The sequence below is a fragment of the Hibiscus syriacus genome, unplaced genomic scaffold (assembly GCF_006381635.1).
Source record: "Hibiscus syriacus cultivar Baekdansim isolate YM2019G1 unplaced genomic scaffold, ASM638163v2 tig00013960_pilon, whole genome shotgun sequence".
In the NCBI taxonomy this organism is placed as follows: Eukaryota; Viridiplantae; Streptophyta; class Magnoliopsida; order Malvales; family Malvaceae; genus Hibiscus; species Hibiscus syriacus.
In genome coordinates this window covers 427,891-572,069 of record NW_024062312.1, presented here as the reverse complement: position 1 = coordinate 572,069, position 144,179 = coordinate 427,891, and the positions used below count along the sequence as shown (strand labels likewise).

The following is a 144,179-nucleotide window of genomic DNA, read 5'->3' as shown; positions in this document are numbered from 1 at the left end:
GATTGATTACGTGTGAAGGATGATTAACACCCTATAATTTTATTAAAAATGAGTTTGGGGTTGTGCATGATCAGGATTCCACATTTTTTCGATTTATTTTAGAATCTAATGTGATATTCAGATTACTCGAGTCATCTATTGCGATCAGATAAAGATTATTACACTAAGAATGTGACTAAGATCAATCATGACCGAAAGAACAAGATAGTGTGAATACTTGACCTAGTAATAATGAATAAACTAATGTGCTAGGGCTTGGATTTACTGTGATAATCCTAGATAAGAGAATAAAGATTAAAAGAGTTAATGAATAATGATTAAAAGTTCATAACAAGCTAACATGTTTATTTTTACGAGACTCGTGAAATAAAGTAAAGTAGATGTGTACCACTGAGATTTGTTAGTTCAATATTTGGACTTCTATGTTCGTATGTTACATGTTTCGTGAATTATGAGGAGACAATGATGTCATCGGAGGAGTACCAGTGGCGGATGCAGTCATGATTGAGGGTGGGCACGTGTCCTTAGAATCCAGATTTTCTCAAAATTAGTCATTTATTTTATTGATGGTGTCCACCCTGAAATCTAAATTTTCTTCGACTAGTGACCCATTTTATTGATGGTTTCCAACCTAAAATTTATTTATGCTCACCTCATTTAAAAATTTTATACTATTAACATATATATATTCACCTTAAAAAATATTTCTGGATTCACCACTAGCTATACCCCTCAGCTGGAGTTGCATGAATGTCAAGAAGACCCAGCTTCGTAATAAGTGGCTTATAAGCAAGAGGTCGTAAAGTTTTGGTGAATATGTCAGCTGGTTGGTGAGAAGATTAAACATGAAAAGGATTTAAAAATCCATATGCATCTTCGTCTCAAATGAAATGACAATCTATCTCGACGTGCTTAGTACATTCGTGAAAAATCTTATTTATACCCAAATAGATGCAGCCTGATTGTCACAATACGATAGTGCAGACGTGATCGGAAGACTGAAGGATGAAAACAAAGAAGCCAACCAAATTAACTCACATTTAGTATACGACATAGCACGATACTCAACTTCACATGATGACCTACTGATCTACTAACAATATATCCTTAACCATTTGACAATGAACGCTCTATCACCCTGTTACAACTGTTGATGCTCGAAACCGTGACATCTAGAAACAACAACGATTCCTTTAATTATTAAAGTAAGTTGGTTCGTGCGACAAATTATTTTTCTAAGAGAATAAAACTCAAGGGACATTCTTAGTGTTGTATCCTTTTTTATTGTGAAGAGAATAAAAGTTGTTTTGCCACTTTCTAGTTAACAAATTATGCTTCCAGTGGTAACCAACAAATTGTCACTAATTTAAAAGGCGTCGAACCTTGTCGAAACTATTAGTGACGAAAAGTTGTCACCGAATAAACTGCAATATTGGCATAGAACCTCATGGATAAAATTCTTTTGCGTAAATAATTCAGAGAACTTCAACATAAAATACATTAATCCAAGTAGACTATGACTAGGACAAGAACCACTCATAATATTATATGTATTGTGGGATGTTTTGATTCTCTAAGAGAAGTATTGTATAGGAATGTAAATGAGACGAGACGGAATACGAGTTATTCGAGTTTGATTCGATCAACACTAGAATCAAATAGACTTAATTAGAACTTGAAGTTGACTTGAGGTTTTAACCAGCAGAGGTGACCTACTTTATATCTAACTCGAAAAGTTCAGTAGCAACTCAATAAAATAATATATTAAATTAATAATAATAATAATATTTATATGTTGTTTTCTAAAAATACAATATAAGGTTTTCATGTATTTAAGATTCGAGTTCGAGTTTGAACTTTAATCAAGATCGAGTTTAAGCTTAAATTGAGTTAAGTCTGAGAATGTTTCGAGTTTAATTTTTTTGAGCTCGAGTCCAATTTTAATTTTTGATTTTGAGTTGGAGTCTAGCTTGACAATTTTAAGCTCAAGAGCTTTCGAGTCGGTCAGTCGGGTATCAAGTAACTTGATAACATAATATATGATCATCGAGCCGAGTTTCAATTTTTAATTTTAAATTAGAGTCAAACTTGACAATTTTAAACTCGCGAGCTTACGAGTAGAGTCGAGATCAACTTTAAAATTTTCAAATTGAGCTCAACAATATTCAAACTCAACTCGATTCGTTCAGAACCCCTCCATAGGTGAAGAATTTAGCTATCCATGGCGGGATTGCATGTTGCTCTATGCACAATCCCAATCGCATGAGCTACCCACAGATGAGTGTGGCAGACAAAACCCTTGATAACACAATATATGATTATCGAGTCAGGTATTAAGTAGCTCACTTCAGCTCGTTAAGAATTTGAGTCGATTTTGAGCTTTAATTAAGTCTATTCGATTCGAGTGTTGATCGAGTTGATCGAATCAAACTCAAGTAACTCGTAATTTACCTTATCTCATTCACAACCCTACTCAAGACTACTCTTAAAGAATCAAAACATCCCACAATATATATATGTATGTATGTATATTATGAGTGGTGCTATATATGAATATTTATGTATATATGATCATGATTGTAGAGTATGAACAAGATAGGTTGAGTTCAACCTATAATAAGTTCGAGTTTAAACTCTAATCGGAATTTGACTGTATTTATTTTTAAAATTCGATTTCGATTTGACACTACTTTTAAGTTTACTCGATTAGATTTGATTCTCATGTAATTTTGGATATGGATATTAATTAGGGTATGTGTCCGGTGCTTGTAATTTTAGGAAGAATATAAATAATTGTCAGTGCATTTGTTCACTTTGTCTGATATTATTAAAAATCCTCAGCTGATATTTTTTAAATATCTACCAATAGGTTGTGTAGGCTTTAAAACATCTATACTTTTCTGCAATGGTAGATTAAGAAATATTTTTCAGGATAACACATATGTATTAATAATTTATCATAAATGTGGATACAAATAAAATTTCAGGGTGAATACTTTCAGTAAAATGAACAATTAAAATAAATAAATTCGGATTCCAGGGTTGTATACATCCGCCACTGCCTTTGTGAGGCTTCACTCAATCAATGTGCTCGGGAATCAAACTTTGTTAGGTTTTTTCCACATTGAATATTGTTGCATGCACGTTGTGTTCTTATTTTCCAGAAAAAAGATGCTGGGTAGACAAGATTTCAGGAATATATGTGTTCCCTTGGCATCAAAACATAAGTTCATTCATATCCCGAATCATCTCATATTCCCCTTCCGAATAATACCATCGTTGTCATTTCTGCAGTCGTGATAAACACAATATAATCTTAAAAAACCGTGTCAATCGATTTCGATTGACAAGGTACTTTGATACCATTCCTTTCCAGCAGCGGGTTTTCAACATTATAATAGTATCGGAATTTTACGTGTGAAATATGTGTGAAGTATGATGCCCTCAGGGAGGGGTCCCAATATAGAGATATAAACACAACAGATGGGTTCATCTTCTTTAAAGAGTATCAGATTACTTTCATATCAGCAAGGGGTCTTGGACCTTTGAGGCCATTGCAACTCCATAAGGGATTTCTTTCTATCTCCTGGTTTGGTACTTTGAAATTTGCAATGGGTACCCTAATAGCAAGAGCATTTGGGTCTCTTATGTCTGTTATAGCTCACTGTTTCTTTGGGTACCGAGACAGCAAAAAGGGCACAAGCAACATCCATCACCACAAGAAGCCTAAGGGCCAACCACTTTCTTTACAGGTCCCCTTTCATCCTCCTCCAATATGTATATATATTGCTAATTTTCTGATCCATCTTAGGTTAAGTTGCAGTTTTTATACTTTAGGTTATCTCGGTGGTTAAGGAGATGGTTGTTATCCCTTTCGGATTCGAGCACAACGTCTGCAAATATGTTTAAACATTCATTGTCGAGAATATTTCGAACAAATAATACATTCTAACTACCCTAGATTAATAAAAAAATTGAATCTCTTCATTTATTGATAATTGATATAACAACTTAATATATATACTATCCACTTTTTTTAGTACGAAAGATTATAATATAAGAGTATGTGGAAAATTTTAAGTTAACGGAAGACTTGAACTCTAGACCTATTAAATATTATCTTGATTAAATCTGATCAACATTATTTTGTGAAATACTCGAATGAATTAATTGAATTAAGTTTTGGGTTAACTACACGGATGATCACTTTTGTTTGTGTTTTATTCGCTTTTGGTCACTGATTTCAAAATAGATAATATATTATCACATTCGTTTTTATTTAATTAAGATATGATCACTTTTGTTTTTATTTATTTAAGATGTGATCACCACGGGTTAACTGCCGTTAACAATTAACATATTAAGTGACATGGTATTTTGGTATAATCACACATTTGATCCTATTATCATATTCTCGTAATTTAGTCATACTTTTAATAAATTAAAATAAATTTAATCCTCTAGTTGAATGATGTCACATGTCACTAGTGTCACGTGTCATGCCACTTGTCATCATTCAGTTGGAGACTAAATTTATTTTAATTTAATATATTCATTTTCCGCCAATTTGCCTTGCTTTTTTAAATTAAAATAAAGTAAGTCTTCCAACCGAATGGTGACACATGACACGACATGTGGTACCAATGACAGTGACATCATTCGATTGGAGGATTAAATTTATTTTAATTTATTAGAAGTATGACCACCTTGAGAGAATATATAAACAACATGGACCAAATGTGTGATTATACCAAAATATTTAACGACAGTTAACTCGTGTGACCACATCTTAATTAAATAAGAACTAAGGTGACCATATCTATGTATTCTGAAATCAGTGACCAAAAGTAAATAAAACTCAAACATAAGTGATCATATGTGTAGTTAACCCTAATATTTTTGTATCTACTTAATAGTATATTAAGACCCAACATGGTATTTCTTAGTCCCTTGGGTTTCCTATAACCATTGTTTTGAAAATCGAACCGGACCGATCACCGTTCAACCGGGAACCGTGTGCTAGTCCGGTTCAATATAAACCGATTGAACCGTTACTAGTGAACCGGCTAGAACCGCTGAACCGTTCGAACCGGACGGCTGAAAACCGAAAAAAACGGAAATTTTGTTTTTTTTAAAAAAAATTAAACCAAACAATGTCGTTTGTTAAACGAGCCAAGTCGAAATTGAGTATTGCAGAGCTCGACTCGAACTTGAAAACTTTAAAAGTAAGCTCAATCGACTCAAATTCACAAGCTAAAAATTATCAAGTTCAACTCAAACTCGAAATATAATATTGAAACTTGAACTCAAAAAGGCTTAAACTTAAAAAAAATTTAGAAGCTCGATTGAAGCCTAAAATTCGAGTTTGATTGAAGTGAAAGAATAGTTCACTCAATGCTCACCAAAAGGCTCCATGATTTTAAATGACAAATTACCTCTATTATTTATAAAAGTTAGTTGTGATGCTATTCTGTGTTTCTTAGCAACGTGAGATTGTTTTGTTCTCATATTTTTACTCTTTAGACTTTTGGGATGCTCTTCTATGTTTCTTAGCCATGTGAGATTGTTTTTTAAAAAAAAATTAAACCAAACAATATCATTTTGTTATGATTTTTTAACCCCAAATTTATTTTTTAATTATAGTTATATAATTATATTTATTATTTAATATGTTTTACCTTAAATATTATGTTGTAGTTAATTTGAATCATTTTGTTTCACTTGATTTTATGGTTTTTAACTTATATATGTTATGATTTGCTTTGAATATGACTTGTGATACAAAAAATTATTTTTTATTAAATATTTTTGGTATTTGTATTTAATTTTTTAAATAATTATGACGTTGTCCGGTTCTTCCGACCGATCGGACCGATTCAACCGGTTGAACCAGTGAACCGGTAGCATGGCCGGTTCGCTAACCGATCCGGTTCTGAAAACCATGCCTATAACCAGATGAAGCATAAATTGGTCCTAGAAAAAAGGAACAAAAGAATAACAAGAAAGATAAGCATCCATCAATTTAAATTCACTAGTTCATCTCTCTTTCACAGACTGTGGATCTCAAAGTCAGGATGTGCTGCATTGGCTGCGAGAGAGTAGTCAAAAGAGCCCTTTACAAGCTTCGAGGTATTTATTTGTATCTATCATTTTTTATCTCGACTCTCGATATAAAATTTTTAATTTTGTCCGTTAATATATTAGGTGTAAATTCGGTGGAAGTTGACCTGAAGTTGGAAAAAGTAACCGTAATCGGGCACGTTGATCGTTACAAGGTGTTGAAACAGGTGAGGAGGTCGGGAAAAAGGGCCGAGTTCTGGCCCTATCCCGACGTGCCGTTGTACTTCACCTCGATGGGCGACTACTTCAGGGACACGAGGAACGAGTTCAAAGAGAGTTACAATTACTACAAACACGGGTACAATCTAGGTCATCGGCACGGGAATATTCCGGTAACACAACGAGGCGATGACAACGTCAGCAACATGTTCAACGATGATAATGTCAATGCCATCTGCTGCCTCATGTAGGAACTTGAAGCCAGAAGGACTTAGTAATCATCCATTTCGATAAATGTAGATATTATTTGCATTCATGTAATACTATATGCGCTGTATATAAATCTTAGGTTAATGTACATTAGAAGTACTTGTATTATACTTAAAACTCCATTTTAGTCACTCTACTATGGAAAGAAATATTTTGTCTATGTGTTATACCTAAAAGTTTATTTTAGTCCCTCTACTAAAAATAAAATTTTAAGCCCTATGTGCTTGAAAAATTAACATTTTGGTCCAAAATGATGAAGTTAATGTTTGTTGGCTTATATATTTGTAGATGCTCGTTTTTGTCTGGGGTTAAGCCGAATTAGACCCGAAGTAATGGTGGGCTTAAAGAATAACCCAAACCAGTTGGAAGCCTAATCCAATGATCCATCAGAGCAGGCCACATGATGATTCCCTGTAAAATAGAAAAGGTTATGGGAAGTTAAGAAACGGGAAATGGGGAGGCATACAGGAGAATGAGGAAACTGTTTTGAAATAAAAATTAACTGCTGGGAACTAAAAAACGAAAAAAAGGGACCAAGATTAGAAGAAAAGGACACACACGGTAGAACAAAAAAAAAGGGGAACCACTGAAAACACAGAACACTATCATCAAATTACAGAAAAAGAGAGACAATCAACACAAAAAAAGAAGGAACCACCACGAGAGGAGAAAAAACAAAGAACCCAATTAACTATCAGCAATTCCACAGTGTAAACAGGATACAAAGAAAATAGTAGTGTAATCTTATAATTCAAAAACAGATAAAGCAGTAAAGGTACGTTTTTCCGAGGAATTCTTCTTCAATTTCTTTTATTTTTCAGTTTGTTTTCTTTGTTGTTTCGTATGTCTGCGATTGTTATTTAAAACTGAAAATTGAGAAGGGATGGGGAAACAATTTGAGTGGGCTCTTAAGCATTCATCTTTCTTCAGTAAGTCACATTCAAGATCAATACAAAGCACTAAAAGAAAGAACTAAGCATTTCTCATATTTTTCTGTTTTGGAAAAGAAATAAAAGATTCAATCAATTCTCTTACCCATATCCGATTCACACAAGAAATAACACCAATGAGAAATCTCTTTTTCATTTTCAAGGGCATTTTCCTAATATAGTTTCGAACCAGAAAATGGGAATAGAAAGTTAGGGTCGTTTACCTCGGCTTCTGTTGACGGTCAGAATTAAGGAGGGAACCATCTTGAACGGTGGCCAACTTTATTAGGCTCGATTGTGTAGAGTTGTAGGACGAGAGGCGGGGATGGCGAGCTATGGTCGAAAGAAAGGTGGCCACCAAAGTATGGTGGCCAAGCAATTTAAAACATGACCGAGAGATGGAGGGGGTTCATGTGTTAAACGGTACTGTGTGTGGCTGAGGGAGAGATGGAAAGTGGAGAGAAGGGGAGGAAGCTGAATATGCTCCACGTGAATTGTGTTTTTTAGTTTAGGTTTAGGTTATATGTTAAAATTTTAGGGTTAATTAGCTTTTAGCCACCGAGTCCTTAGAATTTCGTTTAATCCCTATAGTTCTTGTGTTTGTTTTCATTTTGGTCCCCAAACCGAATGTTTTCCTGTTTCCAATTTTGCATCTTTATTTTATGCGTTTTAATTTTCAGTCCCAAATGTTATGTTATTTAGTTTTTGTTATTTTAGACATTTAACTTCTGTATGGTTGCATGTTCGTTTTAGTCCATAAATCAACATTTGCATGTTTATAGTTTTGTCTCTTTATTTTACCCGCATCTAATTTTAGCCCTAAGTATTCTTGTATTTAATCTTTGCTATTTTAAACATTAAATTGTTAATTTTTGCATGTTACATTTTAGTCCCTAGGTAGAAATTTGCATGTATCTAATTATGTCTATTTATTTTATGTTCATTTAATTTTCGTCCTAAATATTGATTTGTTTAATTTACGTTGTTTAGATATTAGACTTTAAGGTTTTTGCATGTCACATTTTAGTCATGTGGGTATGTTATTTTAAGTTTATGTGATGTTGCATATTTGGCATAACATTTTCTCGGTTTTCATTTTAGTTTTACAAGTGGTCTCAGTTTTATGTTGATCTTGGTATATGTAATGCATTGATAGTTTTTTTTTGTGGTCTTTGTTTAATAGTAATTTTAGCTTTAGATTTATTTACTCATTTATTTTAATCGCATGTTTAACTATTTTTACATGACATCATTTTTGCATAATTTGCATGATAACTTCACTTGCATAACTCGACATATTCATAATTGGATTAAGGGTAATATACTTTTAATTTAAAATTGTTTCAAGGGGGCTGTCATAACTGATTTGAAGTCCGCTTCTAATGATTTTAAATTAAAAGTGTATCCCGAAAGTGAAACCAAAAAATGATTCGTCACCTAAAATTTGGGAACGAGAGAAAAAGAAATGTTCGTTTATTTAAATATATCGAGAAAAGGTTGTTATATCTTTAAGATCTGGTCTCGATATTTGTAAATAATCGAACATTCTTTATCTTTCTAAAATGACTTGGTAATTTTAATTTAATTTGTTTGAGTGTATTTGAATGTTTTAAATTTACATTTTTGTTTTATGGGATCAAAAATTAAATTAAGTTCGAATTTGTAAAGTTCATTGCAAAAACGTTAATTAATCGACTAGGTACCGATTTAGGGCGTTGTGGGGGTGCTAATCCTTCCCCACACGTAACCGACTCCCGAACTCGGATTTTGGTAACGCAGACCTCAATTTGTTGTTTTAATTCAAATTAATTTTTATTTAAAATGACAAAGCATTTTTGGGTGCTCAATCACACCCTAATCAAAGATTGGTGGCGACTCCTTGAACTGTATTGTTCGATCGTAAAGGAAATCCAAAAATTTTCGAAACAAGATGTCTTTTAAATCGCATTTGTTTTTAAATTAAAAAGAGATAATTAAGAATTAATGTGGTTTTCAAAATCTCACCTTTTTTCACCTTTTAAGAAAAAAATCGTTTCGACAGCTTGGCGACTCCGCTGGGGATTTTTTTAGGGAGTCAGGCCGATAGTCGATTAATTAAGTGTCTTTGCAATTGAAAGTTATAAATTTGTTTTAATTTGGTTTTTTATCCCTTGTTTGGTTTTTAATAAGTTTTGTTTGTATTTTGATTTAATTCGATTAACAATTAAATAGTTGTATTGATCTGTTTGCTAATGGTTTCAGATTATTTGTGAATTGAAAATTGATTTTTGAGTGCTTTTATTATGTGTTTTTTCGCTTTTCCTCACACACTACACAGTTGCATTTTCATGACATGAGCTAAAACCCCGCTCCATCCTAATTAAGTAGGAGTGAGAGACTATGCCCTCGTGTGGTTTTCACCTCCGCATGGGATAGTGGATCGCTCCTGGAGCTCACGCCTTATGGTCCTCGTGATGGTATTCACCTCCGCATGGACATAAGGAAGTGTGTTCCCTCGAAATTGAACTCGATCCCCTAAAGCCTGTGATGGGCTAGGATTGAGGGTTCGACAGCCCAATGGGGCACCGACAAGGACAATTCGAGAACCTATTACTTTAGAACCGAACCAAGCATATAGTGAACATAGATCCCAAACTTAGGTCGAGCCAAACCCGAACCTTAAGAGTCCCGTGAGGAGGATACACAAGGAAAAGCTTTTTGAGTCATTCATTTTCGTTTTTTCGAATAAATGCATGTGAACTAGATATCACGCGGTTAGGTTTATTTGTCAAGCAAGCATGCGAATTAGATATCATGAGGTTATGGTTTTAATGTTCAAACAAAGCATGGGGTAGATATCATGGTAGGTAGGATCTACTAAAGCATGATTGGGTAGCCAGCATGTGAGGGTAGGTTTTATTTGATGTTTATGGTACTTATTTTGTTGTTTATATTATGTGCACTAACCCAATTTTGTTCTATGTCTATTTTATTTTGATTTTATTGCATTCACATCTTCATGTCATCACAAGGTGTTAATTCACAAGTGATTGACTAATAAGAAGGCTGGTCATAATGAGACAAGAAATTCTTAACCATGTAATCAAAATCTGGAGATCCAGAGGCATTCAGATGATTCATGAAGAAGAACATTTGACGAATGAAGAAATTTGAACCTGACTGAAGAACGATTCATGAAGAAGGACATCCGATGAATGAAGAAATTTGAAACTGATTGAAGACCGATCCACAAAGAAAGACATCCTGAAGATGTTCCCTCAGGAGATAGATGCAGTAATGCCAAGGACGAGAAGACCCTTCACAAAGACGTGAAGAGCACTTTCCATTGAAAGTAGAGATGGAGATCCCAAGATTCAATTCAAGGACAACCGATTTCATCAAATGTGATCAAATACACCGACCATTTTGGAGATGCAATGCCAGATTCCATGAAGAGTACGGTTCAAGGAAATGAAGAATCACAATTTTATTTTGATTACATGGTGTAATGAAATCTTGTTGTCTAAATGAAGGTTGTTCTATAGTGGTCACTTTTGGGATTAACACCTTTTGCATTTTGCATCCACATTTGCATTCTCATCGCTTTAATTTAAGCACTTTTACACGCATCAATCATAAAAATGTGAGAGTAACTTGTGAAGGATACTATGACAGAAGCTCTGAAATTAAATTAAAGTTACCCTGAGACATGTTTCTGGAAAGATAGACAACAATGAATGAGATCTTAGCACGAGTTAGTAAGATCGAGAGAATTCAAGAACAGCTCGTAAAGACCCAACAAGAAATGATTGATGAAGCAAGGAAGTTCCAAGTTGAATCCATAGGACAGATGTCCAAGTTGATGAGCATGATGATTACAGTGATATATGGGGAGAAATCATAAGATGACCCTATTACACAAGAAAATATGAAGACTTCGGGTGAGAATCTGAATGTTAGTGGTGCAACCAATGTGATGATAGCAAATGATCAAGAACAGATGAAGACTTCGGGTGAGAATCTGAATGTTAGTGGTGCAGCCAATGTGATGATAGCAACTGATCAAGAACCTATTAGGGGATGTGGTAATTCAAGTCAACTCCAAAAATCAAGTAAGATTCCAGAAGATGCTACGGAGATCATACTGGGAAAAGCAAAAGTTAAGGGTGAAACTTCTAATATGAAAGTGAAGTCGGACTCAAAGAAAAGAGGCATAGAGGAGGCTCAAATGCCAGTAAAGAAGACCAAAAAGAATAAAAAAAAGAAGAAGATGACACCCCCGATTCCGATCTCATATTCAGACTTGTTACCCTTTCTCTTTGAAAGTGGGCTCTTAAAGCCTTTTCCTCCGAGGTACAACACTTATTTGCGTCCAGACTGGCAAGGTGTCAAAAGATCATGCGGTTATCATTCTCAAAAGTTTAGCCACTCTACAGAAGATTGTACGATCCTGAAATTTAAAGTTCAAAACTTCATCACGGAAGGGTTGTTATGCTTTGAAAATGGAAAACCTAAGCTCCCCGGAAGCTCAAAACTTATCGATGAAGGGAGATTTTCAAATCAATGTCTCTCCCAAGATGTTGGTCAAACGTTAAACCTTCAAAGCGAATGTTTCAGTGGTCAGTCACAAGGTCTTCAATATGATCATAATAACGGCAAGGAGAAAGTGGGATCAAAAGAGTTTTCATATCCAGATATATCCAAAGTTTCTCCAAGCCCAACTGATTGTCCCACGTCTAGCCAAGCCTTTGCTGCCCCCTTATCCGAGTTGGTATAATGAGGATGTTACTTGTGAATATCATACTGGAGCCCGAGGACACTCCATCGAGAATTGTAGCAACTTCAAGCGACAGGTTCGAAATCTTTTGGCTCATGGAGTTATAGAGGTGGATGCTCAGTAGTTGAAAATTAATCGCCAGAATGAAGTTGATGGGGTTGAAATAAGTGAAGTACATGCCAAAGAGAGTGTTGAAAAGAGAAAAATAAAATCAAGGAAAGTGAGATATGTGAAGCAGAGATAAAGGAATCAACTCTTGAGACCTCTTTGATGCTAAAAAAGAAGATAGAAGTGGGAAGTAACAAGAAGAAAGTTAAAGAAGAGGTAGTCCGAGACTGGCCGCAGAAGATGTCTTGGGAAAATACGACCCTCAAGGTTTTTCAAGTGCCCATTTCCGACTTGTTATCCCCTTTAATCAAGAATCAATACCTCACTCCAAGGCCATTAAGAATGAAGACTAGCCCATCCGCTTATGGCTACGACCCGAATAGTGCTTGTGATTTTCATATGGGGGCATTAGGTCATCCCACTGACAAGTGTATACCGTTGATGGAAGAGATAGAAAATCTCGTTGATAAAGGAGTCCTGACACGAGAAATAATCGAGATATGGGGAGAGAATGTTGATGAAAACCCTAATCCAACGGGGCACCCGTCATTCTGGGGAAAGTAAGGCCTTTTAGTTGAACAAGTAAAGGTTGTGCTCCACCACAATCGTATTTCTCATTTGCAACATCATGTTTGAACTTGTTTTTCATCATTTCTCAGTTTTTTTAAGGATATTTTAATTGAATTCATGCTACTTTATGGATGGTGAGCATTGAATCGAATTTATGACTTGAAATTCTTTGAATATCAACTGAATTAGAAGCTCTTTAATGATTAGAGTTATAAATCTTTGACAAAATGACAAGGTTGAAACCTGATAAAACAAGGACCTTGACCTTATCCCCAGAAGATACAATCGAACACTATACCCTTTTCTTGCAGGATATAGCCTTCTTCTATCATAAGGGGATGAACAATAGGCTTGGTATTCAGGTATGCATAGAAGCAGGCAACATGGGGCATCTTTTGTGTATGATGTTACGAAACTGAATAGACCACACTTTTATTGATGACGTTCAATGATGATTATGATCTTTACGGATGGAATAGTCAAGCAGATGAATCTAGTTTAGGTCAGTTGCTTGGAAATTGAACTCTAACGATGAGATTTTCTGACTTTCAACAACACCTAGACTATGACAGGTTCATCCTGACGAGCTTAAGAAATTGGATCCGTATACCCAGATTATAATATTATATGTATATAATAAAGCTTGAGCTGTCCCTCTAGAGCAATTGGTTAAAAGCCCCGGCTTTATGGATAGAATTCAGCTACCCTGATAAAAATGATTATATATAAAATAAAGCTGAGCTATTCCGCTAAAGCAATTGGTTATAGAGGAAACTCGAAAGCCCTGGCTTTATGAATAAATTATATTCAAATCATGACCTTGATTGGATACTTGGCAATTCGGTGTATGCTCCACTGTGATTGTCAAGTCAAAGACTTTGTGATGAGATGGATCCTTCAGCTAGCCCGATAGAGGCAAATTAAGATAAAGCTGATTTCAGCTAGCCAGACAATGGCAAATTAAATCAATTTTATAAATAAAGAGTTGCGGTAAAAATGGACTAAGGGAGTTAAGGAACACTTGTTATAGTCAATTTCACACGTGTACTCAGAAATTTCATTTTTAGATCGATATTTCTGCACTGCCTTGATTAGAGGATTCTACGAAGCTTGAACAAATGGAAGATTTCAGAGAACTGAAATGAAAGTGTTCTAAAAAGTCTAGTAATGGATTATGCTAGTTGCGTCATTTTGTCTGCATTCGATTAAAATACCAAGCCAAGAAAGAAGGGCATGTTGCAATATTCACGATGACCAAGAAGGAAATGATATTTCGGTGGTTGAAACCTTAGAAAATAAGAAGCCAACCTGAAGTCAACCCCTCAATTTTGACATTTGTCAAAGAGCTATAACCCTGAAAATATTAAAGAGATGTTGATTTTTTTGATATTTTGTGAACCCATGTTTATGATTTGATTCCATTGTGAGCCTGAATTAAGGGACAATATTTTATAAAAAATCTTTCATTCTTTGATCCCTAAAATAAGAAAAAGGAAAAAACATTTTCAAACAGGACAGTTCAAATATGGAAGGTCCTTGGAGTTGATGAGGCTCATTGTGCCTCTATTTGAGAAGAAGAATAAGCAATGCCGGAGCATGAAGCATTATGCAATCTTGAAGCAGATAGTCTGAGAGATCAGAAGGACGAGGAATGGAGCTTGTAACGTTTCCTTGTGACGTTGTCAGTAACCCATTAAGAAGAATATGATCTCATCATTCAGAAGAGGCACATCTTACGGCTTGTATAAAAGCACAAGACATTTTGTTAGAAGAATTGATCACTTATTAAGTGTTTAGGGCAACATGAAGAGAAGCCCTCAAGATATTCAGCTATACTGTTGTGTAGCAGCACTAGAATTTGAGCATTCAAAGTCAAGAGATCTTGGTACGAAGGGAGCCGTGAATACCCACATTGGGGCATGACTGAACCCCCATCATTTTGAGATGACATGATTCAGATGAAGAAGGAATGAGCCCTACAATTTGAGGTGTTGGGGTATTTTGAAGGCCCATATCAGAATAAGATAATGTTGCGCCATTAGTGAATGCATGTTTCGGCCAGAGGTATTAATGTGGGGCATCTTTGGAAGCCAATGAAGATCTGTTGAACGATCATTGAATTAAACAAATAATTCCAATGAGATAGAAATGTATGAGTGTTGAAAATGGTGAAACATTGACAGTGGAGTTTACCATAAATGATCATTTTGTCCATCATCAGTTGCATTATTCCAGTGATTTCACATACATTAATATTGGCGAGCCAAAATATCCCATCTTAATCTCCATTGAGTTTTGGTATCCTTGTAATACCATGCAAAAAAAAAAACTCTGAGCGCTTTGTAAAAAGCTTCTCCAATTGAAAGATACGGGCAGAAGCCACATGAAAAGATGAATGTGTTAAATATTTTACGAGCCAGTAAATATGATGCTGAATCAATGTTGCGATCATGTGTTGTTTCCATTATCCAAGATGAAGGTTGTCTTACGCAACTCCAAGGTTAAAATGAGAAATGATGTGATGAAAATGAAATTTGGATGGGTCCACTTGGCGTTATGTTTCAAGAGTCAAATCAGAACAGATGCAACTATCCCATTGACCTTTGTGGAGTTTGGCATAGTCATGTACATAGTCTCCAAAAACGGGGCAACACAATCATGCTTCTGACCATATCAAGAAGTTGAGAGAGAAAACATTTTCTCCGAAATAAAGATAGATAATAAAGATGACAAGGAGATAGAAGAAGATCAGAGGGCTCGTAAAAAATGCAAGTTGGAAACTATGAGTTGTTACACGGGTATATAAAGCAGATCCTGGAAAGGAATAATCAAGTATAAGAAGACTAAGTTCACCACTTTGAAGTCAAATGAAGATGGAATCGACATTTATGCATTCATGAGAACATCATTTGCATAAAAGAAAATGCATTACATTAATACATTTAATTGCATTTGTGTCGTGTTTCATGCATAAACACATGGTTTTGACAGATCTTCCAGTGAAAAGAGAAGATGCATGATGTCAGAAGCCCGACAAGTCGAAAGGAAGATTTCAAACCTCAAACGCAAGAAATCACATTTAAAGAGGCATACCCTGAAGAATTGAGAGGTCTAATCCACAGAAGAAGCATTACTCTAAAGTGATAACCATCAGATATAGAAGAAAAACAGAGATGTTCGCGTATGAAAAGAGAAATCACTCGATTAAAGTGACTTGTACACAGAAGATTGGGGCAAAGCCAAGTCTTCACCAAAGAGTAGTGAAGCAAATCCATTTTGAGCCTTCACTAACGAGTAGTGAAGCAAACCATCTTAAGCCTTCATCGAAGAGTAGTGAAGCATATTTTTTTTAAACCTTCTCGGAAGAGTGTTGGAGCAAACCATCAGACTATCAGATGTAGGAGAAAAAGCAAAATTTCTCGAGTACAAAGAAAAAGAAACGCGCGCGAGGAGTTATTAACCGATTCAATGTCCCAGAAAGGGAGGGGTTCAAATGACAGTCAAGTCAAGGAAGACTCTCGCATTTAGTTGCGGTGAGACAAGCTCTCACAAGAGAAATGAATTCGAAAAGATTCTCTTAAATTCTAAATTTTTTAGTATAATGATTTTCAAATTTTCAAGCACACATTAATGATTGATAATGTTTGATTTTCAGGTTCGACTTTCAAAGAAAATCAAACTTAAGTCTTCACGAGAGAGTAGTGAAGCAAATCATCAAGAAGTCTTCACAAGAAAGTAGTAAAGCAGAAGAAAATGTTCGAGTTTCATACTCCCTAGAGAAAGAGGGAGCGAACCTGTAAGAAGAAAATGTTCGAGTTCCATACTCCCTAGAGAAAGAGGGAGCGAACCCGTAAGAAAAAGATGTTCGAGTTCCATACTCCCTAGAGAAAGAGGGAGCGAACCCGTTTGTTGAAGATTGTTCGAGTTCTATACTCTCTGAAGGAATAGAGAGCGGACCCGTTTGTTGAAGATTGTTCGAGTTCTATACTCTCTGAAGGAATAGAGAGCGGACCCGTTTTATAAAGATTGTTCGAGTCCTATACTCTCTGAAGAAATAGGGAGCGGACACGTTTGTTGAAGATCAAGTCCTATACTCTCTGAAGAAATAGGGAGCATACATATTTGTTGAAGATTGTTCGAGTTCTATACACTCTGAAGGAATAGAGAGCGGGCCCGTTTTATTGAAGATTGTTCGAGTCTTATACTCCCTGAACGAATAGGGAGCAGACACGTTTGCTGAAGATTGTTCGAGTCTTATACTCCCTGAATGAATAGGGAGCAGCCACGTTTGTTGAAGATTGTTCGAGTCTTATACTCCCTGAAGGAATAGGGAGCAGACTTATCATTTGAAGATTTTTCAAGTTTCATTTATCCCGAAGTAACAATGGAGTGCTTTAATCTTTTGAAGTTCTTAGAACCAGACAAGCTCGATCATCTTTTGATCTTTGCTCTATTCTCGTTACACGACAATGAGCAAAGAGGGGCAGCTGTAGATGCTCGTTTTTGTCTGGGGTTAAGCCGAATTAGACCCGAAGCAATGGTGGGCTTAAAGAATAACCCAAACCAGTTGGAAGCCTAATCCAATGATCCAGCAGAGCAGGCCACATGATGATTCCCTGTAAAATAGAAATGGTTATGGGAAGTTAAGAAACGGGAAATGGGGAGGCATACAGGAGAATGAGGAAACTGTTTTGAAATAAAAATTAACTGCTGGGAACTAAAAAACGAAAAAAAGGGACCAGAGATTAGAAGAAAATGACACACACGATAGAACAAAAAAAAAGGGGAACCACTGAAAACACAAAACACTATCATCAAATTACAGAAAAAGAGAGACAATCAAAAAAAAGGGAAGGAACCACCACGAGAGGAGAAAAAACAAAGAACCCAATTAACTATCAGCAATTCCACAATGTAAACAGGATACGAAAGAAAATAGTAGTGTAATCTTATAATTCAAAAACATATAAAGCAGTAAATGTACGTTTTTCCGAGGAATTCTTCTTCAATTTCTTTTATTTTTTAGTTTGTTTTCTTTGTTGTTTCGTATGTATGCGATTGTTATTTAAAACTGAAAATTGAGAAGGGATGGGGAAACAATTTGAGTGGGCTCTTAAGCATTCATCTTTCTTCAGTAAGTCACATTCAAGATTAATACAAAGCACTAAAAGAAAGAACTAAGCATTTCTCATATTTTTCTATTTTGGAAAAGAAATAAAAGATTCAATCAATTCTCTTACCCATATCCGATTCACACAAGAAATAACACCAATGAGAAATCTCTTTTTCATTTTCAAGGGCATTTTCCTAATATAGTTTCGAACCAGAAAATGGGAATAGAAAGTTAGGGTCGTTTACCTCGGCTTCTGTTGACGGTCAGAATTAAGGAGGGAACCATCTTGAACGGTGGCCAACTTTATTAGGCTCGATTGTGTAGAGTTGTAGGACGAGAGGCGGTGATGGCGAGCTATGGTCAAAAGAAAGGTGGCCACCAAAGTATGGTGGCCAAGCAATTTAAAACATGACCGAGAGATGGAGGGGGTTCATGTGTTGAACGATACTGTGTGTGGCTGAGGGAGAGATGGAAAGTGGAGAGAAGGGGAGGAAGCTGAATATGTTCCACGTGAATTGTGTTTTTTAGTTTAGGTTTAGGTTATATGTTAAAATTTTAGGGTTAATTAGCTTTTAGCCATCGAGTCCTTAGAATTTCGTTTAATCCCTATAGTTCTTGTGTTTGTTTTCATTTTGGTCCCCAAACCGAATGTTTTCCTATTTCCAATTTTGCATCTTTATTTTATGTGTTTTAATTTTCAATCCCAAATGTTATGTTATTTAGTTTTTGTTATTTTAGACATTTAACTTCTGAATGGTTGCATGTTCGTTTTAGTCCATAAATCAACATTTGCATGTTTATAGTTTTGTCTCTTTATTTTACCCGCATCTAATTTTAGCCCTAAGTATTCTTGTATTTAATCTTTGCTATTTTAAACATTAAATTGTTAATTTTTGCATGTTACATTTTAGTCCCTAGGTAGAAATTTGCATGTATCTAATTATGTCTATTTATTTTATGTTCATTTAATTTTCGTCCTAAATATTGATTTGTTTAATTTACGTTGTTTAGACATTAGACTTTAAGGTTTTTGCATGTCACATTTTAGTCATGTGGGTATGTTATTTTAAGTTTATGTGATGTTGCATATTTGGCATAACATTTTCTCGGTTTTCATTTTAGTTTTACAAGTGGTCTCAGTTTTATGTTGATCTTGGTATATGTAATGCATTGATAGTTTTTTTTTTTGTGGTCTTTGTTTAATAGTAATTTTAGCTTTAGATTTATTTACTCATTTATTTTAATCGCATGTTTAATTAATTTTTACATGACATCATTTTTGCATAATTTGTATGATAACTTCACTTGCATAACTCGACATATTCATAATTGGATTAAGGGTAATATACTTTTAATTTAAAATTGTTTCAAGGGGGCTGTCATAACTGATTTGAAGTCCGCTTCTAATGATTTTAAATTAAAAGTGTATCCCGAAAGTGAAACCAAAAAATGATTCGTCACCTAAAATTTGGGAACGAGAGAAAAAGAAATGTTCGTTTATTTAAATATATCGAGAAAAGGTTGTTATATCTTTAAGATCTGGTCTCGATATTTGTAAATAATCGAACATTCTTTATCTTTCTAAAATGACTTGGTAATTTTAATTTAATTTGTTTGAGTGTTTTTGAATGTTTTAAATTTACATTTTTGTTTTATGGGATCAAAAATTAAATTAAGTTCGAATTTGTAAAGTTCATTGCAAAAACGTTAATTAATCGACTAGGTACCGATTTAGGGCGTTGTGGGGGTGCTAATCCTTCCCCACACGTAACCGACTCCCGAACTCGGATTTTGGTAACGCAGACCTCAATTTGTTGTTTTAATTCAAATTAATTTTTATTTAAAATGACAAAGTATTTTTGGGTGCTCAATCACACCCTAATCAAAGATTGGTGGCGACTCCTTGAACTGTATTGTTCGATCGTAAAGGAAATCCAAAAATTTTCGAAACAAGAGGTCTTTTAAATCACATTTGTTTTTAAATTAAAAAGAGATAATTAAGAATTAATGTGGTTTTCAAAATCTCACCTTTTTTCACCTTTTAAGAAAAAAATCGTTTCGACAATATTTTTGGCTTAAACACTTTTTAGATCCTCTCAATTTTGAACTCGAGCAAATTAATCTAACTCAAAATAATTTTTTTTGTGAATTTTTGCATAAATTTTTCAAACATTTATGAAATTGAACACAAAATTAGTTCATATTCTAACTCCAAACTTCATTTTCTTCACTTACAATAATATTACAATCACAAATCAAAACATACAAAAAATTTTAAAATTTTTAATTGAAAAAATATACATTAAATTTTCTTTGAATTTTTTTATTTGAATTGATAATTATTTGGGTAAAGTACACAAATGGTCCCCCCGCTCTAGAGCATTTCTTTATTAAGTCCCTCAACTATTGAAAATTATAAAATGATCATCCGACATTAGAATGTTACTTTATTGAGTCCCTCGACTATTAAAAGTTACAAAATGGTCACCCGACTATTCATTATGTTCTAAACCCGTCATTTTCTGTTAAAAAATTGATGATATTCTGAGCTAAACGTTAACCTGCTGATTGTGATATGATAAAACCTGATCCTAGAATCTCAAACGACTATCATATCTCAGTCATTATGTTAACGTCCAACTTAAACAACTATCATTTTTAATGAAAAAAGACGAGTTTGGAACATAATGAATAGTCAGATGATTACTTTGTAATTTTTAATAGTCAAGGGACTTAATAAAGTAACACTCTATAATTAGAGGACCAATTTATAACTTTTAATAGTTGAGGGACCTAATAAAGTAATACCCTATAGTCAGATGACCATTTCTCTTTAAATTTGGATTATCATGTTCAGGTCTATTTCGAGTCTCAGTTCTGGATGAAAATTGGAACCCGAAGTTTGTGGTTATTGTTGCAGATGAGTTGTTAATGTGGAGAGAAAAATATTTTATTAGTATCATAATTAAATTTTAAAATATTTTATAATTAAAATTAAAAGAAATGTAATATTATATATAATTTTATCAAAATAATAATGATTGAATGATAAAAATAGAAACCAATGAATAGAAAAAATATTAAATATAAAGTTATAGACACTAATTTTTGTATGGACCATATGAGCATTTATTTTTCTAAAATTTTGGACCTTTGATTAAATCATTGGAATGGAATCTTTTCATAATTTTTCAAATCCGAGATTTTGTATCCAATTGTTTTTTAAATAATTGATGTAACACCTTAGACCAGTACGATATAATCGATCGATTTAATGTGCTACACGGAACCACCGAAGTGACTAACTAACTTATTCTTACTTCCTTTTACTTTAAAATGACCATTATAACAACCAACCATAAAATAACTGAAATATATAAAAAATCTTTACACCGAGGAGCTTCAAAATAAATATTTACACTTTAAAATAATACTAACCACCCTACTAAAACTACGACTCAACTGAACAATAAAGTTTACAAATATACATGCCCTTTATAAATGTTGAGACGTACTCTGAATATGCATTGGTCTGAACTGGACCTTGGTCTATCTACTGCTTCTAACTTGCTAGTTTTACTAACATGCCCACGGAAACATCCATTAGCTCAGCGCCACACTAATATCTAAAACATACTAATTGCATATCACTGAAAGGTTTAAGCTATCAAGTCTACTGATCTGATCTACTTAGTGAGTAAATTTGTATACGTACTCCCTATGCTATGGTAGACATCATGGTGCGACTGAGGGATTATTGCATCTCGGAGCTCACACACCCCTCTAGTCTACCGAGGATATGGCCCCCAGAGTTCTGCATCGGACACCATACCCCTGACTAACCCACCCCTTGCGAGTGTCAAGCCTCGGTTTTAGTTAGTTGGCTTTAAGGGCCTTGCACCCTACCTAAGGATATATATGGATTGCATCTATACTTTCGACTCACTGAAATAAAGGAACTCGGGTGTCTAAATCGTTTCCCGAGCATCGAAAAAGACTAGTCTTATTTGCTACTACTTTATTTTCGTTTCTAAGTTTGATTAAACATTTTTAATATTGTTTTCACTTGTATTCTTATTAGGGAGGAATTATGATCTTTTGGGAAACCTCACTTACCTCTATACTTTCTCTTGACTTAAAGCCCATTTCTCAACCTTGGTATCGAAACTGACCTTACAATATCGATACCTTTGCTTGCCTCTACACTTTCAAACCATATCCTTGGTATCAATACTGACGTTACAGTATCGATACTCTCTCTGCAGTATCAATATCCTCCCCAAGGTATCGATGCCCCTACAACTATTCCATCAATTGGGACCCAACTTAAAACACCTTCTATAACACTTATTCTAGTGTTTTACGCATTTTTGATCCCATTTATGGTCATACTATGGGTCTAGGGCCTCCGAACAACGTTTTTTTGACATTTTGGATAGGGGCTTCGAAACCTCTGAAGGGGGTTTCGAAACCTCTATGATAGAATGTCATTATAGATAACGGTTTTTGAAATCAACCAGAGGTTTCGAAACCTATACTATAGAATTCAATTTTTCACCCAAGAAAACTCTCTAAAACACTATAAAAACCTTTCCAAAGTCCCCAAACTCCTACCTTGAGGTTTCACATTTATTATAAAGTCTTATGTGATATTAAGGGAGCATGAATAAGGCTTAGAAACATGTTAAAAAAATCAAACATGAAATCTACCATGAAAATCTACTAAACATGTTCAAACTAAACTTTCAAGATAAATTTCTTTTTAATGATTCTACAAATGGTATGAGAAAGTTATAAGTGTGTTACCTGGTTGCTTGAGCTGCTAAAACCTCTCTCAAAATCAACTAGGAATACACATTTCCTTTACCCTTGGCTTTTGAATTCTCTTCAACCTCTTCTACTTGGTTTCTTCAATCTAGGTTTGGGTTTCCTTAAGGATTGATCCTTTTATGGGAGGAAGAAGGAAGAAAGGATTAAGAGTATAAGATGATATTTTGGGTATGATTTCACGTTGAAAAATCTAGATTTAAAAGGGTTTTTATTTCTTAAAACAAGCTATGAGTAAACTACCCTTTTGGTCCCTCTCACTTACAACCCACTTTAAAGAACATCACCTACCTTAAACTATTGGGCCAACTCAAGCCCAACACCCTTTTTTAATTGGTCCAAACTATTCTAGAAGGTCTAATGGGCTCATTTATGGTCTCGGGTTGACCCAAACTATTGACCCATAATTCAGAATAATAGTGGAATAGCGGTCCGCTCTTGCCGCGATTGGCCACAATCCATTAAATTGCGACCGCGATCCGTCGCTATTGGTGTGATCCCGCTTCACACCGTTATTAAAACTTCATAGTTATACATATTTAAGTGAGAGTAATACTAAGATGAGTGACTTCTTAAGATGTCATCGTGTTACACCCCTCATTTAAGCAACCAAAAAAAAGTTCTCAAAGAAAGATTAGTAATTGATATAGGTTTTTTACGACCAAATTTTTATGATAATGTTACAGAAAAAATTTACTCGAATATTTATTTTTGTTTTTATGAGATCTTATAGATTTATCCCTTAGAAGTTTACTCTTTTTAATACATATGTGTTTGTCTTTGTTTGATCGGTTAGTCAAACTACTCATTTTTGTTTTCTCATATTTCCTTAGATCATGGATTTTAGACCTACTAGACAAGCTCCCTTATCTTCTCTTAAAATCCTATTTTCTCTTCGTAAAAATTAGATTTAGAATTTATAAAAAAGAAAACATTACATTACTTCAATAACTTATAGATGAGCACATTTCCTACATAGATTTTTTTTTATTTTTTTTATTAATTTGGAGTAAGTATAAGGTAATATCTGTTCAAAGATAACTCTTAACCACTTGACATTGAACGCTAACATCCCTAGCATTCTTAGTGCTTAATCCTGCGTCACATCATTATTTTCCGCGATAGCGGTTTCGGACACCGTCGAGACCGCGATATAACGGTCGCGACACATCTATTCGACCGCTTTTTGAAACCCTGGCTTCAGGTCATGGTAAAACAAAAAAGGGAAAACAACTCAAAGTGGTTAACTAAGGGAAAAACAAATGGGTAGGCGTTTTTTTGAGGTATGAAAAATGAGTTAATCATAACTTCTCATATCATTTCAAAGCATCAAATCCAAAATGTAATCTGAACATGTATTCACAAGCAAGCTCTAGAATATAAATACAAAAAATAAATACATACATTATTATAAAATTAAGTTAACTATTTATATAAAATAATTATTATAAAACCATTATGGCATTCATATTATTTTCTCTCAACTCAGAAAATAAATCCAATGTGACTCTTTGACCAACGTTTTTTCATCTTTGACCGTTATGGTGCTGATGTTATAGTTTGCGGTGCTTACATGGCAGTCAAGGATGACAAATTAGCGTGGGGATGACATGTCACATAAGCATCGTGGACCTCTAGGTCAACACCGTGAAATGACATGCCAATACTGTAACGGTTAACGACGAAAAACGTTGGTCAAAGATTCACATTGGGTATATTTTTTAAGTTAGAGGGTCACATTGAAATAAGATATAGTACGAAGTCCACATTGATTATTTTTTTTTATGAATTTTGATTCTTTTTGCCTAAAATTAATTTTGCTAGTAGAGTAAAATTGATCGGAGGCCATAAGATTGTCGATTAATACTTGAAAGAAACTAGAACAATTACAAATGCCACATATTCTAAACTTTGCAACTCAATATAACGTAAGGTATTGATTTTGTTTTTCTAAATAGAACGTAAAGTTTATAACTTAAATAATCTCCACGTCATTTTATCGCTCTCTCAAAGAATAAGAGAATCAACTTTAAATTTAATTTGCTATAATACATTAGTAATATTGTTATGTTTGTTAAGAAGACTCAATTTCCTCGTCGTTAAAATTAAGAGGAATCTGAATCATTAAGTGTCTCTAGTTAAAGAGAGTTTTATTCTTTTTAGAAGTTTGGAGTTCGAGTAATTGCATTTGTAGGGTGGTAAAATGACGGAAAACAAGGAAGAGTGTATATTCTTTACCATATTTTCAAGAAGTTGTATAGAAAACCGTAGGAAAACCATGGTAAACTTCAACACACAATCTCATTTAGAGTTGAAACAGAAAGAGAGAAAAATAGAGTTAGAGATGGGGTCTCGGAACTTTGGGCACAAGCACCCGATGGTGTTCCACGAGGAGAGGAGCAATGAAACCAAAGAAGCTAATTGCGGCAGATGTGGAGAGGAGGTGTCCGGTCCATGCTTCAGCTGTGCCGAATGTGGATTTTCACTCCACAAGAGATGTGCGGAGGCACCTTCACAGTTCCATCACCCTTTCCATCGCCAACACCCTCTCGTTCTTCGATCAAAACACCCATACAAGGGAGGACGTATTTGCAAATTTTGCGATGAAAGCTGTGAGTTGTTTGTTTATCATTGTTCTTGTGGTTTAGACTTGCATATCAAATGCGCTTTATTTACCCTGAGCATAGCCGAAAAGAAAACCTGAAGAGCTTAAAAACATAGCCACCGTTGATCCACCAGTGGTCCCGGGAGAGGGTGACAAATCACTTGAAAACTGTGTGTTTTGGGTGTCGGGAACCTTTAGGAGAGTCTACATACTTTTCTATTGATTGTGGATTCAACCTACACAAGAAATGTGCCCAACTACCCCACGAAATCAGCCATCCCTTTCAAAAACAACACCCCCTTGTTCTACAGTTTAATGGTGAACGTTCCTCCTGTACCATATGCCAACAGACACGACGTAGGGGATTTCTTTATTGTTGTTCACCGTGTAAGTTTGCGGTTCACATTAAATGTGCCGAGTTACCTTGTAAAATCAGTAACCCCTCACATCGTAGACACCCTCTTGTTTTACAGTCCAACCACGAAAATATACCTTGCAAGGCATGTCGAGAAACCAAAAATGAGAAATTTGTTTATTCTTGTTCACTTTGTAAGTTTGCTCTTCATATCAAGATCGCAACACCACCACCTTTCATTAAAGGAAAATACCATGAACACCCGTTCACCCTGTTCTGGAAACAAGCCTCGTTCATCTGCGATGCATGTGGCCTTGAAGGAAATTCTGTTTCCTATACATGCTCTGCATGCAACTTTGTAATCCATCCAAAATGTGCTTCAATACCACCTATAATAAAAGTCCCACGCCATGATCACCCCATTTTTCACAACTATTTCCTCTCCGGGAACGAGTTAAAGAATCGGGATTGCAAGTTTTGCGACACCGAGGTTAATATAGACTATGGGTGTTATTATTGCTCAGATGATGAGGGACTTGATGATGATTTGACATCCATTAATCCCATCACTTGTTTCATTGAGCAAAATGAGACTGGAGAAATGATAAGAATAAAACATTTCAGTCATGCACATGATCTGATATTAAGTGACAATTTCACGGATAATGATAAGACCTGTGATGGTTGCATGCTACAAATCTTGACCTCATTTTACTATTGTTCCTCGTATTGTGACTTCTATCTTCACAAAAGTTGTGCTGAATCACTCAGGAAGAAGTTGCGTTGGTTTCATGCACATCTACAAGGACTTATCCTTATTGTCGGCTACATTTTCAAATGCAACTTATGCGATTGTGAGAGCAGCGGCTTTGCTTATAAATGTGAAGTATGTAATGAGCATTTTTTCCTTCCAAGTGTGGTTGATAGAGATTATAGAATCAAACATCCAGCACATGAACACCCTCTCTTCTTCTTAGAAAAGGTCCATGGGAATTGCAAAGCCTGCGGTGAATCATGGGTAAACCTACATAGATGCAAGCGTTGTGATTTCAATCTGGACTTTTCTTGTCAATCATTGCCGCTTACAGTTCGAGACAGGCGTGATGAACATCCACTCGCACTCACGTACCAGGAAGGCAATGATTATTCAGAATATCTTTACTGTGACATCTGTGAGAAAGAAAGAGACCCAAATCACTGGTTTTATCGTTGTGAAACTTGTGATTTATCTGCTCATCTCAAATGTGTTCCTCAAAGCCGTCTGTTGATCAAACCTGGAAGTAAGTTCAAAGCAGAAGGCCTCCACACACATCCTCCTCCTCCTCTTCCCATATTTATTATGAGTGTGTTGATCAAACCTGGCAGCATGTTCAAAGAAGAAGTTCACCACCAACATCCTCTTACTTTTGTACGCAAGCCTCATTGTTATCTGTCATGTCGCATATGCAGTAAGCTCTGTGAAGATTTGGCTCTCGAATGTGCAGACTCTACATGCAATTATACTGTCAATTGGGAATGTGTGAAGCCTGCTGACTTCGGCAGAGCAATAGACCAGTTGCGCTTCACAGAACTCAAACAGATTGTTAAAGTTGGAGGAAAACAAGATTATCAAAAACAAGGTATGCTCATTTGCTAATTACCCCCGTAAATATTTTCTACTTCGAATTAATTTGGTTTTTTGTTTCATTTTTTGTAAGGTTCAATGGGGATGGATCAAAGTAGCCGATTCAAATCTTGCAGGGATGTGAAAGCTTGGTTCTGTTTGATTGATGGTGTTATTGTGTTTCTATTTTCATTGTCTGAAAAATAAAATGTGTATGGGTGTTTTGATCGAAGAACAAGATGGTGTTGGCGATGGAAAGGGTGATGGAACTGTGAAGGTGCCTCCGCACATCTCTTGTGGAGTGAAAATCCACATTCGGCACAGCTGAAGCATGGACCGGACACCTCTCCACATCTGCCGCAATTAGCTTCTTTGGTTTCATTGCTCCTCTCCTCGTGGAACACCATCGGGTGCTTGTGCCCAAAGTTCCGAGACCCCATCTCTAACTCTCTATTTTTCTCTCTTTCTGTTTCAACTCTAAATGAGATTGTGTGTTGAAGTTTACCATGGTTTTCCTACGGTTTTCTATACAACTTCTTGAAAATATGGTAAAGAATATACACTCTTCCTTGTTTTCCGTCATTTTACCACCCTACAAATGCAATTACTCGAACTCAAAACTTCTAAAAAGAATAAAACTCTCTTTAACTAAAGACACTTAATGATTCAGATTCCTCTTAATTTTAACGACAAGGAAAATTGAGTCTTCTTAACAAACATAACAATATTACTAATGTATTATAGCAAATTAAATTTAAAGTTGATTCTCTTATTCTTTGAGAGAGCGATAAAATGACGTGGAGATTATTTAAGTTATAAACTTTACGTTCTATTTAGAAAAACAAAATCAATACCTTACGTTATATTGAGTTGCAAAGTTTAGAATATGTGGCATTTGTAATTGTTCTAGTTTCTTTCAAGTATTAATCGACAATCTTATGGCCTCCGATCAATTTTACTCTACTAGCAAAATTAATTTTAGGCAAAAAGCATCAAAATTCATAAAAAAAATAATCAACGTGGACTTCGTACTATATCTTATTTCAATGTGACCCTCTAACTTAAAAAATATACCCAATGTGAATCTTTGACCAACGTTTTTCGTCGTTAACCGTTACAGTATTGGCATGTCATTTCACGGTGTTGACCTAGAGGTCCACGATGCTTATGTGACATGTCATCCCCACGCTAATTTGTCATCCTCGACTGCCATGTAAGCACCGCAAACTATAACATCAGCACCATAACGGTCAAAGATGAAAAAACGTTGGTCAAAGAGTCACATTGGATTTATTTTCTGAGTTGAGAGAAAATAATACGTAGGCCGTATTGGTTTTATAATAATTATTTCACTAACATTCTAAATTCCTAATTTCTTAAATTTTACCACCATAACATTCTAATTTCTTAATACATATTTAATGCCCTAATAGATGGCCGCTATCACTAGCGCATAATACATATTTAACGCCCTATTACCAAAATTTGGTGGCTACTACTCTGCCCAAAATGAATAATATCATTGAAACTTGTATTTTGCCTACCTCGAATTCCGAGATCCTTTCGGCATGAGTTTATCTCATTCTGGTGCCATCCATCGTTTACAAAACCGGACACCAGTGGCCGGCTTGCTCAGCCAAGTACCGTCGTAGGTGAGCACAGCATAAGTAGCTCCAATTAAAAGAAAAAGCAAAAGTATTGCAGAATGCTCTCTCAACAAGGTAATTAAGATACAGAATGATCACGTGATGACTCTTCCGTCTCCATCTCGGTTTCACTTCTAACTCTTTTATAGAACAACAGATAAGCGGCTGAAGTCTTGATGTCGGATTCATCGACGGGAGAAACATGATTATCATCAAAATGATACCATCTATTTTCTTCAATCAACTAGGAAAGTCGAAAAATAAAAAACTAGATATCATTCAAGCTAAGAACTCGTATTTGAGATTATGTATATGCTGCATGCTGCATAAATTATAGACTTTACCTTAGCATATGCAGTGTAGTGGCCGCCGCCTAGGCCACCATAATGGTTGCTGATGGCGTATAGCTCGTATTTATAAGACTGCTCATCTTTGTTCATGACATGTTGACTCAAATCAAGATTGTGAATGGGGAAATTCACAGAAGTGTCGATCTTGTTTTTTAGGTATCGGCCATAAGTGAACCGTTTCAAGTGGAAAACAATAATCTCTGGTAGCATCCACAAGTCTAGCTTTTTTACAGCTTGCCTGTGTTCCTTGCAACGAGGACAATACCTGTATTTATCATTTTGGTCACACCATTAAGGCATCGATACTGTTTACGAGGAAACGAGGAGACAGTCCACGACTTTGTTATCTCAAATCCATTTAAACATGTTTAAAGCACTTACCACATGTCATCAGGCCCTAGTGGTTCTTCCACCAAGAAAGCATCCAAACATGAAGATAGTGATATGGCTTCTTGCCGGGTCTTTTTAGCAGCAAACCCTGCTTTATGAACTTCAGGGAGGTCTTTCAAGTAGCTGGCATCATATAGCTTCTGTACTTTGTCAGTCCAATCCAGCACAACCCTTAAGATTTTCCCAAAGATTTTCCCAGATTCAAAGAGGGTATCCTTCTTAAGAGGCTTGAAGGTCGTAATCTTGTCATCAGTCAAATGGAGTCGGAGTGATAAGTCTGTGCTCAACATGCGCTCAAATTCTGCATTTTCAACTGAGTGAGCATCAGAACTGCTGCATGGTTCATCGAGACCATCTGAGAGGAAGTCATTCTCTTTGCCTATATGAGATTTGGCCGAAGAATACATTCTTTTGAAAGGTGACAATATTTCAGAAACAGTGGTTTTGATATCAGCTCCGCTTATATGGTCTCCTTCCAAATAAGTAATCAGTGGAGTACCGAAAAGCTCCTTTCCACTTTTATGATAATCTGATGTGGATCTGGAAAGCCCAATATTTTAGTTCAAAATCTTAATAAAAGAAGACGAAAACAGCTTATTTATTCAATAAATTCATCGCTCTCCCCCTCCCCCAGCTTATTAAGTAAATCGATTCACCTTATGCCATAGATCTTAAAATAACAAGTCCTGCAAAATTGATTCACCCTTCCAGATTTTCTTAATCAAATTCATATCATGTGGAGTGAACAGTCAATGGATGAACTGCATGACACAGAAAATGACAATGATAGATGAAACCATAGATCCCTAGTTTCCCAAAATATCAAAGTGCCTACAGATGGTAAATCAAATTAAAACAACATATTTGCTCGACAGAACCCAATAGCTACTAGAGAGAAGTAAACTTACTTTTCCTGCCATCGATGAAAAATTACTAGCTTAGTTTTCTCCATCCCCGTTTTCTGATATCGGAAGGCCACAATATGTTCATCATCCTTTATCGAAACCAATGGCTCCAAGGGCACCTCCAAATATCGGCAAATCCTGTTTTCATAGACCTGATATAGAATAATGAATACATCAGCCAATCAAGGTAACCTATAACTGAAACAGCTAAAAAAGAAATTAAGAATCAATTCGAGAATTCTTTACCTCCGCAAGTAGAAGGTTCTCATCAGTCTTCAAGCAACAAGCAGTACGCAAAACCAGAAGGAGATCTTTGCAGAAACCATTTTTCAGCACAGAGACAGTATATCGCATTGGGAGACCACTTCCATCACTATAAAACACTGTCACTGTCATTGTCCTAGGGATGGTGGAAGGTAGTGGCAACGAAAGATACATGAAGGGGTCAAAAGTAATTGAAATTTTGCTGCAAACTGGGCAAACCAGTGTCGACTTATATTGGCCCTGAGAAGCAAGAGCATTATAAAAAATATTCCAAATGTTAATGGCATGGGAGAAAATCATCCTACATTTCCGTGCTCAGAAACTTGTAGCAGAAAATATTGACATGAAAGTTGAGCAAAAACAAATAGACAAGGAAGTACAGCAAAGCACTACGCAACTATAGACTGAAATGCCCAAATCTTAAAGAATGCAAACAAAAGTCAATCCTAATAATGCTAAAAAATTGGAATTGATTATCAATCTGCTAAGAGTGGCACCGAGAACAAATCATAGATGAGTAATTGTATTTGCAAGGTAATAAAAGTATAAAACCCTGATATGACCCTAGCTTTCTGACATAACTTTAAGATTGATACAATATGCAGCTCTAACTCAAAATTTAGATCAATAAGAAAATTTCTCACTTGACAAACATCAACAATAATTGAGTCATTTCGAGCCTTGTGATTTTTCCAAGACTCTGCTGCAACTTCCTCATCAGGACGATCGTCTGCTTCCTTCATTTCAATATAAGGTTTCTGTTTGACACGATTCAAATCTTCATGCAGCCCATCTAGTAAGAAAGCCAAAAGTTCCTAAAGAAAAGATACTCCATTTAGAAGAAAAAAACATAAATCTCATAAAAATAGCATATTTATCCCTTAAAAGTGATGAGTATTATAGCATTTAAACAACATTGGAAGCCATTCCTAAATTGCTTTTAAATCATAATTCAAAAGATCTGCACCAAGCCTTTAGAATGGGAAATCATGTCACACTAAAGCTTAGGATCTTTAAACATGCATTACTGATTACACTACTAGAAAAGTAGTGAAGGCTGAAATGTCTTTGGTCCTGCATGCAGCACCATCACCAGAAACTTGACAACATACAGCATTTTGCTAAACGATAATACAATCATTGACTGACATGCCTTCTTCCTAGGGGTAATTTAAATGCACCAAAATTTTAATTTTAAGACAACTAAGCATCCAATTTGTATTTCTTTTTTTCTAATAACATTCAGCACTTTTGAAATAAATATTTTTGCAATGAACATAATCTAATAACAAAATAACCACTGATCTATACAAGTTACCAATTGCTGATGTTGCAGAAGTTCATGTATTAAAAAGGAAAAATGAAACTCACTTGAGAATCATGCTGGTTATAACCACTAAATTGTGGTGCAAACCGTGCAAGTTTTCCCTTAAATACACGTGGAGCAATTGATGTTTGCCCTGAGGACCATAATTTCCGTAATAACTCACCAAAAGCAAGTGCTAGCTCCCCCTGCACGGGAACAACTTAGGTTAGAGAGTTAGTGAAGTGCTCAAGAAAAGGTATGAAAATGGTCCAAATGGATAATTCCCGGAAAACTAAAAAAAACAAAACGGTTGATAGCATCACAGCTTACTTGCATTCCCAAAGGATTTTGTATGTTGATCTCATCACTGTAGTCTTTCAAGAAATACTCAACAAGAGGTGGTGTGTGCACTAAACATTGAAGAGCACTATTCATAAAACAAGTATTTCCTAGGTTTTGCAACCCAGTCAAACCCCTCCCCTCTCCTTTCCTAACAGAGTTATAGGCATCAAAACTATCACCTATATCCGTTAATCCTGAGCCTAAAGAACTTCCTGGATACAGATTTGATTTGTAACCAGAGGAGTGACAATTCGACAAGGCTGGCCCCCCAGCAATCGTAAAGGATGATCTTGAAGGTTCCGTGGAAACCAAAGCTAGTTCATTTCCCGTAGAATCCATCCCAAATCTTGCAGACTGACGTCCATCAACTTGCTCCAAAAGAATCTGTAAAGTTTCATCAAACATGCAGATAAAATAAAACCAAATAGAAATGGAAATAGCAAAGGCAAAACGAAAAGGTACTCACATCTTGATCCATATGCAAGTTTGATTCCTCTAGGGTTTTATTTGAAGCAAACAGCTGTGCATGCTTTCTCTTGTTGAAGTAATCCCAAATGTGAACCTAGCAATATATAATGAACAAAAACATATAATGAACAAAACATGTAATGAAGTTGACATAAAGCATACAAATCTTCTTCTAAAACAATTATATTTTAATATATATGTTTAAAGGAAAAAAGAAACAGCTATTCCCACCTTATTCTGTTCTATTCCCCTAAGTGCACAGGCCTTCTGGAAGAGCTCAGATACTAAAGCCTAAACAAGTAATCCAACCAAAAGAACAGAAATGAATGAAAAGGTAAGTTAGAACCGGCATGGTCTACAATAAAAAGGAAAATTTCAAGGACATAAAAGACTTGAAAGCAAAACTTATAAACCAAAAGTATTTTCCAAATCACTTTAGAAAATGGATGCAACTTGAAGCCTGTGTTATCTTAATTTTTTTTTTGTCACTGTTAGTTTCCATTTTGCTGAACAATAAAACACAACAAATGGACAATTCCTCGAGTTGGGCAGATTACAAGCTATACCTTTCTGCTTAACAATATAACTGACTGACTTTCATCCCTGGAATCTATCAAGTTAAGACAAAGTGGGTAAACCTCCACATCAAAATTTCTGTGATAAACACCCTGCAAAATCATCTTTCTTGGCAATGCTGGCCCGCCTTTATACCTAAAATGATAGTACGACACATAAAAAACAGAAACAAATTTTACCTGCTATCTTACTGTACAACAGGCACATGGCATACAATCAATTTGATTTTGCTAATTGCTTTAACTGGGAAGGAAATATTAATAAATCTTCAGAGAGAAAAAGTGTCCGCATATTATTTGTAAGTTTCTCTCTTTTACTAATATAAACTAGTGAATCACAATAGATCTTCAAGTTGTTTAATAACTAAGCAAACTATCTAAATGGACAAAGCATATACCATATACATTCAATTTATCAATGGGAAAACAGCCGGAGGTAAAGCATTACCATTCGTGAAGCTTTTCCCAAACTTTTTGAGGCACCAAAACATAATCCTGCCCTTCCATCAACGTTCTGCGAAGCTGTAGCTCATCTTCCTTGCAATCGCAACCGCTTCCACTTTGAACAATATCAGAGTTATCGATAGGACCAGGCATTTCCGCCACCATCGAAGAATCCATATCCGAATGTTGAGAATCAGAAGAATGGTTCAAATTTCCACCAGCGTCTATCCCGACATACCTCTCCCACCTTCGAAACCACCTACAAAAAAGGAAAACCTAGGTTATTCAAGTCCAATTTTAATTGAATATTGACAAAGAATTTACAGATTCCAACATAAAATAAACTCTCCTGAGAGATTTATCCAAAGAACAGCCAGCGAATAGAAATGATTTTAAATTAAATTCAAAACGGACCTGCTAGAAACAACGAAATACAAGTTGCCTTCCTTCAAATAACGCTCGGATTCGTTTTTCAATTCGGTAACGATCCTTTTTTCTTCTTCGGGCGTGCACGGCAAGCAACTTACACCGTCCTCCATCGTGAATCCAGAATCCTGAATCGTCATGATCGATGAAATTCCCGTTCCTCAAAATTCAAACGTATTCGGATCAAAAACGAAGCCAATACTCGCTTGATGTGGTCGATGAGAAAATGTGGGGGATTTTGATTGAACCCTAAGCAACAGATCGGGCGAAGAGGGGGAGAGGAAAAAGAGCTCAAATTAAATTAAAATTACTCCTTTTTATATTTTTCTTCAACGAACATGTCGTCCTCAACTTTTTATATTGCCCCTCCTAATAATTCTCCTACACCATTTTTTGCCTAAAAAATAATTGGCTTAATACACAGTTTGGCCCTCAAGTATTGCTCAACTCCTACTGTGGCTCTTATAATTTCATATCGTCAACAATTTTGATCCTTTGTGTGACATAGTCAAAAAAATATGTAACTCTTTCATCAATTAATGAGTGACAAATGAAGCATCAAGTTATGAATACATTTTAGTTTAAGAGCTAAATTGAAAAATTAATGTAAAATATATGCATAAAAAAATTAAATTTTGACGAATTTTAAAATATTTCGATCACCGTGTTTCGTTGTGGTAAAACTTCTTAGACATATTTTTCACTTTAAATTTATCCTCCGCTATCTCTTAATCCTAATTTGTTATTAATTTTTTAGCAGAAAGGCATTAGAGGTTCCTATAGTGTTGTTGGGGGGTTTGGGGACGACATCCCCCTTATAAACAGTAATCATATCGTGGCGTTTGTATTATTATTTTTTTCAATGTGACCCTTCAACTCAGAAAATAAGTCTAACGTGACCTTTGACCAACGGTTTTCTTCGTTGACCGTTACGATGCTGACGTAGCAGTTTACGGTGCTAACATAGCAGTCCACAGTTTTGACATAGCAATCCACGATAATTGATAACGTTGATGGATAACATGAAAAATGTGCTAAATTGATAACTCAAACATGATAGATGAATTACCATGTTAGTATCGTAGACCGTCATGTCAACACTGTAACGGTCAAACAACGAAAAATGTTGGTCAAAGGGTTATATTGGATTTATTTTCTGAGTTTGAGGGCCACATTGAGAGAAAAATAATACGATGGTCACATTTGAGTTTTTTTCAGAAGCATCGGGACCTCTAATGCCTTTTTCACTTTTTTGTTTTTAAAAAAAATCCTTCTCAAAAACAAAATCAAAATATTATTTCTGAAAACAATTTAAATTGATTTAATAAAAGACGAAAGCAATATTATTTCTGAAGAAGTAGACAATATTAAAAGTTTGTAATGAACAAGAAAAGATTAGTACAAAATATTTTTAATATTTTTCTAATTTAGCTCTTAAAGTTTGTAAGATCTACACAACGTTTTTAATAATGTCAAAAAAAAAAAAGAACACGGCCATGAGAAACTTTTATAGGAGAAATTTCACCTCTGGTCTATTCAGCTTAAATACTATTTAAATAATAAAAGGTTTAATTCTAAAATAAGTGTTTAAATTATAGCGTTTTTCACGAATAGATGCCTAAACTATTTTTTGAATGATCCTGGTGTCTAACGTTACAAAAGTTACCACTTTAGGTACTCAGGTTGTGAATGACGTAAATTTCCTCCGTTAAGTGACACGTGTTATACTATGGTAATTTTGAAATTAATTTTTTTAAAATATTATAAATATTATTATATTTATAATAAATTCCCAAACCTGACCCTAACCCCCACCATTTTCGACCACGAAACACTGATGTCGAGTAGTCTCTGCCATCCTCTTAGTCATACGTTGTTGTAGTTCTCGTCGATTGGTCGTCAAAATTGCTTGGGATTGCGATTTTCATCCTAGGTTCGCGAGGTATAAAACGTTGATTTTTCGTCAATCGGTCACGATTTCATAGGGGTTTTGGTCACTGGGGGAGGTGAGATCGGGTGGAGCTTCGTCGACGGCAAAGGTCAGCGACCGACGTGGATTTAAGGGTTGAAATGAAGGTTTTTCAAGCTTATGGGTTATTTCAAAATTTAAATTATGAAATTTTAAATGAAAATTGTATAATTACTAGATTGTGACACATGTCACTTAGCAGAGGAAATTGTCGTCGTTAACGGCTCAAGAACCTAAAGTGGTAACGTTTGTAACGTTAGACACCACGATCATTCAAAAAAATAACCTTTATGACAGCGGAAGTTACAAAAACTCTTGGGTATTTTTCAAAAACTCTTCCTTTATGGCAGTAGTGGTGGTCTTCTCTGACTGCCACCATGTCATTTTTAGTTATATTTTATCGTATTTACTATAATAATACTCTTGGCATTTTTCTTGTAAAGGATATCATGGCTACCGGTGTTTTTGAACTCTCGATACAGGTTTTTAATTGGTATTCTTCTAGGTTTTTATTTTCCCTAAATACATAGTTATTGCTTTCTCGATGCATGGTTCCTCTGTTCGTTTATACAAGACGGTTCGTTGGTTATCGCATCTATGTTATGAATGGGATTGTTGTTAAGGGGATATCTCTTTTTCCGTTGGCCATTTTGGTTATTCTTCAAGTTTCTCTCCTTCATGTTTAATGCTCAGAGTCGTTAGTGTGTTCAGGTTTTGTACGTTATTGCTTCACTTGTTAATGGTTTTGTTTATAGGTTATCTCTAAGCGGTCATTGTTATATTTATTTTTTATAGTCTCTACTGTATTTGTCCACTCTGTCATTGGCATGACGTTTGTTGATACGACTTTCGATAAATGAAATTTCTCGGTTATCTTTAAAAAATAGTTTAAACTCCTATTTGTGAAAAATGCTACAGTTTGAACTCTGATTTTATATTTAAGTCATAATAAAAAAACTCAATTTAAATTTAAAAGATAAATTACAAACTATAGTTTTTTATAGAAAATTACTAGTTTTATTAAAAATAGAAAATATATCCAAAATTACAATGAAGATTTACGAGCATAACCGTAAACGTAAACTAAATTATAGTTAGGACATTTTTCTATAACCATTGATACAAAAATTAGCCGCCTAGATCACACAAGAACCATAAGAGGAAAAGGTTAAGAACCTAACAATGCTCGAACAAAATAAAGACACGAACAAATATGATTACATTGGCAAACGAATCACAAAATGGGATGAAACTACTAAAAGATCACCAACAAATCTCAAATCAGAGTCAAACGATATAAGAAAACTATCCACGAGTGCAAAACGCGTATCCAAATCAATATGAGGGTCCAAAGCAGGGAAGATCAACATAATAACAAACAAGCGCCATCTTGATCAGTTGTAGCGATGTTGAGTCTATCCTTGAGAAAAAAAATAAACGAAAACAACGTTCAAACGATCGAAAACTACCAAAAGGAAGAGATAAAGTGTCACAAAGACAGAGATAAACGTGTCATAAAGGAAGAGGTAAAACATGTAACAAAGACATAATTATTCATATTAAAAACTAAAAAAAGAAAAAGAAAAGACAAGTGACGATCAACAACAAGTGACGATTAACAATTACAAACTATAGTTGAATTTTAGTAAAACGGATAATTTTGATTTAATGTAATTTTATAAAATTACTAATATTATTATCTATGTGACATCATTATATTTACATATTACATGCACAATAATTATATTTATTTAATATAAAAATAAATCAATTCATTTATTATTTTTAAATAGATATACTTGAATCAATTTTTTTTATATAGAAAACTGTTAGTTTTTATTAAAAATAGGAAATATCCAGAATTACAATGAAGAATTAAAAGCATAATTGTAGACTTAAACTAAATATAATTAGGATATTATCTTATAACCATTGACACCGAAACTATCCGCCTAGATCACACAATGACCTAAGAAGTAAAAGATTAAAAAACCTAAACAAAATGTTTGAACAAAATAAATATACGAACAAATTTGGCTGCATCATCAAACAAACCACAAAAAGGGATAAAACTAGCCAAATAAGAGCAATCTTGATTAGTCGTGACAATGTCAAATCCAATCATAATAAAAAAGATAACCAAAAATAACGGTCAAACGGCTAAAAACTACCAAAAGAAATAAATAAACATACCATAAAGACAAAGATAAACGTGTAACGAAGACATAATTATTCTTATTAAAAAATTTAAAAAAATAAAGAGAAAATACAACTGACAATCGACAATCAGCATCAAAACCGGCATTGTCATCGGCTAAACAAAATCAAAGATTAAAAAATTTATTTGATCTATAAAAAATAACACAAATTATAAAGAAAACAAGAGAGAGAGACTAGGATTTAATTGGTTTAACAGTTCTATAATTGAATCAGTATTAAAATTACATTTAAACCACAAACAAATTTTTTATATGTATGATTGTATCAAATTGTAATTATAAAATTTATTAAGTGTTCATTTTTTTAGTACTCTTTGATTTTTGTTTAGCCGGCGGTGGCATCAATTTTATTGTTAGTTATTTGCTGTCGGTGACTATTATGTCTTTTATCTTTTTTGCTTGAGTCGTTTTAATTTTGAATAAGATTTTTCTTTCCTTGTGATATGATTTTTCTCTGTTTTTGTGGCACGTGTTTTCTCTGCTATTGTGACACGATCCTCATGGTTGTTGGTATGTTTTTCGCATACCTCTGTGGTTGTTTTGGTTTCTATTCTGATTAGTTAGTCGATGGTCACGTATAGTCAGATCTCTATTTTGGTAAAAGATTGTTTGTTGATGTAATCAGATTGTGTAGCGAAGCAGGCTGCCAGATTATTTGGTTCGCTCTTTACTCCCTACTCCTTTATCCTTTTTTTCAAGCGTCTCATTCGATAGAGACAATGAGTTTTTATGAAGGTTATTGGGTTTTAATGATTAATCGTCATTTTTAGAAGGTTTTAATTTTCTTCGTATCTTTATTTTTAATTTTTTTTCTTTTTTGTGAGTATTTTGGTGACTATTGTATATGGCAGTCCGCATGTTGCTTACAGGAATCAGCTTTGGGCATGTCTTGAGCAGCTTAATCCTGGTCCAAATTTTCCTTGGTTGTTAGGGGTGATTTCAACGCAATTCTTCGTTCGGAGGAGAGGAAAGGGGGTGTTGTAGGTCGTGTGGGGATTAGTAAGGGTTTTGGTTTGGTTGATTCTTGTGCTCTTCTTGATATTGGTTTCCATGGCCCTCCTTTTACTTGGTGTCGAGGTAAATTGCAACAAAGGCTAGATCGATGCCTTATCAATTCTTGTTGGTTGAGTACTTATCTCGATTCTTCTATCATACACCTGGATCGTCTTGGTTCGGACCATAGGCCAGTCTTGTTTCGCATGACCTGTTCTCGTACTAATCTTAGTCAAAAGCCTTTTACTTGGTGTCGAGGTAACTTGCAACAAAGGCTAGATCGATGCCTTGTCAATTCTTGTTGGTTGAGTGCTTATCCCGATTCTTCTATTTTTCACCTGGATCGTCTTGGTTCGGATCATAGGCCAGTCTTGTTTCGCATGACCTGTGCTCGTACTAATCTTAGTAAGGGTTTTGCTGGTTCGGACCATAGCGTGCTTCAGGATTGTTGGTCTTCAAATTTGGATTTCAGAGCAAATATATCCAACTTGCGGGAGAAGCTTGCTAATTGGAACAGTAATAGTTTTGGCACGATTGGTGCTCGGAAGAAAAGGCTTCTGGCAAGACAAAGGGGAATTGACCGGGCCTTGGGGCGTAGGCATTCAGATTTTTTATTGGAGCTGGAAAAGAAATTGAAGGCTGAGTTAAAGCAAGTACTTGAACGAGAAGAGAGTCTCTATATGCGGAAATCTTGATATGAGGCAGCCTATGGGGACCTCTTTGATTGTAATGGATCTGGAATGAAGTAAGCAATTCCATTGCAGCAAACTTACTAAAACTAAGAAAGATGTTGTTGGTTGTATGGTTAAGGTTAAGAACGAAAATGGATAAGAAAGGATGAAGAAAGGAAGGAATTAGGTTCCTGGAAATTTAGAATGTTGAAAGGTGGAAGATGAATGCTCGGAGAAGATGGCAATGGTGAAAGAGCAATTCTAGAAATTTGGTAAATAAACAAAGAACAAGGAAGAACCTATACTAAAAAGTATAAACCCGAACCTTACACGCTCAATGTTCAAAGGACTTGGACCCGTTAGATAGCAATCTAAGAACCCAAAGTTTCACAAGCTTGACACAACAAGATCAGACTTGAAATGTCAAGAAAATAGTTATAAGAAGAACCAACATTGAGAGAAAAACCTCACAATAATTTTTATTCATAAAATGTCTAACCTTTGCACTTACAAAATTACAAAATATATAGTTAAAAGAGAGATATGGAAGGCCATCACTTGTGGCTACAAATTAATATAATTTTGAATTTAAAACTCAAATGAAAAAACCACCATGTAACTCCCTTGTGTTGCTGCCCATTTGTGTGGCTGATTTTGAATGCATTTAACACATTTTGCATGTGTTAAATGAGTGGATAAGGAGGTTAAAACCGGCCATGCATTGGAGGGAAGGGTTGAGAATTCAAACAATATCACATGTGTTTTCAGTTTGAATTCAAATATGCCCAATGTTGAATTTCCACACATATGCACAATGTCACACATGTCATGCACTCTTGGATAGGTATATAATGCCCCACATGCTGCTCACATGCTTGTAGGACACTCTCCCACACGTAGGACACCTTTGAGTTGCTTCTGGACTTGTTAGCTTAAATTGAGCTAGTGGAGCTGAACGGAGCTAAGGTGAGCTGAATTTAGCTAGCTGAACGTGTAGTGAGTTTATTTGAGCTGAGATGAGCTGCATACACTCCTTTGAGCTTCAACCGAGCTAGGATTAGGACCTTAAGCTGGTGCCCTTTATTGTTCCTATATGAAAACATAATAACCTCCATCAAACTATGGCAAACTTATTGTAAACATACTATAAGCTGAAAATACCATGCAAACACACTTATGAGCTATAAAACTTATTAAAATATAAAGTAAGTAATATATATAAGCACACACTTATATATCTAATGAAACTAATGCAAATGCATATAATTACTTAATATAACTAAGGTGATGTATGTAACACATTGAAAAACTTAGTTTCTAAGGCATAAACATTATGTAATGATTATGCCTTAGAAACTTGTAAACACTTAAGAGAAAGAGCTTCCCTAAAATGATTTGCCTTAGAACGTGTGATAGGTCCTGTTGGTAGGACCTCCGGATCAGCTTCCTTTGCTGGCGTTGATGTACTCACATCAAATCTAGGGCTAATTGGATTACTATCAGAGACCGAAACACGAATTTCTACCATTCCTATGCTAGAATTCGCCATAATCGGAACACTATCTTATCTCTAAAACAAGCGGATGGTTCGTGGTGTTCGGATCAGGGTGAATTAGGTTGTATTGCAACTGATTTCGTTAAAAGTCTCTTTACTAGCTGTGGTGCCTATGGTTACACTTATAATATCCGGGGTTGATGACACACTTTAGGATATGGGGTGCCCGAGCGATATCCGACAGCTTATTATGAACTGTGTTTCGATGGGTACTACTCATGTTCAGTGGAATGGTGCTCTATTAGATGAGTTCAAGCCTACTAGGGGAATAAGGCAGGGTGACCCTCTCTGGCCTTACCCTTTTTGTTATGTATGGAGCGTTAGGCGCAAGCTATTAGGAAGGACGATAATTGGATCCCAATTACGCTTTCTCGTGGGGGCCCTCTCTCACTCGTCTGTTTTTCGCTGATGACTTGGTTCATTTTGCGGAAGCGTCGCTTGAGCAGTTAGATGTGTTTCAGCGTGTGTTAAATGATTTCTCCTTTAGTTCTGGTCATCGGGTAAGTCACGCCACTGATTGGGATCTCCTTTGTGGTTCGTTGGCGTGGTGCATTTGGATTAAGCGTAACATGTTTATCCTTTTCAGATGAAATAATGGTAAGCGGGAGTACTCTGGAAATGGCGCACAAGTTGTGGATGGACTCTAAACATGCTACTACATTGGAGAGGGTGGTTCGGCCACGTGCTACGGTGGTTCATAGACTATCAGCTAAATGGTGTCCCCCTACAGGATATTGGGTGAAGTTCAACACTGACGGTGTCCGTGATTTAAACTCGGGAGCTGCAACTTGTGGCGGGGTGTTACGCGATTCGAAGGGGGATGCTTCCAATGGGTTTAGTCCAATATGCACTACCTCCTCCGATGATACAACGACTGCTTGATGATGATTTGAGCTTGGCTGCTGCGAACTAGTCACTGTTTTCTTCCTTTGTATTAAAAAATAGAATTAATACCAAAATATACTACGTGAATAAATAAAAACATCAAGTACTTTTATAAGAAATAAAAAAATTAATAAATAAAATAAATGAGATGGATGTAGATTTGGGTATGACGGGTTTCAATCTGACTCAATTTTATAGGTTCATTTTTTTTAATTTGGGTTCGAGTCAATTTTATAGGATAATGTCAGGTCGGTTCAAGTTTATGATAAAAATCTGCAATCCAACATGAGATAATAATATAATTATTTCTTATATATTTAGATATATTTGCATAATTCTCCTCCTTTTGTTTTTTCAATTAGATCTCTATTTTACCTAATAAAAATGAATATATATATATATATATATATATATTGTGTCGTGTCCGATAGGGTGTAGATTTCATCCAGAAAAGAGATTATTCTCTTTTTTTTTTCTTTTTTAATAAATTTTAAATCTAATTTTAATTCTACTTAGACAAAGAGGAAAACTGACATTTTAAGGGAGCTAAGAGGATTGGTCTAGGGAGTCTAAATCCCATCACTTACAAAAATATAAGGGAACAAAAGTAAACAATTTAATTACCCAACTAAATATGTTTGTTCATTAATGAATTGATGTAAATTTTGATTCGAAATAATTGATTAATAGATCGAATATCATAGTTAAAAGAACTGGGTTTTGAAAGGTTCTTGACGAGCTTGTAAATTTAGGCCATCTTTTATCCATGTCCAAGTATTGTTCATAACTTCAACTTATGTACAATCCGACACAACAAATTACAAACGCAAAGCAATTCAACAAGGGGGAAAAAACAAAGTTTCTTCACTTGGATGAGGGTAGAATCCTTAACTGAGCTTTTTGACGCTCAAGCTTCGAACTCCAATGCATACTTTTCGATCCGATTGCTCGAACCACTCTGGGAAACTCCACAAACCCTTTGATCCCTCGTTTTATGTGAGGATTCTCGGCTTCTGCACATGCTTTTCGCCGGACCGCCGTCGACGAACACACCGCAGTAACACCGTTGGATGACTTTTCACCCAACACAGGTCTCATCGACACTTTGGGATCATCATCGGCCGGTTGTCTGCGTTTAATTTCCTCCAATTCATTCACCTTCTCCTCGAACAGAACCTTGGCGTCGGCCAGCTTCATTTGAACTCTTTCTTCCCTCAAAGCCTCGGCCATCTTCAGCATCTTTCTCTCCTCCTTGAACTCCCTTTTCATTCGATCAATCTCCGATTTCTTGAAGGTGACTTCGGCCGCAAGCTTTTCACAGACAGTCTCCAATGCTTCTTTTCCCCTTCGTTCCTCGGCTCCTTGTTTCGCCAGTTTCTTGTTCAGGGACTCCGCCTTTTTACGTGCCTTCCGCTCGTAGTCCACCTCGGCTTTCAAGTCGATGATCTGTGCTCGAGCAATGCCTAGCTGGGTATCCATTACTGGTTTCACTTGACGATGAAGATGCTTGGTACTCGTGCAGCACTGCTGCTTTTGATTATGATGATTAGAATAATAAAATGGATTTTCGTACCAGCTAATCTCGTTGCCGAGATTTCCAGCGCTTGTGTTCTTCATCATCTTTTTCATGTCTTCTTTCTTTCGTTGTATGTTCAGTTATTGCCTCTTCTTCTTTGCTGCTTTTGCCTTTTCTTCCTAATGGGGAGTCACTGTCAAAGAAAGCTTTCTGGGTAGGACCATGATTTATGCTGCTTTTACCATTTTAATGGAGTTCTTTAAAGAAAATGAAAAATTGTGGGATAAGTCCAATGAATTTGTATACATTTGGTGCCATAGGGTTGGGGCCTCCCTGGGCAAAAAATTTGCATATTTGACAATAATATGGTGGTGGGGTAAGTTATCTTCTCTTGGGGCATGATTTTATGGAAAACCAAAATTTTTAGGGTAAATTATGCATTTAGTATTTAAACTATTAGTTTTAGTTCGTTTTAATATCTAAATTCTCATTTTTTTAAAAAAAATATCAATATATATATATCGACACCGCATAATAATTACTACATCTACGCACTATAGATTGATGTATTAGTTTAACGTTGAAACACAACCCAAAATACACCATCATTAATCATACTATCAAGTTCAACACATAGCAATAGTACGATAAACTATTAAAGTATTAGAAATACTTTTTTAACAAATATAAAACAACTATTATACTTTCATAATCATTAATGGTTACTTTTAACGGTTCGGTTAATTAAAACCGTTTAATATTAATAATTTGACTAATTAACATATAATTAATAATTATACTGATTAATGATTAAGGTTAATGTTTTCGTATTATTTTGCACACCCTAACATTGGATGCCCCACATGAAAATTTCAATAACCAAAGGATCATATATGTATGTATGCATGTATCTCACGGCAATCATTCCACCACAACAGCCCCCACATGCATACATGATGATGCAAGTGATTGATTAGGGTTCCTTTACAGCAGCATCAACAAATTAATAAGTATAAAATAAAATAGAGACGGTAGCGGATCCAGAAATAATTTTCAGAGTGTAGTAGATCCACATTCAAAATAAAAGTTTTTTGTATAAGACAAGTACAAACAAAAATTTCATGGTGGGCACAGTGGTGAATCCAGAAATATTTTTTAGGGTAGGTATACATATGTTAGCAACATAAAATTTTTAAATGGGACGAGTACAAATAAAACTTCAGGGTGGGCACCATCGGTTAAATAAATAACTAATCAAAGAAAATTTAGATTTTATTGTGGGCACGAAAAATTTTAAGATGAACACAATCAATAAAATAAATAATTAATCGAAGAAAATTTAAATTTTAAAGTAGACACGTGTCCACCCTGACCAAACCATGGATCTGCCACTTGGTGGACACTTTCAATAAAACCATGGAAGGAATTAGTAAGGAGGTCGGAGGGGCAGTGAGCCCCCCAACCCAGCAATTTTTTTTACATTAAAACTTATATATACACTTTAAATATTTATGGGACAATTTTGAAATTGCCCCATAATTTTAGAAATGTTATACTTTGTCCCCTTACGGTGAAATCCTGGCTCCATCCCCGAATAAAACGGATAACAAACATAAAGAAATTTAAATTCCAAGGTGAACATGAACATTACATACATCTGCCACTGCATACAGATAGATATGGTAATTCATTGATCAAACATGCTTTCATTTGAGGGACACTATAAGCTATCATGGAGTTCACACAATGGTGTTTTTAATAATGCAAGGGGGTGTCCCCCTTTTAGGTTAACTCCAGGACCCATTGGCACTGTCATAAACCTTAACAACAAATTTCTTTTTACTTCGAAACACGACTTGGGTGTTGGTAATTTGGCACTAACATGACAAAAAAAAAACTTGTCCTCTTCTGCAGAATTTGCCAGGTTAGTTGAATCATTTACTTGTACTCAATGCGAAACTTGGAAGGCAGACAAGCTCACCATGTGCTAAAGTTCTGCAATTTTTTTTCTCCTGCAGATCAGAATTTAGAGATCTTGGATTCAGTTTTTGTGGTTCATACGGACCAACTTCTGACAAAAAGATTGTTAAAACGGATGGGTGAAATGGACCAACTTTTCTATTGTTAAGAATTACATGCGAGGGAAAAGTTCGGGTTGAAAAATATAAAGGATGCACGAACCAACTTATCTCAATAGTTAAAAGAATCGTTGTTGTTCTTAGAGGTCATGAGTTCAAGCACTAGCATTCATTGTCAAATGATTGTCAGTATTTATAACATATAATAATTTGTAATCACATTAGTTTAATTATAAAAAGGATAAAGTAATTTTTGGCCCCTAAACTTGACAACCTTCTTCAATTTAATCTTTGAATTTCTTTTGGTTCATATTATTCCTTGAACTTGGGGGTTTTTTTTTTTGACATTTTGATGACATGAAACTTAAGATCAACGGTATTTAAATGGTCAGTTCGGTTATTAACCAAACCAAATTAGTATTAATTGGATTATAATTAATCTAATTAAAAAATTAGTGACCAAGTTGAGAAAAGATGCTAAGTTCAAGGACTAAAGTTGCTTTATCCATAAAATAGGTCTAACTATTGTGTTAGTCTATTTGTTATACTACAATTTGTGGTTTGGTTTATCTACTTTAATTTGACATAATTTAGTCTATCTACTATAATATTATTAGTAGTTTGAATTGATAAATATTGTTAGTTGTTGTTCTTAAATTCATAATATAAAATATGATTTTAAAATAATTTTAAGTATTTAGTTGATATGTAAATTTATTATCGTTTAAACATGATTGACTGAATTTTCAATTGATCTTAATTGCATACTATTTTAATCCTAAGAATTTGCATGTCACACGAAATCAACAAAGTTGATATATATATATATATATATATATATATATATATATATATATATGGACAAGTTCTAATTACACGTAATCTCAATCTTTGATTTTTCTCATCCAACGATCATAAATAGTGTAAAACTAGAAGTTTTACACTATGTGTAAGTACATATATAATACAAAGTTTAAAAGTAAAATTGGGTTTAATTTTTTATTTTTAAATCAAATTATTTTTTCTCCTTTTACAATTATTTTTAAAAGATTATGTATGAATTTAAAATATAATTATATTACAAATTTATTTAGAGAGCCCAAAGTCACCAAAATAAATTAAATCATAAAACAAATTTATAATTCGAATCTTATTTATTTTTTTAAAATTATTTCTCATTTATTTTAAATATATAATCATTTAAAAATAATTATGAATAAAATTAATTTAATTTAAAAATATTAAGCTTGATTTTATTTTTAAATCTTGAATTAACTATAATTTAATATATATATATATATTAAATATAATTAATTTATTAGGTTTTTATTATTTTTTTATGTCATAATTTAATATATATATATATATATATATATATATATATATATATATAATATTGTACAAAGTAGAAACTAACATTGGATTTAACCTTTGGTAGAGGTAAACACTCCTACACTTGTGGTACTTGGTTTATTTCTCCAAGGTAGAAAAAAAATTCCAATTAGGTGATGGTACATGTCATTGATGAAATGTGTCAAAATAATTGGTTTACATGTTACACCTATTGATTGGATGGTTAGATTTCTGAATTAAAATAAAACTTGGAGTAAAATGATAGAATGTGTGAGTATTGATCAATAAATGTATAATTATATCAATTTTATTAACTATTATGTTAATTCTTCCGTTAAATATTAACAACACGTGACTTGATTGAAATCAATTAAATAGTTATGTGGTCATATCTGAAAAAATGATGGTCATATCGACACCACTCTCATAGTTAGATGGTCATGTGAGTAGTTTTTTTATTAAACTAAAGTGATTACAAAGTAGTGTATGTTCTAAATAATCTCAATTATTTAATAATGAACACTCAATCACCTGCTACAGTCGCTGGTGCTAGAACTCGTGACCCCTAAGAACAACAACGATACCTTTAACCACTGAGATAAGTTAGTTCGTGCATCATGTGAGTAGTTTACCTTAACAATATAATATTATTTATAATATATTTTAATTTTATAATTATGAGATTATTAAAAATATTTAAATGATGTATGCTTTAATTTTATTAATCAAATTGTTTAACTATTTAAATGATGTCAATTAAACCATTTATCGTTAAGTTAATGCGACAATTAATAAATTTTAGGGTAAATTACTTAGTGATCATTTAATTATATGGTTGGTATCGATATGACCACTGTACTTTAAATTTTTGGTTACATGATCAGGGACTCAGCCCCTGTTAAAATTTGTATATTCGATATAATTTTGGTTTAATAGTATTTTGGTTTATGTAAAAATAAATATTTAAATTTAAAAAAATATAAAAATTTATTAAATATTTAATTAAATAGTGGTCGAACTAAAGAATGATAAGTATGTGTTCTCAAATTTTTAGTCTAATTACAATTTAGGTCATTGTAAGTTTAAATATTAGACAAATTAGAAGTTGTCTTGTGAATTTTGAGTTTCTATTATAAATTTAAGGTAAATGCAAGGTTGCATATGTACAAAGACTTTCAACTATTTGACAATGAAAGCTCATACCCCTACATACGCAGTGCTTGAACTCGAGACCTCAAGGATAACAACAATCCCCTTAATCACTAAGGTCACTTGTTCATGCTAAATTTTGAGTTTAAATACCTAATAAGTCTTTATATTTTTCTTAAATATTCTAATATTTCTGCCCCTGTCAATATTTAATTTTGGTTCTGTCCCTGTACATGACCACATATATGTTTAAGTGGTTTCAATGTAGTCACTTGTCGTTAAAAACAAACAGTGTAGCTGATGTGAGCTTCAGACTCGTCGTTAATCAATAACAACAACATCAACTACGTCGTTTGTTTTTAACGGCGGGCGGCTTGATTGAAACTATTTAATTATTTATGTGATCATATTATCAAAATTGAAAGTATAGTGGTTATATCGATAGTGGCCACTTGAATAGTTTACCCTAAATTTTATATAATTACACATTTGATTACATATTCTATTAATTTAATATTTTTTAAATTAATAAATTTAATCCTCTAATCATAGATACGAAGATTATTCAGCTTGTTTTATATGTTCATCTTGTTTTTATTTACAGAAAATGAAGTCGATCAACAATTCAGTTGTTCTTCGTAGCTCCTATAAGCAAACTCCATTGAGATTAACAAGAAAATCAAATTCCCATTTCAAATTCATCGAAAACCAATTTCTTTTACTACAAGAAACCTAACCTGAAAACAAGAATTTTTAAGATCACTCGTTAAAGATGTGTTCTACCAAATACCAAACAGTAACTTGATAACAAAGAAATCACAAACCTTGAAACATGAAAGAAAGAAAGAAGAAGAAGAAGAAGCACCATTTGGGATGTCATCAAAAGCAACAGAACAGAAAAGTATCATCAAAGAAAACTGAAAAGAATTCACAGAAGACGACCTTGGGAGCATTAAACGAACTCAAAACCAGGACTAAAGAAAATGACACAGCATCCAAGTGATGAACATTTTTGAATGAAGAAGATGAGACGAACCTGAAGTCAAATTCCCAGCCATTTTGGAAGATTGAATTCGAAAAAGCAAAGCAATGTCCAGACAACCAAGGTGTTTTCGGCTTTCTGGTGCTAAAGAATAAGAAATAAGTGAAAAGAGAATAGGTTGGTTGCCATTCTTGACGGATTCTTCTGTAATAGAAGAGTTGACAGAGTTTAATAAATTGGCATAACGATAAAAATATACATATATAAGACGTTTTATTAAATAGTCATTTTGATTCCGTATTATTATTTTTTTGACATTTTGGCTCTTAATATAAATAGTTAGTCAGTAAACATTCCAAAATATAGATTTTTTGTCTTAAAATAGGGATATTTTTATCTTAAAATGAAATGTCGATGGACGAAATGCTCCCAAAAAAAACAAAAAATAAGGACTAAAGTTACTATTGAATCAAATATTAGGGACATTTTTATTCTAAAATGAAATGTTGGGGCCAAAATACTTTAAAAAATATAAACTAAAATAGCTATTTATACAAACGTTAGAGACATTTTTTTATTATGTCTAACAAATTTGTATGAGATGGATTTAAACCAACAAATAAATTACTTATAATTCACTTAATCTTATTTAAATATAAAGTAAAGTATACAAATGGTCCTCCGACTATAAGATATTGTTTTGTTAAGTTTTTTTTTACATTGAAAAGTTGTAAAATTGTCATTTGATATACAGAGTTGTTTTGTTGAGTGCATATACTATTAAAAGATACAAAATGGTCACACAATTATTCATATATTCTAAGCTCGTCATTTTATGTTAAAAACTTGAAGGTCGTTTGAGCTAGACGTTAACCTTATTTCTGTGATATGATAAAATCGATGCCTACTGCCACTATCGTTGCTTTTAAGAACTGGTTCGACGACATAATATTTCAAGCACTAACTTGATAATATAATACAAATAGAGATTCGATACACAAAATACAACTCAAACAGTTATGAGATCAGATTTTTACCATATCTCAATGAGCAGGTCAACATCCAACTCAGACGAAAGCCATTTTTTTAATGAAAAAGGGGACGAGTTTAGAACATATGAATAGTCGAGTGACTATTTTATAACTTTTAATTATCGGGGAACTCAACAAAGAAATATCTTATAGTCGGGAACTATTTTATAACTTTCAATAGTAAAGGACTTAACAAAGTAGTATCTTGTAATCAAGGGACTATTAACAAAGTAGTATCTTGTAATCAAGAGACTATTTTATACCTTTCTATAATCAAGGGACTTAAAAAACATCACCGTATAATCAGGGAATCATTTGTGTAATTTACTGTTAAATATATTATATCAGATTTATTAACAAGTTATTATAAACTATATTGAAAATGAAATTAAATTCTATAAATAATTAAAAAATAAACTCCATAAACGAGTTATGGAGCATTTTTTTTAAAAAAAAGAAACACTTTATGTTACGTTAATATTATTATTTTATGTTGGAGGAGACTAATTACATAATGATCTAATAACCAATTGGTTTAGTAAGATGAGGTACCAGATATTTTAAGTAAGGTCAATGGTTTAAATCTTGACGATGGTGAATGGAGTAAATTGGGTTGGGAGGGTCGACATTGCCTCTGCAATATCTGATTCAGATTATACGAGAAATTCAATTGTATATGAGATAGTGCTTAAAACATTATTTGCAATATTAATAATATATTTTATATTAATTTTGATATATTTCAAATTCATCCCTAAACTATGATTCTCATTCTAATTGATGTACAAACTTTCTAATGTTTCAATAATGTCTCCCTGAATCATTCAAAAGTTCGAAGATAAAATTAGAAGGGAAAGTTTTGTTTCATATGGGTATCCCCAAATTCATGTGATATTCTGTTTTTGTTTCATGTCATTTTTTACTTATATTTTATATCCAATTTATAGAAATATTTTAGATATTTTATTATTCTAATTTCATTTATTGAATAATTTGATTAAAAATAAAAAGTTTTGCTTAATTAACCCTCTAATATCTGGAGGCTGGAGCATTTTAACAAGAAACCCTAGTTCCATGGATTGAATACATGGGCCTTTGCCTCTTGGATTTGTTTGTATGTTATTTTATTCTTGGATTTGGTAATGGGTTATAAATTAGGGTTGTTCACGGACGGTTATGAGGTTTTTCTAACAATAACCTAACCATTAAGAAAATTCTATATATTAGTAATGCCTTCTAATGGAACATGAAGGATTAGCATTAAGACAAAATATCTAAACAACGATACGAATACGGTATTCTTAAAAAATGTAAAGATTAGCTTAGCTATTTCCTATACTTTACACATATTCAGTATTCTATAATTAGTGGTTATCATTGTATAATATAAAGAAATTAATTGATTTTTTGGGTCATTTTTAATTCTTGAAACCGCGGATGACAATATCTTGTATTATAATTATATCTCGAAAGCCGCACCATTAAAATAATAATTAAACAATTTAATATCAACTTGAATTGATTTAAATAGTAAGCAACTTAATCAGAGACGGATTCAAAAATATTTTTCAGAATGAGGATCATATCTTAATAAAAGAGTAACCGATTAAGGCAAGTAACCGGGGTCCCTCGATATTGCTCTATGAACACCCAATTACGAATAAAATACGGGATCCTGTTAACTTATAAACTGTGGTTTAGGGCCTAAATCTTGTCCCCCCCCCCCCAATAGTTTATATTTTGCAAAGCCCTAGCTTGGGGATCCCCCATTGGGAAAAGTAGGCAATAGCAGACCGTTCGGTCCTTTATTTATTTATTTTTTCTTTTATACTATTGAAGTTTAAAAGGTGGTGCCAAACACGGAGTTTAGGTCCGGATGCATGCACTTCCCCTAACTTGTAGCTTTTGCCATTATATATGTGTATTCTAAGGGCTAGGGTCACAACTTCTACCTCAAGATTTAGGACACGTTCTCAATTAATAACGGATATAAAAATATTTTTGACGAACTATAGAGGTGCTTAATGAGTTGATTAATTCGTGAGTAGTTTAAACTTGATTCGGTCAAAATTTAGTAAAAGCTCAATTTAGTTAATTTGACTCGAAATCTTAACGAGTTGAGTCGAGCAAAGTCTAACTCGACTCGATAAGTTCGTGACCAACTCGTTAATTTTTAAATAGTTATCTTAAAAAAATATTTCATTCAAAAAATTACTAATTTACTAATAGATAATAAAAAATAATAAATTACTAATCCTTTAACTTTTTAATAAATAATTAAAAATACTAAATTATTAATAATTATTATTTTACTACACCAAAAAAACGTTAATTATTATTTTAATGTGTTTATGAATTGTTATTTTAATGCTTAAACTTTGAATTGATTTCATACACTCTTTTGATAATTTTTAGTTAAATTTATTAATTTATGTTCATATTAATTTCTATATAGTATTAGTAGATTTTACTTATAATTAAAAAAATAAAATAAAATAAAAATTCCGATGAGTTTAACAAGCAATGAGCTTAATGCGTTTAACGAGCTACGAGTTGAGCAACCAATTTTTTTAATGACACGAGTCGAGTAAAATTTTAATGAGCTTAATTAGCAATGGATCGAGTCGAGCAACAAAATTTTTTAACGAACAAGAGTCGAGCACTGCCTAACTCGCGATCAACTCACTTAGATATATTAATAATATATGATTTTTAAATGATGTGAACGTAAATAAAATTTTAGAGTTTACTTCATTAATAAAATCACTAATTAATAAAAAAAAATTAAATTTCAAGATAAACACATATCAACCATCGAGAAACTACGGATCCGCCAATGTTATAAACCCTACGTTTCCAGTATCAACCACTAGGACACAAAAACTGCACTAACATGTATTATTCTAAATTTAGTTGTTTCGTGGATGGCGGCAGGTAATAAAAAATAGCTTCAAAGTCATTCCTTTGTCATTTAGCTGTAATAAGTGCAGGAAAAATAATCATTTTGCCACGTGATTTGTGTGTGTAACATAATTATCAAAGGGTTTTCTTCTTTTTTTTTCCTTTGTCATTTTGCCACGTGATTTTTGAGTAGATATATATTTATTTTTATTATCAGTCTTAACTGATAATAAAATAAATATATTTTTTCAGCCATTTTCAATAGTAAAATTTATTTATTATGAACCTAAAATTGTATAATTTAATTCCATCCAAAATGTCAAAAGCATGAATATTATCATTATTGTTATTGAAATTTTTAAACATGCTAGATCAATTAAATCCAAAACAAATTAGAGTAGCACAAACTAAAAGATCCTCAACAAGAATTGGACCCCCTTTTTTTTGTCATGAATATTACAGTAGCATGATTTCATAGGTAGAGGACGGACCCATGATTTTATGTCCAGTGGTGAATTTGAACTTATAAAATTTTATGGGGTGAATTTAAACTTATAAAGTTTCAGGGAGCGAAAACAGATTTTAAATAGAAAATACATAGAAAAAAATCTAAAATATAAAGTAATTTTAAAATTTCAGAGGACGACAGTCTCCACCCGCCCTCAATCTATCCCTGCATATGCATGACATAAACAACATAAAATTCACAAAGATCAATCTTACTCAAATCCTAATGAAAACTCTCCATTAAAGAAGATGACATGGTTTAATGTTAGCTAGGTAGTTTTAGTGAAGGATGGAATTTCTTCATTCAGTTTCTGCTCCAGGTAAGGCACATCGACGACTCTCAGATCACTAACCTGCAACAGCCAAATAAAGAATTTGCACTTGGTAAATTAGCATGCAGAAACCCCTAATTAACCACGTAATCAGTGAACAATCATACCTCAAGGTTTATGGTGTGAATCAGTCCTCCGTCGATCTTGGTAGAGATACTGTGGACAACATCAAGCCCTTCCTCGAGCAGTAGTTGTAGCACCCTGGAGAGGGTCAAAGCTTGAGCAACAACACCGGTGCTGACCACAACTTCAACGCCGTCGTCCAAAGATCGGCGAACCACGACGCTGCTCGGGAAAGCCTCATTAGAACCGGTCGTCCCCCGGCGAAAACCACTCAAATCGACCGATACTTCCTTTAGCTCGTCTCTCCTGGCAATCAGTTCATCGATCCTCTTCTGCAGGTCCTTTATGTAGCTTATTGCTCCGCTCATATGATCTGATATCGCACGCTTCCCCTGAAAGCACCATGAAAAGTAACCCTAGATCATAATTCATAAGTATATGCAACAACAAGAGAGCAGTTCTCTTCGATTATTCAAAACGGGTTACCTTGATGTACTCGAGAGGGAGAAGGGTTCGGAGAGAAGCATAAAGAGTGGACATTTCTTGCCTTCTTTGCCTCTCAATATCCCTATGCATCGACTTCCTCTCATCATCGTCCTTACCATTTTCTCTCCTCTCACTAGCCATTAATCTTCTTTGCCGGCCTCTATTACTACTGCTGCCAGCCATGGCAACAAGATCCAAAGTTTCATCTTGTGGGAGTGTGTTTTGAGGGTCGGAATTGGAGGAAAACTGGAAGAAAATCTCATCCATACTGCTTTTATTAATGAGTGGGGATTGGAGAGAGGATTTTCTGGAAATTATAAGAGTGAAGGCAAAAGCAATGGATACGTTTGTTAGGGTGCGAGATCTTGAGATGGGACCGAACATGTCAAGATTCCCTGTAATGCTCCATCAGGTGTTTGATATATAAGATCACTGATTCGATTCGAATTAAATTTTATACATTCGAGAATATCTTTTTAGAGTTAATTGCATCATGTGTCCCCAATCTATGACCCTCATTTCAAATTAGTCCCTAATTTTTTAAACATTTCAATTTCATGAACTATGACTATTATTCTAAATTAGTCCTCATGATTCTATTTATAATAGAAGTCATTTACATCAATAAGGAGGAATCTACATTAAAATACGACTCAAATTCTAATCCTAATCTAAATACAAGATAAAGACACTAGTGTAGTTTGAGTAGAATTCTTCTTTTCTTGCATCATTGTTGAGATGTGGGTATGCTTTATTCACCGAGTGATATTGTCTTGTGCGATAGAAACTCTAAAGTTTTCAAATTTACCTAAAACTTTTATGCTTGAATTATCCTTCGACTGTCGAAACACCTAAAATGTCAAAACTTGCTAAAACAAACGCTCAGAGATAGATTAGAATACTAAGATAGTTAAGATACATCGTCTCAAACTAGTGATGATGCGACACTCTGAAAATCGATCTTAAATTTTACCAATGATTTAATGTATAACGATCCAAAAATCTTAAGTTAACGTTCAGAAGTTAACACGAGGTGGTTTTGGGTCAGACCTATATATTAACATCTACTTGTAAGAATCCTAAATTCCTCGAAGTAATTCAAAAGGGGTTTTAGTGGGGGTTAAACCTTATCTTCTTATGGAGAGTTTCTAAATTCACCCCTTAGTCATTGGGAATTAAAAGATAACGTTTTGTAGGTTGTTTATGTAACATCCTCAATACCGGGTTAGTGATCAAATTGTAAAGTTTCATAATTTGATGACTAAATAGAAGAATGAAATAGCTCTATGATTATTAGATGCATATGATGAAGGTTATTTTGTAATTGTTAAAGGAAATAAAGGGTAAAATGGTCATTTGATCATTTAAGGAATTATATACACGTGGGAAGAGAGCTATCTGGAAGCTTTCTTCTTCTTGCCTTCTCTTCTTCACGTGGGGCTAGCTTCAAAAGGTAAGTTCTTTGTTTGTAAATGAATTGTTGATTTTAAGGTTGGGTTTTGATTATTAGATGATAACTAAGCTTAAGGAAAGCTTAAATCATCTTAAAAACAAATGATGGAGAGGTTAAGAGAGATTAAAGATTTGGAGTTTTTATATGAAATTTTGGAAAGGAATTGATAAGTAGATTTTGAAGTTAAATTTGACTTGTCAATGGTTAAATTAAGAGATTTGGAGTGTTAGAATTGGAATTAGAACACATTGAAAATTTGGTATGATTTTTGAATCTCATATGGAAGATAGGATTTTGAGGTTTAAGATGAAATAAATGAATATAGATTGGTTTAAGTATGTATACTAGAGTTAAGAATGAAAAGGGGATGATATATGAAGGGTTTGAGTGGAAATGAAGTAATTTTCGGGTTGAAAATATGATTTCTGGGCAAGGGGAATCGGTACCCATTCAAGGGGAACCGATACCCCTTCAAACGACAGAATTCCAGAATGTCTTGAGGGAATCGATACCCCCATGGTAGGGAACCGATTCCCCCTAAAGAAAATGTTAATATTGGTTTAATAAGTTCGTTTAAGTTGCTAGTATTCAATTACAAGGTGTAGGTATCTAATGATTACCTCGAAATGTACATTTATGTAGATTCTACGCATAAAGAATTCCGGAACGTTTGGCAAGTAAGATCGATCAAGGGGAAAGATAAGAGATTGGAATTGACTAGTGAGGCCAGGTGAGTGCATATTAATTAGTTTATGGTGCTAAATGGAAACAAGACTTGCGACAAGTCTATTTCCTCTGTTAGAATGCATGAATATATGATTATACGTATATGAATGACATGAATTGTATGTATGCATGATTATATGTGTTAACATGCTTTTGAATGTAATGTTATGAGAAGTATGTGCTATGTAATGTATATATATGAACATATGTGAAACTGAACTATGTGACTGCATGATAAAGATATGAGCCATATGACATGATATATGTGAACATGAGAAAACAAAGTATAAGATATGAACTATGTGATCCTATGAGAATATGAAAAGAATCTATGTGATTGCATGCAACATATGATATTAGATCAATGATTACACGTACATGTGATACGTGACTGAAAAGAAAAGATATGTGGTTATAAGAGAAAGAATATGAATAAGTAATGTGAACTGTTATAAATGATAATGCCCATGTTATGTGATATGAGAGCTAGGGTATAGTTGGCATGCCAAGGGTCGAGGGTTACCTATGTTCTTCGGAACATATGGACTGTTTACCTATGTTCTTCGGAACATATGGACTGTTTACCTATGTTCTTCGGAACATATGGACTGTTTACCTATGTTCTTCGGAACATATGGACTGTTTACCTATGTCCTTCGGGACATATGGACTGATTACCTAGGTTCTTCGGAATCTATGGACTGGTCCTTCGGGACATTGATCGAGCTGTGGTGACAGCATATGTGTGCACAACCTCAATGTACTCACATACCTTAAGTTCTCACTAGTGTACATGGGCTAATAAAGTGATTAAACAAGCATACTGAATGTGATATGTATACGATGGGGTTATAAGTGGTTTGAAATGTGTTACGTGAACCATATGATGTTGTGTGTGTATAGTGTTTAATTGAAAAGGTTAACAATAAAGTATGTGATTACATGATAAACTGTTAATGATGAATTATGTGTCTGTATGTATTTACTGTAATTAATCTGATATGATTTTATATGATACGAAGAATGCATGGAATTGGTATAACATGATAGAACATAACATGCATGTATTGATATATGTTATGAAGTGCATTGTAAGTCGTTATGCCTCACTAAGTCTTCGACTTAGCGTGTGATTGTTTCACACGTAGGTTTCGAGAAGAGGAAAGAGTAATGCGGAGCAAGACAGGTCAGTTTTCCTTACCAAATGTCAGATCAGAAAATGTATGTATTGTTTACAGAGTGTAGTTGGCATGTAGTCTAAAGATATAAATGGTATGAACTCTGATATCTGTTGTAAACGTTTTGAAATAATTTAAATGTTATCAAAGTTTTTAAATTACCCACTATTTTATACGAATGAATGTTTAAAAAGTCAATGTGACACTTCGGACTCGTATCCGGGTCGGATACGGGTTGGGGGTGTTACATTTAATGGTATCAGAGCTAAGGTTTAGCCGATTCTCGGCATAAACCGAAGTCCAAAGTGTCATAAAAGGTGTACATGCCAACATAGATTGAAAAATTTCTGATCTGATTGTGTAAGGAGTATGTTGTCTTGCTAATAGAATAAGAATAGTTTAATACAGTAGAAATCCGATCGTAATAATTTCAAAGTAAGTGAAAGGTGATATTCCTGATTGTGATAGCTATTCACTTGCCCTGGCCAGGCAGGATGAAGAGCGTACACCTCAGGAAATGCCTAGTAAGATCAAAAGTTGATTTCAGAAAGCTGAAATCATATCTGAATAATGATAGAAAGTTTTCATCGTTTGAAATCGGAAAAACGATATAGAGTTATTATGTGGATAAGATAGAATATGGTGAACGGGTGTCACCATAAGAATGTTAAAAAGATCTAAGGACGTGATGAGTACGTATAGAAGAACTTAAGGATAAGTGCATTAGTGACAAGTGTATAAGATGTATAAGTCAGAGCTTATAAGTTCAAAATGAAGGAATAACATTGTGTATAAGCAAGAGCGTTTATATGATAAGGGTTTGCAGTTAAGACGGAAAAGTTAGCGTTAGCTAACGAGAATATGCGATGGGAATGTACTGGAATTATAAGATTATAAGATATTGTCAGGATATGAGAACCAAATCCGTAATGGATCTGGATACAGTTGCATATTTGGATCATAGTAATGTGGTATAGTAAAGGAAAAGAAAGTAAGAATTTGTATATTTAAGTAAAGCTGAGGATTGATAAGAAGAGTTTGAGAATATGTATATCGATGATCAGATTATAGGACACAGGAAGTCAGAATGTTGAGTTTGAGTAAAAGAAATTTCAGGATGTATGAGAATAGAGGTGAAATTGATAAGTTGAGTAAGCGAATATTAAGATAATTTAGATTGGAAAGAATGTATATGATTGGTATAAGAGGGCTTGTGCCCTAGACTGAACCAAAGTTATTATCTAGCTGTCAGAGTAAAGGTACTAGAGTTATAAGATTGGAGGAAAGATATAGTGGAGTTAATTGATTATGATATGAATTTGAATATAATTGTATATTCTGAGCAGATAGCTATGATGTAGAAACAGAGATAAGTATTTGCATGGAACCTTCAGGAAGGAAAATACAAGTATAAGAAATGAAAGGGATTGATTTAAAAGAATCAGATACGATAATATGGAAGTACAGAGGACAGTTTTGATATAGAGTGATGAGATGAATGTTATTGTCAACGTGATGAGTGACATTATATGGAATTTTAGAAAGATCAAAGGAAAATGCATAATCGAATGAGAGAAAAGACAACAATGGATTGGTATTACTGGTTATTGCTTATATGATAAACAACAGAAGATGAAGGTATAAACGAAAAAGATAGTCGAAAACTAAGGGATTGAAAAGTAAGTTTCTGATGATGACAAGAAAGAATAAGTCAGGGAAGCAACATAAGAACATTAGAAGATATGTTCCTATTAAGATGTGCAGTGAAAATTCGAGGACGAATTTTCTTATAAGGAGGGGAGATTTGTAACATCCTCAATACCGGGTTAGTGATCAAATTGTAAAGTTTCATAATTTGATGACTAAATAGAAGAATGAAATAGCTCTATGATTATTAGATGCATATGATGAAGGTTATTTTGTAATTGTTAAAGGAAATAAAGGGTAAAATGGTCATTTGATCATTTAAGGAATTATATACACGTGGGAAGAGAGCTATCTGGAAGCTTCTTCTTCTTGCCTTCTCTTCTTCACGTGGGGCTAGCTTCAAAAGGTAAGTTCTTTGTTTGTAAATGAATTGTTGATTTTAAGGTTGGGTTTTGATTATTAGATGATAACTAAGCTTAAGGAAAGCTTAAATCATCTTAAAAACAAATGATGGAGAGGTTAAGAGAGATTAAAGATTTGGAGTTTTTATATGAAATTTTGGAAAGGAATTGATAAGTAGAATTTGAAGTTAAATTTGACTTGTCAATGGTTAAATTAAGAGATTTGGAGTGTTAGAATTGGAATTAGAACACATTGAAAATTTGGTATGATTTTTGAATCTCATATGGAAGATAGGATTTTGAGGTTTAAGATGAAATAATGAATATAGATTGGTTTAAGTATGTATACTAGAGTTAAGAATGAAAAGGGGATGATATATGAAGGGTTTGAGTGGAAATGAAGTAATTTTCGGGTTGAAAATATGATTTCTGGGCAAGGGGAATCGGTACCCATTCAAGGGGAACCGATACCCCTTCAAACGACAGAATTCCAGAATGTCTTGAGGGAATCGATACCCCCATGGTAGGGAACCGATTCCCCCTAAAGAAAAATGTTAATATTGGTTTAATAAGTTCGTTTAAGTTGCTAGTATTCAATTACAAGGTGTAGGTATCTAATGATTACCTCGAAATGTACATTTATGTAGATTCTACGCATAAAGAATTCCGGAACGTTTGGCAAGTAAGATCGATCAAGGGGAAAGATAAGAGATTGGAATTGACTAGTGAGGCCAGGTGAGTGCATATTAATTAGTTTATGGTGCTAAATGGAAACAAGACTTGCGACAAGTCTATTTCCTCTGTTAGAATGCATGAATATATGATTATACGTATATGAATGACATGAATTGTATGTATGCATGATTATATGTGTTAACATGCTTTTGAATGTAATGTTATGAGAAGTATGTGCTATGTAATGTATATATGAACATATGTGAAACTGAACTATGTGACTGCATGATAAAGATATGAGCCATATGACATGATATATGTGAACATGAGAAAACAAAGTATAAGATATGAACTATGTGATCCTATGAGAATATGAAAAGAATCTATGTGATTGCATGCAACATATGATATTAGATCAATGATTACACGTACATGTGATACGTGACTGAAAAGAAAAGATATGTGGTTATAAGAGAAAGAATATGAATAAGTAATGTGAACTGTTATAAATGATAATGCCCATGTTATGTGATATGAGAGCTAGGGGTATAGTTGGCATGCCAAGGGTCGAGGGTTACCTATGTTCTTCGGAACATATGGACTGTTTACCTATGTTCTTCGGAACATATGGACTGTTTACCTATGTTCTTCGGAACATATGGACTGTTTACCTATGTTCTTCGGAACATATGGACTGTTTACCTATGTCCTTCGGGACATATGGACTGATTACCTAGGTTCTTCGGAATCTATGGACTGGTCCTTCGGGACATTGATCGAGCTGTGGTGACAGCATATGTGTGCACAACCTCAATGTACTCACATACCTTAAGTTCTCACTAGTGTACATGGGCTAATAAAGTGATTAAACAAGCATACTGAATGTGATATGTATACGATGGGGTTATAAGTGGTTTGAAATGTGTTACGTGAACCATATGATGTTGTGTGTGTATAGTGTTTAATTGAAAAGGTTAACAATAAAAGTATGTGATTACATGATAAACTGTTAATGATGAATTATGTGTCTGTATGTATTTACTGTAATTAATCTGATATGATTTTATATGATACGAAGAATGCATGGAATTGGTATAACATGATAGAACATAACATGCATGTATTGATATGTTATGAAGTGCATTGTAAGTCGTTATGCCTCACTAAGTCTTCGACTTAGCGTGTGATTGTTTCACACGTAGGTTTCGAGAAGAGGAAAGAGTAATGCGGAGCAAGACAGGTCAGTTTTCCTTACCAAATGTCAGATCAGAAAATGTATGTATTGTTTACAGAGTGTAGTTGGCATGTAGTCTAAAGATATAAATGGTATGAACTCTGATATCTGTTGTAAACGTTTTGAAATAATTTAAATGTTATCAAAGTTTTAAATTACCCACTATTTTATACGAATGAATGTTTAAAAGTCAATGTGACACTTCGGACTCGTATCCGGGTCGGATACGGGTTGGGGGTGTTACATTTAATGGTATCAGAGCTAAGGTTTAGCCGATTCTCGGCATAAACCGAAGTCCAAAGTGTCATAAAAGGTGTACATGCCAACATAGATTGAAAAATTTCTGATCTGATTGTGTAAGGAGTATGTTGTCTTGCTAATAGAATAAGAATAGTTTAATACAGTAGAAATCCGATCGTAATAATTTCAAAGTAAGTGAAAGGTGATATTCCTGATTGTGATAGCTATTCACTTGCCCTGGCCAGGCAGGATGAAGAGCGTACACCTCAGGAAATGCCTAGTAAGATCAAAAGTTGATTTCAGAAAGCTGAAATCATATCTGAATAATGATAGAAAGTTTTCATCGTTTGAAATCGGAAAAACGATATAGAGTTATTATGTGGATAAGATAGAATATGGTGAACGGGTGTCACCATAAGAATGTTAAAAGATCTAAGGACGTGATGAGTACGTATAGAAGAACTTAAGGATAAGTGCATCAGTGACAAGTGTATAAGATGTATAAGTCAGAGCTTATAAGTTCAAAATGAAGGAATAACATTGTGTATAAGCAAGAGCGTTTATATGATAAGGGTTTGCAGTTAAGACGGAAAAGTTAGCGTTAGCTAACGAGAATATGCGATGGGAATGTACTGGAATTATAAGATTATAAGATATTGTCAGGATATGAGACCAATCCGTAATGGATCTGGATACAGTTGCATATTTGGATCATAGTAATGTGGTATAGTAAAGGAAAAGAAAGTAAGAATTTGTATATTTAAGTAAAGCTGAGGATTGATAAGAAGAGTTTGAGAATATGTATATCGATGATCAGATTATAGGACACAGGAAGTCAGAATGTTGAGTTTGAGTAAAAGAAATTTCAGGATGTATGAGAATAGAGGTGAAATTGATAAGTTGAGTAAGCGAATGTTAAGATAATTTAGATTGGAAAGAATGTATATGATTGGTATAAGAGGGCTTGTGCCCTAGACTGAACCAAAGTTATTATCTAGCTGTCAGAGTAAAGGTGCTAGAGTTATAAGATTGGAGGAAAGATATAGTGGAGTTAATTGATTATGATATGAATTTGAATATAATTGTATATTCTGAGCAGATAGCTATGATGTAGAAACAGAGATAAGTATTTGCATGGAACCTTCAGGAAGGAAAATACAAGTATAAGAAATGAAAGGGATTGATTTAAAAGAATCAGATACGATAAATATGGAAGTACAGAGGACAGTTTTGATATAGAGTGATGAGATGAATGTTATTGTCAACGTGATGAGTGACATTATATGGAATTTTAGAAAGATCAAAGGAAAAATGCATAATCGAATGAGAGAAAAGACAACAATGGATTGGTATTACTGGTTATTGCTTATATGATAAACAACAGAAGATGAAGGTATAAACGAAAAAGATAGTCGAAAAACTAAGGGATTGAAAAGTAAGTTTCTGATGATGACAAGAAAGAATAAGTCAGGGAAGCAACATAAGAACATTAGAAGATATGTTCCTATTAAGATGTGCAGTGAAAATTCGAGGACGAATTTTCTTATAAGGAGGGAGATTTGTAACATCCTCAATACCGGGTTAGTGATCAAATTGTAAAGTTTCATAATTTGATGACTAAATAGAAGAATGAAATAGCTCTATGATTATTAGATGCATATGATGAAGGTTATTTGTAATTGTTAAAGGAAATAAAGGGTAAAATGGTCATTTGATCATTTAAGGAATTATATACACGTGGGAAGAGAGCTATCTGGAAGCTTTCTTCTTCTTGCCTTCTCTTCTTCACGTGGGGCTAGCTTCAAAAGGTAAGTTCTTTGTTTGTAAATGAATTGTTGATTTTAAGGTTGGGTTTTGATTATTAGATGATAACTAAGCTTAAGGAAAGCTTAAATCATCTTAAAACAAATGATGGAGAGGTTAAGAGAGATTAAAGATTTGGAGTTTTTATATGAAATTTTGGAAAGGAATTGATAAGTAGAATTTGAAGTTAAATTTGACTTGTCAATGGTTAAATTAAGAGATTTGGAGTGTTAGAATTGGAATTAGAACACATTGAAAATTTGGTATGATTTTTGAATCTCATATGGAAGATAGGATTTTGAGGTTTAAGATGAATAAATGAATATAGATTGGTTTAAGTATGTATACTAGAGTTAAGAATGAAAAGGGGATGATATATGAAGGGTTTGAGTGGAAATGAAGTAATTTTCGGGTTGAAAATATGATTTCTGGGCAAGGGGAATCGGTACCCATTCAAGGGGAACCGATACCCCTTCAAACGACAGAATTCCAGAATGTCTTGAGGGAATCGATACCCCCATGGTAGGGAACCGATTCCCCCTAAAGAAAATGTTAATATTGGTTTAATAAGTTCGTTTAAGTTGCTAGTATTCAATTACAAGGTGTAGGTATCTAATGATTACCTCGAAATGTACATTATGTAGATTCTACGCATAAAGAATTCCGGAACGTTTGGCAAGTAAGATCGATCAAGGGGAAAGATAAGAGATTGGAATTGACTAGTGAGGCCAGGTGAGTGCATATTAATTAGTTTATGGTGCTAAATGGAAACAAGACTTGCGACAAGTCTATTTCCTCTGTTAGAATGCATGAATATATGATTATACGTATATGAATGACATGAATTGTATGTATGCATGATTATATGTGTTAACATGCTTTTGAATGTAATGTTATGAGAAGTATGTGCTATGTAATGTATATATATGAACATATGTGAAACTGAACTATGTGACTGCATGATAAAGATATGAGCCATATGACATGATATATGTGAACATGAGAAAACAAAGTATAAGATATGAACTATGTGATCCTATGAGAATATGAAAAGAATCTATGTGATTGCATGCAACATATGATATTAGATCAATGATTACACGTACATGTGATACGTGACTGAAAAGAAAAGATATGTGGTTATAAGAGAAAGAATATGAATAAGTAATGTGAACTGTTAAATGATAATGCCCATGTTATATGATATGAGAGCTAGGGGTATAGTTGGCATGCCAAGGGTCGAGGGTTACCTATGTTCTTCGGAACATATGGACTGTTTACCTATGTTCTTCGGAACATATGGACTGTTTACCTATGTTCTTCGGAACATATGGACTGTTTACCTATGTTCTTCGGAACATATGGACTGTTTACCTATGTCCTTCGGGACATATGGACTGATTACCTAGGTTCTTCGGAATCTATGGACTGGTCCTTCGGGACATTGATCGAGCTGTGGTGACAGCATATGTGTGCACAACCTCAATGTACTCACATACCTTAAGTTCTCACTAGTGTACATGGGCTAATAAAGTGATTAAACAAGCATACTGAATGTGATATGTATACGATGGGGTTATAAGTGGTTTGAAATGTGTTACGTGAACCATATGATGTTGTGTGTGTATAGTGTTTAATTGAAAAGGTTAACAATAAAAGTATGTGATTACATGATAAACTGTTAATGATGAATTATGTGTCTGTATGTATTTACTGTAATTAATCTGATATGATTTTATATGATACGAAGAATGCATGGAATTGGTATAACATGATAGAACATAACATGCATGTATTGATATATGTTATGAAGTGCATTGTAAGTCGTTATGCCTCACTAAGTCTTCGACTTAGCGTGTGATTGTTTCACACGTAGGTTTCGAGAAGAGGAAAGAGTAATGCGGAGCAAGACAGGTCAGTTTTCCTTACCAAATGTCAGATCAGAAAATGTATGTATTGTTTACAGAGTGTAGTTGGCATGTAGTCTAAAGATATAAATGGTATGAACTCTGATATCTGTTGTAAACGTTTTGAAATAATTTAAATGTTATCAAAGTTTTTAAATTACCCACTATTTTATACGAATGAATGTTTAAAAAGTCAATGTGACACTTCGGACTCGTATCCGGGTCGGATACGGGTTGGGGGTGTTACATTTTATTAGTGAAAAAGTGAGGAGAGTCTTCAAAAGCAAGAAGGAGCAAGTGTGGTGAACCTTGAGCATGGAGCTTTTTTTTTTTTGGGTAATCTCGTACAAGGTAGTGTATATCTAACACTTTGTGATAGCATATCCATCATAAAAATGATGTCTTGATGAAGAATATAATTTGAAGCATGTTTATGGGTGTTGCATGATTCTTTGGCTTGAATGTTTGTTTATATCTTACAACTATATATGTTTTTGAGGTGCCAAGTGATCTTATAGGACCCATGAGAACTCTTAGAAACATGTTAGGCCTTAGTGGTGACATGCATAAGGGTTTTGAGAGTAAAACCAGAGCCTTAGAAGTCATTTTTTTGGTGTTTTAGAATTGATATTATTCTCAATATTTTAGAAATTTTGAATATGGAATTAATTTTATCAAATAAATAGGATTATAGTATACTTTTCTTTGAAAATTGTTTAAGGACTAAAATAATAAATGAAGAATGATGGCTTTAGTCAAAAAGGAAAACTTAGGTGCTCAAGGAAAAATATAATTGTAGGCCTGTAAACGAACCGAACGCACACGAACGGAGGTATGTTCATGTTCGTTCATTTAATAAATAAACGAACAAATTTTTTTTGTTAATGTTTGTTTATTAAGGAATATAACTTGTTCATGTTCGTTCATTTAATAAATAAACGAACACAAACACGAACATAACGAACACGTACATAAACGTTGGAGACCCTACCTTCCATTGTTCTTTCATGAAAATAGTTGACAATGCAAATCAACCAAATCTACAGTGATAAATAGCGCAAGAGCTGATTAGCATTGATGAAATGTTTGAAGATATCAATATTTCGATCGATCTTTTAAAGATATTAAATGATCCACACGACTTTAATTTAACGATATAACATTTATCTTAGTGGTCCATGATTACATATGAACAATCATTTTCCACTACGTTATTCTAATAAATTCGTCGGCTAAAAGTTTTGTGACATCAATGTCAGACTTTAGTGAGGTTTGTGACATCAATGTCAGACTTTAGTGAAGATATCCGCATAACTTTACATATCAACTATTAAGCCAAATAAAACAGAGAAATATATGAAACATACCTGTAAAACTTCAGATTGCACTATAATATAATTTGTTTTGAAGTTTCAACGATCGTTTCCACTCTCTAGTGAACACTAGGGTTTAGGAAAAAAAAGGGAAATGAATATAGGTGCGAGGTACCTCACAGGTTAACATATTTGATTTAATCTCCAAAAAAATTGGGTTAATTATGGAGTTGGTCATCAGAATATCAGATTAATTAATATTTTTAAGATACTTACAAATTGGTTAACAAAATTGATTTAAGAAGATTGGGTTAAACATAAATGAATGAACATAAACGAACATAACCGAACGTTCACGAATGTAAATGAATGAACAAGACCTATGTTCATGTTCGTTCATTTAATTAAACGAACATAAAATCTTGTTCATGTTCGTTCATTTAATAAATAAACGCACATAAACGAAGTTCCCGCCGCACAGTTCATGAACGGTTCGCTGAACGTTCAGTTCATTTACAGGCCTATATAAATGGTTAAGAGCTAATTAAAGCCTACTATGATTTTTAGTCATATGTAGAAAAGATGAAGGATTGATTCTATGATTTTTACTATTTTATTTTTTTATGAATAAGCTACTCGGTGTCACTTTCTTATAGTTTAGTCCCAATTTCTATTATTCATTAAATGGTACAAATAGCAAACTCAGATGAAAGGGTTTTCTCTCCTAAAGTTCAAGGCATATAAAGGAAACAGAAAATGGTTTCATCTTCAACCTAAAGAAATTGCCATTGTTAAAATCCTAAAAGCTTGAAACTCTAACCTTTATTGTAGGGATTAAGGCATTCTACCCATCCAAACTTTGGATTTATTACATATTTGGTAAGCTCTCAACCTTAGCTTTCGTTTGGTGTTTTCCTGATTTGATTTGGAGAAAATTAATCTAAAACCCTAAATTTGAATCTAAGGATTCAAGTGGTTTAAGGGTCTTAAAACCCTAAATTGACCATTTTTTGTAGAGAAAATCGCCTCAGTGACCACCAAAAAAAAGTTATAATATACGATTTTAACCAACTTTTTTTGGATTTGCCAAAATGACCAACAAAATCGCAACGCGAAATAAAAATCGCAACGCGATCCCCAGAATCGCAAATCAGTTTCCAGAATCGCAAATCAGTTTCCAAAATCGCAACGCGATTCTTGAAAATCGCGATGCGATAGTAGAAATTCGCATTGCGATTTTCCATAATCGCAACGCGAATATGATGAAAATCGCAACGCGAACACATAAATCGCAACGCGTATCCGTAAATCGCAACGTGTATCCGTAAATCGCAACGCGTATGGGTAAATCGCAATGCGTATCCGTATATCGCAACGCGTATCCGTAAATCGCAACGATAATACATAAAATCGCAACGCGTATCCGTAAATCGCAACGCGATATTTAAAGCGCCATTATAATCGCTACGCGTATTTTATTTTCAAATTACAAAAAGAATATTAAGACAAAATCCCGTAATCGCAACTCATAACCTAAAACCTAAAATCACAACTCAGTCCCATCTCCATCTCTCACTCTCTACGGCGAAGAAATCCGTCCCCATCTCCGAAGATTTCCGTCCCCATCTCCGGCGAAATCCCTCACAACCATTCACGGTCAGAAATCCCTCACAATATTCAGAAATGGAAAATCAACCTCCGAGGGTTAGTTTTTTAATTATTTTTATTTTGAAATGTTTGCATTATTGTAGGTTTTTCATATTGAACTGATGATAAGTTTACTGGTCATTTCAATAATAGATTAACCATTTCACTTAGATTTCATTTCGCGTTACGATTCTGTCGTTGCGATTTTCATTTCGCGTTGCTATTCTCTCGTTGCGATTTTCAAGTTAGTATTTGTCTTTGTCTTTGTTCTGTCTTTTGGTTGAAGTAATGCAATCCATTCAAGTTTCAATTTGCAGAAGAGTCGCAACGAGATAAATGAAAATCGCAACGAGAGAATGACTGTCGCAACGAGAGAATCGCAACGCGAAATGAAAATCGCAACGAGAGAATCGCAACGCGAAACCAAAATCGCATTGCGATTTTCATTTCGCGTTGCGATTCTCTCGTTGCGATTTTCATTTCGCGTTGCGATTCTCTCGTTGCGATTGTCATCTCGCGTTGCGATTCTCTCGTTGCGATTTTCATTTCAACCAAAAGACAAAACAGTGTTGCAAATTTTAGTTTCAAGAATAAACTACTACTTTTTATGTTTATTGTTTTTGGTATATCTTCACAGTGTAGTTTTTGGTATATCTAACTTGGTATGTTTATTGTTTTTGTAGAAATTTTTTTCGGCTCAATTGACCTTGAGAATAAAGTCAGCCTGGCCACTACAACTGCAAAGAAGCTTTCACCTGCTCAAAGACAATTGTTTGAGGAAACCTGCTTCGGGCCATGGCTGAGAGTACAGCATCCGGGTGGAGATGCTAATTTGACCCATTTGTGGCTTCAGACCATGACATCAAATCTACCCGACAGTATACAACGTGGTGAGGAAGAGATATGGTTTCATTTTCCACCAGCGTATACTTGCTTTGGGCGGAAGGAGTTCTGCTTAATCACTGGTCTACGATTCGGACACGATGATGTAGGCCGGTACACTCGTCATATCGCCCGCCCATCATGGTTATCCCGGGTTTTTCCGGATGAGTCAATGGAGAAGCCGAACCTACATGTCGACGACCTGAAGAAATTATTTAATAAGAAAGCTGGTTTCACTCGGATGGAAGACGTCGATGTTGTCCGAGTATGCCTTCTACTACTTGTGTATGCCGGCTTTTTAGGCAGAGAGGCCAGACAACCTATTCATCGGGAGCTAATAATATTGGTAGAGGACCTGAATGCATGGAATCTGTTTCCGTGGGGTTCGTATATATGGAAAGCTACCTGGACTAAGTTGTCGTCTGCCTTTGATGACCGCAAAAGTTTGCGGGGCGATGGGTCCAAATACACTTTGTCAGGCTTTGTTTGGGCCTTTAAGGTAAGAATTTCTATATAATGTTCTAAAATTATAATTAATTATTTAACAATTACTAATTTTGTTATTATATTGTTTGTAGATTTGGATATTCGAGGCTTTCCCCAGCATGCGTACATATGCAATAAAACGTCAAATGATATTCCCAGGGCTATTTCCTGGAAGAGGAAAACTCTGTTGGATTGGGAAGACTTAATACCATATGCCACAATAAATAATGTAAGTTAACACACATACTTTCATATATATATAAACAAGTTATTAATAGTAGACGTTTAACTTTGTTTGAGTTTTTATATTTTAGGAGGCCAACATTCCATTACAAAGACTGACACCCACGGAGGAAGAGCTTGCCACTGATTGGTGGCAAGCTAGTCAGAATTTTTTTGATGGCACGGATGATGAGCAGCATCCACTTCCTCCAATTCGAGAGCCATCACCTCACCTAGAGCCATCACCCGATCGACCCGACTATACACCTCTAGAACGAGAGCCATCACCTATCCCGTCACATCATCGAGCCTCTTCTCCACCATCACCTCATGATAGGCGACCGGCAAAGATGCCACGACTCCTATCTCCCTGTTCTCCACCTCCACCTCAACGGGATGAGTCAAGGGAGTTACGTGATGAGGTCAATGCCTTGCGTGAGGAGATCGGTACTCTACGCGATAACGATGGTGCATGGCGTGTGGAGGTGTCAACTTTACGTGGTGAGGTTGCCGCTCTACGTGAGATGATAGTATCGTTGCAGAATGAGGTTCATACTCTACGCAACGAGGTAAGTTTAAGATTTTCCATATTTAACTTAATGATAAATTTACTCGTAATTTCACTTAGATTAGCCATTTCACTTAGATTGCTTAGTAAATTTATTCAGTTGCTGCCAATTCTGCTAAACTGTATATTCTTTAACACTGTGAAATAGTATTTGTCTTTGTTTTGTCTTTTGGTTGAAAGTAAATTTGTTCGGTTGCTGCCAATTCTGCTAAACTGTGTATTCTTTAACACTGTGAAATATATTTGTCTTTGTTTTGTCTTTTGGTTGAAAGTAAATTTGTTCGGTTGCTGCCAATTCTGCTAAACTGTGTATTCTTTAACACTGTGAAATATTTTGTCTTTGTTTTGTCTTTTGGTTGAAAGTAAATTTGTTCGGTTGCTGCCAATTCTGCTAAACTGTGTATTCTTTAACACTGTGAAATAGTATTTGTCTTTGTTTTGTCTTTTGGTTGAAAGTAAATTTGTTCGGTTGCTGCCAATTCTGCTAAACTGTGTATTCTTTAACACTGTGAAATAGTATTTGTCTTTGTTTTGTCTTTTGGTTGAAAGTAAATTTGTTCGGTTGCTGCCAATTCTGCTAAACTGTGTATTCTTTACACTGTGAAATAGTATTTGTCTTTGTTTTGTCTTTTGGTTGAAAGTAAATTTATCCATTCAAGTTTCAATTTGCAGAAGAAGAAATAGTTTACTTTCGCAACACGAAACTTAAAATCGCAACGCGAAACCAAAATCGCAACGCGAAATGAAAATCGCAACGACAGAATCGCAACGCGAAACCAAAATCGCAACGACAAGATCGCAACGCGAAACCAAAATCGCATTGCGATTTTCATTTCGCGTTGCGATTCTTTCGTTGCGATTTTCATTTCGCATTGCGATTCTGTCGTTGCGATTTTAATTTCGCGTTGCGATTTTGGTTTCGCGTTGCGATTTTAAGTTTCGTGTTGCGAAAGTAAACTATTTCTTCTTCTGCAAATTGAAACTTGAATGGATTGCATTACTTCAACCAATAGACAAAACAAAGACAAATACTAACTTTAGGGTATTAGTTTGAAACATATTTTTCTTTGTTATCTGATGCATTTTGTGAACTATGATAGAATAATGACTTGGGTGAATACAATGCAAGTTTGAAACATATTTGTCTTTGTTTTCACTGTTTAAATATCATGTCTGTTTATTTACTGATTTTTGTATTTAATTATTTAGCGGCCCGATAGAGTGGATGCTTTACGTCGGGTTATGCTTGCACGACGGAGTTCACGCATCAGACAGCGTGCACGTGCTATTAAGTCTCCGTACACCCCAATAGTGCGAAGACACCGCAAGAAGAAGCCCGACTCGCCTGTCATCCCTCAAGAGTCCACTCCTATCGTTGAAGAGGCCCCCCATATCATTCCTCGAGAGTCCCCTCCCACCGTTCAAGAGGCCACTGTCATCATTGAAGAGGTCCCTCCCACCATTCAAGAGCCCGATTCACATGGCGTCATATGTAGGCTTCTTGAGAAACCCTCTGACGTGCCGGACATGATGGATTCAAGTTGGCTCTCGTATGAGTTACCGGCCAGTACCATACCGGTATCTGAAGAGGAGAGGAACAACTACCGGACACAATTTTGGATAACACCCTTTGGGCTAAGACCGCAGTTGATTTTTATCTACATGAGCGGAGCAAGGGTGTTTCACTGACATATGCAAGCTCACCGATGATATCTTTTTGTTGCTTGAACGGCCTTGGTGGGGCGTATTATTAGGGTCGAAGACAATGGCTATTTCGATGGGGGGTAAGTCTTATATTTTTCTTATATTTCAATTTGATTAATTTTTTTTTTAAATTTATGTAAGTCACTAATATATGTCTTTTTTTGTAAAACAGCATATCGATGCGTGGGTGACACGTCTTCTAATAATAAGAAAACTTAAGAAAATAAAAATATACGATATACAATAATGCCGACGTCTTTTCACGCCGTTCACTTGAAGAATGCACGAGATGAATCATTTGATTTGGGCAATGGACAAGCTAAACTTTATCCTGCATGGTGGGAGGTCGATAAGGTTAGTATTTATTTTAGATTGAGTTTAAAGGTTTTATGAAATAAGTGCGCAAATGAATGAATTATTACTTATGATTGCAGGTGTTTATCCCTGTTTTGGAACGTAAACATTGGATTCTCGTCGAGCTTCAGCTCCCATCCCTTAAGACAATAGTGTATGACAGCATGATAAATACATATCATTGGCTGATTTAAGAGATGTTATTAAGGGATGGAGCTCTCATTTGGCTAAATTCTTGGATGCGATCAATTATTGGACTCGTTCTGGAAACAAGAAGCCAAAGAAGCTCAATATTACAGTTATTAGAGACGAGACCGCGCCACAACAAACGAGCGGAGCCAGAGGAGATTGTGGTCCTCTCGTATGCTTGGCGTTGGAGCGTTTGACGACGGGAAGCATCAAGTATCTACCTCCCACCGATAGAGATAAAGCTGCAGTAGGCTTGTGGTTTCGGCATTATATGGCTAAATCGATATATACGAGACGCTGCCTACCTGCATCCGCGTTATAAAAATGTCCATAAACAATTGGTAAGTTTATATACTTTTGGTTTGAAAATGTTTGGTTAAGTAACTAGAATTCAATAATTTGCTGTTTGTAGGTTTTAGATGTGTATAAAGTGTTGTTTGAACAAATGTTTGGTTTCTGCAGGTTAATCTCAGAAGTGAACTGCGTGAAAATGATGTCGAGCTGCAAAAGTTGATTCAATAGTTTAATTGATTGTTTTTTGATTGTTTAATTGATTTGTAAAGTTGATTCAATAGTAGATGATCGGAAATAAGAATTATTGCTTATTTTTTGATTGTTTAATTGATTTGTAAAAGATGATTTGTAAAAGTTGATTTGTGTAATTGATGCGAACATAATTCTTATTTGTGCTTGTTTAATTGATTGAAATGTAATGGTTGATTTGTTGATTTCAATCTGCATTATGTTGAAGGCAAAATGACTATCGCAATGCGAAATGAAAATCGCAATGCGAAATGAAAATCGCAACGAGAGAATCGCAATGCGAAATGAAATCGCAATGCGGAAATGAAAATCGCAATGCGTTTATAATTTCGCATTGCGATTATCTCGTTGCGATTTTCATTTCGCATTGCGATTTTCATTTCGCATTGCGATTCTTTCGTTGCGATTTTCATTTCGCATTGCGATTTTCATTTCGCATTGCGATTTTCATTTCGCATTGCGATTTTAATTTCGCATTGCGATTCTGTCGTTGCGATTTTCATTTCGCATTGCGATTTTCATTTCGCATTGCGATTCTCTCGTTGCGATTTTCATTTCGCATTGCGATTTTCATTTCGCATTGCGATTCTCTCGTTGCGATTTTCATTTCTGCATTGCGATTTTCATGTTGGGATTTTCATTTCGCGTTGCGATTGTATTTTCCGTGTTGCGATAGTCAAATGCATGCCTAATAGTGATAACAACTGAATAACAAGAGTTGGTTAAGTCAAAATGGTTGGCCTGAGTCATTAATTCAACTGAAAATGTTAAAAGTTCACACATAAAATCCACATAATACAACGTTTGCATTTAAAAATCACCTAAGTTAACAGTCTCAAAAGGTGAAGCCAATCGTGATTGGGATTTTAAAGATGATTGCCTTTTGCTTGACACCATATGAGCTTTGGATTTTGATGAGGATCCATATTTTGGTAGAGGAAAAGATGATTTTGATGGCACTGGTGCTGAAAGTTGATTGGGATTTGGATTAGAGAAAGGTTGTGGGTTTTGAGAAAAACTTAGTTGATTACTACCCGCTACTGACCCAACAATACTACTTCTAGGTTCAACAACATACAATGTAACATCATCTTGTGAAACACTAATGTAAGCAATGAATCGTTCAACATCTTCATTGTCGGTTAACAAATAAACTTTACCATTTCTCTGATAAGATAGCCTAAATCCACTTAGGGGCTCTAAATTCAATTTATTTGAAACACGTAGCATTAGAGTTTCATAAGTTAACTTTTGTAAAGACAATTTTAGTTGAAGATTCATGGGTAAAGGCATATATTGTAAAACACCATGAACATTATCCCATGACCCTCCAAAACACAAATCTATCCAAACATGATCAACATTAGATGATTTCATGGTTGTAAATTAATTTACTAAACAGACGAGCTGCGAAACTAAAACCTGTTGCCGGATTGGGAAGGATGTCGTTGGATATAGGAACGGATGTCGCCGGAGAGAGTGATAGATGGAGATGGAATGAGTTGCGATTTAGGGATTTAGTTTATGATTTCAGTGTTATATACCCAAAATTTCAGTGTTGTGATTTACAGATTCTCGTTGCGATTTACGGATTATCGTTGCGATTTACAGATTCTCGTTGCGATTTACGGATTATCGTTGCGATTTACGGATACGCGTTGCGATTTACGGATTATCGTTGCGATTTACGGATACGCGTTGCGATTTACGGATACGCATTGCGATTTACGGATACGCGTTGCGATTTACGGATACACGTTGCGGTTTACGGATACGCGTTGCGATTTACGGATACGCGTTGCGATATACGGATACGCATTGCGATTTACCCATACGCGTTGCGATTTACGGATACACGTTGCGATTTACGGATACGCGTTGCGATTTATGTGTTCGCGTTGCGATTTTCATATTCGCGTTGCGATTATGGAAAATCGCAATGCGAATATGTACTATCGCATCGCGATTTTCAAGAATCGCGTTGCGATTTTGGAAACTGATTTGCGATTCTGGGGATCGCGTTGCGATTTTTATTTCGCGTTGCGAATTTGTTGGTCATTTTGGCAAATCCAAAAAAAGTTGGTTAAAATCGTATATTATAACTTTTTTTTGGTCACTGAGGCGATTTTCTCTTTTTTGTATAACCACCAGTATCCAATCTATTGATCGACTAATCTGGATTAGATACTGTAAAGGCAAGAGCGACCATCTCAACCCAGTTTACTTCATTCATAATTGTTAGGATTCGAACCCCTAATATTATTTAAGGGATCTAATATAACATTAGAAAGTTGATGGATTTTTTTGATAGAATGGTGTTATTAACTTGGTCATTCTTTAAAGTGTAATTGAAAAGATGTATCAGATAAAATACACTTTTTAAAAAAGTACTTTTGACGAGTTATATCTTTACCTTACGTTGTGAAAATAAATGTAATTTTTATAAATATTTTTTAAGGAATGTTGCTCATTTTTTTTCGTATTTGTTGATCTACGGTGGTACTAATTTTAATGTTGATTGTCCAGCGTCGATATTCTTTATTATTTTTTTCTTTTCTATATCGTATTTTTATTTTCAATAAGTTTGTTTGTATTGCACGCTCTCATATGCCTTTATGACACGTTTTCTTATGTTTTTTATATGTTTTTCAGTTTTTGGTCATTTTTGTCATTTATTTTTTTCTAAAGTTGATACGACATCGTTATGACTGATCAAGATGTCGCTTACATGATATCTTGTTGATCTTCCCTGCTTTGGACTCTCGGATTGGATTTAGATACCTGATTTCGTCTGTGGATAGCTTTTCAAGTTGCTCGAGTCTGATTTACGGTTTGTCGGTGGTCTTTCAATAGCTTGATCCCCTTTTGTGATTCATTTGCCGATGCGATCAGATCTGTTTGTATCTATCTTTGTTCAAATTTCTTGGTTAGATTGAATCTTTCCTTATATGATCCATATGTGATCTTAATTTGCTAGTTTTGTTTCAATGATTATATGATTTTTTTTTAATTATGTACTTAATTTACGATTATAATTATAAATCTTTAATATAATTTGAGATATTTTTTATTTTAAGTAAAATTAGTTGCTTCTATAAAAAAATTAAAGAGGGTTATAATCCTATATAAAAGATAAAATTATATATTTTAATAATAAACCCAAAACAGAATGCTTCAGCCCACGTCCAGTAAAACACTATTTCGGATACACTAATCTCAATCTGAAAACTTACTTTTGACCCAGTGTCCTCCCGAATGCTTCAGCCGTAGGACAATATTGGCTCAATAGGTCAGGCAAGTAAGAAAATGACCAATTAGACCATTGTCATTTACTACAATGATTTGGAACTCGTTAAGTCAATGTGATGCGTTTGAATAAAATAATATTATTTAAGAAAATTCATCATGCAGACATGACGAGTTTGTTCTGTATTATAACATTTGTCGTAGATCCTAAAATAAAATCTGAATTAATGAGTTAATTTTTTATTCGTTTCACCTATTTTGTTAATTTTACCAACCCATAGAGCCTCGTTCTATTATGCCAATAGCATAATGACCAGATCAATCACTAGAAGATTTGAGATTTCTTGTAGTTATTTTTTAGTTACTTATTTATTGAAGCTACATTAAGTTTGGGTTAATCTCATGTCGAGTCAATTTCGTGTACCGATTAATTTCAGGTTGAATCAATTTTTGGGTCGGACATGTTTGAGTTATTAACTTTTCAGGGTTAAAATAGACCAAATAAAAATTAAATTCAGATTAATCGAATCAAATTTTCGAATTCCGGTCACAATTAACATGTCTAATGACACGTATAAAAAATAACTTAAAGCTAATGTAAAAATATTTCATTTCTCTTTTAATTACTCTCTATCTGACTAAAATTGCTTTTTTGTTTTATTGATTTTTAAGATTACAGTTTTTAAATTTTTCTTTTTTATTATTAATAAAAAATTTAAAAATTATAATTTATAATCAAGTTTTAAAAAAAAAAAAACTATATACAAAATTGACCATCTATTAATTATATTGATTTTGACTATATATGGTACGGATCCAGAAACTTGAGAATAAAGATCTAAAATTTTCATTTTCATTTTTTAAAATAATGGGTACAAAAATTTTTATTTATTTTTCTTCTTCTTTTAACATGTTATAAAATTCAAGGATAATCTATCGGTTTTAGCACCTAAATTTTTAATTTCTTAAAACCAATATAATTCGTAGCTTTTGTTACTAAAATTAAATAAAAACTAAATTTTAAATATAATTTTTAAAAAAAATGAGAGTTTAAATATTAAAACATATTAAAAACTAATAATTTAAATATTAAACCCTTAATTTTCTCAAAATTCAAAGATTGTAAAGAGAGTGGCGTCTAGGAAATATAATATTTGTGTTTTAGCCCATTCAAAGTTGACAAGCTGACAGCCGACCTTCTAGTGGATTAAACGGTCTTGGAACCTCATAATTACTGGCTTTTCAAGTTGTCATCATAATTTAAAAAATTTACAAAAATTTAGGTTTAATATAAAATAAGAATCCAAATTATTAATTTTAATTAGATGCTTAATTATTTTTCGGTTAATCTAAGTACCTAGCGTTAGAAACGTTATAATTTTAAGTGATCCAATTATAACGATATTAAAAATTAAGTTAAGTGACACTCGTATCGTTATGGTAATTTAAATTTAATTTAATCCAACTTATTGGTGACAATACATGAGGTTGGGCACCTTTGATCAATGGCCTCGAGAGGATAAAGATGAATACAATCATCCCATGGGTTGCTTTAGAGTCCCCAGCTGTTGTCCTTAAACACTCCAAAATCAAGCTGCAGCACTTAATCCCGGTACCCAATCCAAGAACCCAAACTCTATTATCTTTCTTCACTCTCTCCTTACCTTCCATGTAAGCCAGTTCGTAGCACCATGAAGACGACGACTGATTCCCGAACCTATGCAGTGTCATCAAAGCAGCTTCGACATCTCTTGCATCAAGCTTTAACCCTTTGGCCACCTCACTTATCAGTGCCTTCCCTGAAGTTGGCAAACAGAAGTGGTGTATCACACTCTTGAAGCTCGGCTGGTAAATTTCCCCGATTCATCCAAGAATTTCTTCTGTGCGATCGACAATACATGCCGTAGTTTCTCTGTCAATGGCAGGATTTGAGAGCCAAGGATTGTCATGTGTGACCTGAGACACAAACCGACGTAAGATTTTATGCTAATATATGAATTTCTAAAATTTCAGAACGAATAAGAACTATAAAATACGTGAAAAAAGATTATCAATAAAAAATAAGGTGAAGTATACAAATGGTCTCTCAATGATATTTCTTTATTGAGTCATGTGACTATTAAAAGATATAAAATGATCCTCAATTATAGTGTATTGCTTTGTTGAGTCTCTCGACTATTAAAAGCTACAAAATGATCACCTGACTTTTTATATGTACCAAACTCGTTATATTTTTTGTTAAAAATTGATGGTTGTTTGAGCTGGACGTTAACATGCTGACTAAGATATGATAGTCTTTTGAGATTCTGGGATCAAATTTATTATATTCCAGTTAACATGTTAACGTCCAGTTCAGACTGCAGTTAATTTTTCTACGGAAAAGAATGAGTTTGAAACATATGAATAGTCGGGGTGACCATTTTATAACTTTTAATAGTTAGGAGACTCAATAAAATAATTTTCTATAATTAAGGGACTATTTTGTAACTTTTAATAATCGGACGACTCAATAAATCATTTTATAGTTGGGAATCATTTTTTATACTTTACTTTAAAAGTATATTGAAAAAATTAAAATAAATAATTTGAAAATCTCAGGCACCCGCCCCTCTCGATCAGGGATTCAAATCGAAGCTACTATATCGTGGTCGCGGTAGCGTCTGAGACCGCTACCGCATAAAATAGCTTGTGTGAAGCAGAATCACACCAATAGTGGCAGGTCGCGGCCGTTATTTAACGAGTAGCGGTCAATCGTGGTAATAGCATACTGCAATTATGCTATTTCCTGTTATTTTAATTTTTTTTGAAAAAAATCTATGTTTTAAAATCAACTCATTTAGAAAAATTGATGACCGCGATACCCGTAACCGCAATAACATCAGCTATATCCATAATCACGATAAACATAATACGATCAAGACCACGGCTACAACCGCAATTTAAATCCCTACTACCGTTTAATCCCTGACCTGAGAGTTTCTCCCACGGCTTGTAGTAAATCTTTCTTGAACGTGACCCCAAGTTCGCCAGAGGAGTCTTCTTCACGGTACGCGGCGAAGTAAGCTCTATCGTCAAAGGCTCTTTGTGTTCTTAGACTGGACAAAACCTTATATCTCGACTTCTTTTTGGCTTCTCTTTTGTTGGTGAGCAGAATCCAGGCGCTGCCCATCCTGAAGACGGAATTGAGGTGTAACTTGGACTTCTCGTGACCGGGATACCAACCCGAGGACAAAACCTCGGTGCTGATAACAATAGAATTGGAGTTTTCGCGAGTTTTGAGAAGATTCAAGGCCAAATCAATACCAATAGCCCCCGCACTGCACCCCATACCAGACAGATTATAGCTCTTAACATCACTTCTCATGGAGTATTTGTTGACGACAAGGGAACAAAGAGAAGGCGAGGGACAAAAGCCACTGCAGTTGACGATGAGTATATCGATGTCAAGAGGAGAAAGTTTGGTTTTGGATAAAAGGTCATCCATCACAGGGAACATCACCATTTCGGCTTCTTTGATGGATTCTAGGTGATGGGTTTTCGGAGGAGTGCAATGTAAAGCAGGAGGAAGATAAGTCTCTTGGCCTAGTCCCGAGGTGGTCAGGGTTTTGGCCATGAACTCTACGCTTTGATCGTCGAAGGATTCGATACCGGAGACGATTTTTCTGAAGTCGGAGAAGGAGACCTTGCAACTGCTCGGAGGTTTGAAACATGAGAAGTCCAGATAAACAGGAAGGGGTCTGATTAGGTAGGCTTTGAGGGTGAAGAAAAGGAAGCAAGAGAGGAACAACAAGTGGCAAAGCAGACTCCATTCATGGAGGATAAACAAATCTTGAAAACAAAGCATGATGCAGATGGATAGAGCGTTCATAAAATTTGCTAAAATATATAAATAGGGTTTGCTTAAATTCAGAAACAGCAGCAGTACTAGAATTTGATGATATTGTGGAACTATGAGTTTCCATTGCCTTGGAAGGGTTTTAAATAGGGTATGCCTTGGGATATTGTATGCAATTGTGTATATTTTTTTATAAGATAATATCGATTTGAAATTTTTAACTAATTGGTAACCCACAATTTATAAATACAACTATTCGAATTAAGTATCTCTAAGAAAAACAACGTTCTCTCTTACGACTAAGACAACTCAATAAGTTTCATACAATTGTGTATATAAATACATTAAATATAATTATAATATAATAAAATTACATATATCACGTAAGAAAAATTTAGCTAATATTAAATGTGTGACATTAATCGATCTAAATTAATCAGGATGAAGCTTTAAAACTGGATGAGAACAAAAAGAAATTTTAAAACAACTATGAAAACTATTTTACGTGGGTGGTCTATAATTGCAACACATGGATATCTTGAAAAATTGTGTCACCTTCAGGTAGAGTTCTCTAGTTGCATGTAATCAGATATTGGAGTCCCCGAATACTTTTGGGATGAAGCTATAATTTTTTATTTTATCTAGTTGTTATAGCTTTAGAGGTCACATTCGAAAACGATCAGTTTTCTCATTAAAATCTTTAGGTAAAATTTTTCATCCATCGAAACATTCAAGGAACCCATATCCTTTAAGGAGTATAGTAGTCGTTGAACCACTACGGCAAAACTGTACATTTGCGGCGTTTTTTTTACCTATAGCGGCGTTTTTAAGCGCCGCAAAAAACACCTGCGGCGCTATGACAAACGCGCAAAAAATGCCGCTGAAAATAGCGTCGCTAAAGTTCGCGGCGTTTGGTAACAAAAAACGCCGCAATAGTTAACGATATATAGTGGCGTTTGTTGGACAAACGCCGCAATAGGTGTTGATATTTAGCGGCGTTTGTCCAACAAACACCGCAATAGGTCAGATCTATTGTGGCATTTTTGGAACAAACGTCGCAAAAGGTCATATCTATAGCGACGTTTTTGGAATAAACACCGCAAATGGTCATATCTATAGCGGCGTTTTTGGATACAAACGCCGCAAAAGCTCATATCTATAGCGGCGTTTTTTGATACAAACGCCGCAAAAAAGCTCATTATAGGAAAAAAAAGAACCATTAATATTTTTTTGACGCAACTTCCACTTATTCAGATTCTCGTTGATGGTAAATCGTAAGCCATTTTAAATAAATACATTACAGTAGCACCTTCCAAAATACATCAAATACATTGTAACACTTGAAAACCAAATATAGGAGAAGGAAGCAATAATCAGAAAATGGAACAACATTCACAAAGAGAAAAATTAACAAGATTCCAGAAAAAATTGAAGAAGCAAATATTCAACCCACAACCACAATATTTTCTTAGAAGCACAAAAAATTCCAATCTTCTTTAACAGAAGCAATTCCAAACGTTACAACCACAAATTTAAATAATATTCACAAAATCAGTAACTTGTACATGGTGCAATATTAATGAGAAATATTCGAAATGTATTTCTACCAAGGCCTGACAGTTTCACTAACTTACCTCTTAGTACAAACTGCATCAATTTCATCAATGAAGACAATTGAAGGGGAAATATCATCAGCAACTCTGAAGAGTTCCCTAACTAATTTTGGGCCATCTCCCAAGTACTTCTGAATTAATTCACTTCCAACAACACGTAAGAAAGTCGCTGATGTAGAATTAGCCATTGCCTGGAATAATGTAAGTGACAAAACAAGCTCAGGTATATTTTATAAAGCAGAAAAAACCTGATCAACCATGTGATACCAGTTTAAACAAGGACTCATGGAAAAGGTAAACGGAGATATCAAACAGAGATAAACGGAGATAGAAAACCTCGGCTCGTGCTAGGATGAAAACGAGATAGTTGTTGAAGTCTGGGAACTGAGAGTAGTGCTGAAGTTGTTGCCAAATCTGAGATTTATCAGCCAAAGAAGATGGCAAAAACAAAACATTAATTTGTTGAGACCACAAATGAATAAGATCAGACGTATTTAGGAAGAAAACTTCTAAAATAATAACAACCAAATCAACCGGAATCATGCCTATCTAAAACCTTAGTTTACTGCACAAAGTAATGTGTGTCCATGGACTAGTAAGAACAAGATTCGTTTCCCCTCTAATTTATTACAGAACCAGATAACTCAAGATTTAAAAAAACAAGTCAACATCTAAAATGTATCAGCATCTGTTGTAATGTTTAAGCTATTTTGCATGCCACTGATGCAAGATAAGGAATGCACAATTGTATACTTGTTGTCGATTCCATAAGTTCCTTCAAATACCTAACCAAAGTGCCCCGTAAGTAGAGTATACTATGAAGAAACAGATCCTCTATTAATGAAATCACTGCATCAAACCTTGCACCATAATATAAGCCTCAAATATTTCATGGTGAAGAAGTTGACAATATTCCTTTTGGCATGAACACATAACATGAATTCATAGTTATAAAGGAATGCTAAAGAAACTAAGAAGGAAATTACCTAAACAACAACCTTTTCCCCATCAACTTCTAGGACTTGACCACGTCTAGTTGTTTCATCCCCTAAACGAATATTAATTATTTCTTGAAACTTAGGGCCCTGTAAAAAGCATGAACCCCCAAATGAAGAAAAGTTGAAATCAAAACTATAAAAGATTGACAACAGTACCAGCTATGTTTCTTGGACTCGGATGTAAGTGTCTGATACAAGTATGTATTCGACATGAGTATGTTTATTTTTCTAAATTTCCCATGTACTTTAAGGGTTTTGAAAGGGTCATATCAACATTCCTATGTCTAGATATGCTTTGGATACAGGTATCAAACCCAGATACTTCACGAAGTGAAGATTCAAAGCAACATAGGTTACTAGATAATGAGTGAGAGAAACATAACTTGCCTTCACTTTATCAAGGATTACCAATGGCCCATCAACTCCGAAATAGTTCTATGTTCTATAATTAACTCAAGAAAATAAAGATGGTTATTAGTGATAACACTTCTTTCATGCAACAGATCCCTTCTTATTGAAACACATGTGGCAATTTAACCAAAGTGTTATCAATAATTTCTCTCTCGTTATTAAACAGAACATTCAAATCATATAGGAAACATTAATTTTAACATAAGCAAATCGAGTTGCTTATAATGATCGTGCAGCTGATATAAAGCAAGAAAGTTTACCCATGCAAATTTATAGTGTTCCATCCTCCATCTTATTATTGTTTTCTGCCATACCCATCTACACCAGAAGGAGAAAGAGATTTAATTTTATTGGGAGAAAATAAAATAAATAAGTAAACAAAATATGATTAAAACAAAAGACGAGATTTCCAGTCTCAACCACTCCAGAAAATTATCTAGAAACTTGAAAATTAGTTAGACATGTCAGGCTTCATTCTCTCCACCACTTTTTTGATTATTTAAAACACACCGTTAATCTTCGTACAATCTACCAATATATATTAAATCACGTCATTATAAAATCACAAAACCAAAGTTGTGTTCAGAATAGATAGTTAAATTCCACCTCGCCTAACTAAATTAAAAAAGCTAAGTGACAGATCATTGAACTTGAATGGTTAGAAATGGTTCAGATTATAGTTAAAATTTAAAGTTAAAGTTCCTTTTTATTCATCTTCCTTCAATTTCTCATTGGCCAAACCGAATCCCAGAACCAGGAAACATTTCTAACAAAGAAACTTAAATAATAAAATACTTCTTATATTAAGAATCGATCAAAAACAAATAAATGAAAAAAAATTTAAATATATCGAAAAAGATAAATGTAAAATCAGTAGGACGAACGAATCGAGTAGAACTGGATACCGTAAAATCAGATTAAATGAATAAAACTGCAATTAATTGGTGGGAACTTACCTCTGTGAGTGTGTGTTCAGATTAAATGAATAAAACTGCAATTAATTGATGAGAACTTACCTTTGTGTGGGAAAATTATTTTAGATAATGGTATTGGGAAAAAAAATTCGTGAAATAATGGTTCGGAAGAATTATTTCAGTATGGTATTTAAAAATTGGAATTTGGGATCAACATGAAGCTATAGACGAATGTAAACCTAAGGCGGAAACTGAACTTAGGTTTGTTCAGAACTGGAATTTCAGATTGAGAGCAATTGGGATTATGAAGCAAATTGAATTTCAATACCAAGAGAAATGGGATTGTAAATACGGGATTTAATTAATTTTATGAAGCAAATTGGGATTATGAAGCAAATTGATTGTGTTGATCCAAGAATAAGATAAAAGAGTGTGCTTACCTTTTTGTGATTGAAACGGGGGCTTCATTGCTTTGCGAATTAATCGAAACAGGGAACCCTTTTTGTGTTAGAACGGTTACCGATTTGGTTTTCAATGGCTCCATGGCTGTCAGATGAGGATGGGAGCTTTGCTCCAAGACTAACGGTGAGGGAAATTTCTTGTTATTAATGGCTGAAACAAAGAGAAAGAAATTGAAAATTTCTAGAGAGAAATGCTTCGATTAGGGGTTTATGTTTAACTTCTGGTGGGAATGAAAAAATAGGTGAAATATGAAAAATGAAAAAGGTTAAAAGGGGGTCGGGATTTAAAAATTATAAATTTGCAGCGTTAACGTACAAGTCTTTAGCGGCGTTTTTATATAAACGCCACTAAAGGATGAGTCTATTACAAACGCCACTAAAATACAAGTCTTTAGCGGCGTTTGTAAACACAAACGCCATTAAAGTACGAGTCTTTAGCGGCGTTTGTATAAAAATGCCACTAAAGTACGAGTCTGTAGCGGCGTTTGTATAAAAACGCCACTAAAGTACGAGTCTATAGCGGCATTTGTACAAAAACGCCACTAAAGTACGAGTCTATAGCGGAGTTTGTCTAAAAACACCACTAAAGTACGAGTCTATAGTAGCGTTTGTCTAAAAACGCCACTAAAGTATAGTCTTTAGCGGCGTTTTTATACAAACTCCACTAAAGTACATTCTTTGGCGGCGTTTTTTATACAAATGCCGCTAATGTACAATCTTTAACAGCGTTTATTCTAAAAACGCAGCTAAAAATGCCACCATATACCCATTTTGCTGTAGTGAACTAACTACATTATGTAAGATAAGAACTCTGACATGTTCACTTGATTTATCAGAATAAAAAAATATAAGAATCATATTTATTTGATTTACTAACCTACGAGTAACTAGAATTATACTATGCATAAATACATCAATTAAAGTCATTATAAATGTTTCTCGTCTACAATTAACAAGGAGAGAGGGACTTCTTCACCATCTCCATTATATGGATCCCATTCTCCACTTCCTTCTCGTTTACTCATTATCCCTATTATGACTTCACTTCTATCATATAGAAACATCGATAAACTATCGTTCTCTTACCAGTTGCGGCTCTCTGTCCAAATTAAAAAAGATAAATTATACGAGGAAAAATCCTTCTATACACAAAAAATCACACCTTAGAGAACAATATCTACAAGGACCGTATGAAAAAACACGAAAAGCTCTTACAATACCCTCCATATTACCTCACGGGAATCAATGAGGATAGCCTCACGTACAATATAACAATAGTTGTTAAATAACTTGTTTCTGGCAGGAATATCCCTAAAAAAATTGCTATAATGTTCATCTTGGTACAGTTTTAAGCCAAGATGAATATTTGCCAAAATTAATGGACTGAATTTCACATGCTATTAAAAAGTCAACACATTAAATTCTACACAAACAGGTTGGGTGTAAATTTATGAGTCCTGAGCAAGCATACGTGATACATTGTTGGCGGTGGCTCAGCACATTTAATCAAAGAGTACGTGTTGCCGAAACAACAGCTAAAATATTATACTAGTACTATATAAGATGTGAACATGTAATAGAAATGGCATTCATGCGGCACGAGTCAACAAACAATCAACACAGCATATATATAATGTTACCATCTACATTGATTGATATTAGGATAAATTACATATTTAGTCACTTAACTATCACTTTAGTACTGTTTTGGTCATTCAACTATTATTTTTTTTCTTTCAAAATCATACTTAATGTTACGTTTTGTTCACCTATTGTTAAAATATTAAAGGTAATGTCATTTCATCATTGAAAAATTAAAAAAAAATTGTCACATTAAAAGTTCTGTTTATTAATAGCAGATAACCAAAACGAAACCAAAATATAACTAGGGATGGGCATGGGTTGAGTTTTCAACCAATCCGTCCTAACCCGAAAAATATACATCATCCATATGAAATTTGACTCGACCCGCCTTTTAAGATAAAATCAAAACCTGACCCAATCCGATTTGAAATAAATATATTTATAAAAAATATTAATTTTATTCAATAAAATAGGGATCTAATTGTAAAAGTAATTTAGAGAGGGATATTATAACTATCCATAAATATAAGTATAATTACATTATTTTTTGGGTTGTATCAAGTATTTTTCACCCTTAACCCAAACCGGACACAACCTGAGCATATCCTCTAAAAACCCGACTCGACCCAACTCAAGCCTAATTTTTTAAAAAAATAGACCCAATAAGTTTGGGCCGAGTCAGGTGGAAACCCGTTTAGTTTGGGTCTCGTGCCCATCCTAAACACAATGTTAGGTATGATTTTGGAAAAAAATAGTTGAGTGACCAAAATGAAACCAAAGTGTTAATTGGATGACTAAATACATAGTTTACCCTTATAATGTTGCAAAGAGCATTTCCTAAATAGAAAAGGTAAACTACACTTTTAATACCTAAACTATTACTTTTGTTCTGTTTTGGTATCCAAATTTTATTTTTTTCAATCCATACATAACGTTTAGTTTATGTTTCAATTTGGTACCATACTGTTAAAAATTTAACAGAACAACAGACATGAAATTCTTTTTATTTTCTTCAATGATGACATGACATTACCTTATGATAGCATGTCAACATAACTGTAAGCTTTCTACAGTAGGGTATCAAAACGAAACCTAAACTAAACTTAGGCATGGTTTTGAATTAAATAAAATTTGATTACTAAAGCGGAACAAAAATAATAATTTAAATACTAAACATATAATTTACCCAATAAAAAAAATGAGAGATAGTAAGTCAATCACCTTACGAAATGGTTTAAAAAACCATGCATGCATTTCCTTTTTATTAATCTAGAATGTATACAAGTGATAGTAGATTAATATCTATTCTAAAAGCTTACGATCATTTGGCAATAAATATTTAAATACCTTACAATTTATGATGCTCAAATCTAAAATCTTTAAAAATAACAATTATTTTTTAACCTATTAAAGTAGTTTAATTCGTGCATAACATGCATGGTTTTTATTAGGGATGGGCATGGGTCAGGTTTGGGTCAGTTTTCGGCCAACCCGACCCGACCCAAAAATTTTACATGATTCATCCGACCCGATATTTTGAGATAAAATCTGTACCCAATTCGATCCGACCCGAAATAATAAAAATATTATTTTTATTCAATAAATATAGTGATTTAATTACAAAATATATATAGAGGGGTATTATTATAATTATTCATAAATATATAAGGTAAAATTATATTTTTTTAGGTCCGGGTCGAGTATTTTCACCCTAAACTTGAATCCAACCCGACCCGAACATCACCTTTAAAAAAACCAACCCGACCTGAATCCGGAATTTTTTAAAAAATCCCGACCCGATCTGATCAGTTCGAATCAAAACCCATCAGATTTGGGTCCCATGTCCATCCCTAGTTTTTATACACTTATAACTCATAGTTGGGATATAGCTTCCACAAGCATACCTAATTTTTTTTTTTAAAAAAATACCATATTAACATTTTGAAACCCAAAATTTTAATTTTAGATCTGTCTCGGTCCACGAATGGATAGATATGGGCAAAATGGAGTTGTATTTAATTAGAGCTCTTTGAAGATAAGGGCAGTATTTGTATTGATGTTTCTTCTTCTTCATTTGGGATTCCCAATGGGAAATAATATGTTGGTTGGAACATAATGAGATATGGGAAGCACATGCAGCTTCGTGGAGAAATAAATACTTGTGGATAATGGAAATGCCCGTCTCGAACCATGCATTTCCTCAAATCTCTAAACTTCTGGTTTCTCTTAAATTCTCTTCTCCAGAGTGTATCACCGAAAATAGGGTAAAATATGTGTTTAGCATTAAACTTATTAGTTTTAGTCTATTTTAGTACTTAAACTTTCAATTTTTTGAAACCATGTCTAAAGTTTATTTTTCGTTTCATTTTAGTACACCCTTCAAAATTTAACGTTAAGTTTTGAAGAAAAAATCAAAGCTTAGGTGCTAAAACGGACCAAGACTGATAGTTTAGGTATTAAACGCGTTAAGTTTTTAACATCAGGTACTAAAATGAAGTAAAAACTAAACATTAGATATGATTTTAAAAATATTGAAAGTTTATGTACTAAAATGAAATAAAACTGATGGCTTAGATACTAAACGTATAGTTTACCCAAAATTAATAGAAAATTATATAAATTTATAACATTTTCGATTACAACCGCAAATATTACGTTGAACCTAAAATGTTTACTATAAAAGACAGTAAGTTAGTCTTAAATAGTTCAATTGGTGGGGGTGTCTGTTGCAACCAATTCGCTTAATGATTTACGCAAAAAAAGGGTTTAGTCTTGAAACTTATTCTTATATATTTTATTTTTTGAATCAATTATTTATATATGATTTATTGATCGACTAATTCAGATCAAATTTTATAAAGACTCGTTATGAAAACGACCATCTCAACTCAATTTACTCTATTCACAAACGTCGAGATTTGAATCTCTGACCTTATTTTTATACAACTCGTAATTATATAACTAGCATCAAACAACATCAACCTCACTTACATTATGCGAGTAACTAGCATCAGACAACGTGAGAAAAGAAAGAAAGGAGGGGATGAGGATGTGATGATGATTTGAGGTTTAGGGTTTAGAGGTTTGAGAGAAAAACTTAAGAATTTTATTTTTTTTATATTACATGTCATAATTAAAATATCGTTAAAAAGATAAATATCACTGTATACTAAAAAAAGAAGCCACATCAACGGATTATTATTGGGAAAATGGATGAGTGACCCAAAAATTTAATGTGTAAAGTAATGATTAAGTTAAATATTTTTAACCTTGAGTGAGCGAAATAGAAGTGTTAAGAAAGTTGAGTGATGAATTAAGTAATTTACACATGCAGTAATTATGTTTCCACGTGGCATACTAGGAAAAGAGAGCCAGAGACCGGAGTCCCAGTTGGCAGAGTTTAACTTGAAGAAATAAAAAAAGGTAAATTATAAGTTTGACAATATTTTTAAAATTGGACCGGACATTAAATCGGTGAAGGTATTGGTTCATTTGTTTAATCGGGTTCGACCGCGGTTGAACCGAATTTTATATAAAATAATATATTTTTTAATTTTATATAATATTCAAAGCACTATTAATATATATGTAACACTTTTTTAAAGTTTACAATATTAAAATGAATAAAAATATCACAAGGCCTAACATATATATAAATTAAAAACCATAAAATCAAGTGAAACAAAATTATTCAAATCAAGTGAAACAAAATGATTTAAATTAACTATAACATAATATTTAAGGTAAAACATATTAAATAATAAATATAATTATATAACTATAATAGAAAAAAATAAAATTGAGGCTTAAAAAAATCATAACAATTCTCACATGGCTAAGAAACATAGAAGAGCATCTTAACTTACTTCTATAAATAATAGATGTAATTTGACATTCAAAATCATGGAATCTTTTGGTGAGCACAGAGCGAACTATTCTTTCACTTCAATTGAGCTGAAATTTTAGGCTTCAATTGAACTTTTTTAATTTTTTTTTGAGTTCGAGTTTTTTTGAGTTCAAGTTTTAATATTATATTTCGAGTTCGAGTTGAACTTGATAATTTTTAGCTCGTGAGTTTTTGAGTCGAGTTGAGCTTACTTTTAAAGTTTTCGAGTTCAAATCGAGCTCAGCAATACTCGAATTTGACTTGACTCGTTGAACAAAACGACGTCGTTTGGTTTAATTTTTTTTAAAAGAAAAAAAGTGAACCGGCGGTTCAAACTGGTTTTGTCGATTTTCAGCCGGTTCACCCCGATTTTACCGATTTTCAATCGGTTCATTGCCATACCGGTTTTGTGAGGTAACCGGACCGGACAAGCCACCGGTTCACGGTTCAACCGGTCGGTCCGGTCCGATTTTGATAACCATGATGAATATTATTCTCTCTTATTTCACTTATTGTATATTAAATCTTTTTTATTTTTTTTATTAAATTTAATATATATTTTTGTCACTCGACCTTTAAATAATTAATGATGTTAAAATGAATTGTTATATAAATGTAAAATGATATCATTTTGGAGAAAATTATGGTTTTTTAAAATGAAATTGTTTCTAACTTTGTTAACTATTTAACGGCGGAGCGACTTAAATAGGAGAGAAAATAAGATTTAATGATAAAAAAACTAATGTATTATGTTTAGTGATAAAATTAGAAACTTTTAAAGTTAAGTGAGGAAAATAGGAGAGAAAAACATTTAGTGATAAATTTGTAATTTACCTAAAAAATAACTTGAAGAAATCGCGATACGCTTCGCTTGGCTTCCCGATTCATCGCCGTCGTCTAAGTCAACAGAGTTATTAAACGGGGAAAAATCAGAAGGTAGTTTAACAAGCAAGACGAGCATTTTCAAAAGCCTTATTAATGGCGGAGCAAGCTGTTAAGCTCCGGTGCCAGAGAATCGGCTGCAACGCTACGTTCACCGAAGACGATAATCCCGAGGGTTCCTGCTGTTTCCACGATTCGGTATTCGTACCCCTCCTTTAATTTCTCCTTTTTTTTTTGTTTCACATAGTCTATGATTGGGTTTTAATTTCACCGGGTTACATGTCGTATCCAGCTGCTAATTGTAATGCCCAAATCAAAATTAGATATATATTCTACCTCTTGATAACTGGTACTTAGTTTTGAAATGCAACAATTTGAATCTCCCCCTCGGTTAGTATTTGAAGTTAGATTTAAATTGGTTGAAATACTAAAGAAACCCTAGAGACTGCTTTACCTTTTCTTTGAAATGGCCTTTATTATGCTTTGATTTGTAATCAAATTAGGTTTTATTCTAATAAAATTGATTTAGGCTTATTAAGGTATAAACTATAAATAGGAAGTGATGATTTGGTGTTATCGAAATGAGATATAAAGTTCAGTCTCTTTATTGTTATTCTTTCCTTTGATTTATTTTGCCTGCATAGTTTACTCTTGCAATATGATAGTAATACCATCTATTTTTTTTTCACGTTTTGAATTTAGTGTATTCTTAAAAATAAACTAAAGTTAACCCTATCTATGTTTGATTTGATAGTTGCTTTTCTTCCCTGTTTCCACTAATGATTAAAACCATTAGGGTTTCTGTTTTCCGGTTATAAATTTTGTACATATTTGTGTTATACCTCCCTCCCTAGCAGTTTAAGAAATATATCTTGGATTTATGTGCATGTTGTTTACAGTATTATCAGCTTGTTTATCCATTTGCCCCTTCCTGGAATAAGGGTTTCTTAATCATAGACAATAATGGTTAAGTATGGATTTCGGAATGTTATTATATCTTGTGAATCATTTTTTGTCTTGCATGTTGGCTCGATTTCTTTGTATGGGTGAATGTATGCAAAAAGGGTGTAAGTATAAATTTATTAAAATAAATGATTTTTGTTCTTTTGATAATATCTTTTGATGCTGCAAACTTAAATTTCTTTTCCAGCCTATATTTCATGATGGAATGAAAGAATGGAGCTGTTGCAAAAAAAGAAGCCATGATTTCAGCTTATTCCTAGAAATTCCTGGGTATGTATTTCTCTTAATTCTTTCAGGTCTTGTTCTATGATTTGTACTGCTTTTCTGAGTAGGTAATAATAATACAGAGAAGGATTGAATGTTTGGAATCCTCAATTCTATGGAGAAGGAAGTTCTCTGTTCTATTAAATTTAATCATTCATTTGCATCTAGTCATTGTGTATTTTTTCAATGCAGATGTAAGACAGGTACGCACACAACGGAGAAGCCAGTGTTGAATAAGCCATCTGCTACTAAGACGACTCGAACTCCTACTCCTGTTGTTACTGCTTCCACCAGTGCAACATCAAAAGAATCTTGCCCTAGGTGCTCTCAGGGTTTCTTTTGCTCTGATCATGGTATGATCATAGTTCGTTCTCATGCTGTTTTTCTCTAGAATTATATAAAAAAATCATGTTATTAGCCATAGTAAAAACAAAAGAAATAAAAAATTTTATTTAGGTCACTTACAAGTTACAATGAATATTATCTTAAATAGGGCACAATGGCACATTAAAATCTTAGTGAAAAGATTAACATATTGTTTTATGGGTATTCCTTTCCTTTGGTCAATGTATTTACATCATGGCTTAAGTGGGTTAAATGAAATTTTAAGTGCACCCATCATCCCCAAAAAACAAAATCCAGTATATCATCATTCCCTTATCTGCGGCATGCTATTTATCTTGAGAAATTGGCACAGCTTTGGTTATCTCATGAAATTAAATATTTAGTTTCCCATTCTACATTATGATCATCATTCCCTTTTTATATTTTGCAAGCAATAATATCCAAATATTGTATTGTATACTTCTTAGAAGTTGAAGTATTCGGAAACCTGGATATGATTAATGGTTGGTTTCTGAGTTCTTCAGTTTTGGGCTAAAAATATATAGGCAGAGCCTACTGAATATTGTAATCCTTGTGGATTTGGTATTAGTGCAAACAAGTAAAATTGATTTCAATGTTAATGGAAAAACCATCTACGTGATGGCAAGGATTTCTAAGTTCTGATGGAGCATGAGTTGGAATCTAACAATAGATACAACTCAACATTTAGATGGTTTTTCGTTAATATTGTTACCAATTTTACTTGTTTGCACCATATGATGATGAAATTACTCGGTATATTGTATAAAATTAAATTGTACTTTTACTATGGTATGCTGACTGTTTAGGAACTTCAACCTAAGTTTTTGAGGTTTATATTTTGCAAGTGCCAATGTAATATTCGAATATTATGTGCATCTTAGAATTTGTAATCATCAGTTATTTCTTAATAGTAGATAAAACTGGTGATCTTGTTCTACTATGTTGCTATACTATCATTTATAGAGATGAAGTTGTCTACCTTGTAGGTTCACAGCCCAAAGCACAGAACCCCAGCCCGGTTGCACCCGCAAACAGCAGTGCAGATGTCAAGGAGTCTTCTCCACCCAAGAAGATAGTTGATATAAACCAGCCTCAGACATGCAAAAATAAAGGATGTGGTAAAGTTTTCAAAGAAATTGATAACCATGAGACTGCATGTAGTTATCATCCGGGACCTGCCGTTTTCCATGATCGAGTGAGAGGGGTATGCTATATAATCCCTTTTTATGATTAAATGTTGCAATCTAATACAATATTTTAAATATTATTTGCTATCCTTTTCTATTCTTACCATCCGTCATTCATTCTTATCTCTTTGCAGTGGAAGTGCTGCGACATATATGTAAAGGAATTTGACGAATTTATGACCATTCCACCATGCAAGAAGGGATGGCATGATGCGGATCCAGTGCCTTAGGCCATTAGCACGAGGAGGATTAAGTTCCTGTCATCTTAAAGAGGTTTTATCTTTTCCTTTTCCATTTTTTTCTATTTTGAAGGTGTCTCCGTTGCTTACAGCAACTGTAATCTAGGATATGCATTGTATGTGCTGGAAATGTTCTTTTTGCACTCATCTTGCAACTAAAACGGTTGAGACTAGTCACAGTGGTTAATTTTTTTTATATGAACATGGTAACGCTTAGACATGGTATTCGAATTGTGGAATCAGATAGTTCATGTCAACCACCCGAAATTCAAAGAGTTCCCAAAAGGTTCAAGACTCTGTGCATCAGTTTGAGAAATTTCTTGGAGTATGATGTCTATTTTCTTTTGCAAATTGTCTTTTAGAATGTGTTACTCAGGACTTATATATACACACACACACACACACAGAGAGAAGGAATCTACTTGCACTAGTATAAAATTAGTGTAGTTTTATACACTCTTGTAACTATTTGTCCAAAAAAATCTTTTAACAATTTGATCATTGAATTGTTTGTTCAATACATATAGATTATGCATGTCAAAGTTTACATAAAAGAAGAATATTATTAATTTTTTGATATAGAGAACTTTTTTGCTGTCTTTGTCGGAACTGTCTTTGGACATCAAATTAGATCTTGATTGAGCGAAAAAACTTTTTTTTTTGAGTCGCCACCTATCTTTTGGTTAATTGAGGTTGGGTTTTTAGAAATTATATCGAATCTATATGATATCTACCTGAACATGGTTTACTAAATCCTATCTAACATGTGTTATACCCATCATACTTTGGTTCGAATTGAAAAAACTCTCGTATGCTTTAGTTTAAATATTCTATTAATTTAACCCCTCTTCTTCCTATTATTCTCCCTCACCATCTTTATCCACCATCTTCCTCTTTCCTATATTCCACCATTGATGAAAACCATCTTCCTCTGTATTTGCATATTTTTTGCTTTATATATTTGTTATTTTGATTAGAACTATTATCAAGGGCATATTTGGGTAAATTATACATTTGGCAATTGAACTTTACTCTCTCTTCTATTTCATTTACTGAATTTTTATTTTTTTCAATTTAATCACTTAACTTTATACATTAAATTTTTAAGTTCTACTCAAAACCTTCTAACCCAAAATCCAACTCCCAAACCAGAGATATACACGGCAAAAATGGAGGTAAAAATCAAGAGAGGACCTATCTGTCTGTCGAAGATGACTCAGACCTATTGATTTCTTTAGACGTCACGTTTATCTGTAGCTTTTATGGTGTTGGTAAAAATGCTTAATATTAGGATTTAAATAGCGGTCCGTACCGCAATAGCGTCTGCTATATAGCAGTAGCGGTTTCGTCCGTGTTCATTATGTATGATCGTGATACTTACGATCACCGCAATAACCTATCATGTCAACAATCGCAATTTAAATCGCCAGGTCCAAGGAGGAGACGGTTGCTTGGATGGCTAACCGAGACAAATCCGTCAATGGAAAGGGCTCTAAAGTTTTGTTACTTCGAGACGGTGCCTTGTCCTCAAAATGACTATGGCTCCATTTCTTGGGAGACCAACACCAGAACCACATATAACAAAAAAAAAAATCAATGTATAAAGTTGAGTGAGTGAATTGAAATTGAAAGCACAGTAGTAAAATAGTGTAGAGTAAGATTCAGTTATCAAATGTGTAGTTTACCCACAAAATTTTCCACAAGCGTATCCCAAATAATTATCTTTTTAATTAATACTAAAGCTTCATCCGACTGAATACATGAATCAAACTCACTCAGAGCCCAATTAATCGAATTTTAAACATTTTTCATTCAAATTTAGCTCAACTTTTAGCATGGCTAGTCTGTAAAGATGTTTCCATAAAGAATGGAGGAATAAATACAGTTCATTTATTTATATACAGCTTCCATGATGTACATTTTATGCTCTTTTTCTCCTTTAATGGAAATCATGACTAAGGCTAACAAAATCTCACGTCTGCTGTACATTGCTATTTCTTTCAAATGCTTTCTTTTCTTTTCTTTCTTTTCAAGGAATAAATACAATTCAATTATTTATATAAGTATACACTGCTTCCAACAAAAGCTTGCTTGCTTGCTTTGCCCGCTTGAAGCGCCAGATGAAGGTGACCACCAAAACTACAGAGGGATTTCAGACTACATCCAATCTCAATCTCCTGTGACAAAAATTCCCAAAAAATGAAAATGAAGATAATAAGATTCTTTTTCTTAAATGTCTACTTCAAACAGATCATTCATTTATCGAGATTAACAGTAAGAAATGAGAAGATATTCCCTAAAAGAACGAGCTAATCTCACTTCACTCATCCAACGGTCTTAAATCTGTGTAAAACTAAAAAACAAAGTTTTACACCGTGTAAGTGGATCCTAACACACGCGCGCACACACACTTATACATATTCAAAGATATGCAATGTAAATAGTACCTGAAATAGATATGTTAAGGAGTGATGAACAAGAAGATGATTTGGTTTCAATCATAAATAAGAAGACCTGGGCTAATGGCCTAATTCAAGACTATCATGTTCATTTTAAGCACTCAACCCTTCTCCGAAACTACAAGAAAGGTGCTTTTATACGAGGTAGTTTTGGTTTGTACGATAAGTGCTTCTGAGTTTATATCCTATCTGCCTAAGACAGAGTTGCAAGTGCTTCAGTTGCAGAAACCAAAAAATGGCAGCCTGGTCACAGATTAGAATGTCTTGGGCTAAGTAAGTCATCCAATGTTTATATGGATGTAATTCTTGAATTTCCGATGATAAAAAAATAGTCATCAATCGTCAAGATACCGCAGAGCCCAGAATCCAGATATCTGACCTGTTACGCGTGAAAATCTTTAGCTGCATGAGAACTCTAAAACTAAAAACACAACTGTTTTTGCCAACAGGTTAGTTTGTGTTTAATTCTTGATCCATCAAGCTAAACTAGAAACACCGGCATAAATTTAACTAGCAAAAGCTTCTGAGGCCAAGATGTTATAGCAAAAAATAAAAGTAAAAAAATCAATAGATAAAAGTTACTGACAAAAGTAGGGAGCTCTCAAATACTACAGGGTAAAATAGGCTATACCTACTAATGTTATCTTGTCGCCCATTTCCAATATTCTTTTCTCTTCTACACTGGTACTGCACTTTTCCATTCTTTTGCAAATGTGCTTTGACCACTTCCATGATCTACAAATTCCACATTTTATATTCAATGTTAATGCAATGATCAGGAGGAAGATGTGTCAAATTACTTCAATTCTGTGATCTAGTGGGTGCATATAATCGTCATTCAATGTACCTGATGCTGCAGAAGCAGATTACCTGGCTCATTCTCTTTCGATCCCTTAATTCAACAAGTGGAAGAACTTAATAAGAATACAATTCATATACATGTTTTAGGTTCCAAAAAAATAAAAAATTTGAGGGAACCAACTTCAGAAATAGCCATTTTTTCTTTAGACATTTCAGAAGACGGCGAGAGCTAGATATACATGCAAGCGAGCAGCAGAATATTATCAAACCCAAATCAAGAGCAGATTGAGAAATTCTATTAAGGATGTTTAAGGTGTGGATAGTCCAAAAAAAAATAGATGGTTCATTTCAGGCTAAAGGTTGTTGCTGAATATATATTGGAAAAAGTAAGATTTAATACTTTATTTAATAGTTCCTTTGCTGGTTCATCTGGAAGCCTCGTTGTGGCTGATGTTTTGTTCATATTCTGGAGGACACCTTTACTAGAAGTTACCTGAAAAGCCAACAAAATAGTTCTATATTCAATAATTATTTTTAATATCTGTAGAACAAGGAAGAATCGGTATATCCGAACAACCTTCTTATTAGGAGAACAAGCTTTAGATTTGTTAACAGCTTCATGTTTCTCCTCCTTCAATGAATTGATAGACTTGAAGCTATGCAAACAAAGGAAAACAACATCAAGAGATGGAAGGAATGCAAAAGCTTTGAAGAGAAAAAACCGAGTGAAGCTAAAAGCCAAAGTAATATTACCTTCTGGTGTTTCATTTCTTGAAGTTGACACATACATAGCTACTTTCATTGCCTGCAAAGAGGACATTATTAACTCTTAAGTCCCAAAAACTGAAAATAGTACCGACATGTAGAACCCAAATAGGGTTAAAACTTGAGAGAACACTTAAAAATAAATACTAGAGCAGTATAAGATAAAAATATAAATAACCAACCGTATTATATGCATGCTGCTTGGCTCTCTCAGATGTCCTCAGATGAAACATCTAAAGCAGAGAAACAAAGTATATTCTATGTCACAAAATTACCCAAAAATGGATTATGAAGGATTCCTCATGAAAATGACAAGAAAGGCAATCACAAGAGGAGACAAAATAGTAAGTTCCAGTGGCTATCAAATACCTGAAACTCCGGTGGCTGAGGCATGCTTTTCTTGGAAAGGGGAAATGAAGGTGCAGCAAGAATCTATCAAATCCAAAGAAAATATTGAGACTACACATTCAACATCAAAGATACTATAAATTTCTCTACATAATTTTGTTCCAGAAAAATTCAAGTGAAAATTAGTTTTTAGATCTAAAAGTACTAACTTTTCTGTTTAAGGGGAGTGCTTTAAACAAATGAACATTTGATTTTGCATTTCCATCTGACTCTGCCTTATCTTTAGACCTGAAATTGTCACCATTTGGTTATCAGCTTTTAAGCAAAGCAAAATAAATAAATAAATAAATCTCGGGATGAATGATAGGAAATCAATTGTACCTATGTCTCTGAGCCTTATTGCTGTTTGTAGCTCTGGTTCTCTTGGAATTGTGACTTTAGTTTTAATATGAACACTATCAAGGGATTGGACCTGGACAACAAACTCAGAGTTTTTAGAAAACCGATAATGTTAGCTCAATCGTTATTACAGATTTATTGTCCCTGCAAACACATACACATGGTGATGGCATGTTTAAATTAACCCCGGGTAGTTAGCAACAAAAGAAAAATACAACTGACATTAGACTAACAAAAAACACTTTCTTAATCCTACAACTTACTGTTTGTAGTTTCTTGTGCACAAACTTAGATCGATGCTTCAAATGGGCAGCCTGCTTTGCAAAAAATAGAATTATTGAACATGCTCTTAGAACAAAATCCAATGGTTAGCAAATGAATTTCAGCTATATATGTAGTTTCAAATAAAACCAAAAAAAAACAGCGAAGTAACATGTAAAACTAACAAAAAGCCAAAGCAGAAACACAGCTATATGCCATGATACATACAACTAAGAAGGAGAGGGATAACAATATCATCAGCCAAATTACAGCTTGGGTTACAATATACTCTTGGCCATAACATATTCAAAGTGTATATTGCTTTCCCAGAATCCCTACCACTTAAAATCTGACCAGTCAGATTATTTCCATTTTCAACATCACATGGAAAATTATAGGAGGTAAACTCAGACATTCTCACAAGTGAATCATAATGATTGGTCTGGTTCCAGAAACAAAGAGAGCATTTGAACCAAAATACAGGTAAACAAGGTCCAATCTTGTATCAGATAAACATAAGTGACAGCACCTTGCATAAGTAGCCTTCTTCCAGCTTTTGTCTTTTGGTAGTATCATCTTCATTGCAGGAAGTACTCTTATTGAATCTGTCAGCAGGCTTTTGTAAGCTGTGTAGTAAAGGAACCAACCGGTTAACACCTTTTAATTTACCATGACTCCAATAGAGAATTAACCTTGAATTTGAGGCCAAAATTCATATTAAACCAGAATTCTAGCTATCAATGTCAGAGCATATAATGGTATCCGATAATAATAGAGTAACACCTTTTCTGATATTGATTGGAAACAACCATTCGAGATTGATTTTGCTTTGCCAAGTAACTTGCTGTAGGTTTCATCAACGTTGAACTCCGAGATAGAGATGCCTTGACCAGAGAATCAGTTTTCACCCTGAGATTACCTTCGCAGCACCTATCACATGCTTCTGATCCACAAATGAAACGAGGGACGGAAGAACATTAGTAAATTGCATTTCTAGGCTCTCTTTTTTAGTCATTGATTCTCTTTTGGCAGATTAATAAAAATGAACTATTCTTAAAACGAAACCATATTATAATCTCTACAAAGTGACTCTGCCAAAACAAACAAAAGTTGCAAAGAAAAGCACCGATTATAAACTACCATCCTAATTAAACAAAAAAACAGAAGAAAAAAAATCATGAAGACAAGAATATACCTCCATTATATTCATCACATTCTGTTGAGCCGTTGTCATGTTCTCCATCCTCATATGCATCATATTCATATCTCCATTTCAACTTTACTACCAAAGCAGAAAATTAAAATATATTATAAGATTATCAGAAAAGCTTCCAATAAAAAGGTTGTGACCAAGAATTTAAATTGCGGTTGCATCCGCGCTTTCGGTGCTTAACATGATCTTGTAATAGCGGTTTCAGATGGCACCATTATCGCTATATAGCGGTTGCTAGCCGCTATTCTGCTAGTGGACCGCTATTTAAATCACGGGTTGTGATAGTGTAATGATTCGATCATAAAAAACAAAACACAGGAAAAGGCTTACGAGAAGACGGATAGCTTCCAGCTGATTCAAACCAGAGTTCGGCTTCTTTAGCCTCCCAATCAGTTTCTGGGCAACTGAAATCATAGCATTGCGGTGCATCAAACTCGTACTCGATATCAAAAAACTGTCCAACCTCAATGGATTCTTCGATGGAATAAAATTGCTCCTCTTGAGCGATTTCAACAACCATTCTTTTATTTCCCCTTTGTGCGTGTGTGTTTCACCCAAATCCTCTCTGCAAAACGACGGAATTTAAGAAACCCACAATTCAAACATTTCTTTTCATTTTTAACCGTGCAATCTTTTCTTACATAATCTCTCGTTGATTTGTTTGTTTCCCAATTAACCAACAAAAAAGAAATCGTCGTGAAATTGCAAACCCCCCCCCTCTCTCTCTATCTATCTCTATCGATCGAACTTGTTCCAAGAATTGAGAGAGAAAGTTGTCAAACTTTCAAAAATCCATTGGATCTGGCCTTTCTCCCTTCTCTGTGCAAAGTGAGAGCAAACTAGGAAGCAAGGAAAAGGAAAGAAAAGAAAGAAACGGATTTTGATGGAATGAATGGGTGACACCATAATTTTGTAAGGAGGGGGAAGGGTTTGTTAGTTGGTACAATCCAAAATTGCTTCGTTGTGTCGAAGGCAACGGCGGGAATACCGGCAGATGAACGAAAGAGAGCATGATACTGGAGAAAAGCCATCTAGGCAAAATCAAACTGACATCCCTTTGATATAAAGAATGGCTCCATTTTAAAAGAAGAAATTATAAATTATTAGATAATTTTATTAGATTTTAAAATAAATTATCAAGGAGAATCTTTAAAATGAAAGATGAGATCATATGCTGTGTACTTTGGATCAAAGCAATGATTACACCACAAAGAGATTTAAACTTACTAATCATCCCACGAAATCACGAGAACCTATTTGTTATATAAGCTTGGATACATTTTGTATTCAGTCATCTATGTTTTATCGTAGTTTCGTTTTAGTCACTAAATTATTTTTTTAAATTATTGTAACGTTATATTTTGATTCCGTTTCAATCATCCGTCTTTAAAAAATTAATAATAATGCTGACATGTCATCACAAGGTAATGCAATGTCATCATTGGAAGAAAAAATATCACATCGATACTTTTATTTATTTATTTAATAGTGAATGACTAAAACGTAAGTTAAATATAATTTTGAAGAAAAAATAGTTAGTTGAATAAAACAAAACCGCAAGAATAAATCAGTGACTAAATGCGCAGTTTACCCTATAATCTTTAGTAACAAACCTGCGCTATCCAACGGTTTTTAACGCACTCGTTGACCTCATACATCAATTCGCGCGTCTTTTTGGTAACCTTTCATTTTCTTCTCCAAGTCCTTTTTTTTTGTTCTTCCTATGAAACAAACACAAATCTTCTGAGAGGGAAAACCGTTCCTCTTAATCTCTCTTTCTTCAGGTTTGTCTTCAACTCTGCACCTTTTTTTCTTTTTATGTTTTGCTCACTAGAAAACGTAGAGATAAAAAGCGAGACGAGAGCTTAAAGCTTTTATCTCCTGTTCTTCAATTTTGTGAAAATGGAGAATTCTTATATTCTCTTATGGTAATGTAATTGTTCATCGTCAGTTAATTGGAGATCAGTTAATTTAATTTTTTTACATTTAATCAACGATTTAGTGTATAGAGAGGTGAACAAGGTCGTTAAAATTGGTTCATTAGTGTTTATATCCCCTGTGTCATTTTCCGTGAAAACTGAGGCTAATTCTTGTAGACTTTGTTATTATATTGTTACTGCTAATCTGGAATCATTTTTGGTGATTGATAACTTGAGATATTAGAATGAAATCATTTTTCTGTGTTATTGAGCGGTAAACAAGGTTGTTAAAAAGCTTGGATCAAATGTCAGTTTTTCCCCTTTCATTTTCAATCGAATATATCATTTATAATCAATTCTATAGATTAAATTTCATTTTAGCTTAAGTTAGAAACTATGGAAATCCAGAATGCTGTATGCATTATATATGAGATAGTAAGCAAAACTAATATCAATTGTAAAAATGAGTGTTGTTCTTTCTAAAGGTTTCGAGTTCGAGCAGTTGCGTCTGTAGTGCGTGCGTTGTCAATGGCTAAGAAATATTTTGAATAGATACTATCTTATAATCACTCCGGACTATTCAAAAAAAATATTAAACAAAATTAATGTCTTAGGACAATCACTATATCAAAATTTGGATGCAGTTTATTATACTCCAGAAAAAAAGCTACCTCGTGTTAGGAATTTAGAGTTGGGAGAAAAATAATTAGCCATTTTCATGTCCCAATGCAATATACTTTGTCTTTAACTTTTTGTTTTTGCAGTCTCATTGTTCTTGATTCTCATTCTTCCCGCTAAAACTTATATAAACGACCACCTTTTACACATTTTATGCCATCTGAAATTTGAGTTTTTCTTTTTTTATTCTCCTAGCTTGCTCTAGGTGTATAATTTGGGATGGTTTATAATGTGAAGATATTGGTTTTGTCAGGAATTAATGAATAATTCACATGTCTACTCCGCGAATTGATCCACTTGTTCAATTAGAACAACTTATAAAACCCTTCTATGAGAACTTCAGGTATTGTTGAACATTCCACACGGAAGATACCTTAAATCTTTTATTTTTGTCTCTTGGCAAGATAATTCCCAGTTCAAATATTCCTCTTCCCTGCTTATATTCTAAAAATTTAACACTAATATAATATTTACCATTTCTTGGTTCCTTGAAAAACATCATTAGATCATCTGGGATGAAATCGGAGAGAAAGATGCTGACAGAGATGAAATGCTGCTTGAGCTTGAACGGGAGTATGTGGAAGTATACAGAAGAACGCAAAGCTCTCTGAAGCTAATATGAGGCATACAATTGCTGATAATGAAGCCGAACTCTCTGCTATCTGTTCAGCAATGGGGAAGAGGCCAGTGCATGTTAGGCAGGTCAGGAATGAAAGAACAATAAATTCTGGATGAAATGATTCCTATTAGATTAAACTACTTACTTATGGTCCAAAGATTTTCAGTCAGATCTAAAAATTGGAAACTCGAAGGAAAATCTCGGGAAAATTCTTCCGCAGGTGGAGGAGATGAAGAAAAGGAAAATAGAAAGAAGAAATCACTTCATAGACGTCCTGGACCAAATACAAATGATAAGAAATGAGTTAAGTGGATCCACGGAATCAATTTCCTCAGAAATACTTGTAGATGAAACTGACTTGTCCTTGTTGAAGCTTGAAGAATTGCACAGTCAGCTACATGAACTTCAGAAAGAGAAGGTCAGATTTCTTTAATTTTTCAATTCTTTATTGTTTCCGCCTCATGAAGACTTTTACTTATCTTTTGCTTGCTGACTCATCTCTCTTGTGCAGAGTAATCGGCTGAAGCAGGTTAAGGACCTCCTTAACATGTTGAACTCCCTCTGCTCAGTGATGGGTATGGGTTTAAGCTCATAGTTACCGAGGTCCATCCTAGTTTAGGTGAATTGGAAGGATTGAGGAGTATTAGCAATAATACAATTGAGTTGTTAGGTGCAACAATAAATAGGTTGCGGGAAGTTAAGATACAGAGGATGGAAAGGGTAAAAATGAATTTATTTTGCATACTGCGAAATCATTGTCCTCTCCTTTCTCTCTGATAATAATAGTGATTCTTTGATACTTTACAGCTGCAAGATCTTGCAACTACCATGATGGAGTTGTGGCATCTGATGGATACACCGATTGAGGAGGATCAGAAATTTCAGAATGTTACACGTAGCATATCTGCTTCATAAGATGAAATTACTGAAATCAACACTCTATCTGAGGATTTTATCAACAATGTAAGCTATACATATTTAAAGGGGACCAGTTTAGCTGATCTTCTCTTGGTTCTATACATTTCTAAAGGTAGGTAATTGCTTTACTCTGGATTAATAGAGAAATAAATATGCTATATTGTGCAGGTTGATGCAGAAGTTTCTCGGTTGGAAGATTTAAAGTCGAGTGAAATGAAAGAGCTTGTCCTCAAGAAGATATCAAAGCTAAAGGATTTCTGCAGGAAGACACACCTGGTTCCGGACACTGAATTAGAAGATGCCACTGAAGCTATTGAGTCTGGTACATGCTAATGATAAATCATTTTCATCAGACCATTTGTTATGCCAAACTTTTTCTCCCCTTTTCCTAGTCACTGTCATTCTTTATATCTTCAGGAGTTGTTGATGCTGCAACCAATCTAGAACAAATTGAATTTTGTATCGCCAAGGTTAAAGAGGAAGCTTTTAGCAGAAAAGAAATACTTGAAAAGGTCGATAAATGGTTGGCGGCATATGTGGAGGAGCGTTGGCTTGAGGAATATAACAGGGTGAGCATTTTTGTAATCTCTTCAGATTTTTTTTTCTTTTGGTCCTAGGATGGTAACCTTGCTTCATTGTACGTTATTTGAAATGACGAAAACCGATATAATTTTGGAAGAGGAACTCATATTTCCCTCAAGCGTGCTGAGAATGCTCGTGCCTTGGTTAATAAACTTCCAGGTACATGGTGACACAACTAAACATAGATTTGTAGTTACCATTTCACACCATGTTGCCCAAATTTTGAGATTTCTTCCATTGAATTTCTATTTTCTACCTGTTTTGAGTAGAATTAGGTAACACGTGCTGAAACTGTTCTATATCAATTAATTCAGGAATGACTGAGGCATTGACTAAAAAGACCATGGCTTGGGAAGAGGAGAGAGAGAATGAATTTCTGTATGATGGTATGCGTGCTCTAAAAACTTACCCCCTCCCCCCTTTAATATTCATATTCCATATTTGCTAACACTTTGGTATCTAACTGTATAACTAACTATATTAGACGGCAGTAAAGAAATCTAAGCACGATTCAACTACATATATCAAAATCTATATGACACAAATTGTTAACGCATCAAAATTTATATAAATATGAAACGAAAGTATGACACGAAAACAATACACAAATTGCAAGGTCTATCAAACTGACCAATTCTATGCTATCCAGATTCCTCTCCTTTCTATGCTCGAAAATCGCTACTTTACGAGAGGATTAAGAGAAACAACGCAATAAGTTGCGGGTAAGATAACTGAACTCATTTCCGGATCACAGTGCATATGTTAATATTGTTTCACCAATTTATGAAACTAGGCTGTATGTAATTATGTGGAAATTTCCTTGTTGAAGTTGATCTTCGTAGTCATTTTTTGTTGTTCAGGACCAGAAGAAACTTCAGGGACGGATAATAGTGGAGCCAGGATTACTTCATCGTTCAAAACTAAGCCTATCAAAGCCGCAGAGTGCAAAAAAGTATTCCAAGCAGTCTAGCTTTAAAAGATCCGCCTTGGGAGGATCAATGCTTAAACTTGATTCAGTTGATTTCCCAAGGACTCCTCAAGTACGTTCTAGTAAGAAAACTGAGCTTATGTTTCGAGACGACCGTTTAAATCATTGGCAGGATGATGCTATTCCAGCTTTCCCAGCTTGTAAGTTCTCTGTCCGTGCTTGTTACAGTCAAGAACTTCTCGGTTAGACTTGTCAATCCGTGTATTCATGTTGTATCCGTGTTTAAGATTAGTCATAATCTTAGCCGGTAGCTGATTCAGAAATTTAAGAATAGGGGGTCCAAAATTTTAATTTTATTTTCTTAAAAATAATAGGTATTCAAAAATTGTAATTTTTTTCTTTTTTCCTTAACACATTAAGCTAAATTTAACCACTTTTCCAAAATAATGAGATGCACTTGGCCCTATGGGGGCTTAGTGCATCCGCCACTGATCTTAGCTTTCCCCCACACCAGAAGAATTTTACCTACCCAAATCTGATTTACAGATTCATTTCTCGATTTAACTATGTAGCTGCTCAAGAAAGTTACATATTCTTGTAAATATTTATCACATTAATGACTTATATGTGTGTGTACATATATATGTTTATTTGTATATGTGCACTAACTACTAAAGCACCTTTGATTCTTGCTGGGCAAGCCAAAAGTTATGAAAGCCTTACACTTTCTCTATTTGCAGTTAACAGATGCCTGGAAACTGCCGGCACTCCCTTTCGAAAGCACTCGTCGGATGCTGCAAATGCCAACGAAGTAGATCCGCCACTGGTTCGTAAGCCATTCTCGCCCATCTATCCATCATCAAAAGCCAATATGACAAACAAGCTAGAAGATAACGGTGAAGGTAAAACTTTACAGAAAACGGTTCCGACCAATGATCTGTCCAACACCCTGACTTGCTTGAAGATAAATTCTTCGGCCTATGAAAAGAACCGGACGCCGAGGGCAATGCAGCCGATGGCGACAACCCGATGCAGACAGACAAAGCACAAACTGCAACAACACAAACTTCGGAGAACAATGATAGGAATCCAGTCGAAGGAAATCATGAAGAGATCGAAGAGTCGATTGAAGTAAGAAGGTCTGCTAGCATCTGCTCGGATAAACAAATAACATTGACGATACAAGTATGATCATCTCCCCAAAAAAAAAATATTATTTCTTTAAACTGAATCAAAATTTATATGATTTTTTTATTCTTTTTTTATTCTCATGTTTATAATTTTGGCTGTTGTGCTGTGAGGTGCGAAGTTGTAAAATCCCAGTATTTTCGTTCATCAGCATTATCCAGAATTAGAAAAATGTCAATCTACTGCAAATGTAAATTAAGTTACTATTTTCTTTCCTTTTTTGGTACATTTTTGTACCCATTTTTAAATTAATTTGCTTCTAACATTTTTTTTGCCTTATGTGCTTTTTCTTGTTTAGTTTAGTTTAGTTTTCTTTAGAGTTAATTGCATCATATGAGTAAATTAATTTAGAGTTATCAAAACAGAAGTAATTCGAAAGTTTAGTAATTAAATTATAAAATTAAAAGTACAATGAGTAAAATAGGAAAGAGTAAAGTTCATTGAAGAATGGTGTATTTTACCCTAAAAATTATGAAATGATCACTCAACTATTCATATATTTTAAACTCGTCATTTTTTATAGAAATTGGTGACAATCTAAATTTGACGTTAACATGTTGACTAAAATATAGTAAAATATGATCCAGAATCTCAAACAACTATACAACTCAAATGGTTATTTTATCATATCTCAGTTAACATGTTGACGGCCAGTTTAGACGACAATTAATTTTTAACAGAAAATGATGAATTTCAAATATATGAATAGTTGAATAATTTTTTCTAATAATCGAATGATTCAACAAAGCAACACCCTTTGATCGAAATATTATTTTATAATTTTTAATCGTTGATGGACTCAACAAAATACTCTATATACTTTACCCATTAAAAAAGAACTTGGGCCGGTCAGATTGGGAAGAGCCCATGGATTAAATAAAACCAATGAGAAATTCCTTAAAAATAATAATAAACCGTTATCATTAAATTAAAAAATCTTGTAATTCTTATCCTGCTCGCTGCTCTCCACTCAATGGCGCTAACGTTGACCATTAGCAATGGCAGTTGTAGTTACAGCACTGGAAATGGGGTCCGAATCCTCCGCCCCAACCACTTACCTGCCGCTCTCTCCCGTCGCCGCCGCCTTCTCCTCCCAACCTCCCCCAGAACCTTTCACCTAACCTCAGCTGCCAAGAAGTTCCGAACCGGACGGTACGATAGCAAGAACAGGAGGAGCAATCTCACGACCAAGGAACAAGATGATGAACTGGAGCGAAAAAGGAAGGATGGAAATGAAGAAGAAAACGATGGCATTGTTGGAATTGGATTAGATAACGTTGGACTTGGTGGGAGTTCGTCTGCGGTTTCGACTGACGGCAAACCGTTTCCGGATCTTCCGGGTCTTCAGCCGGATCCATTTGAAGGTCCGCAGTGGGATGTTCTTGGATTCCTTGTTCAGTATTTGTGGGCTTTCGGCATCGTTTTTGCGGTATTTCTCAAAGCTCTTAACACTGCCTTTCTTTTCTGTTTTTCTCTCGTTGTTCAGTTTTTGATCTAGTGATGCCTGAAATTTTTTGATATCTTAATTAGTTTGTTTGAATAAAAATTAGGAACTTTTATTGTATTAGACAAAGGGTAATTATCACTACTGTATATAGGGCAGCAAATTAAATAGAAATAATAGTTAGATTTCGGATATCGCTCTAGTAGTTCACGTGAGCCTATGACATGAATTTCTTAGAAGCTTGGGTGATCAAGGGGATCTATTTGGAGGCCTCAACTGACAGAGAGAGCTGGTAGTTTCTGGAGACTATCTATGGAGATATAACAACTGCATACAGGGTAAAGGAAATTTTTGGATTTGGATTTGAAGAATTCTGTTCAGATCAAATAGGGGACTACACCTATCAAATTATGTATCATAGGATGGGAATTACTGCCTACTGGTAAACAGTGATAAACGTTTTAGCTTCCGTTTCTCGTTTGGATTGATCTGCTTTCCAGGTAGCTTAGGATGAGGAATCATGGAAGGTAGACAGCATGCAGCACCTGGTTTAAAGCCTCCTCCTGTCTTCCCAATTGTGGTAAAACATGGAGTTGACTCCGTGTATGTGGTCTAAAATTTTATATCCTCCCCCTGTCTTCCTTGCATGGAAATTTTATAGAATGTTAAAACATTTGGTTAGAATGGTATTGACAACTTAACAAAATTGAGATCTGATCTTAATGAGCAAAAACTGCTGAAGATTGGAAGTTAAATGGCAATTGACAACTTTCAGCCTTAGGCACGACTCTTTTGTAATACTTCTCATTGGATAATTCACTGCCTTCTCTTTTTCTTGATGTCTAAATGGATAAGGCGCTCTTGCATGATATGTAGACTATCTGCAGATTCATTCCTGGATTACTTAAAAGAGAGTTTGAGAAGTTTTGTGGCTGATCGATCTGAGTATCTTTTTAACTCCTCACCTGTTGCAGATCTTATATAATTCTTTGAAGACAATTGGTCAAGAATAGTCTTTTTCATATTATTGAGTAACTTGAAAGCATTTAACTAGGTAATTATGAGGCAAAATTATTTGGTAAAAGATTTACAAGTTAATCTGCAGGGAAGCTTGTTCTGAAAATTAGTGGGAGAATTTGGCTGCGGATCCGTATCTATTTCCATGCTTGTTAGTTTGTGATTGTTGAAAAGCTTCCATATCATTTGATGAATGCAAAGAATATATTTTTCATTGCTGGAAAGTTTCTTTCTTCCCTTGGGTCACTGGGCACCCACTGGGAGTTTCGAGTTTAGTACCGACATTTTAGCAACAAACTCAATAGATCCATGAGTAGCCCTTAGTGTATCATTTTTTTGTTGTTGGAAAAGGCGTGTGTCTGAGTCGTTTATTTCATGATTCATTGGTACCCATGGAACATGTAAAATACTCTGCTTGTTTTTCTGCATTTTATGATTGATCAAGTTTTCTGCATCCTATTTTACTACCAGTTGATTGCTTGTGGGATTGCCGTTGCAACGTACAACGAAGGGGCAACAGATTTTAAGGAGACTCCTGCATACAAAGAGTCAATCCAATCTCAGGAGCTTTTAGAGCAACCCGATGCCTCTAGTTCAGACGTCTTCGAATCTAACCCTACTGAAGTTGCACCCAGTTTGGAGTAGTTGCAGTAAGATGGAAATGTAAAAGGGCCTGTATATCTGGATTGAGAAAAAAATCACTTGGAACTTTTATATAGCTGATGTTTGTTATTTCTCTTTGCAAATGCTTTATCCAAATGATTTTGAGATAATGTTAAGTATGGCAGTTAGCATATATTGCAGAGCAAAGTTGAAATTCCCATGAATATTGAGCTCTTTTGATCTTTTAAGCTAAAATTATTCTCTCATTAATTGGATTTGGGACAAATTTAAGGCCAAAGTTATGCCCTTTCCTTGTGTGAAAGAGAACAAAGCTTAGCAAATAAGCAATTAACTGATGCTTTTTCCAACAAGAGAAATGGAATTATGTACTTACAGGAACAACTCCAATAGGTGAAGAATATATAATAGGCAATAAGCTACCCTCTAAAAGAATCAGAATCCAATTACTATAGAGATAAAAAAGAATCCGGTTTAGGGTTTAAAGTCTATGATTGATTTTTGTAATTCGATTATGCATGCAACTCGGCTATGTTGTTTAAGTACGCGATTCGAATAACGATATTTGGTATATTTAATTATGTGTAACAAGTTTGTTCATGATTCCTTTTTCATTTTAAACAAATTCCCATAATTTTGCCTTTCAGCATAAACTTTCTTGTAGTATATAACCCCCCATTTTCCTGGAATCTTGAGAAAACGCCTGCTTGAGTCTGCAGGGTTCATGACAGAAAGGGCAAGTTATCCCCTCCATTTTCATTCAAAATGTTTTGATTTCTTCTTTTAAAGGAACCTTTCATTTGTGTTAATCTCTCTGCAAAAACATGTCATGCATTTGCAGTTTTGTTGCATGGTGACGAGGATCAACATGGACTGCAATGGCTGTTACAGAAAAGTGAGAAGAGCCTTCCTTGATATGAAAGGTGAGATCAAATCTTTATCATCTTCATAAAATATGCTTAATGAGAGCGCTAAAGATGGTCAATTTCGAGCATTTTTAATGGCATAACTACAAATGATGCCACTAACATTTGAGTTAATTGTTACTTTGGCCCTTATTATTTTCTTAGATCATTTTGATAACGTTTGATTTGTGGGTAAAAAGGTCCCTTTGCATATGAAAATTGTTAGTCAACAAACAATTAACGCTCCAAAATAGAAATATATTTCCCTTAAAATGAAACATTGGGGCCTACATGCCACAAAAAGAAAGAATAAGAGCTAAGGGGAATATTTAGTCAAATGTCATAGACCTTTTTATCCTAAAATGAAATGTAGGGGACCAAAATGCTTCAGAAAAAAGGATCCAAAACGACTATTCAATCAAATGTTAAAGATATTTTGATTTCTATTATTTTTTAGAGCATTTTGATACACAACGTTTCATTTTTTGGGAAAAAAAAAGCTCCAATATATGAAAATAATTAGTTAACAAATGATTAATGCTCAAACTATATGATTCTTTCTACCTTAAAATAAAAGGGGCCAATATACCACAAGAAGAAAGAATAATTGTTGAAGTGACTATTTAATCAAACGTTAGAGACTCTTTTACCCTAAAATGAAACGTCGGAATCATAGTGCTTCAAAAAAGACTAGAGTCAAAATAACTATTTATTTGAATGTTAGATATATACATATTTTAAAATAATGCCGTTTTAATAATGGTTTGAAGTTGATATGGGTGTGTAGAGTTGGAAGCGCATTTGATAGAGAAGAAGCAATGTAGGGTTAGCGTTTGTGGGAAATTCAACCCTCGAGATGTGGCCATCAAAATAAGGAAGAAGACGAATCGCAGAGTGGAGATATTGGAAGTACAAGAGCTGAACATCAACGATGAACAAGTTCATCATGAGGACAAGCCATTGAAGATCGCTTCGAATACCTGGAATCTTGAATCCAAATTGAAACCTGTCTAACATGTACATATTGATGCCTAAATACGTGTATATGTATATGTTTGTATGCATGTCCATGTACTATGACATGCATGTGAATTTAGATGATTTGCTGGGTGCTGCATATATCAAATAAGAGAATATGTGAAAAACCTAATTGAGATCAATTGGAGATAAAAGGAGTATTTGTTTTATTTGAGACAAAGTTAGAAGGATCAAGGAAATAATTATACCATTTTTATTTTGAAAGGCTAAATCCCAATAATTGAGAATGATATCATCCTTGAAGCCCCCTCTTTTTCCTCACTCATCTTTATCTTCTACCTCTATTCTCTTCATTCCTTCTTTATGTTTGAGCTAAGAAATTCTAAAGGTAGGAATCATAACCTCCATCACTAGAGCTTCAAATTAAACCATCATCCTCTCTATTTAGTCATGGTAGCCATATATAGGAGAGGTGAGAGGTTTTAGTAAAAATCTCTTAACATTTTTCTAAACTCTTAACCAAGTTAGTAGCGCATATGTTGATCCTTGCCCAATAAGAGAAGTTGGAGAAAGCTCCAAATGCAAAAAGAAGAAGAAGCTAGCATTAGGTTGAGCACTGAGTATTTTTACTTAGGATTTAAGGTAACACATTTCTAACTCATCTCTACCACGTGTAGATCACTAGATGTGTTTAGTTGGTTTGTATGAGTTTATGAAGCATATAAGTGAATCCATGAAGAAATATATTTGTTTTATATATATGGTTATACAAATTCACTTAATTGGAATCAAATAATATTATAGAATTATCAATATTTACGATTAAATTTAAACAGAAACTCGAAAAATCGAATCGATTCGAAAAAAATCAACTCAACTCCGAGTTGTAAAATAAGACTCGTCAACTCGAATAAGTTAATTTTTTGACTCGACTCGATCGAACGCTCACTCCTACTAACTATGATAAAACAAAGTTTTGAGATTATCTTAATCTTTGGTTCGAAAATTCTTTTGTGTAGTCTTTGGTTTTCTTTTGATCTTTAAAGGTGATTCATTTCTGAAAGACGACCACCCTCTACAAGTATCCACACATGAACGATGACGAATGGTTATAGAATGTTGGTTCTAATATGTTTTTCTCAAAATAGTTTTTTTTGGGCGACTGTAAAGAGTGATTAACCTTAACCTCGTGCATATAGTATCAATATATAAAAGTATGACTTAATTATGGTTAGACTAAATCCTCTGTTTTTAATTAATTATTTTAATTATTATTATTTTAAATTCTTTAAATTAAATAATAATTTAAATCATATCTCTTATTTGACAAGAATTTAATTTCAATCAAGAATTAATAAACATGCTATTAAATATTATTTCTGAATCAAATAAAGAAATAATAATAAATAAATATTCAGTCAAAAGAATACGAATTTAACTTCTTAAATTCGAATGAAAAATAAACCTTTTAATATATAATTTAAAATAATCTTATTATCTTAAATTATTATTGAGAGTAATAACCACAATCATTCTTATTTATTCTTAATGTGCAACTCGGGACTTAAAAAAAACACTTATAGTCAGAGGATCATTTTATAATTTTTAAAAGTTAGGACAGCTAACAAATCAGCAGCATGTAATCAAAGGGACTCTTAAAAGTTGGGATTTAGCAGCGGTTTTAATTTTTTTTAATCTAAAAGTACCTAATTCTAATAATAATACTTATTTTTTTAATTGATTATCCATATCTATACTCGTTAAATTAATCATTATCATCTTTTATCAATTATATTAGTTATTATATAAAAAAAGTTTGAAGAAATTTTGGAATTGTCAAAAATACTTTTTTATTTGTAATATACTATTAATTTAACATTTATTTAGAAAAATAAAATATTAAATTTTAACCAAAACTAAATATCAAATCCTATCAAGTTTTAGAAAAAATAATAATAATAATAATAATAACAATAATTACTATTATATAAGAAAAAAATAAAATTCAAATAACAATTAGAAAACAAATCTGTTGGAAAACAATAAGCTTATCAAAGAAACAAATGTCTTAGTTTACGATTTCCTTCTCGAAGTACACACTTTTTCATTTACTTAAAAGTTTATGGTTTATTGATAATTAAAAAAAAACTTAACGTTCGTTCATGTAATAGACTCAATTTATTATTTTAACTTCGATTGTATTTTCGCATTAATTTAACATCGAAGTTGTTTCATCACATCATTTTATATCATTATCCTAACTTAAAACCCTAAATTATAAACTCTAAATTAGTGTTTAGGATTTAGGGTTTAGAGGTGATGGATTATGGTTTAGGTTTTTACAGTTTAGGGTTTTAAGTTAGGGTAGGGTACAGAATGATGCAATTGAGCAATTTCGAGAACTGAATTGATGCGAAAATACAATAGGGGCAAAAGTGATAAATCGAGTCTACTACAGAAGTAAAAATTACCCTTTTACCCAAAAAAACAAATATGACAAATTTGTAAGCACCCTATATTATACCCTTTGAGAATTACTCAATGATAGATGAATATTTAATAAAAAAATATGGCTGAATATACTATTTAAAAAAAATTATTTACCCTTTTTTATTATAAAACTATTCTTTAAAAAAATCTCTAAAATTGGTAAATGTTTATTAAATTTAAACGTTGGCGATTAAACCTTTTCTACTTTTTGTCTTGCTTAAAAGTTTTTGATTTCTTAATAAGTTCAAAAGTTTATGGTCTTTCTTGATGATCAAGACTGTCAAAACGATACGTTAAATATTTGGTTCCTTTTATTCAATCCCCTTTACTATGTATAAATCAACCAACGAAGAGGAAGAGCTTTGCCTTGTGATGTTCAATGCAGTGCCATGCAAGTCCCTGAGTGAAGAACAATCATGAAGCCGGGTTCGAGTTTTCCGAGGAAGGCTCGAATCATATATAGTGATCCTTATGCCACAGATTCATCCACGGACGAAGAAGCCACAAACAAAGCGAAGAATCGGATTCCGGGTATCAAGCGATTCGTCAAGGAGATTACTTTTTCGGTTGTTCCCGTCGACTCTTCGGAGGACGATGGCAAGAGACGTCGAAAATCTAGCACCATGTCCACGGGCGTTCGACGAAGGCCTTCGGGCAAGTTTGCCGCGGAAATCAGAGACCCCTTCACCAAGAACCGTCAATGGCTTGGCACTCACGGCACTATCGAGGAAGCTGTTGCTGCTTATCAGAAAAGGAAACGCGAGTACAAGATGATGGCGACCGAAGAGAATAAGAATTCATCGTCGGCTCCGCCGTCTCCTTCCTCGGTGCTCAACGTTCCGGTCAATGTCAATGAAGCAAGCCATGAGATGGACACAATGGGAGATCAGTACGTAGTGAAGAAAACCGTGAAAGAACACAAATTCGTCCGGCAATTGAAAACTAGTGTGGACCACGAGGTATCCGTTAAAGATTTGTGGAAGGATGAGGCATCGATCACCGGATTGTGGGAACCTCCATCGGCTTCGGATTCATGGGACGAGCTCTTCGGACGGTGTGGTCCCGAGAATCATACGTCTGATCTTCATAATGGACTTCTATCGTATGACAACGGCGTCGGCCACTGGCCGGAGAACATCGAGTTGATTGACTTGCCTGACATGAAAATAGACAATGAGTACATGGCTTGGGCGGATGAGATACTAACTGAAGTAGATTTTTGCAGATAAGATGTATTATTAGCCCAAGTTGAATTTTAGCATTCTTACCAAATAATACCAGCAAAATTAGTTCTTGTTGCTAATTGTCATTAAAGTATTCAAACATCTTGTAATGAGAGTGAAACATGTTTACTGAACCATGGATCTCTTGTCCAAAATTATTGATGTTTAACTAACCGGGATACGAGGTTAAACCGATTAGACCTCCGATTCGATCGATTAATTCGACTAAGACAAGCTTATATATTATGGGTTAAGCACGTTATATAAGCTACATGTTTGTCCCCCAAATCGACTTCCACGACCTATCAACAATTTCGTCTGAAACACAAACTTATAGCTACCTGGTTCAATTAATTGTTTTACACTTTTTTTCTCAATGGAGTTCAACCAAGGAGTTCCACAGACAAGAACAAATGCAAGAAATAATTTTATCGAATCGAATACGAGTAAAATGGATTGAACCAATTTGGGGTCTGAGGGTACCTTGTGTAAACTCCGACTCAACCTCGCGACCTGATATCATCCCTCCTCAAACATCAATGACTAATCTGCAAATAAACAAGTGACTAATCTGCTACGTTTTGGTCACTCGTCATTAATAATAAACAAAACTACAAACGTGACAATTTTTTTATTTTGCCAATTATGACATAGCATTACCTAATGGTAATACATCAGTATCTCTGTTAACCTTTTAACGAAGGGTGACCAAAATTGAATCAAAACGTAATATTAAATATGATTTTAAAAAATATAATTGGGTGACCGAAATGAAACTATCAAATATATAAATGACTAAATATGTATTTTACCCAAAATATAGATTCAATAAGCAATATATATATAATACCTATAGAAGAGGTACCAAACTCAAAACTAAATTAAACAATAAAAAATATCTCATGACATATCCATTATTTTTTAACAGTGAGGTATTAAATTAAAACTTATATTAAATATTATGTTTATTTTTAAAAAATTAAATATAAAAATAGAATAAAATTAATAATTTAAATACTAAACGTATAATTTAATTTTAAATGTTTTTACCTAATACTGAATTTTCATAATAAATAATAATATATGTAATAATTTATAAATATTAATACAAAATAGATAAATAGCCCACTAATGCTATTTTTAGTTTCTTTAATGCCACGTCCACACCAAGTACTGAGACCCTGTGGCTTGGATTAAGATAAAACGAGTAAACGACCTGGGCAAAAACGTCATTTCCATTTTATAATAAATTCAATTTATTAATTTTATCTCTATTATTTTTTAAATCAATTTAATCTTTGAAGTTGTTTAGCGTATTCACCCTTACCCTTGAAGTTCATTGATCTTTTTGACTAATGTGAGTTTTATATGTATATGGATTGAAGGATTAGTAAAAATATTTATTAAACACAATGATTAGAATAAATTCTTAAAATTTTATTATTTATTTCAGTGAAATTAAGGGATTATGTCAAATATTTGAGATTTTTTCTAACTGTTATATTTAATAAATATTTTATTAATTATTTTTTAATACATGTCAATCTTCATCAAGCCACATCAATATTATTGTCTGATTTGAAAATTGATGGTATTGATAAATGCAGAAGATTAATCGTTCTGTTAGTTAAAATGAACTTATAGGACTAGATGAACACCTTAAACAAATTCAAAGACTAAATTGAAGAACAAAAACAATATGAACGAAATTGATAAATTAAATTTATTATATAAATAAAAAGTGTCCCTTAAACCTTTTTTTCTTTTTAAAATGATAATAAAATAATATTTAAAGATTTACTCTAAGTCTCATCATTCTTTTCAATCGGAAAAGTTATCCAAAAATAATATAAGATAAAAATACATAGTTCAAATATTTATTTTGATAACAAATAATTTAAATATTTAAAATAATTAGGATAAAATAAATAAATGATCCGGCTATAAAATATTATTTTGTTAAGCATTTAACTATTAAAAGTTATAAAATAGTCAATTGATTATAGGATAATATTTTATTGAATATCTCAACTATTAATAGTTATAAAATGATCATTTGACTATTTATATATTTCAAACTCGTTATTTTCTATTAAGAAATTGATGATTGGCATTTTATTAATATCTATTGATGTCGACTTTGCTTTCAAGCACTTAATCTATAATATAATATTTTAAACACTGGCTCGAACAAATAATGCAAATGGGAAGTCAACCCATAAAATACAACTTAAACGATTTTGGAATCAAATTTTATCATATCTCAATCAACAAATTGATATCCATTTCATACAATCATCAATTTGTTAACGGAAAATGATAAATTTGAAATATATGAATAATAGGATGACCATTTTATAATTTTTATTAGACAGACTTAATAAAGTAGCACTCCTTGGTTAAATAACTAAATAATTTAATAGTTACAGGACTAAACAAAATAACATTCTACAATCGAGGGACCATTTGGGTACTTTATCCAACTGATTATTTATTTTAGGCTTAAATATAAAATAAGTGCTCAAATTATACTTTTTTCACAAATAGTGCTTAAAGTATTTTTTGATCATCCAAATGTCTAATATTACAAACGTTACCACTTTGGTGTTAAGACCATAACGATCATTAATTTCTATTGTTAAATAACACATGTTGAGTTCTGGTAATTTTGAAATTTTTTATTTAAAATTAGACATTTAAAAATATAATTTTTATTTAAAAACCCTAAACTTTTGAAACTCTTAAAAAACTCAAAGTTTGAAAAACTTTATTACAATCCCTATACTCACGCCGATCATCTCGATCCATCGTCATTACCGTCAAAGAATATCAAGCCAACCAAGTCGCTATGGATGACCCAGCCACCCTAGTAGACGGATTTAAACCTGACAAATAAAAAAATCACAAATTTGAAGCACTCGATGGTTTCGACGACAACCACGATGACATGGGCAAAGATAACTAACAATGAGGACGACATTGACGATGATGACCATGGTTGACAAAAGGGTTAGGGTTAGGTTAGAGTTAGAGATTTAAGATTTTAGGAGTTTTGGACTTTTTGTAATTTAAAAAAAATGATTTTTTATAGATATAATATTTTTTGTTTAAAAAAAATAAAAATTACAAAAGTGTGACACATGTAACGATTATTACGATCCAAACATCTAAAGAGATAATATTTGTAATATTAGACACATAGATAATTCAAAAAAATACTTTAGACACTTATTCGTTAAAAAATATAATTATCAATAGGGGTTGGTTCAAGTGGTAAACAACTTGATATCGCTTAGCAATGTCTCGAGTTCAAGTCATTGTATATGCATAAAAAACCTACCGAGAGATTCACCAACTAAAATCAGGTGTACAGTCTGGATTAATTAAGACAAATCCAGAAGGGGAAAACATATATAATTTAGACGGGTGTTTTATATTTGATAATTTGTTTTATAAAGTAAATTAGAGACTGAAGTAAAAAGGTATAGTTTAGATTTTTTTAATCTAATAAGTTTTTAATTATAATTAAATCACATATAAGATTTATATATAATTACTTAGGAGGGGGAAGCAACAATAAGGAAAAAACAAAATTTAGAATTAAAGCCTCAATTTCCTTCAAATTACAATTACATATAGAAGGAACAAAGGAGTAGAGGCATTGATCAAAACAACATATATTACAAAAATCCGCTCCTCATAATGAAAAAGGAACCCTACCCATAGCAAGAAACGTAGTCGTTTTCACTCAAATTACAAAAAACCCTCGCTCTCATTTTTTAATTTTATATTTACAACCCCAAACCTACCACTGGACCAGACTCTTAATTTTTAATTTTTCTTCTCCCTCTCGCAACCAATATTTTATGCCTTAAGCCGCGGCGGAGATGCTGCGGTTGTTGTTATCTCGGTTCAGACAGTCGAACCCCTCGATACGTACCGCCGGCGGTTTCTTCCCGGACTTACACCCTCCTCCCCTCGAGGATTGTGAATAGCGCGGTGCCGGCGATGCTAGAGGCGCCTTCTCGTTGTCGAATCGGACGTCTTGGATCACGGGGTTCACCGCCCTGCTTGGCGGCGATCCGCAGAAATATGGAGGCGATGAAGCCGTTTGGTTGGTGGATTTTTCATCCCCATATCCACCCTGGTAATTCAATTAAAACAAAATCAAAGGGGAAATATTTTTACAACAGATTAGGAAGAGAATTGAACTTACCCCGGAGAGTATTATATCGAGAAGATCTGTACCATCATCTGAATCCGTCGCCTCACTCCAATAACAGCTACTGAATTTATTTAAAAAAACGCCTACCCGACGAGGCTTAGGGCAAACCACAGAATCAAATCCTGTCTCTTCAAACCTTCCCATGGCGCTGCTGTTCATTTAGACGCTCGTTATTTTTTCTGGGTTTTTTCCAGACAAACCTAAGCTCCTGCAATGGAGGATTAAAGGGAGTATAGATTTGTCAGGAATCAAAGAGAGAGAGAGATAAAGAGAGTCCGGAGAGGAAAGGTTTTAGAGAGATGGAACGAAGAGATTGGCTGAATATTCATAGGGAGAAAGAAAGTGACCGAGGTTGTCTAGGGTGTGGCCGAACTGAGAATGATGAGATGTGAGATCGGTAGGTTTTAGCCGTTCGATTTAAGTAGAATGACAGTAGACGATCGATGATTGGTTTTGGGAAGTGTCAAAGGTGAGGTTGGGATTTGCCCGGAATTTTGATTCTGAGACGCACATATCGGATATCAATCAATCAAGTTGTCTTTTCATTTTATTATCCGGTGATTTCATATTTTATCCGATGATGTAGGGTGATTCGATTAACCGATTGAATCGAATTTTTAAAATTTATTAATCGAAATTTTTACATTTAACCATAAATTAAACTGATTTTTTTCAAAAATAATTAATCGAATCAAATAAAGTTTGGTAAAACCGAATTTTAGTTAAATATTTAAATGATATATTAAATTAATCTACAGGTTCATATATTAAATATATAAATAATATATTAAAAATTTAAAAATTTTGGTTAATTTGATTAATTAATCGATTTTAAATCGAATTAATTGATAATTAAATTTTAAAAAAAAATTAATCGTTAACCGACCAAATTTAAAATTAATCGACCAATTAATCGAAATTTGGTTCAATTAATTTAATTAGTTAACCGAAATTTTAAACATCCCTTCACTCATGCATGCCCGTTTCTTATTTTAATTATTTCCTTAATAGAATCTATTTTTAATAAAAATTATTGCAGATACCATTCAATTTTATTTATTAACTCGTTTGCATTATTAAATTTTCAATGTTTATTTATTATAATATTAAATTTTATTTTTCGCTTCAATTATGATTATATTTATTTATTTTATTTGGGAAGAAAGAAATTCTAGACTGATTAGCACATGTGAATTGATTCTCTGTTTTAGGTGGGAAATTCCTTTTAAGGTGCATTTGGTTCACGGAATGTAAGATTATATTTGGTAATAAGATTACCTAAATATAACATTACTCTGGAATGTTGTATTACATTGTTTGATTTACTTAGCATGAATGTAAGATTACAGTATTTGGTTGGAGAAATATAAGATTACTTTGATGCATATTTTACCAAATTACCCTTGTTATAGATATTTTTTTAACAGTAAAATTTTAATATTAAATTATAAATATTTGAATGAATGACTTTTCAAAAAAATATTTGAATGAAAATTTATAAAAATATTTTAATTATTATACTATATAAGTTTAAAGGAAAAAAATGCATTTACCATATAATTAATATAATTAGTATATCAAACTTATAATTTTAAATAATTTTCATAAGTATCATATATATTTATATATAATATAATATAATATAAAAATAATATTGTGATCTCGAGTGGACATATATATTATTTTTTAATATATAAGATCTATTTTTTAATAATTCAAAATTAAATATATTTTAAATAATTATATTTTTATAATAATAATATGTTCACCTTATAAAAATATAAACTAATTAATATACTAAGTATTAAAATATAAAATAATTTTAACTACTCAAATTTATTAATATTTTACTAAATTAAACTCTTTTGATAGTGAAGAAGCAGAGGATAATGTGAATGTTGTTCTCGTCGAGGAAACAAATCTAGAAAGTTTTATACTTTATTAAGAAAGCGGAATGATTTGAATGAAAGAAGAAGATGATGGAGTTGTGAAAGATGAGATAGATGGATAACTGTCATATAGAATCCTCGTAGTCGCACTGAAGAGGCAAACTCGATAAATAGCTCTAACCAACTTTCCTAATCGTAATGAAGAGGGGTGAAGGAGTCATTATTGTAATATGACTAATGATTGAAAATAATAATAAAAATAATAATAACAATATTATCCTAATTTTTAATAACAATAAACTAAAGATAATTATTTTAACTACATCTTAATTCCTAATAAAATAATAAATTTAACCCTAAAAAATAATGTCTCATCCTATATTAAATTATATTACAAATAATCAATAAAAATATTAAAATTTGTAATATTTATAAAATCCCGTATATGAATTTCTACATGCGTTGTCTTCACTAAAATGAGTGTATCTTGAGTTCTCGATATCGGATTGATGCGATTCAAGAATCATTGGAAAGCTAAGAGACAATCGATCTTAAGTCCAGAGACATGTAGACCAAATAACATCAGGATCTCATTGAAAAAGCAGTCTCAAGTTTGTTGTTATTATGTTCTTCTTGAGTCTAGCAATTTGATCCTGAATTACTTTAACTTGTGTTGTGGTGATCCAAATGGATGTGGGAGGAAGGGTTAGTGAGTTTCCTTCCTTGAATTCTCCAGTCTTTATGTGGGCTTGTAATCCTTTGCTTATGAAGGTCTGGACTGCAGTCTGGAGCTTATCTTTGAGTAGCTTGACTCGTCCTCTTGTGATTGGGCCTAGTGGGAGAGTAAGCCCATCTTCCTTAGCTTTTGGTCGTGTGGTACATGTATCATATTTGTATATTATTATTATTATTATTATTATTATTATTATTATTATTATTATTATTATTATTATTATTATTATTATTATTATTATTTTTATTATTAAGTTTATAATTTTGCGTAGAGCATGAAGAATAAGAATTGAGAATGATCTACATGAAAAAAAAATTATTATTTCAAGGGGCATTTTGTGTCAAAAGTGGTTGGAATTGTTCATTACCTAAGAGTTTGGAGGTAATGACATTCCCACCATTTTGACCCAAAAATACTATTATTGGTAATAAATTATTACCTAGTAATGATATTTTTCGTGAACCAAACATGAGAATACAATTCTGGAAAAGACATTCTACTTGGTAATGATCTTTTCCGCGAACTATACGCCCCATTAGTGATTGTTGGGTGGTGCTATGTAAATTGTAATGTCGGCCTTGTGGGGGGTTGTATTTTGTACTAATAGTTTTTATTGTTTTCTTTGGGTAATCTTAAAAAGGTTTAATTTATTTTTAGTTGTCTATATTATACTTCAAATTGACTTTTGGTGTCTAAAAACTTTTCATTAAAGATAGGTGTCTAACGTTTCTAATGTTACACTTTAGGTGTCTGAACCGTGACGACTGTTGAATTTAGTCATTATCTGACACATGCAAAGCATATAAAATTTCAAAAAATATATATAGAAAAAGATTTAATATTATAATTTAAAAAAAACCCAAAATTCCATTGTTGATTGGCCACTGTCGGTCTATGGTCGTCACCGTTGACACCATCAGAACCGTCTCATCATAGCGACTAAAACCCTGTCTTCTATCCACCATGAAATCTCACTGATAGTCTTCAAAAGCACGCGAAGAGTCTTCAATTTTTTAAGTTTTTCTTCATTGTTTATGATGATTCTGATGGCTACAGCTAGTCGTACGTTACACAACCGTCAACATTGAGTTCCTCGTCCTGTTTCGAACAAAATCCAACTGGTGGTGACCCTTCGTCGTTGGAGGAGGTGGGGGATCAGAGAGAGAGGGGGACAAAACGAGGAGTTTTTTTAATTTTTTTATAAAAACTAAATATTTAGTATTAAAAAATAAAAATATAACGATAGACATCTAAAAGTGTAAGGAATAAAAAGTTAGCAACTTACTTTTAACGAAAAATTCTTTAAGCACTAAAAGTCAATTTAAAATATAGTTTAGTTACATAAAAGTGTATCTTTTTAATTTCTTTTGAAATTTTATATGCATGACACGTGTCAGATAACAATCAAATTTAACGGCTGTTATGGTACAAACACATAAAAGTATAATGTTAAAAACGTTAAATACCTATTTTAATGAAAAATTTTAGGCACCAAAAGTAAATTTAAAGTATAGTATGACACCCTAATCCAGTATGACCTGAAGATCCATAGATTATGATGTCACACGGAACAACCGAAATGATCAACCATAAAATTTCTTTTCAAAGCATTTTATAAACATCAAAATCATACATCATGGAATAAATGAAGTCATAGTCAAAGTTTACAAAACACGTGAGTCTCCCAAATATGTACAAATCAAACCAATAAGTTTTAAATCAAAACAGAGTTATGACTCGAATAAATACAAGGTTCACATAAATACATGCCCTCTAACATACTTAAGACATACTCTTATATGATTGCTCTGGAATGTACTAATACGATAGGCCCCTCGACGATCCTCTACTAACCTGCACACGGAAACAAATTCCATATGCTGAGCTCACAAGCTCAGTACCACGAAAATAACTACGCAATACTACATGCATTCATTACATGAACATGCCAGTACGTAAAGTCATGAACATACAAAAGCACACAGACAAACATGAGATAGGCCTGACGATGTGGTCGAAGGAATTTTACGTGCATTTCGGATAACATATAGACCTATCTAAAGCTTGATAGCTTCGGGATAAAAATTGAAATTTTACGTGAATCTGAGTTTACTGCCCTTAGTCTATCTTAGATACTTGAGAGGTCGGGGTACGTACCATAATTTTACATGCCTCAGAAGCTCGTATCCTGAACTTATTTGAGCATGGGGTACAATCTGGAATTTACGTGCATCGGATGCGTACAAGTATGATCCAAAATTTACATGCATCGGATACGTACCAAGTCAAACAATATCCAGATATGTCACAAAAAGAGGATGATCGTCATAATGTTAGAGTAACTCGGGTGTCCTGTACATTTCCTGAGTATCATACAAAGGCAAATCTTATGTTATCCTAACTTGCTTGATTTCTAGGTAAGAATTTAGTTATCTTGCTTATTTTCACTTGTATCGAATACTTGAAGTTTATACGAACTCAAAACATTCAAGCTTGAACCCCTAGACCAAACGAACCAAATTGCCCAAAAATCAGCGATGGTATCGATATTGTGCATGTAGTATCAATATTGATCCATAGGTTTTGATACTTACCCTGAGTATTGTTACCAAAACAACTTTGATGTTTTGAAAAATGGTATGGTATCGATACTTCCATGAGTATCGGTACAAAAAATGGCTACTGGAATCCTAAACTTCTCACCAGTGTCGATACTACTCTCTGAGTATCGATATTGGACCCCTAGTATCGATACCCGTTGATAGAGTATTGATACTCCCTTTATATTTTGCCTTGTTTTTGCCTTTCGTGAAGAACAATATTGGTACTATTCTTCTAGTACCGATACCGACGGACTGAAGTGCCCTTTTTTGGGCACGAAATTGCATCTAAAACTCACACATTCACTCCCCTAAGACTAGGAAAGCTTATTAAAGTCTTATTTGATGTATTAGAGGTAAAAAGGTACATCTTTCATGCTTACCAACAACAAATATGGATTTTACCATGAAATTACTATAACATGCTTCATGAACAGAACAAACCATATATGCATATACAACGACTGGTATGGTCAAGTTAGAATAGTGTTACCTTGATTCCAAGCTACTGAAAAACGTCATCAACTCACCCAAAGACCAATTTCTCTTTGCCTCTTGCTTTGGAACTCTCATCTTGCTCTTTCACTATTTATGATATGGAAAATGAGTTACCGACTCATTGAACTACTTAGAGCAAAGTTAAAAACGTTTCTATGAACTTGAATCTTCCTAAAATGAGCTGGAAATCTTTGGTTTTCTAAACCCCCACAAAACCCCTTTCTGGATAGTTAACTCAAACCTTGCAAAAGTGGTCTTAAATGGAAGCTTGGAAGGAGTAGTTTATGAATCTTATATTGGTAGTTTCAAAGGGTGCATGAAAACCTTAAAGTTCAAAGCTTTAGTTTGAAGTTTGAGCGGAAGAGGAAGACAAAGAATAAGGAAGAAGGTAAGCTTTTGGGTGAAAAAGAGGAGCGGAGATCAGACGTGAGATCATCAACAATTAAGGGGATTCAACCTTTGTTTCAAAAATTGGGATAATTACTCCCTTAGTCCCTCCACAATTGGGTCAAGATTAAAAAACACCCTTTTATTTCTTATTGGGCTCATCCCAAGCCCAAATCAAATCTACTTGGGTCTAACTCTTCATGGGCTAAGGGGAAAATATTCTAATGTCCAAATCGGGTATACCTGAAACTCCTAACCCGAAATTCAAGGTGTTACGTATAGTTTACGCAACTAAAATATATTAATCCTACTAAAAACTAGCCACACAAAAAAATTATGATACTTATTTTTTCTTAAAGTAATTAAAACAGAACAAACAAATATGAAGATACATGTATAATAAATATTGTTATATCATTTTTTTAAAAAAAATAGTATAAAAAGAAACGAATACACAAATGAAGAGATTTATATTAAATGGTTGAAGTGGATGACGAATGCATCAACTGATGTTTCATGGTCAACCAAAAGGCAGCCCATAATAATATGATTCCTCCATATTCTATTTAATAATTTTTTTCGAGTTCTCTGTTAAAAATTTTGACATTTAAAAATTAAAAAAATTGGATATGATAAGTTTGTAAGACTATTTATAGTAGCGATTTTTTAAAGTGATGCAAACAATTATCATCAACCAAATAATAAAAGATCATACCAACCAATGAAAGATTATGGAATATAATTTCAAACTTGAAATATTCTAAGAATTCTTGTTCACAGCTGGAGCAATAAAATTTGGAACAGTTTTATGACTTCAAAAATATTATTAATTTTAAAAATATTTTTAAAAATCATATTTAATATATTCTATCAATATGATATATATTAATTTTTTATAATTTTAAATTTTCATTACATATATTAACTTTTTTTTTATGAAATAAAGATGGGAGCTAGCACTCAATGTTCTACTGTCAAATTACAAGCAAAAGAATCATTTTGTAACAAACTAAGCACTTCCAGTGGTGGAGTGTAGAAAATCATATGATCATCGCCTCTTGCTATAGCTAAACTTGCTAATTTATCGGCCACCTTATTCACATCCATATTTATATGCCTCAAATTAACCGTCCATTCATGCTTTAATAAATCACTAACCCGGTCGAGCAGAGTAAAAACTGATCCTTTATTAGCATTTCCTTGTAGCATCCTAATGATCTCCAAGCTGTCTGCTTCAACCATGACTTGTCTTTCGCCAGTATTCCACGCATGCGAGAGACCTTCATGTATTCCCCATAACTCCGCTTCAACTATAGAACATATTCCTAGTACTTTAGAGAAACCTAGAATCCATCCACCGTTCGAAGATCGAATAATGCCCCACACGTAGAAAATCCATTTCCTATTTTAAGGGATCCATAAGTATTAACCTTGCACCAATCAGTAGGAGGCGGAGTCCAATGATTAATATATTAACGTTTATAATGATTATAAGGTAGTATTCTTTCTTAGTCATAGACAACTACTTGAAATCAAGATTTTTGAGAAAATCTTTTTATTTATTTAGATGATATATATATAATATCATATATGAAAGTAAATAGTAACTTTATGTATTATATAATTAAAAAAAGATAAATAAGACACTATGCATGTATTATCGTATGAACTTTTTTCCTCCGACTAGGTTTAGGGAGTTTTTAACGAGACATATGATAATATTGTCTAATGTATGATTCCTTCAAACTATTTCATAAAAAAGTGGGTAAATTACACGTTTAGTATCTAAACTATCATTTTTAGTCCGTTTTAATACCTAAACTTTTAAAAATATTCAAAATCATACCTAAAGTTTAGTTTTGTTTCATTTTAGTACTCCGTTCAAAAGTTCACGTAAAATTTTGAAAAAATTGAAAGTTTAGGTACTAAAACAGACCAAAACTAATAGTTTAGGTACTAAACGCGTTAAGTTTTTAACGCGGGGGTACTGAAATGAAATGAAAACTAAACGTTATGTATGGTTTTGAAAAAAATGAAAGTTTAGGTATTAAAATAGATAAAAACTTATAGTTTATATACTAAATGCGTATTTTACCCCCAAAAAAATTACCCATAATTAATTTCAAGGTTAAATTTATATATGCTTTGATAATTTTATATATACTTTTGTGTACTAAAATTATTTTTAAATTACATATTAGTACCCTAATTCTTTTTAATTAATATAATTTGTGTCTAAAATTGTTTTCAGTTTGCCTTGAAATATATATTCTTAAAGAATTATGTATTTGGTTTCATTTCATTAATAATAATTTTATTATTTGGATTGATTTGATTTTTTTTAAATTATTCTTAACTGGCAAAATTTTCAAATATAAATGAGCCAAAAAATATTTATAATATTCAAAGGCAAGCGAGATTTTCAATTTACGTTGTTTTGGTCATAAGTTTTCTACAGACCCAAACCGAAAGAGGTAGGCTACTCACAAGGATCAAAAGGCCGAAATATGTCCAAAGATTAAATGAGATTTGCATAACGATCCAAAAGATTTGCTCATGATGTATAGGTTGGACATCTATATTATACATGCATGAATAGGGATGGGCATGGATCGGGTTGGATCGAATTTCCAATCAATTCCATCTGATCCAAAAATTATATTCTCTTCACTCGATCCGAACCGACCCAAAAATTATACACCTTTCACCCTAGTCGAAATAACATATTCCTAAAATATATTACTTTTATCCAGTAAAAAATAGTGATTTAATTGGGGGGAAATTAATATATAGAGGGGTCTTATTGCAATTATCCATAAATAAATAAGGTAAAATTAAAAAAATTTCGAGTCTGGTTACATATCGGATATTTTTCACCCTAAATCCGAACCCAAACAAAATCTCTAAAAATTGTCTCGATTCAAACCCGATATTTTTTAAAAAATCTAACCCCGATAAGATCGGATCAGATTGGAACCCATCGAGTTTGGGTCCGTGCCTATCCCTACGTATGAATGCCTAATAGATATTATGTCACATGCTTTCATGTAACAAAAATAGTTTAGATTTATGTCACATGCAAGTTTTGTTTTGTTTCTTTGTCCAATTGTTTGGTTGGGGCATAAGGCTACATTTGAAGAACATTCATAACATGATGGGTTAAAAAAGATTTAAGGTGTGGTTGATTAAAGTGATAAGCAGCTTAATATCGATTAAACAAGGTTTCGGGTTCGAAATTTTGTGTACGCAGAAAATCCTCTCTAGAAGTTACACATCAAAATTAGATTTACGATATGGGTCGGTCTGAATTAATCAAAACAAAACCTGATTAATTTCTATTAATGAGAACGATCAACTGTTTATTTTTTAAACAACACATTCGATTCTAGACCAGTGAAGAAACAGGGAGTTAATTTTGCTAAATTAATGGCCTTTAAGGTTGCTTCGACCTTGGTGCTGGTAGGATGACTTTGATGAGACTAGCATGTTATATCGAGATATTAGAAGGGTCAAATTTCATTATATGCCTCGCCCGCCATACAACATGACTAATAGTCTCGTAAAAGCAGATATGTAGAGACGAGAAATTTCCAAAACATCGTGGTGCAGTATTTTGTGTGGCGATCCTATCAACCAGGTTTATTCTATTCACAAACACCAGGGTTCGAGTGCATCCCTGGAGGCTCCATAAATATTACTCCTTTACAGTCATCCCTCCGAGCTTTCTCTTTCAGGATATCAGTCACTTTATTTGCATCTCTTCGGACTTGCGCGAAGTTCACTGTCCAGTCCCTATTGATTAAGATCTTTATATGCTGCGTGATGCTCGGCGCTAGCAACTCCTTATTCCTCGAGCATAGATTGAATGCTTCTACACTATCTGTTTCGACTATTACCTTCCTCGCACTCATGTCCCAAGCATGCTTTAAGCCTTCAAAGATTCTCCAGAGTTCGGCTTCAATTACTGAACAGATCCCCACAACTTTAGTGAAGCCTAACATCCATTCTCTATTATTATTCCTGATCACTCTCTCACACGTTGCACAGTCGTCATGCGGCCCTCGCGCTCCGTCCGTTGGACGCAGTAGGTTTTGGCAACCCAAATTTGCTCCCCTTAATCGCTGATTCTAAAGCTTGAACACCTTCTAACTGTAGTCTTTTACCTCTTTCTAAGATGGTCTCCTGTCCCAGCTTCTCCGGATCGAACACACACAAATTTCGGTGTTTCCATAGGGACCAGATTAGAGCTCCAAACAGCAGGTCCCAACTAAATTATTTAATTATAAATAATTGAACAAAATTATCTTGTAACCAGTTTAGACTAAAAAATATAAATAATTATTTTATATAGACTAAATTATTTAATTATTAAAATAATTTTTAAATAAAAAAAGTTATATGTGAGATTTTCTAGAACTAAAATTATAATTTGAGATCATAATCAAGTTTCTTTAACTTCAATGTGACAAATTCGGTTTGTGCATGGTGTATTCAAATCAGATTAAGTTGTTATTAATGATATAACTTATCAAAACTATTTTAACGTTAAAAGAAAATCAATCTAAAATATACAAACGGGTTAGTTCAAGTGTCAAGCAGCTTGATATCGTTCGAGTGAGTCACGAGTTCAAGCCTTTGTATGTGCAAAAAATATTTTCGTTGGGAGACTCACCTGCCAAAACCAAATGTATCATTCGGGTTAGTCTGAATTAGTCAAGACATAGTTACGGAACCGAGAGGACGATAAAAAAAATCAATCTAAAATATGGGCACATGGCATTTGGGCAACAATAAATGACAATCAAACTACCATCTGAAATGGAACCAAATTTGAAAACGTGGCATCGACAAACCACTAAAACTATGATGATCAGATCGGATGGGATAAGATCCTAAGTGAATAAGGTGGGACTGTCAATTCATGAACATTTTAATTTTAAACTTCTCCATCCATTTTGCTTTACCTTCAACGTAAAAATCACCATTTTCACGTTGCAATATTAGTTGATAGAAACTTCTTTAGCAATCATATTAAATATTTTATTGAAAAATGGCATTATAAAGATTGTAATATCTTATAATTTGTTAACCATAAAATAATAGTAATTTGTAATGATAGTATTCAATATAATTTTTGGTTGGATCAGGTCAAGTAGAGGATATATAATTTTCGGGTCAAGTCAGGTTCGGGTGAAGGATACATATTTTCATATCAGATTGATCAAAAACTGACCCAAACCGACCCGTTGTAATCCCCACCCCACCCCTTTTCCTCAAAAAATTGATTCAATGTTTAGGTGACATGGAAAACCACTTTGAGATCAACCTTTCGGTTTGAAGCTTTAGTATTTGAGTGAGGGAAAGAAAGATTTGAAAAGCATTATTCAAGAAGATTTCAATGCCATTTTAGAAAAAGAAAAAAAAGTAGTGGGGAATTGGTAAGAATCATGACCAGCTAACAACGTTCTCCACCTCATCCATTTCTTATATACATCTGTATTGAGCCCACCATACTTGGATCCTTGAACTTGCCCTCCATTTGCTTATCAACTTCACCTAATATGTGACCCCAAGTCTTGAGGGCAATACATGAAACCTATCCGTTCATGGGACCCTCAAATCCAAAGTCTTTCTTTTTTAGTCCATGTATTTGTATATATTCATACATTTTAGGGTAAAGTACCTAAATGATTCCCTAACTATAAGATGTTGCTTTTTTTAGTACATCAACTATTAAAAGTTACAAAATGATTACATAACTATTCATAAGTTCTAAACTTGTCATTTTCTGTTAAAAATTATAGTCGTCTACGTTGAACGTTAATATGTTGATTAGGATGTGATAAAATCTGATCTCATAACTATTTGAACTGTATTTTGTGAATCGGATCTCTGTTTATATTGTGTCATCAAGCCAATACTAAAAACATTATGTCATCGAACTAATTCATGCTTGCTCCTAGATACAAGCCAAGGACTAAGTGAGAAGGGGGTCAAAGAAGAAAGATATTGCCCCATCATCTTGTAGGGCATGGCCTGCCCCATTTCAAGCTGTCATCCTCCATGCTGTTGCCCCCTTTCTCTCTTTTTTATTTCTCAATATACGAAAAACAAAATATAACTATAAATAAAATAAATTCTATTTTATTTATTTCTCACTATACAAAACAAAACATAACTATAAATAAAAGAGTTAATTCCATCCATGTCCTCAAAGTATGACCCTCATTTTAAGTCGGTGCCTTAACTTTTAAATATTTCATCCTTAAACTATGACTATCATTCTAAATTAGTCCTCACAATTTTGAATATTTTAATTTCATCCCTAAACTTTGACCTTCATTCTAAATTGCTCCCCAAACTCTTTGAACATTCCAATTTCATCTCAAACTATATGTATTTACTAATCACATCCCTTGTTAATAAAATCATTAGGCCAAGTTATTTTATTATATTTAAAAAAAAATTAGGTTAAATTATGGTTGAAAGTAATTGTATATTTGGATGAGTTTAGGGATGAAATTAAAATGTTCATAGGTTTAAGGACTAATTTAGAATGAGATTCATAGTTTGGAAATGAAATTAAAATATTTAAAAGTTTAAGAATTAATTTGAAATGAATATTATAGTTTAGCAACGTACGATGCAATTAACTCTAAATAAAAAAATAAAATAAAATTTAAAATTTGTTTCCTTCCCTATCAACTTCTATCCTCCAATCATTCACTTAATGAGTTGTCAAACGTCCATTAGATTTTCAGATATGTATTGTATTAAAAGTATATAAATCTCATTAAAAACACTTATTAAATTTTTTCAGATAAACATATAAATAGTTTATATATTTATTATATACATCGATAGAATCTTACGTTTTCTTGCTTGATATTTAAAAATTAAACAAGCAAGGCATGAGACAATTTATTAACCCCGTTTTATAAAATCAAAAATTATATATATATATATATATATATATTAAATAATTATTTTTTATTAAACTAAGGTGATTATAAAGTGGTATATGTTCTAAATATTCTCACCATTTGATAATGACCGTTATCACCATGTTACAGCCATTTATGCTCGAACTCATAATATCTAGGAATAACAACGATTTCTTTAATCACAAAGGTAAGTTAATTCATACTATTCAATAATTATCTTAAATATAATATTTTAGGTTTTTGTATTCTTGTATCTTGTGAGTTTAGGGTTCATTTTTTTACCTACAATGTGTATTAACGAAATTACATGCCCGTTCATTGGTAAGCGTGAGATGTGTTACATCATATGATTCTAAAATTTGGAAGCTCTACATTTTAGATAAAACGTCACAATAAATAAATTGTGATATTTTATAATTTCGTTTTATTATAAAATATTTTAAAATCCTATTTTAAGAAAATAACACAGACCTCCACATCTTTTGGGACAGATTTGTGAAATTGGCTGTGGTTTCATTGCATCGTGATCTTATTGTTTTATGGGACATACCCTCTAAAACGTTGGTGCCCGAAAGAATTAGGACATTCTGATTTCTTACCGACAAGTAGGATTTTTATAACAACTTATTCCTGATTGTTTGTTGTGTTTTTGGTTTTATATGCCATGGATGATCCACAGTGATAACAATTTGGTCATTTACCTATAGCTGGTACACAATTTGTTTCCAGTATTTTCTGACGGGTCTCACATAAATAAACTTAATAGAATTATTTAATACATTAAAATTTAATATGTACGAGAGAAGTTTTTGAAATATTGTTAATTGAATGGTCGATAAAATTCTTAATAGTTTCAGTATTGTGTTTCTGCGGTGTTTTATGCTCAAGTGGTACCATACATCCATAAAAATGTTCTATACACCTTAGGACATGGTTTCCAATCTAGGGATAATAATTTAATAAGGATTTGACAAATTTTGAGTCATGATAGAACTATATTTTTTAAAAATAAAATAAAATTAATTTGGATCGGATTGGTTCAGGAAAAGTGAGGTCGGATCGGGTTTAGAAAAATCTCTGATCCAACCGGACCTAGAATAATATTATACTTTTCTTCTATTTTTAAGGATAATTGTTATGATACTAGTCTCTCTATGATTTTTCTTCTTCTTTCAATTAGGTGTCTATTTTACCTAAAAAAATAAGAATTTTTAACATATATATATTGTGCCAATTTGGGTCATATATGGGTTTTTGTCCTAAAATTTGGATCGAATTAGACTTCATTAAACTCCAATCGAGTCAAATTCGAGTGGAAGGGGTATACTTATCTCGGATCAGATTGGATTCAAGTGAAAATGATATACAGGTCAAATTGACTAAAAATTTGATCCGACTCAACACATTGCATCGCTATTTGAATTCTATTAATAGAGAACAATTTAATTTTCCTTGATGATAATAATGTTTGGAATTAATTGCATCACACGTCCTCAAAAAGTATGACCTTAATTTCAAATGGGTATCTAAACTTTTAAATGTTTTAATTTTATCTCTAAACTATAACTATCATTTTAAATTAGTCCTTAAATTTTTGAACATTTCAATTTTATCCCCAAACTATGTTCTTCATTCTAATTGGTCCCCAAACTTTTTGAACATTCCAAATTCATCTCAAAATATTTATAAACTAATCACATCTGTTGTTAATAAAATCGTTAGACCAAGTTAGATTAGTATATGGTTGAAAAAAAAACAAATTCAACTTGAATTATGGTTGAAATTATTTACATGAATTTGGGGATGAAATTAGAATATTAGAAAGTTTGTGGACCAAATTAGAAAGAGTAATGTTCAACAATTTAAGGACTGGTTTAGAGTGATAGCCATAGTTTGAGGATGGTGTTAGAATATTCAAAAGTTTAAAAGACCAATTTAAATTGAGAGTTATAGTTTGGGGACATATAATGAAATTAACTCTAATATTTACAATTCTGCGTATAAATAGATGTACTTTGGATTATAAATCAAAAGGTAGTTTGAGGAGGACTTTAGGTATAGGTATGAATGAACTAGTTGAGATGAAATTCCATCACTAAGAGTAAAAGACAAACAATATGTCATGTTTTCTTCCGTTGTTTCCTCTAAATATGTCTACAAAGTGTGGTGTTTTTGAATTTTCAAAGACTAAAATAGTACTTTTATCTTTTGGTGCCAACATTTTACCCATACTTAAGTCTATCCATTCAATGTTCAAAATTATTTACTATTCAACTATCGTTTAAATTAAACAGTTACGTCTGTAAGTTGTTATTATTCCTTGAGGTTTAGAGTTCGATCAGTTACATCTGCAGGTTATGTGTATGTTGATAATGATTAAAAAATATTTTAAACAGATACGTCTGCAAGTTGTTGTTATTCCTTGAGGTTTAGAGTTCGATCAGTTACGTCTGCAGGTTATGTGTATGTTGATAATGATTAAAAAAATATTTTAAACAGATATTATCTTTTGATCATATCAAACTATTCAAAAAAATATATAAGTTGAATTGATCAGATAAAATACCTAAACTCACACCGATTTGTCGGGGTTTTCTTAAACAATCAAACGATGGATTCCCCCTAATTTTGTCATTAACTAATGTCTAAAACGTAAGTGAAGTCTGTTGAGAAAGGAACTGATTAAGATTACTCAACATAAGTACTTGCTTTTGTTAAGCTTAATGTGCCAAAAGTTCAAATGTCTTTTTGGTTCTTTTTGATCATCCTTTACCCTAATTACAAACCATCCAAGTCTAGTCATGTCCACTAAGGTTTTGTTGCATGGCATGGCTGTGACCTTAAATCAAATGAAAACGACAAGTAAAAAGACCGAAATTCACATATTACATTATGTGTAATAACATATGATTCTTCTGAAATATTCTGTGCAATATTACAAGTATAATTTTTCTTTCACATATTCTAGCTAAGCTGGAATTTCATGATTTGCATGGCAAATTAAGTGAAAGAGGACCATGTTGATGATGATGAGTACAAGCATCCTACCCCTCCAACATCTCCTTCTCTCATCATATGAACTCTTTCCCTCTGAAAATTGTCATTCATTCAACCAATACACCGAGATATTAAATTTTCCATAAATACAAGGAATATAAAAAATAAGTATAATGATAAAAAAAATATCTCTAACACTTGATTAAATAGTCTCTTTGGATCTTATTCTTTTTTTTTTGAGCATTTTGACTTCTAACGTCTCATTTTGAGACAAAAAGACCCCTCCTTATATAAAAATTGTTAGTTAACAAATTATCAATGTTCTAAAATAGGGATCTTTTTACTCTAAAATGAAACATTGAGGACCAAAATGCTCCAAAAAAGAATAGAGTCCAAAATGATTATGCCAAAAAAAAACTATATACATACTTTTTAGCTATACCTGCAATCTTTCCATGGCATCTGAGTCTGAGTTGAAGTTGTAATAAGTGCTTGCTGCTGTCAGCTTCAGTGAAAGAAACTGTAAACATTTCAAAAACAGTAATTAGGTCACTGAATTTATGTTACAACTGTATGTACACATACATGCATGCATACATACATAATCATTGTAATTACCTCAACTTGATTCTGCAAGGACTGCACATACTTGATGATCTCATCTAACATGACTGACATGCCCATGGTCTGCAAATAATCAAACACGTTAGAAAATTTCAAGTGTTACTACTTTTAATTCATCTACACGTGAATTTACCTTGTAGCATCCAGGGACAATATCTTGCAAGCATCTTAGTCTCTCATTGATTTTCCCTCTTCTAACCTGATTGATAAAAACAAAAGAAAACATCCCTTTCAGTTGGTTGGAATGATTAAATCAATCAAACTTAAATGTTTTTTTAAAAAAAAAGTTGAAGAAAATTTACCCTTTCAGCTAAACTATGACTATCAGTAGCTTCACCTCTTCTGGCTCTCACATGGGCAACATCTTTTGGTTTCTTTTCTTCCTTTTCATTGTTGTTTTTTGCTCTTTTCCCTCTACCGGTATTCTGCATGACAAAACAAAACCCAAATAAAAAATGGAGGGGAAAAAACAATAATTTATATAATTTATGGGTAAACTACAAGTTTAGTACCCAAGTATCATTTTTGTTCTGTTTGGGTCACTTAAGTATTTTTTTTTCAAAATGTTTAGTTTTAATTTCATTTTTGTCATCCACCGTTAAAAAATTAACGATGATACTAATATGTTATCATGAGATAATGTAAAAAATACTTGGATAAATAAAGTTTAAAACGGAGCAAAAGTGATAGTTGATACTTGATACTAAACATATAGTTTACCCTATATTTATATGTAGGATGTATGGTTACATTTCTTCTCTTGATCCGGCTTTCAAAAGCTTGTGGAGACGATGAATTGCCAGAACTACTTTCCGAGACATCCAACGATTTCCTCTTGTTGTTTTCCTGGAGGAATTCTCTTTTAGCAGTGGCAATGGGTGACTGAGAAACTGATAGTGCTGCAGCTAAACCCTGATTGGTATCATGGAAAAAACCAGGCAGATTTTCTCGGCAGTTTCCCAGAATTTCAGCACCTTGGTTGTTGAAGAAGCTTTGGTTGGAGAAGGGGAAGAAGCTTTGGAAATTCAAGGCAGATGAATCGTCTATGACGCTTTGGTTTAGCACACCAGCAAGTGATGACTCCATGGCCGTAGGATCAATATCCAAGAAAGAAAATGATTGTTTAAAGTTCTGCAAATCTGATGTGAAATCAGCCATATGGATTTTTGAGGTTTCCCCCCTTTCAGATGGGTGTTTGGATAATCAGAAAATGGGGTTTGAGTATATTTATAGAGTGGGATCAATATACTGTTCGATAAGCATGTAAAAAAATCTTTTTCTAATTTTTTTACATCTCTTATACATTTTTCTAAATAATGAAACTGAGTGGACACGTGGCAGTTTATGCTTATGTTGTTTTGCTCATAGGTCGGTCGAGGAAAAATTATTAAATAGACCTAACTCAATAAGTCATCTATGGTCTCAACAAATAATATTTTTCAATCTCATTTTTTAGGTGAATCTTCATACTATTCCTCTTTGTAAATAAGGAGTGGATAGTTATTTTAAAATCATAACCCTAATGCTTAACTAAATAGTTACTTAGTCTCATTTTTTTTTTTGAAGCATTCCCCCCCAAGTTTCATTTGGAGGGGAGAAGGCCTCTATGTGAATAGAAATCATTAGTAAAAAAGATTAATCCTCCAAAATAGGAACTGTAACGTCCTAATTCGATACAACTTGGAGATCTGGGATTAAAGCATTACATGGGACCTTTCTTTAAAATGCTGGTAAAATATCATATGAAAACTATCCATTAAAGTCATAAAATAAAAACATAGCGTTCAAGATTACAAATATATGGGGAGCTCCCAAAATACATCCCAAATGTTCCAAAACAAGTATTTCAAAACAGAGCTACGACTTGAATACATGGAGGTCTGTAAATATTACATGTAACATCCTAAACGAGTACGACACATAGTCGACCCATTAGAATGTCACACAAAACCACCGTAGTGGCTAACCAAATTTTTCTTTACTTTCTTTATAAACGACCATTTCAAATCATTTGAACCAAGACAATACATCCATAAAATATAAATAAGTTTACATCAGAAGCTCCCAAAAATAACTATATCGAAATATACATACCATACTTGAAAATGAAGTTATGACTCAATGATACAAAAATAGAGGTCTACAACTATACATGCCCTCTAAAAGATAATCTTGAGACATACCCTGCACTGATCCCGATATGGACCTCAATTGAACAAAAAGCTCCTCAATTGTTTCTCTACTAGCCTGCATAAGGAAACAAATTCCAAACACTGAGCTAACTAGCCCAGTGCCACACTAACAACTGATTCATACTAAGAGTGTTCAATAGATTCTCAAGCTTACTACTAAAATAAAATGCAACAGTAAGTATACTCGTATACAACACTCTCTACTCTAAGGTAGACATCATGTTGCGGGTGAGAGTTCCACATCTCGGAGCTCAAGTACCCCTCTAGTATACTGAGGATGAGGATCAGAATCTCTACATAGGACACAACATACTCGACTAACCCACCCTCGCGAGTGTTGGGTCTCGGACCTAGTTAGGCAGTTTAAAATTTCTCGTGCAGTACCTAAGGATATCTGAACTGATTCTATTAATCGATAATAGTATCATTTCTAAAGTCACCTAGGTCTCCTGATCGTTTCTCGAGCGTACAAACAATGTTGTTTTTATATAATTCTAGCAGTTATTGTTGCTATCATTCTAATATAAACTATTATTATCACTTCGAGTCTTATTCTTTATTATTTTGATTATGTGGGGTACCTCAAATCTGATCCCTTAAACTTTGGATTAATATCCAAAAATGTCCATGGGTATCAATACTGACTCTTCAATATCGATACTAAACCTTTTGGTATCGATACCCACTTGCTGGAATCGATACCCCCAAGAATGATATAAGCTATTTGGGTAAGATAATATCAATACTCATGGCTGAGTATCGATACTCTGGCTCTGGGGTATCGATAATGGTCTAAGTATCGATACCAAATTTAGGTTCGATATTTCTGAAAAATACCCTGGTATTGATATTACCCTTTCAATATCGATACCCATTCCTTGGTATCGATACTTTATGTGAGTATTGGTACTATTGGTCTCGATATTAGTCTGGTCAGTATCAAAAATCGAGGCCCCGGTATCGATACTTCGTGAATGAGTATTGATACTACCCTTTGAAAATTGCCTAGTTTTATGGCTGAGTGATGAACAATATTGATACTATTTTTATAGTATCGATACCATTGCTACAAAGTGCTCTATTTTGGTATGAAAACACCTAACTAGCCACACGAAAGACCCCATAACATACTATAACACTGAAATGTAAGATTTACCATGGCATTGCTCAACATGGTTTAACTTAATCTTTTAAGATAGAATGTATTTCTAATGACTAACAAGTGATATGAAGGAGTTCTAAATGTTTTACCTTGATTCTTGGTTGATAAAAACGCCCTCAAATCACTTAAGAGGCAACTTTCTCATTTCCCCTTGCTCTTGAGCTTTCTCCCACTTCTTTCACTAATCAAAGGTAAGAAAAGGTGTTACTAACTCAACTAAGTGGTTGAATTAATACTAAAAATGTTTCTTATAACTTGAATCCACTAGAACAAGCCAAATCCATCTATTCTCTTGAACCTCTCAAAAACCCTTTTTTGGAAAACTTGAGAAATGAAACTTGAATTAAAGCTAGAAGGGTGGAGATTAATAATCTTATCTTGGTTAACCAAACTTACACTTGAAACCCTCACAATCTTAACTTTATACTGAAATAAGAAGAGACAAAAGAAGGAAGAAGAAGAGTGTTTGGTGGAAATGTAAGGGGAGTGGTTACGTGAAATCATATAATAGGGAAGGAGTTTTCATCTTTCAAAACAAACAAGGGGTAAATTACACTTTTAGTCCTTTTGCTTCTAGTTTCAACTTAAATCGCCACTAGACTTGCACCTAATTCAAGCCCATTCTATACTTAAATAAGTCCAAGTTGTTCCAATTAGTCATTTGGATTATTTTATGGATCTCGGGTTTACCCGAACTACTAACACGGAATCTGAGGCGCTACAATACATTTCCTCTAAGAAAATACTTAAGAAGTACTCTGAAGCTCGTATTTGTTTGGAATGTAGACTGTGTGCTAAGCTCCTCAAACGCTCCTCCTATGAACCTGCATACAGAAACAAATTTCGAACGTTGAGCTCACAAGCTCAGTGTCACACTAATAACTAAACTATACTACATGCGTTCACTACATGGTCATGCTAACAAATAAGGTCATAAACATACAAGTATGTTGAACACACATGTTTAGGTAGGCATCATGGTATGGTCGGAGGGTTTCGCTGTATCTCGGGACACACACCCTTCTAACATAACTCGGCTCAGATATGGAATTTCTAGATCGGAAACATTCACTCGGCCGATCTACTCCTTACGAGTACTTGGGGCATTTGTGACTGGTCAGCTACTGAAGTGATTTGTGCACTAATTAATAAATGTTCAAACATTCTAAACATATAAGTTCATCATCATACTGCTAAAGTAACTCGAGTTTCCTGGTCGTTTCCCGATCGTCACACAATGGTTAATTGTATGTCATCTTAACTTAATCGTTTCTAGTTGTAATTGTATTCATTATTGTTGTTCTCACTTGTAGTCTTATTAATGAAGTTCTGATGACCCTATACCCTTCCCCGAACACTTGAGTCGAAAAGGTTTCTCGTTGAATTCAAGATGAGGTATTGATACTGAGTCTTTCAGTATCAATATTGACCCTTAAGTATTGGTACTAACCTATGGTACTGATATCAAAATAGGCTATTAGAATTCGAGAATTCATAAAAGTATCGATACTATTGTTGGAGTATTGGTACTATAGTTCTGGGGTATCAATATCATCCAAGGTATCGTTACCAAAATTTGTTTTGATGTTTGAAAAATTAGCTCATTATTGATACCCTTTCTTATGGTATCGATACTCTCTATGTGGTATCGTACCTCCTTGAGTACCGATACCAAAATAGGCTACTGAAATTTGAAGTCCTGAAGTGGTATCGATACCCCAACTTTAAGTATCGATACCCTTGGAACAATACCAATACATGATGGACTGGTATCGATACTCTCAGCCAAAAACATCTTGGGGTCATAAAGAGTTATTTTTCAAGTTCTATAACATCATAAACTAAAATCTACCATGAACATTCTGATATGCTTCATAAACTAATACAAGCTAACCAATAACACTTAGTGACCCACAAGTGGTATAGAGAGGTTAGAAATGTGTTATCTTGCTACTAAGTTGCTAAAACATATCATCCCTCAACTAAGGGCGAACTTCTTTTTGTCTATTGCCTTGGAGCTTTCTCTACCCTCTTTCACTAATCATAGACAATGAAAATGAGTCATTAACTCATTTAAGAAACTAAAATGAAGACAATAACACTTTTCTAAGCTCAAATTCACCAAAAACGAGCTAGAAACTTTTAGTTTCCTAAACCCCCACTAAAAACCCGTATCTATTGCCATCATGGCTAAACCTTGAGTTTGAGATCTTGAATGAAAGATTAGGGTAAGGAGATTATGATTCTCACCTTGGTATTTTCGTACTAGGCTTGTAGAGTTATAAAGTTCTTACATTTGCTAATTATACTTGAATAAGAGAAAAAGATGGAGATTGAGAGAATGAGGTAGGAGGTAGGAGGTAGGAGACAAAAGATGAGGAAAATAAGAGAAAAAAACGGGTGAGTGGTTTAGCCAATTACATCATCACCATTAAAGAATTTTAGCCTTTGCTTGAAAAATTGCATAATTGCCCCTTAGTCTTTCCTCTTTCACTACAATATTAAAAATGCCCATTTTACTACTATTTGGGATCAATCCCATTCTCAAATTATCCAAGCTTTCTTACAAGGCTAGTGGGCTTATGTAAACCTTCTCGAGTTAGCTAGAAAGTACTAACTTGAGATTTAGGGGTATTTTTTTAGTCAAATATTAAAAAATGAAACGTTTTTTCCCTAAAATAAAACGTTGTGTGCTAAAATACTAAAAAATATGTGTCAAAATGACAATTTAGTCAAATATTAGGGGTATTTTTTTAGCATTATGTACAAAAAAGAAAAAGTTTTGGGTTTCCCCGTTGCTAGTGATCGAAGTATTGTTTCTCCAAACCTAAAGATAAGAGAGTCTTACTTGATATGGAGAATGACATATCTCAGGCATGCCACGATGACAATTGAAATAATGGAATGGAGATAAAAAAAAAGACAAAATT

The 144,179-nt window shown here is 33.6% G+C and overlaps 11 protein-coding genes, 1 long non-coding RNA gene and 2 pseudogenes across 16 annotated transcripts; 7 read left to right on the top strand and 7 right to left on the bottom strand.

Moving 5' to 3' along the window:
* Positions 1-3,442: 3,442 nt before the first annotated feature.
* Positions 3,443-6,709, top strand: LOC120206527 (heavy metal-associated isoprenylated plant protein 30-like). Its single transcript, XM_039206157.1, has 3 exons — positions 3,443-3,752; positions 6,054-6,129; positions 6,205-6,709. Exons 1-3 carry the CDS (start codon positions 3,612-3,614, stop codon positions 6,528-6,530), a joined length of 543 nt encoding a protein of 180 aa, XP_039062088.1. The 5' UTR covers positions 3,443-3,611; the 3' UTR covers positions 6,531-6,709.
* An 18,545-nt stretch (positions 6,710-25,254) lies between these two features.
* Positions 25,255-27,622, top strand: LOC120206573. Its single transcript, XM_039206187.1, has 3 exons — positions 25,255-25,464; positions 26,030-27,431; positions 27,510-27,622. The coding sequence occupies exons 1-3, from the start codon at positions 25,255-25,257 to the stop codon at positions 27,620-27,622; spliced, it is 1,725 nt and encodes a 574-aa protein (XP_039062118.1).
* Positions 27,623-28,625: 1,003 nt separating this feature from the next.
* Positions 28,626-34,803, bottom strand: LOC120206659 (ubiquitin carboxyl-terminal hydrolase 9-like). Of its 3 annotated transcripts, XR_005524135.1 has the most exons (14): positions 34,520-34,803; positions 34,110-34,364; positions 33,653-33,797; positions 33,318-33,377; positions 33,085-33,180; positions 32,607-33,002; positions 32,342-32,482; positions 31,615-31,785; positions 30,953-31,210; positions 30,710-30,858; positions 29,793-30,341; positions 29,406-29,676; positions 28,960-29,305; positions 28,626-28,642 (listed from the first exon to the last, which is right to left on the bottom strand). XR_005524135.1 is itself a non-coding variant. In XM_039206241.1 (13 exons), the coding sequence occupies exons 1-13, from the start codon at positions 34,669-34,671 to the stop codon at positions 29,141-29,143; spliced, it is 2,808 nt and encodes a 935-aa protein (XP_039062172.1). In that variant the 5' UTR covers positions 34,672-34,803; the 3' UTR covers positions 28,672-29,140. The 3 variants fall into 3 exon arrangements, 2 of the variants coding, with proteins under 2 accessions (XP_039062172.1, XP_039062174.1); XM_039206241.1 differs by lacking the exon at positions 28,626-28,642 and having other exon boundaries at positions 28,672-29,305; XM_039206243.1 differs by lacking the exon at positions 28,626-28,642 and having other exon boundaries at positions 28,673-29,233; positions 34,520-34,802.
* Positions 34,804-43,564: 8,761 nt separating this feature from the next.
* Positions 43,565-44,489, bottom strand: LOC120206544 (protein BRANCHLESS TRICHOME-like). The gene has a single exon (XM_039206169.1). The coding sequence runs from the start codon at positions 44,450-44,452 to the stop codon at positions 43,688-43,690; it is 765 nt and encodes a 254-aa protein (XP_039062100.1). The 5' UTR covers positions 44,453-44,489; the 3' UTR covers positions 43,565-43,687.
* A 10,080-nt stretch (positions 44,490-54,569) lies between these two features.
* LOC120206552 (transcription factor bHLH120-like) lies at positions 54,570-55,639 on the bottom strand. 2 transcript variants are annotated; one of them, XM_039206175.1, is made up of 3 exons: positions 55,222-55,639; positions 54,780-55,151; positions 54,570-54,693 (listed from the first exon to the last, which is right to left on the bottom strand). In XM_039206175.1, the coding sequence occupies exons 1-3, from the start codon at positions 55,603-55,605 to the stop codon at positions 54,610-54,612; spliced, it is 840 nt and encodes a 279-aa protein (XP_039062106.1). In that variant the 5' UTR covers positions 55,606-55,639; the 3' UTR covers positions 54,570-54,609. The 2 variants fall into 2 exon arrangements, with proteins under 2 accessions (XP_039062106.1, XP_039062107.1); XM_039206176.1 differs by having other exon boundaries at positions 54,780-55,127.
* Positions 55,640-79,095: 23,456 nt separating this feature from the next.
* LOC120206572 lies at positions 79,096-83,630 on the bottom strand (annotated as a pseudogene).
* An 8,558-nt stretch (positions 83,631-92,188) lies between these two features.
* Positions 92,189-95,415, top strand: LOC120206654 (cysteine and histidine-rich domain-containing protein RAR1-like). Of its 2 annotated transcripts, XM_039206236.1 has the most exons (6): positions 92,189-92,421; positions 93,288-93,290; positions 93,374-93,456; positions 93,643-93,803; positions 94,803-95,020; positions 95,138-95,415. In XM_039206236.1, the coding sequence occupies exons 1-6, from the start codon at positions 92,320-92,322 to the stop codon at positions 95,231-95,233; spliced, it is 663 nt and encodes a 220-aa protein (XP_039062167.1). In that variant the 5' UTR covers positions 92,189-92,319; the 3' UTR covers positions 95,234-95,415. The 2 variants fall into 2 exon arrangements, with proteins under 2 accessions (XP_039062167.1, XP_039062168.1); XM_039206237.1 differs by lacking the exon at positions 93,288-93,290.
* Positions 95,416-97,176: 1,761 nt separating this feature from the next.
* Positions 97,177-99,704, bottom strand: LOC120206658. The gene is made up of 8 exons (XR_005524134.1): positions 99,637-99,704; positions 99,450-99,500; positions 99,256-99,307; positions 99,080-99,158; positions 98,903-98,995; positions 98,549-98,593; positions 98,333-98,436; positions 97,177-97,419 (listed from the first exon to the last, which is right to left on the bottom strand). It is a non-coding gene; the product is annotated as an uncharacterized LOC120206658 (long non-coding RNA).
* A 4,653-nt stretch (positions 99,705-104,357) lies between these two features.
* On the top strand, positions 104,358-108,267 carry LOC120206571 (annotated as a pseudogene).
* A 965-nt stretch (positions 108,268-109,232) lies between these two features.
* On the top strand, positions 109,233-111,608 carry LOC120206655. The gene is made up of 2 exons (XM_039206238.1): positions 109,233-109,749; positions 111,253-111,608. Exons 1-2 carry the CDS (start codon positions 109,294-109,296, stop codon positions 111,424-111,426), a joined length of 630 nt encoding a protein of 209 aa, XP_039062169.1. The 5' UTR covers positions 109,233-109,293; the 3' UTR covers positions 111,427-111,608.
* Positions 111,609-111,959: 351 nt separating this feature from the next.
* On the top strand, positions 111,960-113,410 carry LOC120206657 (heavy metal-associated isoprenylated plant protein 26-like). Its single transcript, XM_039206240.1, has 3 exons — positions 111,960-112,138; positions 112,244-112,325; positions 113,095-113,410. The coding sequence occupies exons 1-3, from the start codon at positions 112,127-112,129 to the stop codon at positions 113,319-113,321; spliced, it is 321 nt and encodes a 106-aa protein (XP_039062171.1). The 5' UTR covers positions 111,960-112,126; the 3' UTR covers positions 113,322-113,410.
* A 2,781-nt stretch (positions 113,411-116,191) lies between these two features.
* Positions 116,192-117,004, top strand: LOC120206570 (ethylene-responsive transcription factor ERF116-like). Its single transcript, XM_039206185.1, has one exon. The coding sequence runs from the start codon at positions 116,192-116,194 to the stop codon at positions 117,002-117,004; it is 813 nt and encodes a 270-aa protein (XP_039062116.1).
* Positions 117,005-120,615: 3,611 nt separating this feature from the next.
* On the bottom strand, positions 120,616-121,397 carry LOC120206656. Its single transcript, XM_039206239.1, has 2 exons — positions 121,215-121,397; positions 120,616-121,142 (listed from the first exon to the last, which is right to left on the bottom strand). The coding sequence occupies exons 1-2, from the start codon at positions 121,380-121,382 to the stop codon at positions 120,870-120,872; spliced, it is 441 nt and encodes a 146-aa protein (XP_039062170.1). The 5' UTR covers positions 121,383-121,397; the 3' UTR covers positions 120,616-120,869.
* A 15,691-nt stretch (positions 121,398-137,088) lies between these two features.
* LOC120206553 (transcription factor BEE 3-like) lies at positions 137,089-139,097 on the bottom strand. The gene is made up of 6 exons (XM_039206177.1): positions 138,646-139,097; positions 138,198-138,320; positions 138,029-138,094; positions 137,890-137,958; positions 137,714-137,791; positions 137,089-137,364 (listed from the first exon to the last, which is right to left on the bottom strand). The coding sequence occupies exons 1-6, from the start codon at positions 139,051-139,053 to the stop codon at positions 137,275-137,277; spliced, it is 834 nt and encodes a 277-aa protein (XP_039062108.1). The 5' UTR covers positions 139,054-139,097; the 3' UTR covers positions 137,089-137,274.
* Between the last annotated feature and the right edge of the window lie 5,082 nt (positions 139,098-144,179).

Coding starts and splice junctions, on each gene's coding strand:
- LOC120206527 (XM_039206157.1), top strand. CDS start 3,612: ATGGGTACCCTAATAGCAAGAGCATTTGGGTCTCTTATGTCTGTTATA. Junction 3,753..6,053: donor GCCAACCACTTTCTTTACAG/GTCCCCTTTCAT, acceptor TCTCTTTCACAG/ACTGTGGATCTCAAAGTCAG. Junction 6,130..6,204: donor AGCCCTTTACAAGCTTCGAG/GTATTTATTTGT, acceptor TTAATATATTAG/GTGTAAATTCGGTGGAAGTT.
- LOC120206573 (XM_039206187.1), top strand. CDS start 25,255: ATGAAACCAAAGAAGCTAATTGCGGCAGATGTGGAGAGGAGGTGTCCG. Junction 25,465..26,029: donor CAAATTTTGCGATGAAAGCT/GTGAGTTGTTTG, acceptor CTTCATATCAAG/ATCGCAACACCACCACCTTT. Junction 27,432..27,509: donor ACAAGATTATCAAAAACAAG/GTATGCTCATTT, acceptor ATTTTTTGTAAG/GTTCAATGGGGATGGATCAA.
- LOC120206659 (XM_039206241.1), bottom strand. CDS start 34,671: ATGACGATTCAGGATTCTGGATTCACGATGGAGGACGGTGTAAGTTGC. Junction 33,798..34,109: donor TGGGAAAAGCTTCACGAATG/GTAATGCTTTAC, acceptor CTATCATTTTAG/GTATAAAGGCGGGCCAGCAT. Junction 33,181..33,317: donor GGGGAATAGAACAGAATAAG/GTGGGAATAGCT, acceptor ATATATTGCTAG/GTTCACATTTGGGATTACTT.
- LOC120206544 (XM_039206169.1), bottom strand. CDS start 44,452: ATGAAAAAGATGATGAAGAACACAAGCGCTGGAAATCTCGGCAACGAG.
- LOC120206552 (XM_039206175.1), bottom strand. CDS start 55,605: ATGTTCGGTCCCATCTCAAGATCTCGCACCCTAACAAACGTATCCATT. Junction 55,152..55,221: donor TCCCTCTCGAGTACATCAAG/GTAACCCGTTTT, acceptor ATTATGATCTAG/GGTTACTTTTCATGGTGCTT. Junction 54,694..54,779: donor TTCACACCATAAACCTTGAG/GTATGATTGTTC, acceptor TGGCTGTTGCAG/GTTAGTGATCTGAGAGTCGT.
- LOC120206654 (XM_039206236.1), top strand. CDS start 92,320: ATGGCGGAGCAAGCTGTTAAGCTCCGGTGCCAGAGAATCGGCTGCAAC. Junction 93,804..94,802: donor TTTCTTTTGCTCTGATCATG/GTATGATCATAG, acceptor TCTACCTTGTAG/GTTCACAGCCCAAAGCACAG. Junction 95,021..95,137: donor TCCATGATCGAGTGAGAGGG/GTATGCTATATA, acceptor ATCTCTTTGCAG/TGGAAGTGCTGCGACATATA.
- LOC120206655 (XM_039206238.1), top strand. CDS start 109,294: ATGGCGCTAACGTTGACCATTAGCAATGGCAGTTGTAGTTACAGCACT. Junction 109,750..111,252: donor CTTTCGGCATCGTTTTTGCG/GTATTTCTCAAA, acceptor TTTTACTACCAG/TTGATTGCTTGTGGGATTGC.
- LOC120206657 (XM_039206240.1), top strand. Junction 112,326..113,094: donor AGCCTTCCTTGATATGAAAG/GTGAGATCAAAT, acceptor ATGGGTGTGTAG/AGTTGGAAGCGCATTTGATA.
- LOC120206570 (XM_039206185.1), top strand. CDS start 116,192: ATGAAGCCGGGTTCGAGTTTTCCGAGGAAGGCTCGAATCATATATAGT.
- LOC120206656 (XM_039206239.1), bottom strand. CDS start 121,382: ATGAACAGCAGCGCCATGGGAAGGTTTGAAGAGACAGGATTTGATTCT. Junction 121,143..121,214: donor TCGATATAATACTCTCCGGG/GTAAGTTCAATT, acceptor TTGAATTACCAG/GGTGGATATGGGGATGAAAA.
- LOC120206553 (XM_039206177.1), bottom strand. CDS start 139,053: ATGGCTGATTTCACATCAGATTTGCAGAACTTTAAACAATCATTTTCT. Junction 138,321..138,645: donor GCCGGATCAAGAGAAGAAAT/GTAACCATACAT, acceptor TTTGTCATGCAG/AATACCGGTAGAGGGAAAAG. Junction 137,792..137,889: donor CCTTGCAGAATCAAGTTGAG/GTAATTACAATG, acceptor AAATGTTTACAG/TTTCTTTCACTGAAGCTGAC.